Source organism: Parasteatoda tepidariorum, chromosome 8, assembly GCF_043381705.1.
Source record: "Parasteatoda tepidariorum isolate YZ-2023 chromosome 8, CAS_Ptep_4.0, whole genome shotgun sequence".
In the NCBI taxonomy this organism is placed as follows: domain Eukaryota; kingdom Metazoa; phylum Arthropoda; class Arachnida; order Araneae; family Theridiidae; genus Parasteatoda; species Parasteatoda tepidariorum.
The window spans coordinates 80,165,090-80,309,268 of NC_092211.1; the positions used below are offsets into that span (position 1 = coordinate 80,165,090).

Consider the following 144,179-nt stretch of genomic DNA (forward strand, 5'->3'; position numbering starts at 1 on the left):
AAAGTTAATTTGCCTTTTAATAAATATCTATATCAAATTCGTGTGTCGTAAAATATTGCATAATAAGATAATGTCATGTGATCACTTTATAATAAAAAAAAACAAGGCTTTAGTTTTAAGCCTTTAATTTTAATAATTGAAACGAAAAGTTTAATAATAACAGAGAGTAATATTAAGGAATTGCAGTAAATAAATATTGGTGGTAAATACAGTTAAATAAGAGACAATTAGTTTACAAGTAAATACAGTTAAATAAGAGATAATTAGTTTACAAGTAAATGCAGTTAAATGAGAGATAATTAGTTTGCGAGTAAATACAGTTTATAAGTGTATTCAATTTTATACTGATGACAGCCGAAGAAAGCTGGATTTCCTTTGCTTGATAAAGATCGTATCATGTGACTTCTCTGTCCAATGAGAATGCACAAAATGGTCTTTTTTCCGCATAAATGGCACGATCTTTTTTTAAGATGTATGGTGATATATTCACACAATGCTTATTCTGATAGTACACAAATGACTTGACTAGTGTGCTTAATTCAATAATCATTTATAAATCCTTTTTAACTTATAGCTGCAACACAAATTACAGACTACTTCAGAAATGATCATAGGTCGCCGGTGTCCGAAAACCATTATTTAATTAAAATCAAAACAAGTGCTTAATAGTAAAATCAGTGCCCTGTATTTCGTTTTCTAAAAATTCAGTGACCTTAAGAGCATTCTAATTACAACTACCAGGGCTCCAGCTACAACTGTAGAAAATAACCTACATTTGTCCAAACTATTAAAAACGCCCGAATGCTATTACGTATTAGTTTTTGTTCCTTTTTGCCACTTTTAGCAACAATAAGGTGTAATTTAAATATGCTTACTTTATTATATAAATATTATGTAACTATAATTATTTTAAATATGCTTATTATACACTCTATAACAAAAAAATCGACGCACCAAGAAGCAATCATCCGATTGCTTTGAAACTTCGTATGCATGAATGTTTTGAACAGATATGGCTGGAATGATGCCGACTGGGGACGTATAGTCTTTAGCAACCAATCCCGCTTCCAACTGTGTCCTGACGATCATCGAAGACGTGTTTGGAGAAGCACAGGGCAGAGGGGGGATCCTGCCTTCACTATTGCACGCAACACCGGCCCTCAACAAGGCATTATGGTCTGGGGTGCCATTTCCTTTGACAGCCGGACCCCTTTGGTGGTCATTAGAGGTACACTTACTGCACAGGGGTACGTCGACGATATCCTAAGACCTGTTTTGCTACCGTTCCTTTTGCAGCACACTGGGCTGGATTTTCAGCAGGACAATGCCAGACCACATATGGCACGTGGTGCTATGAACTGTCTGCAAGCTTGTCAAATTCTTCCTTGGCCTGCCAGATCACCAGATCTCTCTCCCATCGAGCATGTCTGGGATATGATGGGAAGGCGATTGCATCTGGCACGGAATGTTGATAACTTCGTTCGACAATTGGATCGAATTTGGCAGGAAATACAGCAAGAGACCATCCGGGAGCTTTATCGGTCTATGCCACGCCGTGTGGCAGCTTGTATCCAGGCTAGAGACGGGTCTACACTTTATTGAACTTGTTACTGTAACTCTGCAATAAATTATTCAATTGTTCTGAAATTTTTATCATTTACTATACATTGTCTTCCTATTCACCAATTTTCGTTTCAATCAGACAACTCCTTCTTGTTGCGTCGATTTTTTTGTTATAGAATGTATTATACAGGACGAGTCTGAAAAAGACAGTAAGACTTTACTGGGTAATAAAACGCATTTACGCGAGTAATATTCGTCACAGAAGTATGATCAAATCATAAGCAGTAAGAGAGTCGTGGTGGATCAAGGGATGGAGTGGATCTTATGAAGTGAACCAGGTTTGAATCCCAGCAGTAGCAGGTCTATACGCATCCAGCTCGCACCGACCACAGTCTAACGTAAAATATCCTCATTGGACGACGGATCATGGGTTAGAGTCCCCTTGCCGTTGGGCTGGTCGTGGGAGATTTTCGTTGTTTTTCCTCATCATGTAACGCAAATACGGGTAAGTTCCATCAAAAAGTCCTCCACGAAGGCAAACTTTCTCCCTAATGCTTGATCCTGAAGTTATCTTGTCTTCTGGATTAGGTTGAAAATTACAATGCTACGGAGTTGAACATTGCTAGTCGTAAACTCAATATTGGATTTGTTATTCAAAGACGAGTATAAAATAAAATAAGCAGTGGTAAGCAGTTAAAATTTAGTTTTTCACTGTCACATTTAAGAAATAACACAAGAAGGGGAAAAGATGAATCAGAAAACTTTTTATTCACGGTAATATGATTGAAGTACAAAGAAAATGTTCAAAAGAAAGAGATATAATTGATATACAAAGAATTGCTCGAAGAGATGTTCAAATAAATTGCTCAAAAGTTTTTCGGCAATGCAAGTTTCACACCGGCGACGTAGAGAGTGGCATACATTTCTGGAAAAAAGCAAGCAATTTTTTCGTTCAATTCTTCGAACCTATCTTTCTACATCAATTACATCTTTTTCTTTTGAGCAAGTTCATTGTGTATCAGTTATTTTCCTTTTGAGCAATTTTCTTTTGCTCATTTATCACATCTTTTTCTTTGAACAATTTCTTTGTATATCAATTTTATCTTTTTCTTTTGAACAAATTTTTATAAATCAATTTCATCTTTTTCTTTTGAGCAATTTCATTGCACATTAATTGCACCTTTTTCTTTCAGTAATTTCATTATGCATCAATTACTTTTCATTCGCGCAATTTCTGTGTATATCAATTTCATCTTTTTCTTTCAAGCAATTTCATTGCACATTAATTACACCTTTTTCTTTGAGTAATTTCATTGTGCATCAATTATTTTTCATTCGAGCAATTTCTTTGTATATAAGTTTCATCTTTTTCTTTTGAGCAATTTCTTTGTACATCTTTTTATTTTGAGTAGTTTCTTTGTACATCAATCATATACCCGTGAATAAAAAGTTTTCTAAAGCATCTTTTCCCACTCTAGTGTAAATTCCTTAAATGTGACAATAGAAAACTACTTTTAAACTTCTAAGTGATGTGTTCCGATCATACATTCTATAACGAACATTGCTCGTATATCACACAATAAAGTTTGTCGTCTTTTTCAGACTCTCTCTATATATTGTTGCCTACTTACGAATAAGTAAAATTTTTTCATTTTTAAATCCTGCCTTAGTAGCTATAAACAGAGGTTTTTATTCCAAAAAAATAAACTTAACTTAACATATTCATTTTAACTGATGTCACGGAACTTTCTCTCTTTCACGCCTCTCAACACGCCTCTTTCGATTTTTTTTTCGGAACTTCACACTTTTTCGTAAATTAATATTGTAAGCACAGTTTCAGAACAATTAATTTAAGAAATTCTCTCGTTTGAGCATGGAGGTCCAATTTCCTGTCAAAACTTTTAGTAACTCCAAGTTTAAATTGAGAACATCCGACAGTTTCTTTTTTCCACCACTATCTCTATTTAAATTTGTTCTATTTTGGAATCGGTAAAATCTTTCGGCGCATCTTTGTAATGTAAGTGGGTGAAAAAGTTTAATATTTAAATTATAGTATTTCCTTTACTACGAGTCTATCGGGAAAATATGCAAAACATGAATTTTTCATGCTAAAAGCTTTTATTTTGAAGAAAGAATTTAAAAATTTCAAGCTATGTTTTTCTTACCGTACATTTTTTTCCTTTCTTAAGGATTGAAAACAATAAATTTTTTCAATTACTATTTTTGCTGGAAGTTTAGCATTAGCAAACATTGGAAAACTTTAAAATAAATTTGACATTTAAAAAAACTACGCTTTTCAAGTAAACTATAAATAATTCTGTTTTTGCCTTGCCTAAAACTAAAAACATAGAGCGCATCACTTTCGAAAGACGTAGGGGAGAATTTTCCGTAGTAAAAGAAGGAGAAGGAAAGAGAGGTAGTAAGAGAATTTTATAACAAAGGTGAAACATCCTACGTTTTTCTTTTCAGATATGACAAATAATATTCTCTTTTTAGTTTATGTATGAACATAATTTTTCATTTTCATTTTATAATTTTTTTTCGCTCAGTTTTGTGTGTTTTAGTTTATTTATATCAAAATTTCGATTTCAAGGCTTCAACTGCTCAAACACGAAAGCAAGTTAATAAAAATTTAGAAATAATAGTAATAATAAGAAGAGATATTTTGATGCTGTCATATTAAACAAGTTTATTTTAAGAGTACGTACATCTGGAGATAAAAAAATCTATATAAGTCATAGCTTGCAGACAAATTTTGAAAATTTTTCAGGCAAGGAAATTGAATTTTCCGAGAATTTTAACGAAATATTTTACTCTTTAACAACGTTGCACAGTTTTCTTTCTTCCTTTCTAAAATCATGTGAAATGAGGAAAATAATACTTATTGAATAAAAATTATTGTTTCGTTAATAAAAATGAAATATACGCTTACAATTCATGACAAATATAAGTCTTTCTGATCAAATTTAAAGAAACTGATTAAAGAATAATATTGTTTCGTGCAGACGATTTTTTTTCTGCAGCGAAACAAAAGTAAAACTATTTTTTATCTGGCATTTGATTTATCAGTTTAAAGCGCACCATATTTACTGGTCCAATCAAATCCAGTGCTCTTGCAACGTTATATGATTGTTTATTTTTTTGTTTGTTTTTTTTTCTTCTTTCAATATCGAATGTTCTCCTTATTTATCGAAATATGCCGTCAGTAAGACTACGAAACTATAACCCCTTTTTTAAAAATTACATGTTTATATATCGTAAAAGGTAAAAATTACATGGTTATATATCGTAAAAGGTAAAAATTACATGGTTATATATCGTAAAAGGTAACACGATTTAAATTTTTGTCGGACGAGTTTAAGTTTTAAAAGCTCTTATATTCTTTTGAAAGTATATTCATATAATTTGATAACTAAATAAAACAGAACTGAATGCAGTCATGAATAATTACTTAAATCCTATATCGCAATGGTCTTTTCTTAACTTGCAACGGAGTATAATTGAGTTTTGTGTTTTTTCGACTATGGAGAAGTTTCTGAATGAGATGCCTCCTAATAAATTAGAATTATTAAAATATGCATTTAATCTTAAATGTAAAGAATCGTTATAAAATCACATTTTATTCAAATACAAAATTGAAAATTAGAAAATGATTTGAAGTATGCGCCATTTATAGTAAACAACATTTTCTCAGAAGATTGTGATAGCATTTAATTGTTTTCTTGCGTAATTCGAATTCTTATAGTATTTACTTTTAATTCCTTCTGGAATTTAATTGTGATGACGAAATTTTCTCTTCCACGATATCATATATAAGACAAGACTTTCTGACTTTAGCGACCCAAGATCAGACGGACGTGATCTCAATACGGTACTCTCGAAGTACAGCGCGCGAAAGTAAAAACGGACCATCCTGAATAACTTTTGATCTAATGATCGGATCTTTTTTGTTCTGATACTCAATCTGAATGGGGTGAAGAGGTGACTTCAAATATGCTAATTAGTTAGTGCAGGCGATATTTTATGTTACGAAATCAGACACAATAATTTGAGCAGTGGCCCAAAGTTTAGACTCCTTAATGTTAATTTTACTTTTTGCTTCTTTCACCATTTCTCGATAACGTTTTAAGAGAATTGAATAATTTTTGCATACAATTCGTTTATCCACCATAATTCAATACAAAATATAACTTTTAGTTAATATATATTATTTTTATTTTATTCAATACTAGTTGCAAATTTTGTAAGGTATACAAATTTTCGCATCATTTAAAAAAAGATAATTTCATATGACAAAATACAAAATTTGAGCAAAACCGGCGGAATAGTTCCCGGGAAATCGAATTTTAAGTATACGACTTTTTCAAAATTCGTTTTCTTAGGAACAATTCAACCAGTTTTCCTCAAATTTTGTATTTTGCCATTTAAAATTGCATTCTTTAAAATGATATAAAACATTTTATTCCTAACAATTCAAAAAATTTTCGACTATTATTAAATAAAATAACAAATATTAATGATAAATAATAATAGTTATTTTTTGCATGGAATTATCTTTAAACAAATTTTATAATTGTGGGCAGAAATGTTTCAATTATTAGGTTCTCGAGATTTGGTCAAATAAGCAAAAAGTAAAATTAAGGGGCTCAAACTTTGGATCGTTAATCGTACCAAACTAATGGGACCATATTTCCCAGACGGTGGCTACCATCTATATTTCGGGAGTCATAAATTTGAATCCGTCATAAGTAAAGATATGTTTATTTAGAGAAAGTACTTTTTTGTTTCTGATTTAGTAACTTTAAATATTTTCTGCACTAATTAATTAGCATATTTGAGGTTACCCTCTTGAACCATTAAGATTAATTACTAGAACGTTAAAATTCGATCTTTAGATCAAAGGTGATCAGTGTATTTTTTTGCACACCGCACATCTCATATTAGTATGCATATCATGGACTCAGTCATGGACTACTTTATCGTGCACTTCACCATTCCTCCTTCATAGTACATATTTAAATGGTATCATTCTATAGAGCATACATTTGTTTTTTTGCCAAGCCCTGTTTTATTCCAATTTTTTTTAAAAATTTCACTTTATAAATTCTAAAAGCATAATAAATAAATAAAAACTTTTAACTTCTGTATCTGTGTTCAGTAAAATTTTGCAAATATTTTACTTATATAAACTTATTTACATATTTGATTCAAGAGCAGAAGAAAAAATTCTTTTCGGAGGACAATTCTGTGAAGATATTTACCACGTTAATGCAACTTTCTTGAAAAAAGAACTATTTTCGGATACATATATTTTGTTTACTGAGTAAACGTGAAGAATCCCTAATCCGAGTCAATTGAATCATTAATAATTTTAAAATTACTTTCCTAATTATTATGAAAATGTTAATTTTGAATTAAAAATGTTATGAAATCTGCTTCTTTTGTTTATTATTTACGTTACTTTTGTTTCCGTTCCTCCACTAAACAATGTCTAAAACTTGTCACAAATCAAACAAACATTCTCATCCTTGAAAAATCTGTATTATGTATTATGTCGATACAACATGCCTATGCCTAGGACAAGAAAAATATTAATTAAGGCCATGCATTTGTATCTTATTATCAAAAATAAACGCTTTGTTTTTTATTCGTTTCTTAATCATTAAATAGATGGCGCCATCGGCAATGCATTCTTAACAAATTTTATAAATCATTAAACCACGCTCAGAATATGCTGTAAACACAAAAATAATCACACACAGAAGTAAATCAAAAACATCAAAATAAAGTTCGCATTCTCATAATTCAATTGTCATTTTCAATACAATTTTCTTTTTAATCAATATTGGCAGTTTTAGTTTCAGAAGGGAAATAAAATATTTGTGAGAAATTTATGTACCTTTTAATTTTATTACCTGTGTTTAAAATTTCATTTTTAATAAACTAATTTTATACATTATTATAACCATTATTTTATATATTAAATTACTTTGGCTTCTTATGACTATCATCTTTTCCCTGTAATTTAACTACATCACTCTTAAAAGTAAAAAGAAAGGCTTCACATACTGTTCATTTGAGAATTATAAAAGGAATAATTTTAAAATGAATGAATGCGTTGTGTACCCAGGGACTAATAGAGGACTTTATATCTATGACAGTACCTAATGAAACTTTTAAATAAAGTTTTAAGTTTGTTTATATATTAAACAAAATCTTTCTAAAACGAGGACGAGGTGGCCGAGTGGTTAAGGCGATGGACTGCTAATCCATTGGGCTCTGCCCGCGTGGGTTCGAATCCCATCCTCGTCGATAAAACTTTTTCTATTAGCTAGCTCACTTCATAATTAGTATAATTCAATTATGATAAAATTGTTTAGAAATAATAATTGTTTTACAAACCAAGTCTTATATGAAGCGAATTTTTAAAAAAATTATGAAATTCGCTTATCTAAATAAAATTTTAATGGTAGGATTATCTAATTATAATTTTTTTTAATTATTTTTTTATTGCTTTATTTAGTAAAGATCGAAAAAATTTTGAAGATAATATTTATAAGATATACAAATTTTTGCTTCATTTTGCTATTTAAATGAAAAAATACAACATTCGAACGAAATCGATTGGAGAGTTTTTCAATTTGCAAAACCCTTTTTTACTTTATTTCATTTTTTACGTTGTGCGTGATTCGCAAATGCGAATACAAATCGCGAAGATGTACAAATGGAGAAAATATCTATCACAATGAGAAATGGGTAAATTGCGTTAATAGGAATCTTGCTTTATATAGCAAGATTGCAACATCAATCATAATCTTCTTTATTTTAAGAGAATAATTATAGTTTTTTTCCCTATTCCCGACAGTCACGTTATAAGACAGTCGTTGTACTACTACTACAAGGTAGACAAAATAATAACGGCTCAGCAAATATAAGATTCAAGATATACAGACTGTATTTCATTTTAGCAAGTGTAAAAGTAGCTATTTAAAAAATATAGGATTTTTTTTAGGAAAAATTTAGGATAGCTGAAATATTGCTTTATACATATTTTTAATAAAATCAGTTATTTAATGATTAAAAACTTACCTCTTGTATTAATTTCATCAGTATAATTAACAAGATTTTAGTCATACTAAATTACTTAAGATTTTAATTTTTGATCACTAACATCAAAATAATTTAATTTTTTTTCTTTTTCTGAATTAAATTGTGTACTTGAAAATAAGTAAAATCGCTCTTTAAAGTTATCTTTTTAGGCAACGGTTTTGTGGCCCCCTTCTATCAGAGCCAAAGCTGTTTAATGCATTTTTGTTTTATTCTTGTCATGCGATGTTGCGTTCATAAATCAGTGATCAACCGCTTCTTCCTCACTCTTTCAGATTAAAAAAATTATCAGACTTAGATTGTGATTGCCTACTCTTTTTTTCTTCAGAAATCTTTCGGTCGTGTATTTAGCATATGCTCCGTTGTAAAATGCTATGATTTTTTTGGGGGATGCTAACATTTGTAACCTTTCCTTTTACACAAGGTGATCAGATTTCTAAACCATGATTTGAGAATAAATCAAAATTTTAAGTCAAATATAAATATTTCTCTAAAAATTTTACGATTTGAAGACATTTATAAATTTATGGAAAACACTAATTTATGTGTACAGCAAATGTTTTGTTTTTAATAGAAAATTAATATCAGGTACAGAACAACCTTCATCAAACTTGATTTCATTATCGAGCAATATCGGCATTCATAAATATACAAGGGCGCCAGCAGAACTCCTGGTCTTTAAAAAAAAAAATTTGAAGAGTTACAGAAAAACAATTTTGTTATAAATTTTCTTTATTAAAAATATTTTTATTCAAAAACAAATAATTAAGTAATTATACATAAGAATTAAAAAATTGTTTTATCAAACAAGAATTGTAATCGTCTTGTTTGCTGTCCAGATCTGTTTATAACTTTCTCCATGAATTCTGAGTCATCTTTGATTCTTTTCTTATGCACAAAGAGCATGCACTAACTTGGCAGATATCTACGCTATATTTTTAAATTTCATTTAATAAAATATAAATAATATCATATTTTCTACTAGTTATTTAGTTTAACAAAGGTGTATAACACAAACTGACTTCTCTCAACTGTAAAACTTCATCAACGCAATAAATACCAATGTTAAGCGTGCGCAAACACGTTGGTATACGAAACTACTGTTGGTAGTTATTAGAGCTGGACTACCCATAACTACATTTGTGATAGAACCTCAAATATCTTAATATCAGAATATCCCTGCTAACAATGTTTTTTCTTTCCTTTTCTCTAGTTCAATAATATGCTGCTCCAACTCAGCTATATACATTCAAATCCGGCTAAATATTCAAAATAAAGAACACTAAGAGTTGAACATTTTATATTGTTGTTGTTATTAATTTACGTCGCACTAGAGCTGCACAATAGGCTATTAGCGACGGTCTGGGAAACATCCCTGAGGATGATCCAAGGACATGCCATCGCAATTTAGATCCTCTGCAGAGAGGGGAGGCACCCCCGCTTCGGTAGCCCGACGACCTGCACGCACAGTCGAGCACTATACGGTAGAACAGTTTAACGAGGACATTTTTACTTTTAAGCAAAAAGATAATTCANCGATTACAAAAAACACATTTCTTCTTACTGTAACAATCAATTAACCGATGATTTGGTTTTAAGCAAAGAAAGCAGAGTGAATATAACCTTTTTCTCGTTTTCTTGATGGCACAGGAAAACTACTCAATAATTACCAAGGGGTAAGTAACAAAAATATATTTAAATCGTTAACATGAATAATACGGTACAATGGTAGACAATGCTACTACTACATTACAATGTTCTTGCTTTTTACAAAATCTTAGTTTGCAGTTACGGTTACAATCTAATGATAAACTCCGCCATCTATCGGTGGTTCAATAACATGTATTTCTACAACATTTGTGATAGAACCTCAAATATCTTAATATCAGAATATCCCTGCTAACAATGTTTTTTCTTTCCTTTTCTCTAGTTCAATAATATGCTGCTCCAACTCAGCTATATACATTCAAATCCGACTAAATATTCAAAATAAAGAACATTAAGAGTTGAACATTTTATATTGTTGTTGTTGTTCATTTACGTCGCACTAGAGCTGCACAATAGGCTATTAGCGACGGTCTGGGAAACATCCCTGAGGATGATCTAAGGACATGCCATCGCAATTTAGATCCTCCGCAGAGAGGGGATGGCACCCCCGCTTCAGTAGCCCAACGACCTGCATGCGCAGTCGAGCACTATACGGTAGAACAGTTTAACAAGGACATTTTTACTTTTAAGCAAAAAGATAATTCAAAAGCTATTTAGCACTGTTATTTAAAAAAAAGAAATAATAATTGTTATCCCTTCAATACTAATATTTTAATATTCGAATTAGGTGCGATGCAAATTATTTTGTCTAATCAATGTCCCTCTGTATTTCTTACAGAAAATATAAAAGCAGAATATATAATAAAACCTTAACAAAACACAATAGTATAGTAATAAGCACACCGAAAAATTATTAGAAAAATCGACAACATACTGGGAGAAAAAAACATTTATTTGGAAAATGTTTCAAAATATACATGTATGGCAGTGTAGTTTGACTTTTCATAAAATGCATTAACATAACAGATATCACAGCCATTGCTATTCTGATGTATTTAGTTTATAGAATGAAGATAAATAAATTTGAACGAATACAAATTATATTTAGAAAGGGTGCACAACACATAGACCTTGCTTTAGAGAAAGAGTTTTTTTCAACAAAAAAAAAACATGATTCATGGTATAAAAGTAAAAAATATGGCATTAAAGTAAAAAAAAAATCTATTATGAAATGTTTAAATCCTGTAATGACCAAGTCAAATTTTTTAAAGAACAACTACAGCTTGTAATTTTGCAAATACATTTTTAACTTCATAAAACAATACAAATATTAAACAAAATGCATTGCATTTTGCCTTTAAAATTTTTAAAATGGACACATCAGAGCCGTAAATTACAAAAATGCACAAATTATACCGTGACGCAATCCCTTGATAGTCTAGTTTTTTTTTTTATCTGACTGCCTATCTCAGTGTAAAGATGTGCACCCCTATTATATAGAATGAACACATTTTAAAAGAATACAATAGCTTGAAAAAAGAACATGTTTGAATCTTTTAAATAATAAATAAATTACACATGAACAAAAATCACAGTTACAAAGTATTAATCTGTTTCCTTGTACTTTTATTATGAAAATGTCATTTCTAATTTTTAGTAATCTACAAAATATAATTCCACGAATTTAAAATAAAAAACATATACCCCCAGTATGGATAAAACCTCATGAAAATTCATATATCCCCCCCCCCCAAAAAAAATGGAAAGAGCATGTAATTTTAATTTTCATTTAATCTTTTGAATTATATTTTATACATAAATTTGCTCAATGGAACTTAAAATACATCAATATTAAAAAGGAAACATTAACTCCTTTATCTTTTAAATAACAGTAGGCAATACGTAATTATATAAAACAAAAATTTAAAAATAAAACAAATTTTCAGATATAATAATTATATATAAAAAATAATATGAATTAAAATTTTTTAAATGTGTAATTAAGTGTGCATGTAATTGTAGTAAGGAGTAATAAATATTGGCACATGCTTTTAAACACTTAGGTGTGCATTTACTCAAATTTTAAACTATCAAAATTATATAAAATAAGTTCAAAACTAAATAGTGAGAAATTGAAGCTGATTAGGCATCACACTCAATGAATGTTTGTTTTTTCACCAAGCTATTATTGTTGCATTTTAAATATAAGGACATCACAAGCTGCCAATTGGTTGACTTCATTGGCAATTCAAATTCACGATATTGTGGCAGGATACAAAAGCAGAACCAAAAAATTTAAAACCAAGAATCATAAAGAAACAATTGTCCACGATCACTATGAGGCATAACGTAGCATATCTCTGATTTTTCAAAAAAGTCACTATTACATTCAGAGATCACTATTTCAGACTTTAGGTCTCAATGATTAATTTGGTACTAAATTAGATACATTTGTGCGAAAGTACCCACATTTATTTAACAGATGATAGTTCAGAGCAAAAACTAACATTTACTTCCATTTACCATAGAACTTATACATTTGTAAAACGAAGAATTAAGGCACAGTCACGAAATGGACATTTTTATATACATAGATAATTTATATACATTTAAAAACTCTTTTATAATGTCATATATACATATTTATGTACAGGTTGAAATTTGATTATGTTTAGAAATGAATTTTACAATGTGTGGAATGGGTAAACTTCTTATTCTGTACAGTTGGTGTCTTAGTGATCGATCTTTTGGCAAGTAGAACAAAATTCATTTTACAGCAGCCTTCCTCTACAATTTCTTGCATCACAATAGCAATACATAACTTTGTCTACTACACTACCAACTTCGTAATTATAGTCCCATGTTAGTTCTGTCCCTGCTAAAATGTAACTATAACAAAAACAAATTTTATTAGTTTAAAAATTCTCATGGATAAATTAATTACATTACTGATATTTGCAGTATTAATGAAAAGTAATACTTACTGCATGGCAAAGAAAGCAATAGCTGGGAACCTTAAATCATGGGAATCCGTAAAAACATTCTGCACGAATACATTAGGTGCACAACTATGCTGTAAAAACAATGCAAGTTATGATTAGTATTTTATAAAATTTTTAAAGATGAGAAATAGTAAAAAATTCAAAGTTATGAAACAATAATAAAACATATTGCCATATTTCCCATTCATTATTCATCAGGGTTCACACTCAATTACAGAAAAAATATTCCCTGACTTTTCCAGGTATATCAGATAAATTTTAATGAAAATCCATACCATATTTTATCTTAACTGTGCCATTTTTCATCAGAAAACTTTGATTTTTTTAATTTGTAATATCAAATTTTGAGAGCAAAAACATAAAAATGAAAAATGAATAAGTTTCAATGTGGAATTTTATAAAAATAATTGTAATAGATGTTAACTTCTGTATATTTTACATATAAAAAATGCAATATCTCACATACTTTTACTTATCTACAATTTTTTTAATTTTTTTTCATTCAATAATACCATTATTTTTAAGACATAAGTTTAATGACCAATAAAAATTTTAATATTGTAGACTTAAAAAAAAAAGAAGGAAAAAAAACATAACTATGCATGGAAAATGAATTATTATTAAAAACAATCCAAATAGTAAAAAAAAATATAACAATTTTTATAAAAAAGTAAAAGTATTTTCGTAGCAGTCTTCTGTGAGTCAAGCAGTCATAGAGACTAAATGTCCAGTCCAACTTTATGATTATGATAATGCGGCATTAAGTAGAGGCCACCTTTACTTCCCAGACAAGCTGGGTGAGTTTCATGTCACTACTGAGGATCAAACCTCATCCTTAACAACAACAGCTTAGTGCCTTTAACCGCTGAGTCATAGTAGTTTCAAAATTTTTATACTAATAAAAATATCAAATTTCCCCTTAATACTGCAAAATATTCCTTTCTAAGTTAGATCTTAAAAATGAAAGGTAATAAACTAACAAGAAACTATTATAAGCTATTGTCAAATTTTTTTTATTATAATGCCATAGTAAATAAAAAAATTTCAAAAAAACTCACATTTAAATATCGCCCAATATTTCCTTTACTTTTGGCATCCATGATGTAACAAGATTCATCTCCATAATAGCTTCGCACTGTTCGAAACCTATTTTCTTTCCTAGAGGGCCTTAGTGGTGTAGTCTGTTTAGAGTTTAAAGACTTTTTCGCAATAGTCTTAGCTAACAAAAAGAACAAGAAAAAATTTTTTAATATTCAGTGAGACACTAAAAATAGATAGAATTGAATAAATAAAAAACTAGAAATAATTTGATTTTCGATAGGCTAAATATCAATATAATTCAACAATATTTTAACTATATCTATTAAATAACAATAGAATTTAATACATTTTAGTACCATGTTGTGTATAGAAACACCAATGAAAATCAAAACAGCATTATTATTACTATATCTATTCTCTATTCGACAATACTATAGTCTACAATACTATTTCTATAAAAAAAGAATGCAATTGCAGTTGCATTCATTAATGAATTAATGTCATGAAATTCAGTTAAGGAAGAAAATTAACAATGAAATTTGAGTTAAAATTTATTATTTCTTTTCGTACCTATCAATATAAAATTAATGTGAATGTAAGCCCAAGTGTACCAAATTTGGTTTCACTCTAATAATTTGAATTTCTATTAACAATTTTTTTTCTAATTATTTGAATTTCTATACTATTTTTTATTATTTATATATTACATGCTTTCTGATTTTTAAGAACAGTTCATATCTACACTATACTGACTAATCGATTTACCAGCAGTTTTTTAAAAATGCCAGATACTTTCAAAACGTCAAGAAGAAAAAAATAACATTAACAAAAATTATATGACACTATATGACAGATATTTGCTAACTACATGATAGTCAGATCAGATATATATAGAGAGAGACATCAAAAGTGGTCAATAAAATGAAGCAAAAGTTTTTGAATATTTCAAAATATTCTTTTCTTCAAGTTAACAATATTTAATAAAGAAAGGTCTTCTTAAGCCTGCATGCAAAAAAAAGTTTTCAAAAAAAAATACAAATATTAGCAATAAAAATAAAAAAAATCATTGAATTTATTCCTTTAAATAAAAGGGTCATGCAGATACAGTTAAATAAAATTAATTCAACAGATCTAATCAAATTTTAAGGGATTTCTTTTTATATCTACAACATATTTAATTTTAAATAACACTGTTTTACCATATTTAAAAAAATAGATTTTAGGTATTAAAAAATATATAGGTATATATATATTTCGTTTACAAAACTAAAAAACTATTTTAAATTAAAACAACAGTGCGTTGAACAGTAAAACAACAGTGCGTTGAACAGTAAAACAACAGTGCGTTGAACATATTTAAATTGAAAATAATAAAACCTTTTAATTTATAGATCAATATTTTTGCATTGATGAATTAAAATATTATGTTACTCATTCCTTATAATTCTTTTTCATGTGTGTGTCAGATTTTCAGTTTCATGTGCATATCAGATTTCTATATAATTTATCTAATAGAGTTAATTTTAGAATAAAAACTAGAATTTGTTTTAAAAATAAAAACCGGAATATTTAATATTTTGATGTTTGGCTTAACATTTCTTCAAACATTTTTCCCTACATGCTGCAAGGAGACCTTTCTTTTTCAAGTAAATATCAAATCATCTAGTTTCATAAAATAAAAATATACAAACCGTGCAACCTTCACCACAAACTTTTAAGCAAGCAAAATGTTTTTGAATTACTAACAAATGCTTATAAGCAAACCTGCTACAAATTTAACGAAAAAAAAATACAAACTAACACCAATTTTAGACTATAAAATAAAAAATAAAATGCATAGGGAAAACAAAAGAGGAAATAAGAGATAGAAATGTTTTTAAATACACTAATTACAGAGAGAATTTTTTGCATTTAAAACTATAAAGATATACCATTGCATTAATGTTGAGGAATCTATGTTAATAAAAGCAAGAATCCGTTAGTGGACAAAATAAATTAGAATATTGTCTCATAAGATTAAAGAATGAGTAAACTCTGTATTCATATTTTCGCCAAGATATTTACTTTATAGCTGTGTTTCAAACCAACGTTACCAAACTTCGAAGAAAATAAATCCTGAAATTAAAATTTGTAAGACAATTCAAAGTGCCAAAAAAATTTAAGTCCTTCAACATTCAAAATTTTTTTTTAGCTAAAGCATGTTGGAAACGCACTGTTCAGAGATATGTTTATAAATTAAAGATTTTGAAGTTTATAGTCCGTTACTATAACATGAAAATAATTTTTTCAGAGAAAGTTACATTAAATTTAATTTTTTTGAAAAAATACAGCACTCATATTGATCTATGACATGATTAAGTTTTTATCAATTCACATAAAAATTTAATAGCAGCTTCTTGAAAGATTAATTTTTTTTCAACAACCTTCTACTATTAATTGATGTACAACAAATTGCTATAGAAATCGTTAAAATCTGTAGTTTTTAGAGTGGAAAATAGTTATTTTTAGTTGTAACTACAAAAACATTATTTTATTGTGTTAAATATTTAAAATTACGAAACAATTTCGAAAACTTTTTTTTAAAATCAAACAAACAGGTATTTTTTTTAAATACACTTTTAAATCATATTATTGGAAAAAGCATATCAAGACACTTTTTTATGTAATAAATTAGAAACTATATGCAGCATTTAAAATCTTATTTGATTTGAAAAAGGTTTTTTTTTTAAATTTTTAAAAAAAACATACTTTTTAAAAGCATTTCCTCAAAATTATAGTTTTCCCTTTTACGCTTGAAAGTGATAGTTATAAATGAAAAAAAAAATATCAAGACACATATTATGCAATAAATTATCTACAGCGAGAGTTCTGTGAATAATATGAAATCATTTTTCAACATTTGTTTTAAAAATATGAATCGGCGAGTTTTTCTAATCTATAATATTAAAAGACAATAATCTTAATCAGAATAATCAGAAATAAGACTTTTGATGTGTTTATTACCATTGTCTGATAGTTTTGGAGTTCGAACAAACTCAACATTATCCACAAACGCAGCAGACTCAGGACTTAGAGGACGTGGAGTGATTGTTATCATATCTAAGGAGCAAAGACCCAAAGATATAGAAAACAAATAATGAATCCAAACGTTTTACGAATTTCACTTTCTTAAAATTAATTATTTTGCACTAATGTGATTGGGTGTTAAGCAATTTGGCTGTTAAGTTGGGGTTTCTTCAGAAAATTCTTCGGTTGTGGATCAATAATTTTATGCTCATAGAGTTATTTAGAATAATAATTTTGCTCCACCTGCAATTATGTAAATAAGAAAAAAATTTCTGTTTTGTAATTTATAATAAATTAATGTAAAATTTCCTCCTAATGTAACTCATACAATTAAGAAAAAAAAATTTAGTGCAGTTTTATGAATAATGCCTTTTTGAAACTAGCATATGGTAAAATTTTCTTTAATGTTTTTAGGAACTGTTTGGTAAATACCTAGTACGAATTGTAGCTAAAATTGATAAAATGCTTTGAATATTTAAAATTGCAGTTGTGCGCTGACTGAAGTTAAAGTCTAAGAAATAGAAATTGAGAGTTTTAAATAATACAATATTGAAACTAGTTCAGCAATTAAATATTATAATCCTTACTACTTTTTTTTTTAAATTAACTTCGGTTAGAATGAAATGCTTTGCTTGCTAAATATTAATGTAGGATTGCTAAAAGTTGATCAGAATTTATGCAAACATAAGAACAGAATTACTAGTACTAACAGCCTAGTTTCTTGTTTTCAGCGAGCTTTCAAAAAGTAAAATGGTTCAAAGAAAAAAAGTTGCCAAGAGCTTTTTTTAATTAAGGCTTCAACTATTTAAACCGCTAAAATTTTCTTGTTCATGAATATAATAACATTGTAGATTTCAGAATCCAAAACAATGAGTTATTATATTACCTTTAGAAAATCAAAAGAAAGAAGATAGCTAAAAAGTAGGTGAAAAACTGAATCTGTAATGTTTGAATGATGAACTGAGATGTAATGTTTAATATGTGTAAAAAAGAAATAGATTACTTCTGTTTTGATATGGCATAACAAATAATTTCTGTTTTCTTTTTGGCAGACAATAAAATGCCTGAATACAAATTACAGACACATGGAAAACAATTTCTGCCAACACATAAATTGCTTTAAAAAAAATAATAAAAACATCAACAACATTACTTAGATGAACACATTATATTCGTCAGCTCATTAATAAAGTATATCAGCATAACAAAGGAAATTTTCAATTAAAAAAAAGTGTATGCAACACTAAAATCCTCACAAAAATGAAACTAAACAATTTTTAATTATTTCTTTTAACTGGAAATTCTGTTTCATACTGGAAATTTAAATACAAATGGCGGCAATCNATATACAGTGAAACCTGTGTATAACGATACTGTCTATAACGATAAACCTGTCTATAGCGATATTTTCTTGAGGTCCCGGTGAAATTCCTATTTACTCAATGTATTTTCAACCTGTTTATAGCGATAACCACTTTTCAGTTAAACATGTCTACAACGATAATTTTTCCTCTTTTGATAGTTCCATTCCGATTTTTTTACCGTTGGAAAACGACTCCCCATCAAGCTTAAACTAATACATCATTTCTATTTAACGCAGATGAATTTTTAAATTTAGACAATGATGTGTTGGTTTTCAGTGGTGCAAGTGTTGAAGAGATTTTAGCAGAAGTTATCCATGGTGATCAAAGTGATGAGGAAGAAGCAGCTGACTGTTCTCAAAACAGGACTCAAATTTCACCCGAGAATGCCATATTGCTAATTAACACTTTGTAAGATTTTGTTGCAACATTACCAAATGTAACTGATGTTCATTTGAATTCATTAGATGGACTGAAATCTATGTGCATGGAAATGGCAATTGCTTCCAAAAATAAGCAAACAAAACTAACCGATTATTTTTCTAAATAATTTCTGTTTTGATTCATAAAACTGTAAGTAAATTTTTCTTGTGTGCTGTTTCATAATTCTAAGTAAAATTTTCATTTGGTGAATGAAATTCAAAATTTCAAAAAAAGAAGTTTAATTTATTATTAGTTTTAAACAAATACTTTTAAATTTCAAACCTGTCTATAACGATAACCTGCCTATAACAATATTTCATTTAGGTCCCTACAGTATCGTTATAGACAGGTTTTACTGTTTATATATATATATATATATATATTAGTTCTTATACCAAGAGAAATTCTATTTCTAAAAGAATTATAACAAGCATCAAATTAACACAGAATTAAAAAAAGATTGCAAAAAAGTCTGCATTTTTTTTTTTTTTTTAATTAAAAATTTACATTTTTTTTTCTGAATTTCCTAAATGTGATATGCAGACATAAAATTAAAAGTGATATGCAGACATAAAATTTTACAATGATAATAAAAATTAAAAAAATTTTAAAAAATACAGCTGTACCGGAATTTATTTACACCCTGAAGTTCTTCTATAACAATATTTAAGTTGTAAATAAAGCACAAATAACAATAAACAAAATACATAACAAAAAAAAAATTCCAAATGATTTTTTATAACAGCTGTTTTATTATCAAATAACAGTTATTAAAAAGAAAACTTAACTATTTACACAGATAATAAAAAAATCGTAACTAGGCACAACAATCTTGCGTTTTCAAAGATAGATGTTAAAATTAATATGTGCTTACCAAGTGATTTAGACAAATCAGGCAACCATTTATTCTTTCTTTTGCCATTACTAACATCACCTTCAGATTCATCGTTCATAGATTGCCGCGATGAATCAGAGTCCAGTTTAGATTTTTTACTCCTCCTGACAAAAGAAAAATACTTAATAAAATAATGTTTACACTTTCAAAATAAAATAAAGATAACGATAAAAACTAAAAGAAAACATTCTACTCTTTAATCAAAATGTTATCTCTAACAAGAAAAATCTAAATGATTCAATAATTTATATCAAAACAATATTAAATATCCAACAATAATATGATGACTTGAATATATTTAACAATGAATGTTTTTCAAATAACGAAGAACTATAAGTATCAATTATGCATAATTTGCTTGAATAAAAAAAAATGCATTACTTTCAAAATTCTAATTACAACTGTGTAGTTTCTACAATAGTTCTCAAGCACTTAATTGGTATATTTTGCAATGTATATATGTTACGAGAAAAGTATAATGCGCCAGCATTCTACAGAATGCTTATGCGGCGTATATAATGCCGGATGTTTTTAGGTAAAATATGAAATATGAGAATTATTACATATTTGCCTAGGCACTATATTTGCCTAGGCATTCTATAGAATAACAAATATCCTAATAATAGACAAAGTATGAAAAAGCTCTTGATAAGGATAATATATAAATTATGTGCATTCCTCGATAATACACGTTATTCTGAAGAAATAAGAGAGCCATTAAAAAAATTTATTCAAAATACAATAAATATGAAAGTTTAAAGTTAAAAAGAAAAAAAATTATACCTTTCTTATAATGGGAAACATTTTCATATAAAATATAGGAAATTAAAATAAACCTACTTGTTACAACATGGTAAACTTGAAACATCTCATTAAATTAGAAATGAAATGGATATGCTTTTCATAGTTGGCAGATTTTTCATTTGGCATTCTTTAGAATGCCTAGAAAACTTGTGAAATATGAATCGTTACATACATTGATAGCTAGCTTTAGCTAGTTTATACCTTGGTATTCCATAGAATGCCGGATCTTAAGTTTTATCAGTAACATATATATGGATGGGGAACACTATAAAGCTTAGTATAAGTGGCATTAAGTTCCATGTTGCAACTTCTTAGAGCTCTTTACACTTAATTTATGTTAGGATATTAATTTCCTTTAAACTGTTTAATTGTGCAAAATATTTTAGAATTTATAAAATACAGCTAATTCTTATGAATTGTAAAATTACGCGAAAATTTAAATAAAATTCTCAAGGGAATCTGTTGAAAGATTTTTGTTTAAGTGACTGAACGTCATCCAAAAGGGAAAATTTAAAGATAACAATTTGTCCAAATCATGATGCCAAACTGTCACTAGAGAAACCTTACAATAATTACCACTTTCAAGAATGATTGATTCCTCAGTAGCTCTAAAAATAACTTCTTAATTAGAACAAAGAATATTGTTTACTCTTTGTTAAAAAAAGATATTTTACCTCTTAGAATTAATAAGAGATATTTATTTTAATCTATGACTTAATAGAATAATTATGAATGTGCACATTAAAAGATAGATAAAGAGATAGGAAATTTATATTTTAAATAGGGACCCAAAAATTTGAAAGTCCTGGGTGTACATATATTTATATATATATACACAGCCCGCACTAAGCTTCGCAAACCTTGCAATAATCGAAAAAATCGTACATTTGGCAAATAAAATTGTATTCTGTAAAAGTATTGGCGAATAATTTTTTCCACTGGGAAGAAAAATATATATTTAACTCTATCCTTAAAATTATGTCAAAATGAACTTTTCTAAAAAAATCGGTACTTTTATTCGATAACAGTAATTTTTGGTAGATGAGCCACATAATCATTTAGAATTAGGTCCAAATAATATAAGCCTGAAACAAACTACTGTAAAATAGTTTTCTATGGGAAAAAAATTTATCATAAAAAAATAGTTAAGATTTCCCCATATATATAAGTTGAATTACATATCAATAAAATAAAAATTGACAATTAAAATTAAAAAATATTTTTGTCAGACAGAGAATAATTTTTTCTGGGAATATTTTACAAGACTTCTGAAATTGAGAAATTTATTTACCTTGTAGACAGTGATGTAATTGCAGTACTACGCAAGTTTGGCTCGAAGTCAGAGTCATTTTCATCAGAACTACTATAAAATAATTTTTTTTAAAAAATGATGGAATAAGAAAATTTATACAGATGCACATAACAATAATTGAGTATACAAAGTTATTTAAGTGCAAGCAGAATCATACTTCAAACATAACAACCGAAATTTAGAGAGAATCAAATGATAATCATTTAATCTAGGTTAAATGTTGTAAAAAAAAACTAAAAGATGCTTTAAAAGAAAAATAAGATTTGTGATGCTGATAATGAAACATGCCACAATATAAATTCAAGAACTTGTTTTAAAAAAATCATGCAAAAATAATTTTTTGTTTTCGCATGTATAAATCAATTATTACCAAAAAAGATTTTTTTAAAGAATTTTTACTTTCCTGAAATGATTTAATTTTAAAAAAAATTCTATTAATTCCTGAGCACAAAGTCTCATGCTTTACTCAAGAAAATAATTGCTAAAATTATCCTAATAATACATAAATAATTGCTTGTGTAATCACTATATATAATGTGAATTAGTTTTATTAAAAAATCTGATATAACATGCTGTCCAATTGACAACGCATAAGAAAAATAAATTCCCAAAATATATTTTCAGTACAGAAATTCACTAAAGGCAACTATTTCTGAATTGAAAATATATAATGGTTATTAACTTCACTAAACAACAACTAAATAAAAGCAATCAATTTATAATGAACTTACAATGAGGCATCAGGATCATTTGGATCATCATCAGAGAAATCACTTTTGTTGTCATTCTTATCTTCATCATATTCTTCCTCCATCTCTAGAACATCAGATTCATAGCCTTCTTTGTTTTTTTCAGCTACTTCAATGTGATCTAATTCAGCTAAATATTCATCACCAAATTCATTCCCATCCTAAAAGACCAAATTAACTGAGTAACAGAATGAGAGCATTAGGAAAATTTGTTACAAAAAAATATATGCCATAAATATGGCTCAGATTTTAAAAATACTTATATCATTATTTAGACTGTATTTCTCTACTATTTTTTTCCCCTTTACATTTTAGAGAACTTTATTGTAACATTTAAGGAGAATTTTTGTACTGGGTAATATTATTTTATAAAAAAGTTTAAAATATTTTCACCTTTGATACTGTAATTTTCAATATCTTTGGCACATACATAGAACATGAAAAATTACTCTATGAAGGCATTTTTAAAACCTTACAGGAAAAATAAGAACTTACTTCATCAGCTCCTTGATCTGTTAGCAATTGGCCAGCATATATACATATAAATTGACCAGCATCCAGGTCATCGAGACATCGAATCCCCCAACCTTTTCTTTCAGTTTTAAACATTTGTAAACGAACCTGTGTTTTCAAATATAAAAAAAAAATTTTTAAAGGTTCTAATAAACAATAATTGCAACACCAACTTTAAAATAAAAAAAAATAGAAATTCTCAGTCAAGGAAGATAAATTTCCACATATTTTTCAGAGAAAATCAATAAAAGGTAATTTCTTTCAAAGGAACAGATTTTTTTCATAAAGTACAATTTCTTATTAACAGTTTATTGGAAAAATTAGTTTCAGAAATTTAGTTCAAATACAACATACAAAAAACATTATAAGTTGGGAATCATTTTGATGACATTTGAAAAGGATTAACTACAGTACAAAAAAAAAGAAAAAAAAGATAGAAAACATAAGTAAAGCAAAATGAAAACAAAAAGATTGAAAAAAAAATGCTATCATTTTTTTGCAGCAGGATATTAAAAATAAATAAATAAAAATATGAATTTATTTCTTCATCCTTAAAGGAACCAGAAATTAAAAACTATTGCTTTGAAGACCTTTTACAGAAAAAAAAAATTATCAATAAATAGCAACTGAATGAGTAAAGTAGATAAATTTTTGTCAGCATCAAAAAGGTACCCCCACCTTTTAACAAATCTTACTTGTTTCTGTACTTAAGGGTGATTCGTAATAGTCTTCTATGAATGAAGTATGATGTTTTAAAGAATAATAGTAAGACAATTCTTCAAAATAAAGTCAGGACATATGCTTAAAATTAAGAGGGGAAGGGATTATTTGGGAAACTAAACAAAGGTTGTAAATTATATCATACAACCAAATAAAAATTTCTGCAAACATCAATCAAATATTTAAGTACAAAATAATAAAACACAAATAATGAAACACAAAAAACACATGATAGATAGTAAAATTATTAAAACAAAATTAGACATACCTGTAGGCCATTTTGAACAACTCTATTTCCGCATGATGCAGAACATTTGCATTTTACATTGCACTCATATATCCTATAATGAATAAAAATTCAAAACTTATATTCTCTGTAGTTGAGTGAAAAGTAATATATACAACGATTATATATAAATACAACACTTTTCAAATACAGTCCTGTTTTGATATCAAGAACTCGACAAGAGACACTAAAAATGTCTTGATGTCAAAAATTCAGGGCATAGAAAGGGAATAGTTTTAATATATTTAGTCAAAATAAAAAACAATAAAGACAATTTATTAGTTGTATAATAAAATTGGGGTGAGTCTGAACTAAATGGCATAGAACGCATCGACACAAGCAATATTTATCATTGGTATGATCAGAACACAAACAGTGAGAAGTTAAGAAGTAGTTTTCCACCGTCACGTTTAAAGAATTAACAGAAGAATCAGAAAACTTTTTATATACAAGAATATAACTGATGAGCAAAGAAATGATTATCAAATGAAGCACAACAGAAGCAGAACAAAAAGCATTTGCGCAATAATGGAAGGAAATTCATTGGTAAATGATTGATAGCATATTTTCATTTGGATAGCATATTTTCATTTCATTAGCATAATTTCATTAGCATAATTTCATTCTCCACACCTCTTTTGGTCTTCTATTTCATTCAGGTCAATGGGTTCATAGATCTGGTCTGACTTCGTCAGGTGTGACTTCGTCAGGCCAGAAGAGGATAAGCAACAACATTTGGACTTAATCATATAAATATTTTTTGGTAAAATATATGAAAACAAATGATAAAAAAATCAAGTTGTGATCTACGTTGTTGAAGCTAAAAAGTAGCTTTGTCACCAACCACTGAAAAAGCACCAAAATTCGATTAACGATATCAACTATCGAGATGCAAAGTTTCCGGCGTTTGAGACATTAGACGTCACTCGATAATTGGAATCTATATCGTATTCTGTCGACATCAATCACCATCATCCTATGACATCATCACACGAAAGGAAAGGAAGAAGATAAAAGATTCTGATGAGTCTTAAATAGGTCTATAGGAGTATGAAAATGAAGATGAGGCATTTGCAGATGCGCTTCAGCCAGCTGGCAGTTGGGAAAGAAGGGATGAAATTTTACATGGGGGAATGGAAATCGTGTGAATAGGGATAAAAACTTTTTCTTTCGCCGAAAAATCAGGTAATTTTAAATTTGGCCGGCAATCGAGGTAAAATGCGGGATAGTTGTCCAGCCTGTACGTTCCTCCCTATGCCAAAGGTGTAAAGTTTGGATTTCAGATGGCAGAATATTGTTTGAACAATTTCTCTAATACTAATAATTAATGAAAAGCTATTCAAATTGAAATATATAAAAGTTACTCAGGATTAAATTGAATTGAAAAAATTTCTTTCCATATAAGTTAATGTTATGGTCACCACAACTTTTTCAGCCAGGCAGTCTTATATCTTTACATGAAGTGAGCGAATCAATCGTGAGAAAGAGTAATCAAGAGTGAGTGAATCAATCTATGATAAACTGTATAAGCAGTTCCGATTTTGGAGAAACCTACTACAGTACAGAACCCGTTATACGGAAATCAGAAAACCTTAAAACCAAAAAACCGGAACGAAATTTTATAAATTTTCCCTCCATTTTTAAAAAAAAAATTTTTTTTTTCCTCATAAGATTTTAGGATTGTTCTTTCTTTTTTGAAAGATGTTTACCTTACCATCATCTTGGAAGTAATCATTAGTGTATTACTTCATCCTTTTTTCTTCTTTTTAAGATTATTTCCAAATATTTTTTTTTTAAATTGGGTTAACAATAAAAAAAACAGCTTTTTGTAGCGATTCAGAAAACCGGAAAAATCAGTTATCCGGAATAGCGATGGTCCCGATCGTCCCTGATAATTGGTTCCCTACTGTACTACGTTTTCTTTAAAAAAAAATTTTTTTTACTTATGCATAATCAATGCCTCATCATTATAAAAAAGAGCTAGTACTCCGAGAAAATAACATTTTCATGGAAAACAAAAATGACAAATTATTTTTACAAAGAAGTATGTAATCTTACTCACCCTGTAATTATAGATTCTTTCAGTCTTCGAAATTTATATCCAACAGGTTCTCCCCCAGCTGATCCATACCTGGCATAACTAGTTATTTGCTGACACTCACACTTTTCTGGATCCTGAAAAAAGGAATAATGTACTTTTAAAAAAAATTAAGATACCATTTTAACTTAATTAGAAATATTTAATAATAAACATAAGGTAGTTCTGTTGTGCCCAACAAGTGAAATAATGAAAAAAATTATATGATATAAATATAACCCAGAAAATATAAAATAGTTTAAATTCCATGACTGCCTACAGTGCCTAGCCTCTCACAAACTCAAGCTTTACAGTTCCACACTAACTTTGGTGCTCTGTTCTCACATCTCTCCCTCCCCACACACATACATAAACTTGTTGCTTAGTGGCGTCTCATTACAATAAATGCCAACCAATACTATACTTAGTTACTTTTGATAAGATTAACTTAGAATTCAAGGAAAATATTTGGAATTCAAAATGGTTCTAAAATAAATAATAAAAGAGATAAGTAGTTGGCTGCATGCTACACAATGGATAAATCAAGCATTTGAATCACTTTTCAAAAAAATATCAATCAGAATATGTGCAGCAATAAAAGCTGTCTTTTTCTTTTGTTTAAAGTTCATTTATATACATGAAATCAACAAAATGCAAAAACAATTTCAGAGACTTCACATAATATAATATAATAAGTGAAGTTTCCAATAACTATTGCAGAGAAAGTCATGCTTTTTCTGTAATTTATGATGACAATTGACACGGCAAAGAAAAAATGTCATTTTGAAAATTAGAAAATTAAGCACTTTTTACAAACTCCCAATAAAAAAAAGCACCTTCAAGAGCTTTTAAAAAACGTAAATTAAAAAAAGCACTTTTTAAAAATGGGACGCACCCTGATAACCACTATGAGTTTTAACAGTATGGCATATTATTGATTAATGATATCTCACACCTATCATGGTATTAATTCATATTGCTGCAAGTTGTCTAAACCTAACAAAAAATAAAAAGGCTTAAATTGTTGAATGATTTCATAATGAATATGTACATTCTTTCCACCATTTAACTGACTGCAATACAATAGACTAAACGTAACATAGAAATTATGTATATTTTAAAGATTCTAGAAAAAAACAATTCTTAAAGAATAGTCAGATTATTAACATCTAATTACTCATTCACAGCTTCAGTAGACTTCCAACTGTCTGGAATACTAAAAAATGAAGAAAAATGGAATCCCCCCCCCCTTCATAGTAAAACTTCGGAATTGAAAGAAGTAAAGATAATAAACGTGACAGATTACATAATAAACATAACAAGAGAAATCATAAGGTATAAAATGCGGAATGATAAAGCGCTCCATCAGTACATTTTGAATCTTCTTAATCATAACTTTTCAAATTTGTCTAGTTTATTAATAAATGCAATTATCATTATGTTACATAACAATTATATTGGAGAGGTAATAAGAAGTAGAATATGGTAAAAGATGGCTAGTTTGTTATCCAGCCTGTCCTTTTACCACAGACTGGATCTATAGAATTGCAAGTCTATAGAATAGAGAAGAGTCTATAAAAATAAATAAAGAATTAATTACATAAAATAAATATATTTTTGTTATTACCTGACAATTATCTGTACAAGAACATCCACAAAGAAAATCAGGATCTAAGTTTAAATATACATTTTTGCCAGGAAACCTTTGAGCTTCGTATTCAACAAATGGTGGAGGGTCATTACTCCAGGAGTTTACACAGGCAACTGGAACATTTTCTTTTCCTCCGGTTATGTCTTTATTGTCGTAACGTACCTATAAAAATTTGTTATTTACAGTTTTTTTTTGTTTATGAAAAAAAAGTTTATGTTTAAGAGATATTTAAACAAAACCGAAATAAAATAAACAATAAGATTGGGGGAGCCAGAAAACAATATTTTTTTCTGTGCCTTTCGAAATTTGGTTGCGATTCATCAACTCAGTGTACTTCAAAGTGGTGCCAAAGGTTAGAGTGACTCATTCTTGAGTTTTCTGAGGGAAGTAACATCACAGCTGCTCATAAAAGCAATTGGAATGTTTACCCAAGTGTATGTGTAGTCATTAATAATTGTCAAAAGACAGTTTTCTTAACTCAAATACGATTATTTCAATTTTTTTTTAATTAGTATCTATCAGGAAGAGCAATAACCTCAAAAAAGTTATCATATTTTCATTTATTCTGATTGCTCAAATTAGCGAAAAATATGAAAATTGTTATCCAAAATAATTGCAATCTCTAGATCTTTTTCTAAAAAACTAATTGATTCTAATCAATCTGACATAAAAAAAAATCTAAAAACTAAATGGCAAAAGGTTGTTGGTAACAAGGGAGATGACATCCTCAATTAAAAATAACTTGTATTTCAATGTGGTTTAAAAAGCAAAAATCATATTATGGAAGAAGTTTGAATAAAAGGAAAGAATAAAATACTTAACTCGTGCCTTAAAAGATTTGATATATGTGCTACAAATGCTTTCACCTCCAATAACCTATCAAGTAGAATACTTTTCAAACAGCCAGTTATCGGCCAGGGGGTCACAATTAAAGTTCCACAATCCAAATATATTAGTTTAGAAATCCACATTAAACATTAATTTGAAAATACACATAGAACATTAATTTGAAAATCCACATTAAACATTAATATGAAAATTCACATTAATAATTAAAGTTGCACATAGTGGATTTCAATGTGGTTAGCAATGCGCACTGCCTGTTTTAATTCCTAGACAAGCTGCTAACCATTGACTTGAAACTACAAGGGCTTTAAGCTGCCACAGGTGACCAGAACCCCGGTCCTCCACCATGACAGCTCACTGCCTTAATTATTGTGCTAGGTGTGGGCAAACCACCTCAACTAGAAAAAATTTCGAATATATACAAGAAGTAGATAAAAACAAAACTAAGGTTAAATTTACCTCCTTTGGTCGGAAAGTTCGAAACACAAGGACTTGGTAATCAACACTAAAGAAATCAATTGGAATATGAGAAGATGTTATATATAAATAAAACTGAATTTCTTCTAAGGAGCGCAAGTGCTTTCCACATGGAGTCCTGTAGATAATTTTAATCCTAGTACTGGTACTCCTTTTCTTCTTATACTTTCTCACTTGTCTAAAATTTCAAAAATATAGTTAGCACAATTAACAATAGTATTATTCATAAATTTTTATTTCTGAAATAAATCAAAATTTCAGATTGCTTAGAAGTTAGATATTGTGAAGGATATTGTGCTGGTTTACCAGGCTGATTTTGTCAAATTTCTATGTTTATTATAACCAGTGACATAAAATGCACTAATTATCTTACTCATTTAGTCATGTCTTATTCTTATACGAAAGAAAATATTTAAAAAAAAATTATTTGCCAATAGAGTGATTTTTGAAAAAAATTAAATATTTTAACATTTTAAAATAAATAAATGTAATACTTAAAAAAAAATATTACAAGACCAATATTTATTTTTTTCAAAAATATTGGTCTTGTTTTTTTTTTTTTTAATTATTGGCACTTTTATGTACTTTAAAATCAAATTCATTTATTTTCCCTGTCTTTTTGGGTATTTTAATACAGTTTCCTAACAAAACATTTTATTTTTTCTAGATTAATAAAATTCACTGACTTTTACAGTTTTTTAACCACCATGTAATAGCTGATATATCCACATATTTCTAATGATAAATATAGCAGAAAATGTACCTTTCCCATCCAAGATGTATAGGTATGAGCATAGGATTTTGCCCTTTTAAATTAGCAGGATTTTCCTTTTCTTTGCATATAAGTGTATCTGTAGGATGCCTTTGAAAATTTACTCTAGTAAAAGAGTATCTCCTACGAATTTCTCTGTATCCCAAATGAGATTTTATATCTGGAGTACGACATTTTAAAGGTACATCTGAAATAGAATTGGAATCCTATAAGAAGTGGCATGGTAAAAAGAACCATCAATAGACAAATTCATATTTTTAATATACATGGTGACTGAATATGAATGTTGCAATTACAAATTGTATCATGCAAAAAGTAGATAAAAACAAAACTAAGGTGCATAAATTATTAAACACGCAAGAATATAAATTTGATACCAAAATATAAAGTACAATGAAATGTGTAGTATTTCAATATGTGATTTTATGTCATATTTTTTCATATCATATTATCTTTACACCAGGAATCTTTCATAATAGGCATTAAGACAATAATCAATCTCCATCCTTGTTTGGTAAAGTGACTCTGGAATTAGTTTCACTTGTTGCAATGACTGGGATTTTTAGGTAACTCAGTAATTAATTCACAATATACAGTGTTCTAATTCTACTGCTAACCACTGAGAGGCAATGCACTTTTTAAGGTTGACACATAATATTATTATGTGTTCAACATTTTCTTTTAAGGAAAGCATCTGGATGCCCTACTTTTTATTGCTAAGCTTCTAGTTTCTTTGAATTGTTTCCTCTATAGACTGTTCTCCAAAATGTGCTGTATGTCTTTTACCTTGCTTTCAATTTTACATACCACCACAAACCAAATTGCACCTTTTGCAAATTTCAGCAAATTGCACAGTTCACATCACTATTTGCCAATTTTCAATGACCTTGTCTTTATCAATGACCTTGTATGGCTCATTTTCAAAAGTAGAGGCAAATACCACTCAGCAACGAGTCTACGCTAAAGAAGAGTGTTCCACTAATATGGACACTTTCTTAACACTCCATTTACATAAGGCCTAAACAATTTAGCAAAAGAAGTCTATCGTTGAAATCTGAAGAAAAAAAAGTATAACATTCATTCCATTCCTTAAGTTGGAAACTTCACCTTGTTAAGATAGACATAGAATAATCATGCGGTATAAATCGGAGTTTTAAAAAAAAGTTATTGTTCTCATTGTGATAGCACATATATAATATCAGATTAAATATAAATGGGGAGCATGCAATAATATTCCTGTATAGCTTGTTTTCATTATATTTTAACAGAATGATTTTCAACTTTCTAATCCAAAAGAGTATGTAAAGAGATAACATGAACTACTTACTGCAAATTGCAAAACGAGATTTCGGTGCAGCAGCTCCAGACCCAGATTTGCGAGCTTTATTTCGAACTGGCGCTTCATTAAGATATTGACTACCTCCTGTTTTTCTCCTAGGGTGGAGATATTTCGCTGTGGTTTGAACTTCATTTTCATCATCTGAAAACAAAATGTTTTAATACATTAAACAGATAGAACAAATACTACATGCCAACTGATTTAGTTTGTTAACCCTAAAGACAGAAAGGGGAATGAAGTTAAATCATAAAATATTTCAAAGGGGAAAATTACTTAAGGTAAAAATTAAATAAGCTTCTTTTAAAGAGAAAAAAAAAAGATTCTTGAACTACACAATAAAATTTTAAAGAAAATTTTTTATGATCATGAAATAATCATTAACTTGAAGTATTATATCATTAAACTAGACAAGATTTAATTGCTTATCATCAATTTCAACATCGACAAATCAAGTATAGTTGTCATGCCTGATTCTGTATTGTTAAATCACTACAGTAATTCAATTCAATTCTAAGCGAATTCAAAAAAAAAAAAAAAATTAAACTACACTTCCTATTAACAAAAATATTTTACTTGATATATTGCTTAAATTAAAAGCAAAAAAGTATGCAATAAACCAGTTACCTGAGTCTAATGTAACCACTTCTTCTTCTCTTGTATATTCGACATATGGTTGATGTGGCTTACGAGGAACTATATTGTGTCTACGATTTTTACCTCCAGCACGACGATGCTCTTCTGCATTTTGCTAATTATAAAAGAAGTATTAAATTTTAATTAATAAACAACAAGTATGTAGTAAAATTAATTTTTTTTAGTGTCAAAATGATTTAAATGATGCACAATCATCCCTATTAAATATATCAGACTACTATTTACTAAAGCTTTTATATTGATTGCAATATATTTAAAAAAAGACACAAAAAGCAGTCATAAGAGAAAACTGATTTTTCAAGAAAAATTTAATTTCCAACCTTCATTGAAATAAAATAATTATGAGCATAGAAATAATTTAACTGCAAATGCTAAAAGCAAATTTAAATGCAGAAATACATCACAACTGCTCTTAAAATTATAGAACTAAATTTATTCAAGACAAAAGAAAAAAAACAATAAATTTTGCTAGTCTGTAAAAAATGGCAATAAACAAATATTTGATATTTCATGTAATATGAAGAGTAGAGAATTGGAAAAAAAAATAGGAGATATTAGTGCAATATTTCTAATCATCATATAGAAGATTCCAAATTTTAAGCTGATGTACATTTGTCTTCAGCTTCAAAAGTACTGGTTTCAAAAAGGCATGTCTCACTATAAAACTGTGCATCACACTTAGAGTACTTTCCATGATCATTCAGAAAGAGTAGACAAAGGGAATTATTATCAATTCAGCCAATAGAAGTATAGCTATCATAATTAGAATCTAAGGCATAGGTTCTTGGTAAATTTTTAAGCTTTAACAGCTCAAAAGCTAACAACATTACTCCATTATTCAATATCTCTAAAGCATAACTAGTAGTGATATTTGCTACTATTATTTGTAACACAATTATTATTGTCACAATTGTTGGTTTAAGTTATTATAAGGGCAATTTCATTTTGAAATTAAACATCGTATTTGACAGAACATAAGTAAAATCGAATTAATGACAAATATTTCTCGGAAAAATTATTGTTCAAATTTTTATATGCAATATGTTTTACTCAAAACAAGAACTTTGGATTTTTTTTCCTATTTTCCACAACTGTCATGAGTTAAAAATCTAAAAATTTTGTTAAAAAAATATATAAAAATAAATAGAAAAAACAAGGGAATCCTATTAGTTTAAAACATGAAAAAGACAATATCTAACATATAACAAAATATTTCATGTGTGATGCAACATAAATGCAGTGCACTTGGCATAAGTTTAAGAGGTATGCAAATTAACTTACAAGTTCATTGAATAATAATTTCAGTCTAGTAGATCCCCTGTAGATCCACTCAGTTCTATGGGATTCAATGAAGTACATTTTGACCATACTGGCATCAATGTCTAAAACTTTTGTGTCCCACCTGAAATAAAAACTTCGATTTAACTTGAAACTTTGATTCAAAAGGTAAAAACATCCAATAAACTCTGATACATATTTTGAAAAAAATCAGCAAGGCTAAATAATAAAAAGCAATACTGAAAGTGCAAATAATTTTATTGAGAAAATTTTAGGCATACATAAAAAGGAAGCAATATTTTTTCAAAATTAGAAGTAAGAAAGAAAAATATGAAGGGGGAAAAATTTTTAAAAAAAATCATTAAAGCACACTAATAGCTACTTGCCTCACAATAATGAATATATTTCTTCTTGGTTATTAATATGTCTCAAAAATCAAAAGAGGGAGTACAGCTAATTATTTATACTTACAAGTATTACAATATAAAAAAAAATTATCAGTTTTACATCTATATTCTTCTCGTCATACAATAAAATAAAAGAGTTGCCTTTAGATAAATTAGAATTTATTTAAATTTTAACTTTTTTCTGTTGAAAAACAAATTTCATCTTTTTTTTTAAACTTACTGCTTGCATAAACTACTTAAATCATTAAATTTTTAAATAAATCCTTGAATTACAAATGTAATGAAAATGTTATGGTTATAAAAATATTTATTTATAAAAACTTAAAAAAGCAAGGTATTCAAAACTTTTGACACTCAAAATGATACTCAAATGGTCAGTAGTGATTCAAAAATTTTGTTAAAATTATTTTGTTTTGCTTTACTTTAAAAAACAACTTTAAATTCATTTTGCAAGATTCATAGTTTTTCATAATTATTGTCTAAACACTGGGAGCTATACCATAGGCATTAAAAGACTTCAGGCCTACTCTTTAGAATATGTTACACTGTGAACATTTAAAGATATTTGCATTTCAAAACAATAATAAAGAATAATGACAAATAAAAACTCACCATTTACATTCATATTCAGTTTTTGTAATTTGATTTTGCTGTAATTTTACCATAGGTCTCTAAATAATTAAAAACAAACAAAAAAGCAATTAATTATAATTAACACTTATGTAACAACACTAAGGAAAAAAAGATTTATTTCTTACCTCTGGATACTTTTGTAAATAAGCTTTAATAAATTCTTTTAGATTTTCATGAACGTCATCAGCTACATCATTACCTTAACATAATTAAAAAAAATCAATTGTCATATTCAATGCAAAAACAATTTTTTGAATGAAACAAAAATTAAACATTAAAAAACTTACTTTGACCACACATGGCAAAAATATCATGGTGATAAATATATTGAGCATATCCATCATCAAAAAATATCAAATACCTAAAGAACATAAAACTTATATCATAAAAACATCTAAATAGAAAATGCCTTTTCAAAGATTTGAATCACGAGTTCAACAAAAAGAATGAACATAAAAATATATTTTGCCTAAAAAAAGTTATGTTTTTTTCTCTTGTAAGCTGTGGATTTCAACAAACACAATTAAGGAGTTCGCTTTCAGTAAAAGAATGTGTGAACTGACTTTTAAGTGAATTCAAGAAAATTAACTTTAGAATGCATAGAAATATCAAGAGTTTGATTCAGCCAAGTCTTTTTTTCCGCTCAATTATTGTTACATACCAACAGCCAACTATAATATACTTTTTTACAATAAGTTAAGAATAGATAAGTGAAAGTAAGAAAGGTTTGAAGCCTATTTTGAATTGCTCCATTAAACATTTTACTGAGTTCTACTTTAAATGGCTGATTCAAAAAATTACAAAGCATTTCAAAAAAGTGGAAAGTGATTTCATGACTGATTTAAACAATTTCAAAAGATAAATGTAACCAGGGAGCGCTAACCTCATTCAGATAGACTCTGGAAACATTAAGAAGATACGACAGATTCTGTTAAATCTTACCAATAAACATGGAAGAGATTGGTGTTAAAGGACAGTGTTAGCAAGATTATTTAAGCAGCTTTTTGACAATGTCAAAAGTTTCCCGTCACCAACTGATGTTACTTTGAAGGTGAATAAAGGCATTTGTTTCCATGTTTTATTCTATGCTTTTATTTACTAAATTTTTTAGGCACACTTTATATGCTGCTTTTAGTTTAAAAATTCCATCACTAACCTTTCACTGTTTGTAATTTTTGGAGGTTCTGCTGTTATTCCTGCATATATAGCTGTCCTAACGCCATCACAGTAACGAGCTTCAAAAAAAGTAATAATAATCTTTAATCAAAAAACTAAATTTAATTAATTTTATCTAAAATGCAAAATTAAATGAAATGAAGATAACCATACCACAAATTCTAGTTCCAACAGGTAATATAACATCTGGTGACTCCGTATAGGCCAGCTGTTTAGCACTAAAGAGTTTTAAAGGTGCAGTTTTTGTATTGTCAAATCTCACTTTATATAATTTACCATCACCTGAATCTCTAGCTGAGATTATCACACCTTCACCAAATTCTCCAACTTGACTAGTTCTCATTGCATACACTTTTATACCAGGTTGCAGTTGCCTAAAAATACAAATATAATATTACAAAAAAATAATTTTAAATTAGTAAAAAGTTTAAACTAGTAAAGATAAATAATGAACGTAAAAAACATTTTTTCATGTCAAAATAATCTGTACACAAAAATGTAACTAACACTTCTGAATATTTATCTTTGTCATGAACTATTTTTTTTCCCTATAAGGCAGAAAAACTTAAGTCTCTTATGTAGTACACATTAGCAGGGATGCAAAATGAGTCCTATCACGTAAACGAGGTTCGGAGAAAATTTCGGCAAAGTTCCGGGAAAATTTTTTGGCTTCATTAAAAATAAAATTTATATTAAATTTTTAATTGTAAAAAAATTTATGACATTTAAACAACTCTATGAATGCTTTTGTGTACTAATTTTTAATTGAAACAATTTACCAAACTTCCTGACTACTAAATTTTGTTGCTAAATGAAAAAATAGTATTTAGACAAAAAAGGCATTACAAAAAAAAAAAAAAAAAAAAAAAANAAAAAAAAAAAAAAGCAATCATTTTTTTAAAAAATGGCAAGATTGGGACATTTATCTCTAGGCCACTAGCTAATAAAGGTAGATTTATTGCGTTATGTCAATATTTACAATATGAATCTTTGCTTAAGTATCAAAAACTAAAGTAAAATAGGCAATGAAAGTAAAAATAACCCGGGTGATGATAACAAAATCAGATGCCATCATCTCCAAGACATGATTATTCTGTGGTTAAGGCACTTAAAGCTCACAGAGCTTTAAATTGATGGGTACCAGCCTGTCTGGGAAGTAAATGCATGCGCGCAGTGCTGACCACATTGTTACAACTATACCGTTGGTTACGAAATTGTAACCCCCGTTCAATTGTGGGCTATTGAGTGAATGCTTTACTTTAGCTATCTCCACATATTAAATAAGTGCCACGAGTTTCAGCAAGTGTTTCATGAACAGTATCGAAATTTTTAAAAAAGAACACTTACTTTTTACCCAATGACTGAATTTTCACATACTGAAAGGCAATCTTAATGATTCAAGAGAATACCTTATATATGCTAAAATACTTGTGCAAACAATATTTTATGTTTAAAAAATCAGACAAAAAAAAAAAAAAAAAAAAAATTTTTTNAAAAAAAAAAAAAAAAGATTCTTTCCCTGAATAAAAGACATTTTTGTCAATAAATGTAGACTGTTGTTCCTAAAAACAGGGATGGAAAATGTGGTCCTAGTAATTTATTCAAGAAAACGGATAAAATTAAAGACAACTCACGTAAATTTCACTTATGGCATCTTTTACCATTATAAATTAGTAGATTGTATATTAATTAGTAAGTATTAAATATTAAAAAATAAAGCATTACTTTCTTTTGAATTCTCCAACAGGGGGGAGGTGGTTTGTTTTTGTCTTCACAACATTAACAACTTCTAATACATCAGCAGAACATTTAGCCTCTTTGACCTCTGTAGCATTTTGATCCTAAATAAAAAGGCAGAAAACTCTTTACTGAAACAATTTTTCAAAAAAGGGTTAAAATATACTAACATAGATATATAATAATAATTCTTGAACTTGAAAGAAAAATAAAGCTAATAACCAATCATGCATAGTGTCCACACATTAATCGTTCGACCCATCAGCCGGATCTGACTGTTTATTATGCTTTTTCTTCACTCACCATAATGTAAAATTAAAGTTCCAGTTTGTTACCTTTCTACAGGAGTAACATACCCTTTGTGAAACACTTTAAATATTCAATTTAATGAGTAAGATTTGTACAACTAAGCTAGTTACTGTTTCTTTATTTTAAAGATATGCACAATGCCCGGAACATTACGAATAGGTCCATGATAAAACCTTACTATGTATAAATACTTCGGTTGTTGTGTTGTCATTACAGATGCTCATATTATTATTCACACAGTTAAACGATGGTATGCTAGCTTAATTCTATTTGAGATTTTTTTTTATAGTTATAACTGTTTGTTCAAGCTGTAATCATCCAGTCCAACTCATGGCAAATATTTCATTACTCCAACATCAGAAATATTAATACAACAAATTACTACAAGCGACTATTTTTAGTAAAAATATTATCTATATGGCAGCCTGACATTTACCAGTATTTGTTAAACAAATTCAAGAAAAATGGCAGAGTAAAAATATCAAATTTAATTTATTCCAAATTATAAGTCAGAGAGAAAGAGAAAAAAATGTGTGACTGTTAATTTATTTTTTATGGCAAGAAGAAAAATTAAATAAAAGCTGTGCTGTTAATAGTAAGAAAACTGGCACATGCTTCTGGTATTTTCCCATTAGCAAGGCAGTTTTATTTACATTATTTACCATTAACCCCTTCGCGCTGACTGTCACATATATGTGCCAGCAAGAAATGCGCTCACTTCCCTATAATGAAAATAAAATGTGTAAAATATATATTTAAACAAGAAATAACTTAAGTAAATAAAGTATCCATAGAAATATATTTAAATACTCTACAGAATAATATTAAACAAGGCGTTGCTATTTCGGTAATTTCATGGAATTAGGCATAACAGCAAAAAACAATCCGCCCCTGGAGAGACTGCCGGCCTCAGCGGTAAGTGCGCTTTCTCTCTTCCCGTCGCGAAAGGGTTAATAGCCATAGGTTGTCGGTAAAGAACTCGTCTTCCTCGCAAAAAATCCTTTTAAATTCATATTTATCTTGCAAGACAATAATGACAGAAATGTCACAAAAGGAAAAAAAGTTACACTTACTGGGGTGGCAGAAACTGTTTTCTTTTGATCTAGAGAAAATAATAAATATTAAAATTTTTAGATAATTGCAAACACTATAAAAAGAACATTACTTTCTAAACAAGAATTTATTATTGAATTACACATAAAATCTGACCTTAACTTAAAAACTTAACTTAAAAAATAAGATCTGACTGAACATATTAAATTTGAAAAGACTGGATTTTATTAAAAAAAATTATCAATAAACTAATTTAAGAATTTATCGGTTCATTCAGATAATACTCTGCAAATAAATATGTTGCGTAAGAAAAAGAAATATTCTCAGATTTCATACGGATTTAAGCTAAAGCTATTTCTAATAAATAACCATAAAACTTCCTATCACTCAGTAAAATAATTTTTGAAAAAAATATCAAATATTATTTCCTTATTGCATGCTCATAAATAATTATCTCAAATTCTATATTTAGCTGACAGACAATTACTTATAAAATATACTTGAGTCATTGTAAATAACCATCAATCATTCATTCATTCATGCACTCATACATACATGTAACTACATGAATACACATAACTACATTGCGTTTATAAGATACACCACAAAATATGCCATACTTTACAAAACCCAATTAAATACAGTATAGGAAGGTAAGAATCGTCACATAATTCATTAAGAAAAACTTAATTTTATAAACTTAACAAGTTACATTAAATATCCCAATCAAACATACAAGACACTTCTGAATTTTTTTACAAATGCCTACTCTTCTAAATATATATTTTAATATGAATTTTTTTTTTAAAAAAAAAAAGCATAGGGACAAAGTGTTAATTTTCTAAACATGAGAGGGTATCAAAATAGTGTTGTCCTAAAATAGCAATCTTACTAACTATTATTGCAGGCCCTGACATGGTCTTAAAACTGGATTGCACTAGAGAGCGCTTCAATCAATATTCTGATGCCATCAATACTGGGAGCAAACTACACAGATTGTTAAAACCGGTCGTGGCTTTTACCAGTTTAATCAAAATGCGATGCAACTGGTAGTAACACAGCAACTAATATATATCTGCTCTGTCATTTCCCTTGCAACAGAATCGATTTGAAAGACAATACCATTCACACATATTAAATTAAACTTACAATTTTTGTTTATGATAAGCTTTTTAAAATTTATGCATTTTTCAGCAACAATTCACAATGACAAATATAGAAAAAAAAATTATTTTTACCTTCATTTAAAACACTGCTATATAATGTCTTAAATTGAGCATTAGATTTTAGAGATGACAACGGAGACCTAAAACGGACAAGAAAACGTATTAATATAGACACCACATACATCAAAACTTTTTTTTTCCTTTTCTTTGCTATCAACGAAGCGTTTCTAACTTAGGACAAATAATAATTATTTTTATACTGTTTGATAAACTAGGCAATATTTGTCTAATTCAATTCAAGTAATAAGAATAATGTTATAATTTCAAAAATTATCATTAGTAGTTTGTGCTATTGGGTATGATGAAGGCATGCGAATAATAAGTGCCATGTTCGTATAATTATCTTTTTTACTTCTTTTTCAACAAAGATTCTAAAAATATATATTAAAATCTGGGTAATAAAATGCTATGTATATGTTAAAGAATTTTGAAACTTTAAGCCTAGATAACTGAAATTAATGTTACGATATGGCTAATCACTGAACTCGTAGAACTACTAATTAAAAAATATTCTTATTTTTTATAATCATTTAAAGTCAAACAAATTAGTTTAACATAAAAGGGTTTAAAATATAGATAGGTGATACATTTAATTATTTGTAAATGCTGTAAAATTAATTGTTTGATAAAATAAATTGTTTGAAGATTATTCAAACATTACAAAAATTGCTAAAGTTAAGAATCTATTAGACCACTATTTAGTTAACTCTGGTTAATTGACATGCTTACACAAAAAAAAAAATAATAAACCTAGAAATTATATTAATTTTTTTATTATATTTATTAATATAGAATTGATTGAAATTGAGAACAAGTTACTATGGGTTAAAATCAACCAATCACAAATTTCTCTGGATGTCCTATTTTATTTAAATGTATCTCACAATCAAACTGATTTATTGCAAGCCCTGGTTTTAAAAGATCCACAGCAGAAAAGTTTTAAATCCTTTTAAACATTCATTTTATGTACAATAAAAAAATGAAAAAACATCAGAAAACTTCATTGTTACAGTAAAAATTTCAGAATGTTTTAATATTTAATTTAGTTTTCATTTTAAGCTGGAAAAAAAAATCAGCAAAAGTAAGTGGGAGTATATTTCTGAAAAGAAATTGCTAACTTTATTGGAATCCAAAAATGTAACTGAAATTGAATTTACGACCGAACGTTTTAATTCTTTTTTTATTATAAAGTGGAACAAAAAAATTTTTGAATGTAAGTGGGAGTATATTTTTGAAAAGAAATAGCAAACTTTATTGAAATCTAAAAATGTGACTGGTAATGAGTTTTGCACCAAGAGTGTTGTTGTATGTTGAAACAGAAGTAAGGGACCAAAGTTCTGCCGCAGACAAAACAAACATATTTTTTATGGTCAGAGTAAATAAAATAACTTTTTTACATTTTTCTATTAAATTATTATAGTTTATGGCTAGTTTTAAACAATCTGTGGTTTAACATTCAAATTGCCTTGGTTCCTATGTTTTGTACGAAACATGTTCAACAGTATGAGTTGTAGAATATAAAATGATTACAGATTGATGACTAACAGATGTCAAAAATTCATCCGTTACCATTTCGTATTTAAAAGCGAATATCTTATGGTAAAAAAGGGTGTACCCAAATTAACATATAATACTTTTAATAAATAATTAATAATAAATATGTATGAAAATAATATTTCTCGTCTTTATAAATGCTGAAATTTGATTTGCACATAATTTATTACAATAAAAAATAAGTTCTTTTTAAATCATTTCTAATTTATTTTCGTAAATTATGGTTAATTTTGATTGCCTCATAGTTTAATGACCAAATGGCCAATTTAAAAATTGAATGAAAGTGAATATTTTATTGCAATAAGTGGTGCAGCAATAACAAAATATAAGACAATACTTCAAAGAAAGACTAAACATTATACATACATAAAGATAATATTCCTGGTCTTTATAAACGCTCGAATTTGATTTGCACATATTTCAATGTCACTTGCTATACCTAAAATAAAATTGAATATAAATTAATTAATTTTTTTCTTTTACTTTAAAATTTTAATATTATTTTACCACATATAACATAATTGTGTAAGGAAACTTACACAATTTTCAAACTGTAAATTAAAGATTTAACTTCAAATTTACCAAAGATCTAAATTATATTAATTGTTTTTGGATGTTTCTTTATTTATTTTTATTTATATATATATGTGTGTAGTAAAATGTACAGGGTTATTCATAATTCCCTCCGGGCAGGAACTGGACTATTGCATGGATGTATGCCGTGTGATCAAGGGTTCACACATAGAACACCTGTAATGTATGTAAGTAAAACTTGAATAGTTTCGGAATAATTTCATATGTTTCTTTTTTTCATATTCGTCTTCTTTTTTTTTTTTACAATAACGCTTCGAAACCCCGAAGGGAATTATGAATGACCCTGTACTTCATGAAAAGTTTTTTGGAAAATTATGTTTCATTAAATATATGGATTTATGCAATACTTAGAGCTATTATTATAGATTTATGCAATACTTAGACAGACTTGAGATTTGGATAAAGAGTCTGACAATGCATCAACTCAAAACATGAAAAAATAAATAAAGTGTGTGAAACTTCTTGACACATAAAGGATACATTTAAATTATTTACATAATTACATAAAAAAAATTTACTACATGGGTACATTGACAGTCCAACTTTAAACTTTATATAAATCAGGATAAAAAAAGAATAAAACGAAGTAAAGCAACAAAATAATGTAGAAATAGTAACAATTCTTCTAAAGTTTAGGGTGTCAGAGATTCTGCAAAATGTCAGAAAAATCTCATGCCTGTTCAATTTATAAGTTTTTTTTAGCAAAAAGGTAAAACTAGAACAAATTCAATTATTTACTAAACCATTACTTACTTCTAAATTTCGATGTTGCTTCTTTTGTTTCTTCAACCAACTGATTATTTTGATGTTTTGTTGCTTTGGCTGAAAGTTGTTTACAACTTGAGAAAATGTCAAATCTCAAATGAGTTGCAACATCAGATGTTACTGCTTTTCCATTTAGAGTTGTTTCTTTCGTGTCATGATGTCCATTGAAACCATTTTCTAAAGGCTTAATCTTCTTTTTTTCATCTAAACATGAAAAAAATAACATGTAGAAGAATAGTGTTATACCCTGATTCGATTATTTTCCTTTTAAAGCTCATATGAGAATTATACTTTCAATAATATTTTTCTTTTCACATGATACCGATATATTTGAAATTTGACCAGCCCATCATGCGAATACAGCTCGCCTATTAGGACGTCTTTAAATATTAGTTAAGCTTTTGCCTTTTGGTCCATTTCAGGCCATCAGCTCATCAGGCTGATGTGGCTCATCTACTAGAACATCTTCAAATAAATTTAGATGATACAGTATTTATCGGACAGCATAATACTTAAGGAGTTAATAATACTGCACATTTACATGTTTTTAAAAATACTTCTATTCCTGTTTAAACTGACAAAAACAGATTAGGATGATGCTGAAAAATTATGTTTATGTAAATTACATAAAAATAAAACTTTCAAAAATTTAAAAGCAAGGGTATAATAATAAATTATCATTTTTATAATGCTGATCACAAAATTCAAGATATAAACTAAGAAGAAGGCAAATTTTAAAAAAATATTAATTCCAAATAGGTGTACTTGCAACTCAAGATAACTGATGCACAGACACCTATAACTGATAAACAAAGACCAGACTTATGACTTCAGCACCAGCGCTGGTTGTTTATAAACAAGATAGCATATTAATAATTTAGATATTGCTGACGGCAAAGGTTGAGTTAATTTGTTCAGCATAAGTTAGAATGTTAATTAATGTGAAGAAAATTAAATACAATGCGGAATTTGTTAAAATATAATTCTTTTATGTCAATGTCTCTTATTTAGCCTAGATTTATTACTTGTTTATGTATATTTTATTATAACCATGACAATTTTTGTTTTGTGCATTTGGCAACTTTGTAGCATAATTATTTCGTTCATGTTTTACATAGCTTCATGCCTGTCCTAGAGCTCAGCAAGAAATAAACCAAATCTTTCTTAGGGTAAAAATGTAGAATGTGTCACTTAAGAAAGTTCATATTTGGCATGGCAGGTTTACTCGAAATAGAATGGAAAGAGTAAACAGTTGAACACAAAAACAAATGCCATGTTTCAACAGCCAATCAAGACCGATACACATGCTGATGACACTAGCAAAAACCCATCTCCTTTCATGGTAATTCAGAAAAATCTCTTTTATTTTGAATATTTTAAGAGGTACAACCTAACAACTTTTTATAAAAATTAAATAAATAATTAAATACATATATTCAACCTTGTTAATATTCAAAACACAATCTCAAATTTAAAAACATTATAGAAAAATTTGAAATAAAAAAGAATGTTTAAATATTTCAATTACCTTTAATATTAGAATCTGAACACACGTCTGGTTCGGAATTAGAATTCGAAATTGGCACAACTGCATCTGCTCCTGGCATAGCTAATCTAAAATTAAGAAATGTTAAACTGTATTACACGCTATTGTAGATTGCAAAGTGATAAATCAGATATCATAAAAAAGATACAAGACAAATGTCAATAAATACAAATAGTCCTTTTATAGGAAAAAAATCTCAATTATGATATGTAGCACCAAAAAAAATTATAGTGATGATAAAATAACAATTATAAATCAAGTCAAACTGTAATGTAATACAGAACATACTTTGAAATTTGCAATTAACATGTTATTAATCAAGAACAAGATATTTAGCCAATTTATAAGCATGGTCCATTCATTCAAACATTATTCATATCTTGGTATTACAATAAATTATACAAAATGGAGTGGTTTAATACTGTACCTGATCACAGTAGGTAAAATCAGAGGCACCAAACACCACTACCAGATTCTTATACAACAATTAAACTAAATAATATATTGTGGCTTGCCTGAAAGTGCTATGAGTTTTACCCTTCAAAATTTCCCTGTTCTTTGTATAACATTGCCTGACTGAAATTTAAATTTCTCTCCAGAAATCAGACATTTTCATGCATCGACATTTTTCAGGCAGTAGTGAAAAATTCATACAAAAGTTCATTAAAATACAATGTGGGTAATTTCTATAAAGTTTTAACTAAATTTTTACTAGTTCTAATAATCATCAAAAAATAAAATAAATACACATAAAAATCTGACTATAAGTATGAAAGAAATTTTAACAATCAAAATCATAAATTTAAATTTAAGATAGACTTAAATTTGTACCTCTTATAAAAAACAAATACAGCATATAAAAAATGCTATAAATATTTGTGTATAATACCAAACTCATAAAATTAGAGAAATAGCACCGAAATTTTCTTAATCTTTTATTATTACAGATACAATAATTAACTTAAATAAGAAAAAAATAATATTGAAGCTTATAAGCGAAATATTATAAATTAACTTTAGCTTATGATATATATTATAAACTAAATATATTTTAATAAACTTAAAATTGGATTACTGTTAAATATATGCAAAATTCATGAACTGTAACTGGAAATGAAAAACCAACAATTGAAATTGGTTAGGACGAAATCTATTGATCAATTGAAAGAAGAACTAAAGGCTATAGTCATAATTACACACATTACATAATTCATAATAATGCGATCGACACAGTTCATACGATTTAAAAACAATCTTTCAAATAAAATTCATTCATATGAAAAAGGCTTTGTTTACATTCCATAGACATAAAAAAAAAACGCACCAATAAGCAATAAATCTAAATCGGCAGAGTTAAGATTAAAATAATACATTTCAAATGAATACAATATAAGCTAAAAATAACTAAAAAATCGTTAAAAATAATTTTTAAATAAAAAAGTCCTAGAGGAAAAACCCATCAAAAGTAAAAAACTATCAACCATCCCGCCTTAAACCAATCGTGCACATGGCGCCACCTCGATTGAAAAAATGAAACTAATATGCGAGTACTAAAGGATCTTTGTTTGCCAAGGTACTAAATATGGATGAAAGTGGCTAGACCTGTGGCAGAATTTTTTTAGTCTTTCTGCGACAAACCTCTCTAGCACTAATATCTTTCTGCAAGATACTTTTATTTATAAATAAATACTGTAAATAAGTATAAGTAAGTTTTAACAAAGTAATAAGTTTTAACAAAGAAACTCATACCAAGTTTTGAAAAACTGACATTTCTTCACTTGTTAAGTAATTCCAAACTATATTTAATGATCTAATAAAAAAAATTCTCAGAGAAAAAGTTATTATATGTTATACAAACATCATTTAAAGTGCTAGTACGAAAAGCTATTAAAATAACATAAACCATCTGATTGGACAATGCTACCTTATTTAATGAAATAAAAATTCATGAAGTTAAATAACTTCTAACAGCATTTTTGATAACAGATATATGTTAATTTTCTAGTCGGCTGTTAGTTTAGATTGAATTTTCTAAATAACGAACAATTTTCGACATATTGTATTTGAAAATTGCGATAGGAAATGCGAAATAAAATATAAGTTAATTAATTGGTAACATTCAATTTGAAATACATGAAAATGTTAACACACGTGACCATTAGGGGTCGCTAGGATCTCCCAATTATTTTCACTAATCAACAAATATTGTCTGGCCCTTGGCATACTGTCTGGCCATACGGCATACTTACAAAATTTCCTATTTTTACTTTTACTTATTTATTATTTTTAAGAACCACAAAGGAAATTATTACAAAGTTTAATTAACTCTTTTCAATAGCTATGAAAAAAAGTATGCGTAAGTATAGTTTAAAGTAGCCATTTCACAATTTTGTCTTAAAGAAAGTTAATCCCCTCCTCTGTCAATCACTCGTCTTGGTGGTCTACTAGAAAACATGGAAGCCAGTTTCATCCGAAACATTAGCTTATATACAGGGCTGATTGTGCTCCGGAAAAAATCCTGATTTCCGGATTTTTCGCTAACAGTGATCCGGAAGTTTCCGGAGATCGAAAGTCCAGATGTTTCAAAAAATCATTGATCACTTAAATTTCCGGAAATCAAATTTTTAAAGGTAGAACTTAAAAACACAGTTTATTTAATTTGTTTGTAAGGGAGAGCCACAGAGGTACTTTATAAGCTTATATTCATGATTAATATTCATTTTTTATCACTAAATAGTTGTTATAATCATAAACTCAAAAAAAAAAAAGACATATTTGTAGATTTTAATAACTTCTCCAGGTCATCATAGGTATGTGTAAATGGTATAGGTATGTGTAAAATTTTAAATATATTTTTAGTAAACTAAGAAATATTGAGAAAAAGGAAAAAAAACCTTGTTTAAATTTTTTTCTAATTTTTCAATTTAAACTGTTTTTGTTTTGTTTTGTTTTTTTTTTTCAAATTCAGGAAATTTTCCGGAATTTTGACTTGGGCTCACAATCACCCCTGTTATATAATAATAGCTTTTTGTACCATCCATAAAGGAAATTTGTGAACACAATATTTTTCAAACTGTGAACACGTTATGGTTGAAACAATTGCTAAAATGAAAAAATTAATAGTATTACTGAGCTTATCAATCATGAGTAAAGATATGATGAATGAAATGAAACAAGAACTTGCAGTAGAAATAGCGTTTTGTTTGACTTAAGGAAAATTGTATCTATAACAAAAATAACTTATGGTGTCCAAATATAGTAGAAATACATAATAGCGTTGTAAAATTTCTGGCAAAAGAAGTAAAACATCCTTTTGCGTAATTTCATTGCGCATTCTGCACCAACTAGCACTATGGGTAAAAAACTTGCAAGATGGTACAATTTTACATGGGTGAACGAATTTGTAAAAGTAGGTGAAATATTAGAATAAGTGGAGTGTGTGAATCAGAGAACTTAATCCTTGAATAATGGAACGATCTTACTCAAAAGTTTTCAGTCAAGAAAAATGTAAGTCTGCCTACGCGTCTGAGCAAGACTTATCGTCAATGAACTCCAAATGTACTGTAAGAAACTGCATTGATTATTTAAGTGAATCATGTGTATTATTAAAAACAAACAGTTATAACCCAAAGATAAATGACTTGGCTAATTTCAGCAGCAGGTGTTCCACTTAATGAGATTAAATGCAAGCAGATTTTGGAGATCAGATTTATTTGTATCATTAAAAGACTGTTTGGATAAACAGCAAATATATTATGTGAAGCGGCTAAAGAAACTATGATTTTTTAAGTGAAAATATAAAGGCAATAAATGATATATTACGAATTCTACAATTTTTTTTCCTTTAAGAAATTTAAAAACAATTAACATAAAACTAAAATATGTTTTAAATAATTTTCGTTTAACTTACATTTAATGCAAGTTAATAACAAAACAGTAAATATAGTTACAATATATAATAAATATAGTATCGACTGTCTGAAACCAAAACAAGTATGGAATAACATCTTTTTTTTTTTTTTTTTAAATATTCCAAGTGGCACACTTGCCATTCGAAAGTAATTTAAACTGGCACACTAATCGAAAATGGTTTGCTGCCATAGAATATTTAATATTGTGACTCAAATACACCTAAAAATCAAGTCAGACAGATTTTGACCACATACATATTCAGTTATTTTAATGAAACTGGAGACGATATTTATAGGACACTATTTTAATTCCATGAAAATTCCATAAGGCCCTTTACTATTACAGAGGATACTGCAGAATCCTGAAAGAAACAATTTTTTTTCCTTCTTTTTTTTCCACCGTCTTACAACGTTTATAAGGAAGTTACGAAGAGTTAAAAATAGCATCTAAATTAAGCATCTAAAGTTGAGCATCGAATTGGGTTTTAGTAAAATACGTTCAACATTTGAAAAGCAATCGTGAAAGGGATGAATTATCGATCATTCTCTATAGAAGTTAGAATTAAGAAATGTGCATGCTGCAGGCGGTAAGTTACAATCTAATTTAGGGGTCGGAAAGAAGTGGCCCGCTGGCCGTTTAGTAATTTTACGTGGCCCACTATGCCCTTTAAAGTAAGCAGCAATTTGTAGATTTCTTCAAATTATAAGGTTTGAAATATTTTATTAATTAATAATTTTTTAAAATTAATAATTTTAAAAAAATCTGAAATATAGGTTTTCAGAAAAATTTCATTCTTACAAATATCATTACCCCCACCCCCTTCTTTTTTTTTCTTCCACTGACGTGGACAATAAAAATGGCCTTCAGCTCTGTTAAGAAAAAGCAATCCCACCTGTTTTTATGATTTCTCCCGCACAACTAGATAAAGCAAACTTATTAGTGATGTGGTTACAGACTTGAAGTTTTTTCAAGCTAGGTTAGAATTTATTCAATTCCCGTGTTGCATCAGTTTTCCACGAAGCACAAATAAACTGTACACTGAGTGGCCAAATTATTATGACCACCTCAGAGTTTTATGCAAATGAGTTATTGCGTCACAGCGTTGCCGCTAGAGGGCAAGATAACCATAATACGAGAATGCTGGACATCAGTTATACTGTGTTGCTTGCTCAGATATGGGAAAGAAAAGTGATTTAACTGAATTTCATCGGGGAATGATTGTGGGTGCGAGATGTGTCGGAACGAGCATCAGCAAAACGGATGCACTTGTGAAGTGTTCTAGAGCAGCAGTTGTTAATGTGTACAAAGAATGGACAATCAAGCAAAAAACCGGATCTCAGCGTCAGACTTGTGGTCGTCACAGGGTACTGAATGCTCGATCAGAGAGAAGGCTGGCCAGGGTTGTGCAGCGCAACAGGAGAGTAACAGTGCGACAAATTGCAAGTGATCTAAATCAAGGAGCAACTGTGAACGTCTCTGAACGTACTGTTCGACGCACATTGCGCCGTATAGGGTATGGAAGCAGACGACTGAAGGGGTGGTCATAATATTTTGGCCACTCAGTGTATATTTTAATAGAGGAATTCGAAAGGTTCTTTCAAGAATTTAACACATATGCCTTGGAAATAAGGATGTTTCAGAATCCATTTCAAATAGATATGAACATCATCTTTCCAAAATATGAAATGACTATCTAAAAAAATTTGTAATAGCATAGATTTAAAAACATTTTATTCAAGTATTTTTTCCGAATAAATTTTAAACATAAAATGATTTGCAGGTGGCATGTTCTTTGTTTTTGGAGGAACTTACACTTCTAGGGAACAAACATTTTCTAAGAGGTTAGTTGCAAAATGAACTATTATAAATATACTATTAGGCTCGCAGATAAGCACCTTTTAACGACCTCGAGGACTGCTATGAAAGTAGACAAAGAAAAGTTAGCTTCCAGATTATAACAGCAGGTATCACATTAAATGTGTTGGTAGTTTGGTAGCACATTGATAGTTTATTGAATAAGTTTTTGATTATAAATATGATTTTATTTAGTTCTTATATGCTAAGAATTCAGTTTTAAATGAAAGGTAAAATGCAATTTTCACCCCTTTTAGCAGAAGTTGTGAATAGGAAATAAGTGCGGTCGGCATCCTATGTTTCATTTATACAGAATGACCTCCTTTCCATGTGTAAAAGATTGCCGATGCTTGGTCTAATTTAAATTTCCCTCAATCTAGTTTGAAATCAAAAGAAACTCCTTTCCATCCTTGAATAGGGACTGTGATTTTCTTCCTCACAGGAGAAAGAGCTTTATTTAAGCACTCTTTTTGGCTACGATGATTGCGACAAATACGTAGATTAAAAGAGAAAAGAATCGAGGAACTCCGTCAATGACGACTACAAATCTAGTTAATAATATGCATTTCTAGGTATAGTATGTATTGTCAACTAGTAAAACAAAATCAATTTTTACTGTCCTTCGGATAAAAACTTGATGAATTGAGAACTGCATATATTACATCTTATTAAATCAAATGATTAAAAGTGAAGAAGCAACTGGTGTGATGAACTGTTCAAATTCCACTAAGAAACTCTTAATAATTGAACGATCTCCCGTAATAAGAAATGTGAAATTGATCTATCAATAGAACAAAGCACTAATATCATCGGGGCTTTTCACTTATGTGGAAGATGGGAAGAGGAGCTAATCCTGTGAAGAAATAAGCAAATTAAGAGGAAAAAATAAACGAAATTTTGTTTTAGAGAGAGAATTGAGTAATTTTAGTTTGTCCCACAGCTTGAACACAGGAAAATTAAGACTCGATTTCGACTACACAGCATGAGATGCAGCTCAAAATCGAGATTATTTGCAACAAAAAACAAAATTTGGCATTGCAATACACTCTGGTCTAAAAGGCAGAAAATCCAGCCACCCTCCTAAATCCAATTAACGATGCTGTTTCTGATAAGATCCTTGAAAAGGTGAGGCTGAGGAACTTTGACCTCACCGCAATCTATTCCGTTTTAAAAAAGAATGGAATTCCATGGATTTATTTTGCTTTCAGATGTTTGTTTTAATGACGATATAATTCTATGGGGGGGGGGGGCTTTAAAGAAAGATTTTCCTATGCTTTAAGACTCAGGATTAGATTAGTATGAATGGCAATTACACATCTTTTAATTTCCTGATTATATGATTCAAGGAGATTATCCAGAAAAAGACCTTTCTACTTTAGAATTGGTCCTTACATTGCATTTTAATCATTAGCATTTTTAAGTCCATTGATTTCATTAGCTCTAATTTTTATATCACATTTTCTCTGCCCTTTATCAACTCAGCAATATCCTCTTCATACCGTAAATTCTATTAAGATTCTCTTTTATTAATTTCGTCCGTAGATACGGATGACCCTGCTTTGGTAACAAAAACGTTAGTACTTTGACCCTTTATTTACCAAATCATTAAAAAATTAACAAAACTGTGCGAAACTTTTTTGTTTCATTAAATGATGTCAATTTTTCACTTCGACACATTCTTTTTTTTTTTTAATATTCAATGATATTTTCTAATTTTTCATAAAATTTTTAGTTTGGGACTTATACCACGCTACATAATTTTCATTTAAGTTAAATTTCCTTCAATACTTTGTTTTATAACTAGTCAAAAATGATATTGAATCAATTTAAAAATGTGAAAGAGACTTACTTGCAAAATTGACGAGATAGAAAGATGAGAGTTGAGAAATGAAAGTGAGAAATTATAAACTGGCGTCGCGTTTTTGAATGAAATATCGACTAAGTAGTTGCATAGGTGATTATAGGTGTCGGTGCAAGGTTTGAATCGATCAGTATCCATGAGAACTAACAAGATTCTAGGAAGGCAGTGATATTTATAGTTTGTCTAAAGTAAGAACTTCCCTAGCCATTCGTTTGGACCCGTGGCGGTGACTATGGTAACGAGGTACAACTATTTTAAGTAGGGGTTTGGGTTTTTTATTTAGGACAGGTTTTGGCTCGAGTTGGCGAGAGAAATGTAATATTTTTCTCCGGTCTATTATGTAGGCTCTCGAGAGCGAAGAGAAGCTACCCTGCCTGAAATTCGCTGTTCTTATTTCCATAGCAGCAGACGGCCTCAGACTTAATAGCGAGGGGAGCTCTTGTCGTAGAAAACTATATTTAGGTCAATATAAATATTAGTAAACAATATTTGTAACAGTATCGATTGTTGGAAATACTAAAAAATTATAAAAGGGATAATATAGAGTTGCTATTTAATAAACGTTTACGAGCAGATAGAACTTCAAAACAAGACTATAACCCTTTCTACAAGCAACACGAAAATTGTCCTAGCGAACTGATTTAATTAATCATGAAACTTTGATAGACCGCTGCGGCATGGCACTTTTAGTTACTGGTTGCATTCCAATGCGGCTATTTTATGCATGGCGGTTATTTTTAATACTTTAATTGTTGTAAAACGCACAAGTTATTTAATTATAAAATTAGTATTGTAACTAGTTAAAATATTTTTACTCGTTGACAAGGTAATTTAATACCGGTCGATTAAGGGATAAACTGACGTTATTTCTTCAAGAAATGATAGTTGCACTTGCAAATATGTTGAAATCACGGTTGTCTCGTTATTTGATAAGTTAAAGTTCTTTCCGATTCTGCATATAGCGATTTATCTTTTTTTATGGGTTAAAACTCTAAGCGAAAGCTTTTTTTTTTCTTTCCCGGAACCACTTTTCATAATACATACAATAGAACGATGATACCGAGTGATTTTTGATAAAAAATACTAATCTTTCTATATGTACCAATAAGTGGTTACCGAAGTTTATCCAAGGTTATCAAGTTTCACCTGTATAAATTGAAATTTGCCAAAGATATCCACGACACTATATTTGTATATCTTTTCATTTGTATAAAAGATATGTTATTTTTCTTTTGCGAAGCATAAAATTAGTCAGTATTCGTTGAACTGATCTTAAACATACTAAGATTTGGAAGATAATCCCATTTGCATTCGCTATTTTCCATTTTGCAAAGACTAGAAATGAGAAACTTTTTTTTTTCAATAACTGAAAGCTTGAAATTGATAATCATAATTTTTTTTATTTATATATTTTTTTTATCTTGTACTTGTTTCATCACCGGTAATAGCAAAAAGCGCCTTATCGGTAAAATTCCATATATTTGAAATATAGAAACACCATATAATCAAAATGTATTTTAATAAGCTCAGCATTTTGTTATAATGAATGCTGCTCACGAAGAACTGACGTTCATCACAATAATTTTAGCACAGCTGCTTCACGGTTTACCTATTAGTTATGAAACTGTAATATAGCGTAACGACATTATATATTTAGTAGAAGATACAACTTGAATACTTAAAACATTTTAATTAGTAAAAAGTATTTGAAATTACGAGAATGAATAACAAAAATAAGCTTCTATTCTATCGCTTTCAATATAATAATATGCGTAAGTCTCGCACAAGCAAGGATAAATATTTAAATCATTTTCAAATTTACGATTATATAATTTAGAAATACTTTCCTTTGATAAAAAAAAAACTATATTTTATTATCAATAGCAGAAATTAATCAAGTTTATTTTAAATGGAAAGGAAATTTTCTCTTTTAATATCTCCTTTAATGAGCCGCAAATCGTTTGGTCTAAGAGAGAAATATAATTCCATACTACATTATCGTTTTGACAAAATTGTCTGCTCCATTTCTTTTTCTTTCAGATATCATCATTAGAATGGGATACCTACAAGTGGCGTAGTATGGGTATCTCGAGTCTGATGGATTGTTGAAACGTGGCATTTGTTTCCTTTAACTTGTTCCATTCAATTTTGAGCAGGCAAAGTCCGTCAAGTATCAATTCTCTTATGTGATTCATTCTATATTCTTACACAAAGATTCTTTCACAAATATTTCAATTCTTTCACTATATATTTCTTACTGAGCACAAAGACAGGCACGAAACCACGTAGAACATAAACTAATTATGCATCGAAGTTGCCAGTTACACAAAACAAAAAAATATCACGGTTACAATAAAATATTAATAAATTAATAATAAATCTGAGTTAAGTAAAAGACGTAGACGAGAAAGAATTATATTTAAATAAATCCGATGTGCGATACGGCGTTTCCTTTAATTAACCTCACGTTAATTAAACATTCTAACTTATGTGGAAAAACTTAGCTAACACGTCATTTTGCTTAAAAACGATCAGCTGGTGCTTACGACATAGGTCACACGTGTGTGTATCCATGATCTTCCTGAATTCCGTATTACTTAAGTTTAACAGCTTTGGAAACTTGTTCATTGAGCATGATAAATGAAGACATACTTTTTCAATAAAACAGAATTTTGTTTGAAAAAATTGCAGTAAATAACAAGTTGATGTGAAGTATAATTTTTGGATAGAATTCCTTCTAAAACTTTTTCTGCTAATTTAGAGACATCGTCTTTTGACTTATGATTGCTTGTGTAATACTGACGTTAACCTATTTCCTTCCGCATTGTAAATATGAAGTAAATAGTATCAAATTTTAAACCTGTTCTTTGAGTGCATTTTGTTTCCTTTTCAAGTTGGAATGTTTTACTCTAATTTTTAAGGGATTTCATTAACTGCTTTTTCCACAGAAGGTATTAATTCTAGAAGATTCAGAAATATACTTAACCTTCAGATACATACATTGATTTTAGCAATAGATCAGAAGCTATGTTGATTTTAGCAATAGATCAGAAGCTTTGAAAAATAATCCCTGTTATTCAGCGTTGAAACTAGAAAGTCAGCAAGCAATGACGTAGTCAGGAAAAGAGTTCGTGTGATCTGGATTTCTCCAAAAAGCTAACAAAAAAAATTAACAACAAAAAAAATTAACAAGTGTTTCAAGTCCGAATTAATTCTTTTTCCAAGCTTAGCAAGACAATTTAAGCATGATCTTACTTTTCTTTTTTTTTCTTTTTTGGATTGTGTTTTCAATTATCACTTGCAATCAGCATTGACAACAAGTCTTCGAAAATTTCACTTTTCACATTTTATAATTAATTTATAATAGTTTACCATTCCAGGTCCTCAAAGGGCATTTGTAATAGTACACTTTCCCAAAACCATGCTAATCTCAATAGGGTTAATTAAAATCTTCAAAATAACATAAGAGATCTGCAAAAAAGAACAACATTGACAACAAAAATTCAGTAAGTATAAGCGGGATGTATTTTGTGAATGTGTAAGTTCATAAGGAAGAAAAATGTGATATTCTTTCTACTGTGAAGGAATAACGCTTCTTCAGTAGTATGAGGGAAAAGGAAAAAAGAAACGTTTAATAAGATCCTCCTTAAAATATTCTGGAGTAAACCGGTTTAGAAGAAAAACGCTTTTGAAAAAGCCAAATCGTAATAGGCTAAACAGGAAGAATTTGTAATGTAATATAAAAACGGTATAACTTTTTCTTCCATGCACAAGTTTATTAATTCAATATGTAGGTTATAATTAACAGCAGATGTTATAATATAAAACGGAAAGTTTGTTTAATATGATCCTTACAAATCTCCAATTTTTAACAGATTTTCAACAAATTTCCATATGTTAGAGGCCTTGGCAGAAAAGTACAGGCATTTGTAAACTTCATCTTAATACCCGTTTGCACGCAAATAAAACTTCTTATAAGAGTAGTTATATGTTAAAAATTACAAGTAATTAACAAGATTATAAGTTTTTTTAAAAAAAATCGAGATACCCAATTAGGTGAATGCAAGCTTTAAATTAAAATTTATGTTTCTTCTCACTGTTGACTCAATTAATTACATGTGATTTTTTTTTTCTACGTCAGTATGAAATTATTTACCATTCATCTTTAAAACCTACAACCTACAATGAAAAAAATTCAACAACAAAAAAACTTTTGAACTATATGAATAATTAATAGTTAATACCAACAAGTTCCTACCTATTTCAATCTTATTACTCGCTAAATTAGAAACTAAAACGCACTTTTTGATTAGAACTTTTCACTTAGTGAAAAAATACTTTTTTTACAGTATAGTAACTTTTATATTCCTTAGGTGTAGGTAGTTTTGATCAGTACAGTAACAACTATTTTACGCGGCTGCCAATTTAGCTGACTAAGTGTTCTGCGGGCTTATAATTCTATGCCAAAAATAACTACAAGTGGAAAAACTTCTTAAAATTGCGTGATGAATGTGGAAAACGAAACAAACATTTTAACTGCTCTTCATTTTGCCTATTTTCAAGATTAACAATCATTACAGTAAGTCAGGATTGCTTGGTTAAATGTACTAGAAGCAAGTATGCAGCGATAAATTAAAGCGTAATCCCGAAGACAATGTAGTTAAAAGGGAAAAGAGTGATGAAATGTAGAAGAGATCAAGCGATGTAACAAACTAGGTCAATACCTTGTTTCCACTAGCAAGTTAAAAAAAAAAGCTTAAACGCTAGGAAAATCAGTTTATGAAAGCTCAAATTTACCTTAAGAAATAGATTTCTTAAAAAAAAAAATTTAAAAAAAGGACTACAAGAATTGGAGTTTCGATGTTTTTTTGACACTCATATTTACATAAAGACATATCCCCTGGTAGGAATCATGCAGTGACAGATACTGGTCAAAGTAAAAATTACAGTAACGCCAACTCGTAACTTTTTTTCGTTTAGTAAACAAAGTATACACAAATAAGGGTGACGCAAGCTCATATTTTTGAGACAGGATAACTAGCATTATAACAAATGAAATTCCTATTTTCCCGAATCCTGATATATACATATTTTATGCCCGCATGAAAAAAAATTAACTATATAGTCTTCCACGTAGTTTGCATTTTTTCCGGACAAAATCTATTTCTTCCAGGACAGAGGAAGAAATTGGACAAAATAGAAGAAACTACAAAAAAAGCAACAACAGCACAGAAAATTTTAGCTGAACCGCAATTTATTCGTTAAAAACAAATCTCTGTAGTTTTCTGATGTTACCGTAAATTTATCAAAAACATGCCTTTTTTACAGCTTAAATCACAAAAGATTTCTTCAGCAAAATATACAATTGCTTAAACTTAATTTGCAAATTTGACAATGTGCAAATTAAAATCCAAACAAGTTCCCAAAATTCCACGTTTGTACCTTGTATTCCAATTTTCCATTATTCCAATTTTTTACAGCTTAAATCACAAAAGATTTCTAGTTCCACCATATCACACATTCAACAAAATATACAATTGCTTAATTTAATTTGCAAATTTGACAATGTGCAAATTAAAATCCAAACAAGTTCCCAAAATTCAACGTATAGAGAGAGATTCAGTAACCTCTAATTTCGGCAATTCACAATACAATTGTGACGTCACCCATTTTCCTTGTACTTCATGAAAAATAATCCCCATAAACTAGGATAGTAGGGGCCTGTGCAAACCGTAGCGCACGAGTAATTTTAACAATCGGCCATGTTATCGAAGGATAATGAGTGGTACAGGGTACAAATCAGTTTCTTGTTTCATCAACCTCGATTGGGTAGTGAATTAACAGACGATTTATATCTTTTAAGCTCGCGTCGTCATAAAGAATAAAATTAGCTATCTGTTTTTTCTTTTCAACTTCAAAATTATGTCTAAAAAAAATTCCATACAGTATATAAAATTTTTTCTAAGTTTGAAATTAAATCATGCATAGTTTAATGTATAGCGTAAACTAAGTCACTTAGAGCACTGAAGAGAGTAGTAACATTTCGTAGGTTGAACCAGTAGTTAATAGGGTCAAGTAAAAACGATATAACCTACATAAACCAGTAAACCCGGCTAATGAAAATTTTTCAGTCACACTTCATTCATCAATTGAGTATGCTTTGATATGACAGTAGACAAGACATTACAGTAACGTTAAACATTTCAATGCACCGACCTCAGTGCTGATGGGAAATATCCTCAGTGGCAGACGGATCATGGGTTAGAGTCCCCTTGCCGTCAAGCTAACCGTGGAAGGTCCTCGTAGTATTCCCCTCCATGTAACGTAAATGCGGGTGGTTAGTTCCATCCAGGCAGTCCTTCACGAAGACAAATTTCTCCCAATACTAGATCCAGGAGTTCCCTTGTCTTCTGGATTGGGTTCAAAATTACAAGGCTACGGAGTTGAACATTTGTCGTCGTAAACCCAAAATTGGGCCGGCTGTTCCACGACGGTTATAAATAAAGAATAAATTTAAATATTGATATCCGAAAAAAAAATTTTCGATATGTTAGCTTATCATACAGTTCTCAGTTGATCCAATTAAGTACATCAAAATCCTTGACAGAACAGTGAATCTACCAAATCTTTAATTTTCATATGCATATAATTTTGAAGCATACTCAGAAGATTATGGGGCTCCTGAATCGAGCATCGGGTAAACACAGTTGCTGAAGTTAGTTTTCGAGGCTAATTAACCCACATTTGCGTTTCCTAAAAAGGAAAACCACGAAAACCATCCGCGGTTAACCCGACGGCGGCATTATTCCTACATCCGATTCGTGACATAACAGTATAGCGAGTTATCATAATTGATAAAAACCAGCAATCTGTTCGCCAATTTTAAAAATGTTACGGAGGAGCATAAATTTTAAAATCAAGTTATTTTTATTTTCAATACATATTTCTGATAATGGAAATGAAAAGTGCCATGGAATAAATCAACTTGACATTATTAATTATAAAGAATTTATTACCAATAAAAACGCTTAAATAAAGTGCATCAATCAATTAACTTTGTATGTACAGTTAAGTTAAAGAAGGACCGGAAGCGACTATACTGGGCAAACCACAAACGGCTCAAAGTAACAAAACCAATCAACTCGGCAACACCAAAAGCAAATTTAAACGGAATTCTACATAAGACAAAATGAGAATATAAACCTAACAAGGAGAGATCATTAGGATGCCATATGACTGAAATTAGAGATCAAGAAAATTAAAAATAAAGGTTGTAACTGTCTTGATTTTAAAAGAAAAAAAAATTTTAGGATCAAACAAGTGCTTAATGAAGAGTTTATGATCCTCAATACTCGAAGCAAATCCCCAAAGCATACAATTTAGTTCAAAATAAATTCTTTTTAAATACATTGGAATTCCATTACGTTAAGCCTAACGACAAAATTAATGACTAAGAACTAAGCAATCACAGAATGAAAATTTTTCGCCAAGAACGAAGCAAACATAATAGTATACTGTTATGTCGCCCATCAGATATTTATTTTATCATTATCGATATATAACATACAAATAATCTCCTTTACATCCTCATATAATTTTGAAGCATACTCAGAAGATTATGGGGCTCCTGAATCGAGCATCGGGTAAACGCAGTTGCTGAAGTTAGTTTTCGAGGCTAATTAACCCACATTTGCGTTTCCTAGAAAGGAAAACCACGAAAACCATCCGCGGTTAACCCGCCGGTGGCATTATTCCTACATCCGATTCGTTTACCAATTGGGATCAACACTAAGTACCAGGCGTGAGTGACACATGAATAAACCATTTATACCTGATATCAGAGCTTAGGAAGCCTGTTTTACATGCGAGCCTATTAATCCTTAATAGAAGAATTATCAGATTTAAAATACCGCATGCGACATGTTAGATTTCAGATCTTTTGCGGTGAAGTTCCATGCTACGCCAACTAGGGCAATCGCCATTTTGACAAAAATTTCCGTTCTTAGTGTTTCATTTGATGAAGAATTAAAATGCACTACATTTATCAGAAAAAAAACAAATTTTCAAAATTGTTAGGCACAATTGTAGATATGATTTTTTCTCAGAATCAAAACTAAGGTTTATAGTTAGAACAAGGCTAAATCTTAATTTTTTTTCCCCTAACCAGTTTTTATAGACCGAAGTTTTATTTTTCAAGATTAAAAAAAGATTTAGAGTTAAAACTTCAGAAGTTTTGAATAATTTTTAAAAAATAAAAATTCGAACTTAAAATTTATTTCAAGAAAGTTTTGTTAATATTTTAGGAAAAAGTCCGAAAATGAAATTTAATAATGATTTGTAATTATAGTATCGACTCCAGAGATTTTCATTGAAATTTAATACACAAAAAATGACAAGACTTCTTGAACAAGTAATCTCAGAGGTTCTCCTTTTTAACAAAGACGCCATTTTGTTTTCCTATGCGACGTCTAGCGGATTGCATTTCTTATTCCAAACCAAAGATAAGATACAAAATCAAAAAAATAAGTTAACTAAAAGCATAATTTTCAAGGGACATTACACAACGATTATATATTTTCAATAAACTTACCATAAATGACTTCTGAAAGATTACAAACGTAAAAAATTCGAAAATAATAAACCACGTCTAACCTACTGAACACGCTACAAGCGGCCGACTAGGAAAAGAAAACGAGTCACGTGATAATCTACCTCTACACATATTAAGATGTCATGCGCGCGTGCGCAAGAGAAAGATTCGAGTAGCCCGGGAAAAGATTCCCCTCAACCAATAAAAAGGGAAAAACGAGTTTATCTTTTTCCCCTCCAGGAAGAACTTCCGCGGTCGAGATGACGATTCCTCAGCTAACAGTTCCTGGACGCAACCCGAAACCTGTAAACCTTGAATGAACAAAATGTTTCATTCGGTAAAGAAAAACGAATTTTTACTGTTATTATTTCAAGAGAAGTTAGGAAAGCATAACTCTTAATACTTATAATTAGCAAATAAAAAGCAACATAATACAAAACAATTTCCGCTGAAAAGAAAAAGAATTTTGATAAAATGTCTAAAACATACGGAAGAAACAATAAAATTGCACACTATTTTTCACCGATCATCCTACATTAAATAATACCTAAAGTTAAATACTTAGATTTATTTGCGATCGTAACGAAGTGTGGAAAAAATAACAATATTTTCATAAAATTTCTAGTAGCAAATGGATATTGATTCTGAAAGGAAAAATTCTTATCTCTGTTATCGATTTTCTTATCAAAATCTGTTATTAAAAGTTATAAACATAATACGTTTGTCAAGCGAACCAAAAAAAACTTGTAATACATTTTATTTAACCCACAAACAATCCAGAAACCAAATCAACCAAAATATAGATATGTCGAAACATTTTTGGCACACCCGCAAAGCAAAATAAAACGCAAATATAAAGACAACGCCATCAAGAGAAACAGTTATTTCATTAAGCCTAACCACACCAACAATTCGCATATCTATTTCAACATTTATGACTGCCATAAGAGATCGTTTGTCAAACTCGAAGAAAAATTTAATTAAAAATATCATGCATATATATTACATTATTTCTCTGGTAAACTATATTTCTTAATAATTAATGTAATAATGATGAATTTAATGAATTAAATTGATGATAAATTTCACATTGTAATAAATAAAATATTTTAAATAAAACATGTTAAAAGTAGCCTAGGACAATCATAAAAGGCGAAGAGGAAAAACACGTTTTACACAGCTATAATACACCGTGTCACAGTTTATATGCTCGGAATGTTAACGATATCAGAGTAACCCAAAAAATCGTTTAAATGTGCTGCTATCAACGAATTGTTAGCTGTTGTTTTCATGTGCACATTATAATAAATCATCATCAGCGAAAACTAAGTAAAAATTTGACTTCTTAAGCTACAAATAAACACCCATGGAAAAAAAATGAAAGAAAATAAAATGAGCGTAATATTTATTTTCTTATTTATAATGTAATTTCAACAAAAATGCTTTCATTCGTGAAAGCTATAAACTTTATTTGTAATCAAATTAATTTAATTTGTAACTAATTTATTTAATTTGCAACTATTTAATCGGTTTACAAAGTCCTACAGATACATACGAAAACAATTTCTTCAACGTAATTTCTGTTACATTTGTAAAATTAGCCAAGGAACTTAAGCAAATCCCAAAATTGAGAACTTAAAATATTGCATTGCCAAAAAGTAATTTTGACACAGAAAAATAAGTTAATTGTAATTTTAACACCTCGCATAAATAAAATAAAAAATTATAAAATAAATTTCTCAGTAAAGAAATTTAATTATAATTTATAGAGAGTTATTATCTAATAAAAAGTGAAATAAATAAAAAGATACAGGATAAATATCAAAGGAAGCGCTAAGTATCAATACCGAATTTAAAGAGATAAATTCAAAATGTATTTCGCAATGGAAGCAACCTTTTTAAAATAACGTTTAGTAATTAGCATATCAAGATATTAAAAACAGAATAACATGAATTATAATAAAATCAATTCAGTAAAAACAAGTCAGTGTAAGAAAAAGTCTAAACGAGAACTGTAATAAAAATCAATCCTTTCTCCGATTGATTAGTATATTATTGCTTATAAGGAGAAAATGATTCATTGATTAAAATTTCAGAACACATAGATGGCGCTACACCCACTTTTCAGAAGCAAGCCTTTACGTCTACATGACATTGACTAGCCGCGTTTTTTTTTTTTCTTCCTTTCCATTTTGCGCCTTTTTTTCCTCTCTCAGATGCCAGACAAGCTCCAAGCAAATTTTTTTTTTTTTTTTAAATAGCATATTTTCCATAAATTGATTAACATATAAAAATCCTAAAAATATAATATACCGTTACAATACAAGTTTCATATGTGGAATCAAATAAGCTGGGCTATGAATCATAAGCGTCACAGGGGTCCAATTTTTGAAAGGGATTAAATTAAAATACACAATTACAATAGTTCTCTAAATTTCAAACATACAAAAAAAAAATCTTATATTTGCCAATTATGTAGAAATCGATTATTTTTATTTCTTTTTCTTACTTTGATGAACTAAAATTTATGATGATTCATGAAATTTTTCTTTATTGGTCTGAAATATTGAGGGGAACTTCAAGAGATTTCTAACTGTAGAGGTGGGGGTGTAACTGATAGTAAAAGCAACTATGAACACAATGAAGAAATTAATTATACGATAATTGAATAACCAAAAGTTTAGATTGAGATCAGACAGTATGTAAATAACTCAAAACCTCCATTGTATAGGTAACTCATAGTGTGAAAGTGTTTAAGCATTTTGGAAAGCTGTTATGTTTCGAGAAAGAAATTTTTTTTCATTTGTACTCTATAAAGTAAGAACTACAATTTATATTTATACCTGAAATGACTAAATTAAACCTAAAATAAATAATAGTTAGAATAGAATCTAAACAAAAATAAAAATCAATTTTGAGTCCAACGTGTATGCTTTTTTAACTCTCGTGGCAAATTTAGTGCCATAGAATATATAATTTTTATTTACCCTATGTGCTTAGTACTATATATATATATATATGAAGAATTAAAATGCACTACATTTATCAGAAAAAAAACAAATTTTCAAAATTGTTAGGCACAATTGTAGATATGATTTTTTCTCAGAATCAAAACTAAGGTTTATAGTTAGAACAAGGCTAAATCTTAATTTTTTTTCCCCTAACCAGTTTTTATAGACCGAAGTTTTATTTTTCAAGATTAAAAAAAGATTTAGAGTTAAAACTTCAGAAGTTTTGAATAATTTTTAAAAAATAAAAATTCGAACTTAAAATTTATTTCAAGAAAGTTTTGTTAATATTTTAGGAAAAAATCCAAAAATGAAATTTAATAATGATTTGTAATTATAGTATCGACTCCAGGGATTTTCATTGAAATTTAGTACACAAAAAATGACAAGACTTCTTCAACAAGTAATCTCAGAGGTTCTCCTTTTTAACAAAGACGCCATTTTGTTTTCCTATGCGACGTCTAGCGGATTGCATTTCTTATTCCAAACCAAAGATAAGATACAAAATCAAAAAAATAAGTTAACTAAAAGCATAATTTTCAAGGGACATTACACAACGATTATATATTTTCAATAAACTTACCATAAATGACTTCTGAAAGATTACAAACGTAAAAAATTCGAAAATAATAAACCACGTCTAACCTACTGAACACGCTACAAGCGGCCGACTAGGAAAAGAAAACGAGTCACGTGATAATCTACCTCTACACATATTAAGATGTCATGCGCGCGTGCGCAAGAGAAAGATCCGAGTAGTCNCACGCTTTTAAATTATGGTAACTAACATATGGTAGTTAATATTGTTTCTTACTTGCCAGTCATAGTTTTGGAGTGAAAAAAACGTACCGGTGTGAAATGATAGTTGGAAAAAAGAGAACCGGAAAAAAGCACCGAAAGAGAAGAAAAAAAAGCAACAGAAAATCACTTCTTAGGAAACATCACTACTAAATTTGATTAATATCGTTATAGAATGAACTATGTTACTGAAACAAGAAAAAACGATAAAATACTCTATGACAGGGGTGGCCAACCTGCGGCTCGCGAGCCACATGTGGCTCTTTGAAGGATTATTTGTGGCTCTCGATAAATGTACCAGAGTTCGCTTTTCATTTTTGTACTATTATATTTAAAAAAATTATCATCGTTCCGTATGTGTTTCAAAATGTTTTTTAAATTACTGAGAACAAATATGAAAAACTAAGTGCAAAGTTGTTCAAGTCAAGGTGAGTTTTCCATTTCCAAAATAATTATGACACAAAAGGCATCTGGAGAATTAGAACTAATAGAGATGCAAGAAGATCAAGCTCTACAATTAAAATATAAGTCGACGTCGATTACTGAATTTTGGAAATTTGTACCAGAATCAAAGAATCCTGAATTAAAAAAGGCTGTTTGTCGAATTATTTTAATATTCAGAACAACGTACTTATGTGAATCATTTTATTCCACTTTAAAATTCGTGAAATCCAAACACTGATCAGTATTAACTAACCAGCATCTCAAGGAATTGCTGAGAAATGCTGTCACCAATTTTTAACCAAATTTTAAAGAATTATCAAGAGAAGTAAAATAAATGTATTTAATATTTAAATTCAATGCACATATTTTGTACTTTTACTTATATGTTTTCAATAAATATAATTCATGTAAAAAAAGAAAATTTAATACTTTTTTTGCATACCTTTTAAATACGTATTTAGTTGCGGCTCGCGAAAAATTTCAAATTTTAAAAAATGGCTCGACTATCAAGGTGCTTGGCCTCCCCTGCTCTATGACAAACAGTTCAAAATTATTATATTTTTTAAGTCAAAATATTAATTTATCTATAAAAAATCACAAATCTTTGAAAACAAATAAATTATGAAAATGATAATAATTAAAACTAAAGAATCGATCATCGATTACATTTTAAAGAGAAACACTGGCAACAAGCTATTAAATTAAAAAATAATCGCAGGAAACCACATTAATTGCCGTTAGTGTAGTGCATTGAATATAGTTTAGGGGCACAAAAGCTAGAATTAGGTAAGACAATACTATAACAAACTTAACATTACATTTTCAAAGTAGAATGAAAAGTTTATTTATGTTATTACGAAGTGCTTTTATTGTTAAACTTAAAAACTCTTCTAAATTTCCAGAGCAACAAAAAATTTTCAAGCCAAACACACATCGAGCAAGCAATGTCTTCATTAAAACTTATTTTTTACAGATTATATTTCAAATCAAGAGAGATGATAACTCATGGCCAGCATATTACCCACACTTTTCCAACTAAATATCAGATTTTAACATATTCCACAAAACCATTGTAAGCATTATTTTTCAATAATCCAGATATTACAAAATGGAAATAGTCAATAATAATTTTTAAAAAGAAAAAGAAATAATTTTCTACAAATTTTTTTTATTTTGATTAAGAAGAACGCTGTGAAATATAAATAAATGAGCATTAGAACCTTTAGAAACAAACTAAAAATAATCTTATGTTAGCAACAAAAAAAAAAAAAATTTTTTTTCTTTAAATAATTTTTCCTGCAATTAAAAACGAAACTAAAGTTAATTTATTAAAAAATTAATTTACTACTTCAATTTATTCCTTTCACAGTTTTTCTAAGCTGTGTTTCATTTCTCGCAGCAACATCGCTAATGGTAATCAAATTTAAAAAATAAAAAAAAAATTACTGAGATATCGTTACACCATTGCCAAGCCTCACCAAAGCAAGAGGGGGAAAAATCCAGAAAAATCCCTACTCCTCCTATGACAACTCAACCTACAGCGAAATTAAAGACGAACCGAGCGCCACCTACACCAGTCTCCTAACCACCCTCCTACCCCAAAAAAGCAGAATGAGAGTGTCCCAAAGAGTACGACCTGTCCACGACTTGTTTCGTAACCGTTTTCAGCGTAGAAAAACGCATTTCATTTTAGCAACAATAACAAAAGCGGAGGTCAGAAAAACTACCGACAACCTGAATAAATAAGTTTCGTGTATACACTTTTATCTCAGATGATAAATTAGTTTTTAAACAAATTATTAAAAATAATTATGTTATTAAAAATGAATTCCATCGATTCTTAGAAGTTCTGCCGTCATAACAGTTGCGGTTAAGATTGAAATCACTGAAGAAAAAAAAATCTTATTTTGACTAGGCAAAATAGTATTTAAGTCGTATATCTATACCGAAATGACCAAAATCGGTTTACGATAGCATGACTGAGTCGAAACTACATCTTTTTATTATAAATGTTGAGCGAATGCTCTGCAAATGTTTGAATTTATATACCTTGTATATATAAATTCAAATATTTACAGTGCTACAGGAAGTTTAAAAAATAACGCTTTCAAGAGTAAAAAATCGTCAGAGTTATAACACCGCCGTTTCTGTTAATGATGCTAACCAAATAATACGTTATGTAGCAATCAGGTAATAAAAGTTTTTATTATTATTTTACTACATAATACAATTAAGTTTCTTTTTATCAATATGCATTTATACGCATCTTTTTTCACATATTCAAAAAACATTCAAAAACGTATTAATAAGAATGTTTTTATTAGTTCATAATTTCGAAAAATTAGGATTTCATTTTTTACTCTTTTTTTTTCCCTCCAAATTTTATGGCATTGTTATGTGCAAAATTTGAATATTTTCAAGCAGTTAAATTCTAATTTCAGGTATTATAAATATTTCTTAAAATAAAAAAAAGCACCATTAAACTAAGGTAAAACTAGTTTTCCATAATAGTAATGTAAAAAATGTGAGCTTAAGAACAGCACGTGTATAAGCGTTGCAGTTATTTTACCGAAAATATGAATTTTCTACTGCTCTCATTGCAATATTAAACATGCAGGATGTCCAAAAAGTCAAACAGTTTAATATAGCGAGTGCATTTCAGATAAAAAATATGTTTTTTAAACCTTTAAAACAAATTTAAAAAAATCAATTTTAAGGACGATTATATATAATCTAGGGGTGGATATTGGTATAAAACGATTATTCCAGTGACCTACTGCCAAAAAGCTTTCATTTGTTGAGTTGAGGCAACAAAAAAAAGTACGATTTAAAGTAACTTTTGTTCCAATGATCGAATTTTTATCATTAGGTTCCTATCTTAAGGGTCCGAAGGATTAACTTCAAATAAGCTATTAATTAATATTTCAAGTCTCTTATGCACTAACATTATCCTCTTAAGCACTAATATTTATTGATAATATTAGTGCATAGGGAAACACTAACACTGAAGTAATTATAATCCAAATATTTAAGTCGGGTGAGCGATCGAAAATTTCGGCTCTTTTAAGAGACCTTTTTTCCAGTCGACCGAATTGAGTGGGAGGAGACGACGAGGAAAAATTCTACCTGTGCTTTTAATTCCATTTTAGGTAATTTTCACAAAATAAACTGCCAGTGAACAGTCACACCATTTGGCACTAACTTTCGAGATTTGTAAAATACAAAGCTATCTTAATATAGCATTTTGAAAATGTAAGAAATTTCGGATTTAATAACATGGCATGGTTCGCTGTATATATGTAATTTTTTCCCCAAGCAAGTCAAATAAAACGCATTTTAAAGAGCATTATTTTAATAAGATATACAACATGTATATAACTAGATTTCATTCAAGTATATTACGAAAAAAAATTTATTAAATCAAAATCTATTAATTACTTTTTAAGTAGGTCCTAACAGTGCCAAAAAATCAGATCTCACATAAGTGATCAGCCAGATCTCACATAAGTGACACTTTCAGGATTTGGCATGATTTCAAATATCTGAGGAAATACTAAGATAATTATTTTAAGACTTAAAAGGTATTTAGGTCGGTTAGGCGATTTCTCATACGTATCAATAAAGCTTTCAATGATTTGAGGGACCAACAATAAATTACGAACGAAAAGTGTGTTTTTGAACACCCCATGCAAAAAAATAATTTAAAAAATGTAGCGTAAGCTTGTAACTTGTATGAATTACTTGGGTTACTATATGCAATAAGAACATAAAATTTCGTAAACCGAGCTTAAATAATCATAAAAATAATAAATATCTTTATAAAAAAATTGCTTGCGTTTTCTTACTATAATGACTATACTTATACTTTATATAGACTTACTATATTACTATAACAATAATAAAGGAAGAATATCAAAGAAATTCAACCAAATTTGTAGAGCAATTTTTAATTTAAAAAAACATTTTAAAATTTGAAAAAAAAAAAAAAAAATTCAAATTGCGCAAGATATGAGCATTTCAAGTTACCATTTCAGACTGCATATGCGAGGGAAATACTTAAAAAAAAACTTTTTTCATAATTTCTTTCTAATTCGTATTTGGTTCGAACTTTCAAAAAAAGTCCGATTTGAATATCTTGAAACAGATAAAAGTTACTAGCATATTTCTAAGTAGCTTATGCATTTTTTAAAGCTTTAATTAATAAGGGGTTTTCTATAAATTTTATTTTGTATCATAAAAGAAAATTTAATAATAAATTATAATGCCATACAATGATTGTTCCGACAATAAAATGTGATGGTATGATGAAAGAAAATACCTGAAATGAAACATAGTTTAAAACAGAATGGTCCTCTACTATGTCGGTGTCGTTTTGATCAGTTTTGTTTAATGGCAAAAAAAATAATAATTTGGGGAAAACCCCTTACTATTCAAAGCATTTTTCAAAATTTTCGACTACTTAGAAAATTAAATGAAACTTTTTACATTTTCAAGATATTCAAATCGGACTTTTTTTCATAAGTTACTAAATACGATTCAGAATAAAATCGCTCACAAAAAAAGACAAAATTTAAGTTTTCTGCGCATGCATGGTACATGAAAGAATTACTTTAAATGCTCATATCTTGGGCAATTTTTAACGAATTTGTATAAAATTTTAAGACTGTATTTTTATTATTAATTAAAATTATTCCAAAATTTTATTAAATATTTCTACGGTTATAGTAAGAAAATGTAGGGGGGAAAAAAAGACTTTTATTTTTTCTGAAAATGTAAATATCGCTATTAATGTTCAAGCTAAATTTTGAACTGTTATTGCATATAATAACCAAAGTAATTAATGCAAGTTACAAGCGTATAGCTAAATTTTTTTGTATTTTGATGTTCAAAAGCACTCTTTTTTTGCTGGTCCTTCAAAACTCTGAAAGCTATTAACTTTACGCACGAAAAATTGTTTGATCTAGACTCCTTTAAAGTCTAAAGTTATAAAATAATTTTCTAAGTACTTCTTGAGAAATTATAAAGAAATGACAGAAACTGAAACTGTTTTTTCCATTATTACAGAGATGTGTAGATTTGGAATGGGGAATTTATGTTAAGACACAAGCTCTTAGGGGGTTGCGATTTATAAGGTAGTCACTTTCTTGGCGAAGAAAATTTTTTTGCACGTATATCACAACAACATATCATTTTAATAATATTCATTAAGCATCTTTCAACTGATTTTTAACCTTTAACTGTTCTTTAATTGCACGTTATTTGAAAAAGTTAAAAGTTACGACGTTTAAAATTTTTAAAGACCTATAATCCTGTAAAACTTTTTCTACAATCTCAAACTACAAGGAATCAGGTAAACAGTCAAGTATGACTTCAAAAGAAGAAATGGCCAGTCTGGATATTTTATTTTATTTATTTTTTCAAAGGAAAAAAAATAGCAGAAAATGGAGTTTAAGATTACAAAACAACTTGTAGCCTTAGTCATTCATTACCAATTTTTATGAAAGTACTATGACCGCTAATTAAAATAGATTTTAATAAAATTGCAGGAAAAGTGGTAAAACGATATAAGAATAATAGAAAAGATGATGAAGAATTGATACCTAATCAAAATAACGTAAATTTTGATTGTGAATATTGGTAACATGCATCATTCTCTACAAAAATTTATAATTTCAAGAATTTTATAAATTTTCTTGAACTAACCACACACACACACACACACAAAGGAATTTGCCGCTTTGATGTTGTGAATTAATGCCCTTTTAATTAAATAACATAATATAATCAGCAGCGACATAAAAATAAAGTTAGGCCTTGTGAGTAAACCGTATCCACGAGATTTCTCTTACTTTTCGAAACCGGTTTGAGATTTTAAAAAAAAGAGTATTCGAGTCACTGACCTCGACTGCCAAAAACTTTTCCACAACTCCGCCATATTTGCCCTCTGCTTTTTAAAATCTGGCATTTTCATGCTCCAACTTGTTTCAGTGGAAACTTATGACCAATTATTTCAGATTTATCTCAGAGAAGGAATTTAAAACTAACATTCGTTTACTTCCAGAAATTTCTTTTAAATTGTTAAATTTCTTATTATGAAATAAAAAGAGTTCTTAATAATTGAAGGTTAATTAGTATTATTTTCAAATCTTATATCGTCAGAAACCACATTTCCTAAATTATACTATTGTCAGGGTGCTTGTAGGCAAATTATTCAACAAAAAATAAGCACTAAAAGAAAAAAAATTTAAGCACTTTAAAAAAATATATCAGGGTTGGAAAGTTTTTGACAATTGGCGGTTCTATCTTGTTTTAACCCTTGTGTCAAAAAAAAAAACTTTTGGCAGTGTTTTTGACAATTGTCAAAAATCATGAAATTTTGAATCATGCAAAATGAATGGCGTTTTCATACGCTATGGACTGACAATACGCCGAAATAGATCAATAGATTGCGGTTGAGTGAATTGTGAAAACGTTGAATAAAACAATGTGAACTGAGTCTTTTTGCATAATTCGAAGCGAAAATCAACATGGTAAAGAAAAAATCTTATTTTGAAAGAGGGAATATCAAGCACTTTTTAAAAACACCCAATGAAAAAAGCACCTTTAAGGGCTTTTAAAAATCGAAAATAAGCACCTTTAAGCACTTTTTAAAAACACTACGTACCCTGATCGTTGATTCATTCAAGAGAGGGAAACTATAGATAATGAGATTTTATAAATTGCGACCATCTTTGTAAATACACTTGAACCTTTTTTTAAAAAAAATATATATGAATAAATAGAAAGAAAGCATTACGCACTTTTTCCTGATGGCGAGTAACGAAACGCAATTTTCATTTTGTCCGACTGGGCTCATACATGATTTGCAAAATTAATGAGTGAAAAAGGTTGAGAAAAAAAAAACATTTCCTCAAAATAAACATATTTCACCAGACATATTCCCTTTCTTGTCCAACTAAATATGAGGAGAGGGGGGGGGAAGCCGCAATAATCGTGTACACATACCGAGAGACATTTTCAATCCTACTTCTAACTCGTTAAGAATTCTGGGAGATGATATTTAGAATTTATGTTTATAGCCCGAAAAGTTTTTAAAAACAAAATTCTGTGAAAGCTGTAATGAACAACTTTCACTGCACTTAAATCACCAGAAATTACTTTTTATTGGGGAAATAACAATCATGTAAAGGGGTGGGGCCAGAATTTACCAATCCAAATCCTCATACTTTTATTATAATTTTTGACTACGGTAAAATTATTAAGATACACTTAATTTTATGAAATCTATTGTGTAAAAGGACATGAAAAGATTTTTGGCTTGGCAAAATGAGCGAAAAGTAAAAATGTGTACTCTTTCAGCTCACACAAAAATCAGCTATTTTTAGAAAATTGGTTAAAAAAATGTCATTATAACTGTCGAGATTAATTATTAAATATGAAGATTTTCCAAAATATGAATCTATTGGAAGCGGAAAAGTGTAAATTGCTTTCTTTCTTGATTACCCAAAAGCATCGCAGCGCCGCGATTCACGAAAAGCAAAAAATCAATAACGCCCTAATGAACTGTTAACATTTTACAGCATAACATAAATTTCCTTTCGCTTTTAGTTTATAAATTAAAATAACCATGCAGCGGGAAAAAATATTAAAATAAATTAATCAATAAGTAAAATACTAAAAGAGTATTATATTTATAGGCGCGCAAAAATATTTATTAAATCTTCAATAGTACTATTATAACGATTTTAAGAGCAGCGGTTTGACCGCCGATATCGAAACGATCTACTAAAAATCGTCTCTCGTTAAACACACGAGTTGAGAGTACAAGAACTTCGTCTCCTTTTTTTTTCTTCTTTGTTCATTCTGATAACATTTTTCTGCAACGCCGTTGAACGCCATCTACTTTTGAGCCAATCGGTATTGGCAGAGTGCCAATTGCACGGGGCTCGCTTTTAGATTTTTCGACTTCGTTTTGGCAACATTATCCTATTTTGGCGAGTTGGTAATCATGATATGAATATAAATTTTACAAATTCGAGATGTTAAAACTCTAGAAAAAAAATGGAACTATTTATTATCTAATAACATAATGATAGATAATAACTAATTGTGTTAACATGCTATACTAGAGAATAATTATTATTATTATTATTACAAAAAAATTTTATATCTTTTTATAAAAACTGTTACGCAAAAATTATTTTTTTTTAAATTTGTTTTCTGAATATTTCCCGAAAAGTTGAAATTTTAAAAATAACCTCAAGTTGACGATAAAAATAGCAGAATAATTTTTAAAAACGAGTTCATTTGTATTTCATATCTTTATTAACGGGAAGACTCTTTTCGACACTTTTCGTTTTTTTAATCTAAATTTATGAAATAAATAGTAGTTCTTAATGTTTAAATTAAGTGAATGTTTTCTTCTGTTAGCTACCACTTGAATGGGGGTGAAAAGAACAACTACACGATCTCTTAATTTAATATTATCAGATCCAAATACATATGGTTATTTGTGTTATTATGTGTGTGATTGCCTTCTTTATCCTAAATAAAGGTTAATACAGAAATAACTGCGTAACTACATTTAAACTTTAAAAAAAATGACTGGTCCAAAAAAAGGGGGAGTTAGTCTCATCTTTGATGTGTAAATTTTGTCAACAATGCTGTTTGTTTACTTCTACAGTATTTATTAGAAATTATTTATCAATATTAGAGCTGGATAATTAATTAAACTTAAATAAAGTTAATTTGTGATCAATGATTCGACATATAGACTACGAATTGAAAACAACCATATTTTTATATTTATTTCATCTATTTCGAGCAAATTAGCGTAAGTTAATAAAAGTATTATAATAATCCAATTATTTTTAAAAAATGGTAAAAATTATTGTTTGCACTCCTGGCAAAATGTTCTGGCAAATGTTGCAGTAGTTGCATACGCATTTTGCCGTTCTGCGTTTCTTAGATAAAAAACATAATGTACGATTTCTGCGTTTGTTCGCCTCACTCTTAGACCTGTCGGTGAGTTTTTCAATATTTAAAATATCTTCAATGCCAATCCTAGCAATACTTAACTTTAACGACATAGAGAATGGAATTAATAGATTAATTTGTCACGCTGTTTAAATGATGCGACAATTAAATAACAAGATAAAGGAATAATGAAAACTATATCCATTTTTTTTACAAAATAGTAATATCAGATTTAAGTTAATTAATAATTAATTAAGCAACAAAATTAATTAACAATAGAAATAATTTAACTTAAAAAGGATGAACTTAATAAAAAAGCAAATGTAAGCATTAATAGATTTATATTAAAAACGAAAATTTATAACTTCGTATACTGCCATTATAGACGCCCGGTGGCTGAGTGGTAGAGCTTCGCTCTCCCGTGCCACAGGTCCTGATGGGGTTCGATCCTTGGGCCGGGCAAGGTTCATTCAGCCTTTCATCCCTTCAGTGGGTCGATAAATGAGTACCTAGCATGCTTGGGAACTAAACACTGGGGTTCCGAGTCTGGCTGACCACCTAACAGGAACATCTCCTCCTGCACCCCAAAGCTTAAGGTTAGGAAAACTGAGATGGGCACAGTAGGCCTTGGCCCTCTATGGGTTGTCGCGCCACTGAGTTTAGTTAGTAGTAGTACTGCCATTATTATCCTACTTTAATTTAAGATGCATTTAGCCGTTTCGTTCACATCACAATCACGCTTCCTATAACCTACACACATATCACCAACTAAAAATAAATTCACTAATTCTTTCGAATAAAATTACATTTTAATTAGAAAAAGAAAATTAGCTGAAGCATTTTTTCTAAATTTTAACTGAATCGTTGTTCACATTCTACTTATAGGGACTCTCCCATGATCGAACGGTTTCGTACTTTTTATACTTGGAATTTGTACATAAAAATTTTACTCTTCCCCACACGCAAGTGGTTACATTATATGAATAAGATATTAAAGATTATCATGCGTTGAAAACCGATAGTTTACAGTTTACGAAAAAAGAACTATTGAGCAGGTTCTATGGGGTCCCATTTTGGGTCTCCAAACCATTCAAAAGCCAGAGATAGATTCTAAACATAATTACAGAATTGAATAACATAAATGAAACATGCGTATTCTGTATAAAATTTAGTGGTTCAAATAAAATTAATAAACATGATTATGTTTTAGAAATTTAAGATAAGTCGTAACTTAAAATTGTTAACAACAAAATGAGAGGATTAATATTCAAATAAGGTTTATTTTGCATGCTCATACAAATAAAAGAAAGAGGGAGAAAAGAAAAAAAGAAACACGCCCACTAACGGTTCGCGGCTAAGAAATTAGACAGCCAATAATCGCCAATCCATAATAAATATGCTCTTTAAATACGGCTATTAACGAGTTTCCGAAATACAGTATCATAACAAAGACAAGGTCACGGGTTTTTATGCTCTATAACACATGATATAGAACATATATAACATGATACACATACACCCACAATTTTATTCTTCTAGAAACAACAAAACCAGAAGGCAAGGTAACAAATTTCATTACTAATTTTTTCTTTAGCCTGATGAGATAAAAAATTCAGGGTCGATGGCGTGACATTCAAGATGGAAACGAAAGAGATTGATTTTTAAAAAAAATCCATATCAACCAAATAAACAAGTTAACTGCCATTAATACCATTTATAAAGTATTATGAAATTAATAAAATATAGCTAAATACAAATAAATATTCATTACATTCATTTTATCAGTAGTATAATGATGATTCTGTGGCAGCTTTAGTTATATGAGTTGAAAGTACAACTATTAAATAACGCAAGAGTGATGCGATTATACTGCGCTAAACTCAAAGTAAATACAGACCGAAAATGCTTACTAAAAATAAAGAAAAAAATCTACTTATACCAAAAACTTACGCATAAGCAAAAACTCTACAGAGAAAAGATCACTAGGGCTCGTCGGGAAAATGGAACCCATAATTATCTATACCATGAGTTTTTTTTTTTTTTTCATGTCGATTATATACATGATAACTATTTACATAAGGATCGTAAACAACCTCTCCAAAACTATCCTCTATCTCACTGCATCAAAGCTATTCTGCTTTCTAACTCTATTTATGACTGGTGAATACGTTCTGGGCTAACCGTGAGAGATTTCCGTGTTTTTTTTCTTTTCTAAAACACAAAACACCGGTTGAATGTTTATTTTTACCTAGAAGGACTGCCATAAAAGCGAATTGGTGCAAATACTCAGGAGTGTCTTTGTCTTCTGAGATTGAGTCAAACTTAAAATTATGGAATGTACAGGCACGGGAGGCCAATGCGATAAAGCTGGGCCGAACTCAAGTTAAAAATCATTTAATTACAATAATGAGAACACAAGATAATAAAATCAGAGGGTGCTAAAAACTATGTGTGACGCAAAAAGAAAGAAAAAAAACAGAGGGATAAAGCGCAAAGATCACTAAGTCTACGTGGTGTCGAGGAACTGGAAGTTCAATTTTCACATATAAGATTACAGGGATGCACATTATAACTATACTAGTAAGTAAAAAAGTCATTTATCGGCAGTCATAAATTATACTATAAGAAGTTCAGTTTCTCGCCCTTCTTGTCACTAAATATTAACGGCTTTTTTTTTTAAATGAATTTAATAAAATTTTAAGATTTTATCTTATACCAATCGATTAACAAATTGATTTCATAGTTCTGGGACTGGGCTTTGATTAGCATATGATTCTAAATTTCATCATAAGCAAAGATATTCATCATATATTTCTATCGCAATGGCAACAGCAAAAATGACCACGTGACAAGCCGCCATATTTAGAAAAACTAGATTTTACCTTTTATATCTTCTTCCGCAAAAACGAATACTTCACAGTTCTTTACAAGAACTTTTCATTCATTTATTTCATTTACAGTGATTAAAATAAAACTTATAAAAATTAACAACCTAACAACAACGCTAGTGCTACCGCTGTAAAGCTGTGAACAAGAACGATTCTAGGTTTGCCATTGGGTCGAAAATAATTTCTGGCGCCAAGATTGGCTAAATTGTTCCGCGCCACCGCCAATCTAAAACAGTAGCTGCGGAAGAAAACTAGTTTGAACTTCATCGCGGAAGAGAAATGGCGAAAATCAGACACATTCCAAAAGTAAAAGTGGTAGTAAATCTGCTCGTGAAAAGATAATCCTCATCGCGATGCATTTTAAAAGGTAAAGTGTAGGAATTTTTCCAAATAAATTTTAAAAAATACTAAATTTGTTGCCTACGGATTATCTAATTTAGTGCACATTATGTAAAATATGCACAAAATTGGACAAGCAATGAGTGGCTAACTAAGCTTTATGAGCTAGCCAATAACTTTCTGTGTGAACTATATTTTTGGCTCTAAAAATGAAACACATTTTGTAAATCGTAAAATATTTAATAATATAATTTGAGTAACTATGAAAAACTATTCTTTATGGCTTTATGTGAATTGATAAAAATGCCAAATCATGCTGAAGAAAAACTCTAAAAGTTTAAACAATTAGAAAAAAAAAGGAAGAAAGAAAGAAAACGCCTCTAAATTGAGCACATTTAATTTAATTGTATCAGAGTAAGTAAGAAAAAAAAATGCTTAGAAAAAGGTTTTTGCAGGTAAAAATAAAGGTTTCAGATAACTTACAAAATCCTTCATGAAACCTGTAAAATCACTGCAGGTAAGTAAAAAATAAAGGTATCATATTTCTGCATAAAAATTTACGCAATTAAAATGTGCTTTAAAAACTTTACATATAATCTTTAAATCGTCTTATTGGCAGATGTAGGAACACTTAAGTTTTTTAATGCTTTAAAAAAAACTTAATCATTCTTTAAGAAACCTGTAAAGTACGGACATTTTTTAAAGGTTTTGTACAGATTTTTTTACGCAGGATTTTTCTTATTAACTGAAATATTAAGCCGATTATCGTCCATAAATATCTTTTCTTTTCTTCAAACAACCTAGAGGAATGACTTTTTAAGTTCAAGCTATTAACACTAGATTGTCCAAGGAAGTCATTTTGACTGCTTTTTAATTTCTATTAGAAAAACAATGATGACACAATTTCCTTAGAATTTTGTGACTTTTTGTTTAACATATAATTTTTTTATTGTTAATATTTTCTAATAACTTATTATATAACTGAAAATAATATCAAACTATTAAAAATTAATTTTAAATAAATTTCTTTATACATTAGTTATTTTTTCACAATGCAGTCATTTTGACTGCTTTTGGGCAATATAGATATTTCAGTGTTTCTTGCGTTAATTAAAGGGCAGAAATAAAAAAAAAAGGGGGGGGATGCTTTTCCGTGCTGTAGCTTTGTAAATACACGTTAGTCTAATAACTTAAGAAATATTTTTGAAAAATTCGTCATTCCAATTCAATCATGAGAAGAAGACATTAACATACATATTTCTTTTAACCTATACAAATGTAGGAATACAGAATTCGGCAGAATGTTAGTAGTATTAGAAGATAATGTATAATTCAGAATATTATTATTATTTTTTTTTTAACTTTACTATTTAAAAATAAATCTGAATCGAAATTCAGATAAAACTATCTATATGTTATAAAATGAGCATACAAACTACTGATAAGTCTCGGTTGCTACAGTTACATTACCTATTTATTTTTTCCTAATTTAGGTTAGTAATGAAATATTTTACTATTAATTTCTTTGGGTTTTTTTTTCCTTTTAAAGTTAGTTGCCCTAAATAAGCTAATATTTATTTATCGATTGTTTTCAATCATGGCCACGTATACGAAATCTAATATATAAACTAAAATAAAATAATAATTAAAAAAAAACAATCTCACGTTGTATTAATAAAGGTAAACGCCTACTACCTGCTTTTGCATTTACTAATTATCACCGTTTCTACAAAATATTCAGATGTACACTAATAATTTCTGCCTATTTGCGCCTGACAATCGTAGCTCTCCCCCCCCCCTCATAAAAACAGGACAGCTAATCAGAATCGTTTTTTAATGCATCTGATAAAACCACTTTCAAATACAATGTAAGCATATTTTTGCTGATTTAAAAACAGCCAAAATAGCTAGTCACAAACATTGACCCCTTACCTAAGATTATCCAAGCTTGTAGAATCCTTTTTTATGTTATTCCTTGTGACGTTAAATGTTTTTTTTTTATTTTGAGCAAAAACTTGATATTTAGCTAACTACACTGCCATTATAGTAACACTTGAATTCAAAGTGTGAAACACCTTTTTAGAACCGAAATCATAGCATCTATGGCTACAAATTTTGGGTTTTTTATGACATTCGATTGTTTCTGACATTCGCGTATAATCGAAACAAAATGTTTGGTACAATTTTACTATGCGACATTTGTTTAATGTATCACATGTCTCGGTATACATTTAAAGACAAATAGTATTTATGAAGTATATTCTAAAATAATGATTGCCATATATAGTTTGTAGTAATGCTTTTGTTATTTTAGCTGTACCTTAAGAAATTTGGGTTACTGGGTCAAAATGTAGGTAGCAGTTTAGTGTTCGAAAAAGTGGCTTAGAAATTAATTTTGCAAATTTAATTTTAATTTTGAGCTTTAGATTTTCGTCATGTTAGTCGAATCGTGAATTTCTCGATGAAAATGTAACTGAAATTTTACACATTAATAAAGCTAATTTAAAAATTAATTTCAGAATTGTACTCCGCAAAGCCTGAACTGTCGGGAGATCTATAGTTTCAACAAAAGTCGTATAAAATGGATGTAATATACTTTCTTGATTTGAGCTTTAATATTTTCTAATTATGGCAGATGAATATTGAATTTTTCGATATAATTGTAATTTTTTTTATTACAGAGAACACTTTAGAAATTCATTTTATAAATTTACAGAGAAAAGCCTTTATTCTTTAGGTAAAAAAAAGTCAAAATCATACTGTAAAATGACACCAAATACTTTAATATTGAACCTTAAATTTTCCTAAACATGACTGTCGTATCTGGAGAATTTTCCGGAGAAAATCGAATTGAAATTTTTCACATAACAAAGTCAATTTAGAAATTAATTTAATACTCTGCAAAACCTATAAACTGTTAGGGAATAAATAATTTCTAAAAATTCATAATATAAAAAGAATGACTGAATGCCATACACGTTTTTGATTTGAGGTTTAATATTGTCCTTTTATGGCAGTTAAATATTGAATTTTTTTATAATATAACTAAGTATTTTTATAACAAAAAGCACTTCAGAAACTAATTTTTTACATTTGTACCATGTAAGGATACCTATAGTTTTGAGCATAAATAGTTTCTACAAAAGTCATTCTTAAAATCATTTCAAACACGCTTTAGATTTAATCTGTAATTTTTTTCGGTCACGGTTGTTGGATCTCGACTTTTTCAATGAAAAAGTAAATACAATTTTAAACATTAGTAAGGAGTTGTTTAGAAAATAGTTTTAATTTTATACATTTGTTTTGTGAAACCTATGGTTTTTGGACATAAATATTTCCATATTTCCAACTAGTGTCATTTTGTAAAAATAGCACCATAGACTTTTATTTTAAGTTTTAAATTTTTTTTAAATACGCATTTAACGCTACAAGATACTACTTAGAAATTAATTTTTTAAATTTGGTACAAGAAATCAAGTTTAGTTTTCACGTTAGTAAATGATTTTTTTAAATTGTTCATTCTGAAAATTGTCCACTCCTAAGTGTATTGCCCCTTTTTAAAGTGCAACCCTAGATTGAAATATGTTTATTGAAGTATATTTACTTTTCGTTTTCCATTGTTGAACTTATTGAATCTCCCACATTCATAACATTTTCAAGGCCTACGCTCTTAACCGTCTCATTTTCCATGCTCTCTTTCTTTATCATACCATTTGCCAGTCTTTCACCATCTGGAATCTCTATGTTTTCGCTTTCTTGTTTTTCATCAGAAAACTTTGCTTCTAGTTTATTCAATACTCTCTGCCAACCTTCCGCCTCCTCCTCTTGATTATCTTTTGCATTTTCCAATCTGAAAGGGAATAATTGGAGTTTCTAATTTCAATGTAATTTGTATTAATTAAATGTTATTACCCAACCCGTTATGACAAAAGCCATATTAACTTGCAAGTCAATATTTCATGTAGCTAACTCTGTACTGTTTTGAACAGCAGTAATTGACAGTCCGGAAACAAGGCTTTTCAATGACTTTAAGGCTTTTCGTGGCATTGTCAGTTATAACAGAGTGCTTAATTTTGTGTATTTTTTCCCTCTTAATCGGGGTTCCTCTGGATTTACTAACTATGTGAGAAGATATGATAAGATTTTGAATTTTTAGCTATTTTAAAGAAAGAGTGTATTTTTTCTGATTTGGAGGAATAGAATATTTTACCGTTTTGGTTCTTTTTATAAAAAATTTAATTATTTTTAATAATATTTTTTAAATTATTATTATTATTTTATTTTTTTTTAAATTGACTTTACACTTTAAAACAGATGATATTTTTTAATAATATTTTTTAATTATTATTTTATTTCTTTTTTTTAATTGACTTTACACTTTAATAAAACTGAAAATATTACTTTTAAAAATATTTTATCACTTGGATAAACCTGTCAATAATTCCCTTCATCAGGTGAGCCATCATCATGGCTTACGAGATACATCAAGTTGAATCCTACATTTCGGGGAAAGGTTTTTCCTCGCTACAGGTACTTCATTTTCTGTTTTCAAAGTTTACCGCTAGAATTGCTATGATCACCATTGAACCAATCAGGAAAGAGTATTCAATAACATCATATAATTTTTAACAATCAGAAATAAGTTAACGTCGCAACGCACTCTGGGTTATTATCTATGGCATAAAAACTGAAGCTCTCACTCAAATTATCAAAATAAATTTTGGTCTTACCTGTATTTAATTTGAAGTAAAAAATAACTTGAAAGAAAAGCTGATGGATTAAGCATTCTTTGATGAATTGTATTTAAAGTTTAATACTTCATAACCTATTAGGTTTTATTCTATTATAGAATTACCATGGTTCTTTTCTCAAAAGCGAGATTCTATCTACTATGTTTAGGACAGTCGAAAAGATGTTTTCGTTTCAGTTTTATTTACAGCAATCGACTTCTGGTTAACGGGAGACGGTACGAGAAATATAGATCTAAGTTTTATCCATCTGAAGAAGGAACCACTCTAACACCTTACCAGTTTATTAATTTAATAAACAGTTCATTTCTGAAAGAAAAATCGACTGAAAAGAAAAGATCCCCCACTTTACGAACACTATATAAACTTGTCAGTGACTATATGTGGTCTGAAATACAGAAGTGTAGGCGTTTAAGACAGGGATAAGTGGCAAAATATTGTGATGACTGAATTTGGAAGAACCACATTCAACAAAATTGGTACTTGTCGAAATGGAAACACGTTTACGATGAGTGTAACCCTAAATGATTCCCAATGGAACAAAACATTTTAACTCTCTGAATTTTTGCTGGACTTAGTGTTTATGACTTTAAAAAGATGTTCGACGATGCCAGGTTCGACAGGGTGAACTCTTCAAGAGGACGAAACTATCATCGAAAACTTTAAAACACCTCTTACGGACCGAAATATGCAAGCTATTGCTATGAACATCAAATCTAATGAAATTCTTAAAAGATTTTATGATACTGTAAAACAGAACACGCCATGAACGCAACGCGCAAACCGATAATTTCCTAGAATCCATTGATCTTGTAGAAATGCTTCAAATTGCTAGAATTGGCTTTTGCACAAGCTAAACATAAATAAAAATTTTATTATTTTCTTTATAACTCTGTTTATTTCTATATATATTTTTATAACAAAACAATAAACACACGTTGTATTTTTCAGTTAAACTTCAAACTTTGTTTCGTTAACATGGAAGTGTTTTATAAAGATCCTAAACAACCAGCTAGTTTCAGCGGCATTGATGCATTACATCCTCCTTTTGATGGTAAAGAAAATATAGATACTATTAAACAGCGGTTCTATTTTAATGATTCATATACACTGCATAAGCCTGTTAGACAAAGCTTTCAACGGAATCGTGTTATAATAGGTCACATGAATAGATTTAGTTGATACGCAGTCTCTTTCTAAATTTTATAATTGCCATAAATGTTTATTAGCTTTCATAGATGTTTTTGCAAAGTTTGCCTTTAAGGATCAAACATGTAGAAATTTCACAGCAGCGTTAGAATCAATTTTTAAGGAACGGAAACCTGAATTATTGCAATTAGACGATAGGACAGATATAAAAGAAAAAGATTGTTCAAGATTACTTAATAAGCATAAATTGGAATTTTTTTACATCGAATAATCAAACACGAATAATCAAATGAGTGTAATTTTACATCGAATTATCAAACACGTTTCAATCACAAACCTCGAATGTGTGTGGAAAATATTATATTACCTTTACGTTTTACTTAAACGATGTCCACGCTATTCTAGATATATTTTAGGCGAATTGTATATTACTGATTTTCAGATAAATGTCCGCATAAACACGTCTCCTCAATCAACTGTGAAATAGAATTTCAAAGAGTTTCTATCACATACCTCGAATGAGTATTACTATTTCATTTATGGTTTACTTAAACGATGGCCATGCTATTCTATATACCATATTTTAGGCCAATTGTATACAGATTTTCTGATATTTCAATTTGTAAAGAAAAGATACATCGTAAGATTTGTGTTTAGAAAATAATAAAATAAAACTAAAATATTGTGCATTTCTTGTATTATAACTTTTATTTTATATCTAAAAAAATAATTATCTTTTTAAGAAAACGTTTTAAAAATTACTGTTTTTAGAAATTTTTCTTTTCCAAAAATTTTTATATACTTACATTTTTTCCTAAAGAAATATTTCAGAAAAATTATATTTTATGACTTAAATTTTTGAGATATACAGTATTGCCTTGAACAGCATTGATTTTTAATCGTTCGGTATTTTTGATATAAAATAAAGTTAGCCAAAAAGTATTTTTTGGTAACAATATTGTTATAGCCAAGATTATATCGTAAATAGATTCATAACATCCACCATCTACACTCTTTTTGATTAATAGTCCATGACCAGTATTGTAATAAAACGTATTGTTTAAGTCAGTGATATTAAACCTAGGGTGTGGATAGATAATTTCGGATAAATCTACTTCACATTCGCCTTTTAAGTTCACTGTACAGCTTACGACTCCTTAACTAATGCGTTTCACTATTTATGTTTTTTGAATATCACTCACCCATGGAAAAAGTTCACAAAATATTCAGTGGTTCCGAGCCACTTTCTCTTTAGAATCACTTTTTCGGCGGATAGAAACTAATGTCAACAGTTCGAAAAGTTCACTACAGTCTCCGGTAGCACATGGAAAGCCCCTGGGTGATCCCAGTGCCAATACCGTTGCTTTGCAGCTTCTTGCTAGTAATGCTGGTGAGAAGGTATCCTAAAGCACAGGTCCTGCTTCTGTTGGAGTCTCTGGTTTTGGTCAGAAACACTCAGGGGGCAGTATGCATGGCACCGCTGGACTATCCAAGAGCCAGAGAAAGAAACCGAATAAAAAATTGAAAGCCGCTGAGAGAAGTGGCGACGTAGGAGGCCTAAGCCTTCGGATGCAACGCCCTCCCCCAGTGTGCCGACCCGACTTGGAAAGAAGCCCAGAGAGGATGTTGCTAATGGGAGGAGAGCCTAATCCGGACAAGTGGTCCCTTTTAGTGGGGATAGCCAAACTGGAGAGGGGGACCCAATTAGGAGCCTCCAATCTGGGTTTTCCTTTGCTCGTGTTACCAGATCAACCAATATTGCTATTGTCAAGAAGGACTTTCCTTCGGACAAGCTTTCTCTGGGGGATTCTGATAATATTTTCAGGAGGATCTTAGAGCTGATTGAAGCCATTCCCCTTGGCGAAAAGATGCCCGAAATCTTCAGCAACAACCTACTGAGAAGAGCTCTGATTCTCCAGTGCAGTGATTACACGGTGGAGTGGGTAATCCTTGGGTGACATCCCACTTAGAGTTTTAAGTGCTGATGAGTTGCCTTAGCCTTCAAGACCAAAGAAAGGTTCTCTGATCTGGGCACCTTCTTAAAACGGCTTCAGTGACTCAACCCAGGATTGAAATCAATGAGCTGGAAGGTTTCGCAGAATGCTACGGAACCGGGCACCTCTAGATGGATCTTCGAAGTTGATCGATCCTGAAGATGTTGAGGACATAGTGAGAGCCGATTATGGGGCTTTCACTGGTGTACATTGTGGAATCTTCAAAATTATGCATGATCCTAATAAGAAAAGGGCAGCAGAGGCTTCAACAACATCGGATGTCATCTCTGTCGTACCTGAACGCCAGGTGTCTGAGGAAATGGATCAGGAGGAGGAACCCTGGAGGGTCAATTCTCCTGATTCCAAGGTAAGTTCAATTAAAGCTCTTGATTTATCAGAGTTGGGGTTGGACTATGGGTCGAATATAACTTTACGACCTGATTCACCAGCATCTATGCTTGGCAAAGCCATAGAGCTGTTGAAGGAAGATCTTTCCTTTAAACCCAACCAGGATAGGTAGTTGCCATTCTGGTTTTCCTATTCTTTAACCAATCACGGCACATAAACAATCAAAGTTGGTCAAATTAATCTCCATCATTGCATTGCTGCCTCCAGCCTTTTGGCTGAATGGTGGAGAATTAGATATTGCTCTTATACAAGAGTCTTGGACCCGAAGGAGTAGAATTATGGGCCTCAACGTCAAGGGTTATAATACTTTCCTTGATACCCGTTGCGACGCTCCCTGGGCCAGGTCTAATCAAAATGTCCTGAACCTTGTCAACTTTTTCCATGGGGATTTAGTTGCTGTTAAGTTAAAATTCTATGACAAAGAAATAGTTTCTGAGTTTGTCATTGTTTCTATCTATCTCCCTTATGAGGAGAAAGACCCACTGGTTGATGTTGCTAAAGCAATAATCGGTCTCTGTAGTTCTAGCAGCAAACTCTTCTTCGGCTGTGCTGCAAATGCTCACCACACAGTGTGGGTAGCAGTGATAGAAACCAGCGGGGGGATGTATTAATGAAGCATATTTTATTTTATAACTTACGTCCTTAATAAAGGCAATGAACCCATCTTTTGTAGGTGTAACAGAATGGAAATCATGACCTTAATTTATGTAATACCGTTTCTGTATATTACATTACTGATTGGAAGGTATCTGATGCAGTTACTGTTTCAGACCACCAACTAATTACCTTTTCTATTAAAGGCCTCACTGGACTGATGGTCAAGGAGGATCCCCAGAACAGCTGATTGAGGTTCCTTCAGGAAAGCACTGGGGAGGAAAATGGGAAACCTCTCTGGTAATTATAAGGATGTGGAGTGGACTGCTGACCAAGTGCAACAGATCATACTCGATTCATATCATATTTCTTGTAATGTTACTTTCACTAGCTCCCAAGGCAGGTTCCTTGACAGCATGTTCCAAGACGTGTTCCTTGGAAGGTGCTGAGTTTAGTAAATTACGTAAGAAATGTAGGAAGCTCTTTAACAAGGCAAAGAAAACTGGGGATTGGCAGTCCTACCGAAACGCTCTAACTATCTGTAATAAGGCTTTTAGAGCTGCTAAACGTCGCTCTTGGCAGACTTTCTGCGATAGTATTAATACAATTTTACAATTTCTGCCACCGCAAGGTTGCAAAAATCCTTACAAAAGATTATAGTTGCAACCTTAATGCTATACGTCTTACGAACGGAAAATATAGTAAGTCAGGGGAAGAGGCTCTTGGTACTTACTTAAAGCCCACTTCCCTGAATCTCATCCTGTAGAGAATGAATATCTATACAATAATCCAACAACTACTTGCAGTTAAAATGACTGGGAGGCTGCCAAGATGGTAATCACCTATGAAAAAATCGTATGGGCTATTAAATTTTTTAAGCCCTTTAAGTCACCAGGTATGGATGACATCATGCCTATAATGCTTATTAAGGGGTTTTTGCATATAAGCCCCTATTCTATGAAGGATTTTTTGAGCCTCTATAGCCTTTGGGTGTATACCTCACTCTTGGAGAAATACCAGGGTAATTTTCATCCCAAAACTTGGTAATGAAAATTACTTTGAGGCTAAATCATTTAAACCAATTAGCCTCATCTCCTGTCTGTTGAAAGAAAGCCATTCAAAAGTTTATTGACAGCTATTCTAGAGACTTGGCCCTCCTCACAGCATGTTTATCAACCTGGAAAGTTAACAAACTCTGCTCTATATGAGCTCTCCTTCATGCTTGAGAAAACGCTCTCAGATAAATAGATTACTCTGGCTGTATTTATTGATAACGAAGGTGCTTTTGACAAAGTTCCTGTTAAGACTATCATCAATGCACTTAAAACCAGAGGTATCAATTCGGCCATCACCAGGCGAATAGCTAATTTGCTGTCCTCCAAATATGTTTGTTCCTCATTACTGGGCACAAGCATGAGAGTTCATGCTACCTCAGGGAGGGGTTTTGTTCCCCATCCTATGGTGTATGGTTATGGACTCTTTGTTAGTTCGGTAAACTAATCTTGGCATTCCCTATGTTAGGTATGCTGATGATGGTGTCATTGTTGTCAGAGGCAAGTGTGACAAAACAGTCTCTGAAATCATGAATATTGCACTTCTAGAAGTAGTTAGATTGTGCTCTGATTCTGGCTTATCTATTAACTCTTCCAAGATAAGTCTTGTGGCCTTCACCACAAAAAGGCGTTTTAATCTAGGTGATGTGTATTACCTAGACTATAGGTTGGAAATCACTGAGAAAGTCAAATTTCTCGAGGTTTATTATGACTCCAAACTAAACTGGTGTTATCATCTAGAATATTGTATCCGCAGGGACAAGAAGATTTTCTGGTCTTGCATAAATGCTATTGGTAAAACCTGGGGATTATCCAAGATAGTTTACTGGATGTACTCAATAATTATTAGTCTTATTATTACATATGGCGCTATTGTATGGTGGGCTAGGACTAGGATGAACTCTATTATGTCTAGTCTTAATAGACTACAAAAATGGTCTGCGTAGCCTTGTCAGGCTTTCTCAGGACCATTCCTACAGCTGCTCTTGAGAGCTTACTTAGGCTTCTCCCGTTGAATCTACGCATTGAAGTTGAAGTTCAAACTAATATTAAGCGTCTTGTGTACCTTGGCTAATGGAAGGAATATTCCAAGCACTTGTCATGAGGCCACCTTGTTTCGCAGGTGTCGGATATCCCCTCTTTTATCATACCTAGTGATTATACGTCTATATACTAAGATATGCTTTTCATAAGCTCTTCAAGATTCATTTTCCTACTAGAGAAGAATGGCTTAAATCTTCTCTGTGGGTTAAAGGCAAATGTCTAGTATGGTAAGCCGATGTTTCAAGGTTTGATCTTAAATCAGGGGCTAGAATTTACTGCTATAATGATGAAAGTGAAGTACCAAACTTCACTTTCCTCTAGATAGTTATGCCACTGTTTTTCATGTTGGATCTATGCTATTATCTTGTGCTGCAGGATATGCTTAGACAGAGGATATCTAAATATGCCTATACACATCTGTTTTGACAGTAAGGCTGCTCTCCTATCACTATCAAGGTGTAAATTAACCTCTTCACTTGTGGGGAGTGCTTCTCAGTCCTCTGTGACCTTTCTACTCATAACAAGTTATACCTACATTGGGTACCTGGACATATGGCCATTCTTGGAAATGAGCTGGCTGACGAAGTAGCACGGGCTGGTTCCAGTGCGATTTGCTGGGGCCCTGAACCAGGCTTGGGAATCTCTCCCACATCATTCACGGCATCTATATTAAGCTCGATGGCAAATTTGCTTATGAGCAATGGCGCAACTCGGATGGTCAGACAAGCTAAAGAGCTGAATCGTGACGGTCGTAGTGTACGTCAAAAAGAGCTCCTTATGCTAAACAGGAACTGTTTGAGGAAGATCATTGGTCTTCTCACTGGACACTGCACCCTCAGGAGACACCTATACATAACGGGTATTGAATCTGATTCTCTTTGTCGAGGTTGTCATATTGAGGAGGAAACTTCACGACATATACTTTGTGATTGTGAGGTCTATTCTGCTCAAAGATTTGAGCATTTAGGGGAACATTGCATTAAGGCCTGGGAACTGCAAGACGTTCCTGTCAGGTGTTTGCTGAACTTCATTTCAGCTATAAAGCTTTGTTGTTATCATGATTTAGGGTTTGGGTACAATAGACCTCAGGTCGATGTGCTCTGCTCTTTGGAGCTACCCAACCTTTAAGTCTAAGTTTAACATATATAGAACCTAAACATAAGAATATAGGTAAAATCAAGGATGCTTCCGACGATTTGTGTGAGAGCTTAAATTCCTATACCATACATAATAACCCAGAATGCATTGCATGGTAAACTTATTTTATGATTGTTAAGAATTATATAATGTCATTGGGTAAAATAGTCGTTATCATCGGGGTAAAATATTTTTAAAAGTAATTTTAGTTACGTCATTGGATACTGTTTCCTGATTAGTTCAATGGTGATTATAGCACCTCTAGCGGTTAACTTGGAAAAGAGAAAATTAAAAAACTTAACCGGAGAAAAACTTTTCAACATAATGCAAGATTTAACTTCTTGAAAACCATGATGACCCACCTGATAAAATGAATCGTTAAAAGTTAGTCGTTATCATCGAGGTAAAATATTTTTAAAAGTAATTTTAGTTATGTCATTGGAAACTGTTTCCTGATTAGTTCAATGGTGATTATAGCACCTCGAGCGGCTAACGTGGAAAAGAGAAAATTAAAAAACTTAACCGGAGAAAAACTTTTCAACATAATGCAAGATTTAACTTCTTGTAAGCCATGATGACCCACCTGATAAAATGAATCGTTAAAAGTTAGTCGTTATCATCGAAGTAAAATATTTTTAAAAGTAATTTTAGTTACGTCATTGGAAACTGTTTCCTGATTAGTTCAATGGTGATTATAGCACCTCTAGCGGTTAACTTAGAAAAGAGAAAATTAAAAAACTTAACCGGAGAAAAACTTTTCAACATAATGCAAGATTTAACTTCTTGAAAGCCATGATGACCCACCTGATAAAATGAATCGTTAAAAGTTAGTCGTTATCATCGGGGTAAAATATTTTTAAAAGTAATATTTCTTGCTTTATTACAGTAAAGTCAATAGGAATCTTGCTTCCTATCCAGTAAAAATATAAATTAGAGATAAACCAGTAAATAAACAAATGTAAGCGCAGAGAACAGAAGCAACCTCTGTTAGTGAAATCTTATTCTCAAATAACTTATAAGAAATAATCTAAGTTCTTTTAACCTCTCTATTCCATGAGACAGACTATTCATTAATTAAGTTTCAAAGTCCAGGCTCACAAGATTACCATCTCTGTTAAGGAGACATTAGCATAATTATGAAATAGAATTATCAATTGAAAACAGCATTCATAGATAAAATACTTCAAAATGTTACCTGTTGATATCTTTTGCCTTTCTTCTAGGCAATAAGGTGCAGGAAATTGGAGAATTCTCTTCCAACGATAAATATTTCGACTTTCTCAACTTCATTCTGACAGGGCCTAAATGAAGGTTTATTTGTGAATAAATTTGAGAAAAATTTTTAAATCAATTTTTAAAATGCATCGCAATTGCAAAATCACCCCATTTTAATTACTTTTCTAATATTATTATTAAAAACCAAATTATTAGTAATGCTGCATTTTGCTGAAATTATTTATGGCACCAATAGGGATAAGGTTATTGGAAATATTTTATGGGTTAGGAAAATTGTTAACATGGTAACATCTTTCGCCAAGGAAAATAAAAAAGCCACAATTTAAATGCGTTACGCTTGCAACAAAACTAAAATTTTATGCTGTATAAGCCATCTTGCTGTAAAGAATTAACTGGGCCATAGAACGAACAAATAAGAAATATATTCTAAAAGTTATTATTATTATTTTTTTTTAAAATCGCCAAGGCGATACTTTTCCATCTAGATGAAAATTACTAAAATCAATGCTTATTCCCATTTTTATGCAAATTTGCATGAACCTAGATAGTGCCGCATTACAGTAAATTTTCAATATTAAAAAATTAGACCACAGATGCTTTTCAATTTCTCAAAAAACTATGGCTGTTCTCTACTGACGTTTTGCGTCATTTTCAGAATAAACATAGAAGGCGCTGGCTAAAGCTAAGCTTAACTTGATCTAAAAGTCATAAGTAACTGTTGCAAACTCAGAACAGTCATGAAAATAGCATATTATTCGCAAAATAAGCATCATTTCATGCGACTACAGAGCCTTCGAAAAAAAAGAAATTGTTGACTGAAAGTTATATTTTAACCCCTTAACTATCGGTTAATTTTAAAGAAAACGGTCGTAAAAGTGCCTATTTTGCCTAATACGCGTATTTGATTAGTGCTGACATCTAGTTTAAAACAAACTATCTACAATTACCTTAAGAATATCCTGGTACTGCCATCTGGTGTGTAAAATGAGAAATAAAATGTTTTCCGGGAAAAAGAAGTTAATTATTTTTATTGGCTCGTTTCTACTGAACACTCCAGCCCGAAAATTTCACGGGAGCGAGAAATAGAGGGCGAAACCTCACCCTGTCATTTTCACGGGAGCGAGAAGGAAGGGGTTAAGGCGACAACATCTTTAAATCTTGTCATGAAAATCTGCTTGTCAGAGAAAAAAAGAGATGAGTCTGGTAGAAAGACAAAAGCAGTGGTAAATGACTGTGGGTTCGTTCCAAATTCCATCGAGTTTAAATCACTACAATACTGTTGTTTAAATAACTTCGATGCTAATGTTCAGTAGTAGTCTACAACTGTAATGTTTATATTTAACGACAAAACAAGCAGTATATTTCATTCAATAAATACTGTTATTGATCATCAAACTTTGTCACGTTTTACCATTCCAACTTGAATAAGTTGTTTATTACGAGCGTTGAGGCTTAAAACATAACTAGTATGTTTAGTTTTTCCAAGGCAAGTGCTTGATTTTTTTTAAATGCTCTTCTTAAATTTATTATTTTCCATAAAATACGAATAGTTTTAAATATTTTAAAATTTTAAGGAATTCCTCTAAGCTACCAATCATGACTGACTGTGCGTACACCAATGGTTCTTCATTGAAGCAATAGTATTTAAATAGAAGACCGCTCAATCATTCTTACCAAAATAAGAGACGCTGAGTTTACAGAAGCCAAAAGAGAGATTGACAAAAGTACAGCAACTAATCAAGGATCTCTAATCAATATCAGCAAAAGCAGCTGATTCCTAAATTTTTTTACAAACAAGCGTAATGTTTTATTAAAAAAAACGTTAAAATTGATATTGACTATCAGAAACGCTTTTAAAAATGCAGCGTTATCATAAATTAGGCCGATAAGAAAAAAAAAACATAGAAAAAAAATAGATTATGTAGAAAAGCAAAATAGAAAAAATAAAAATTGGTCTCAATTTTTGAGAGAAAATTTTAAAGCAAAACATTTCCAGTATTTTTAAGAAAAAAATATAGTTTCAAGTCTAATGAAAACCTTCTTAATTACCGCGTCATAATAGAAGTTCTAATAAAAACAAAACTTTTTTAAAAAAGAAAAAGCTAGATAGAAACTTAAAAATAAAAAAAAACATTTCTTAATTTTTAAAAGAAAGAGTTAACGCTGAAAATCTCAATTTAACTATTTCACATTGTTGAATTTTTGGGAAAAATAAGTGACCATAAAAAAATAACGTTCATTAGATACGATCTTTAAAAAGTGTTTTCACAATAAAAAAAAAAACGCTGATAAAAAGAAACATTCATAAAAAATCTAACGAGAAACAGAAAAAAAAATTTGTTCTTAGCTCTGAAATATAATTTTAACGTTAAAAATCTCAGTTTTCTATGTTACCGGTTATCTGTCTTACCGCACAGTAAAAAGTAAGAACAAAAAAATACGCTATCAGAAACGCTCCGTTAAAATGCTGCACTATAGTTTAATACCGAAAAACTAGCAAAAAGAAACAAATAACAAAAAAGTTCTCAATTTTTGAAACATTAAGTGTTGAAAAAGCTACAAAGTTGACTTGCCTGAATAAAATTTAAAAAAAAAAAAAATCACTAATACAAAAGTCATGGTTTAGCATAAAGTAATCTAGTTTCAATTCTTCAAACTTCGCTTCTCCATTTAAACATAAATTAACAAGTTTTAGAACGTAACAAATATGTGTAAAAACAATTTCTAATAATGTATAGTAAAATATGTCACTTAGACGAAAAATACTTTGCCGAATAATCGGCCGAATATTTGGCCAATTATTGAGCTAACCGAATATTCGGCAAAAGGACTAATATCGAATAGTGGAGGAATGTATTTGTTACATTCTTACCATCAATTCAGGACGTAGGTTAAAATGCATGTTTAAAAAAAAAATGGATACAGCCAAAGCATTGGGACATTTTTTGCTGTGTACATTTTCTTAAACACACACTGTGGACATCTCTTTATATTAAAAAAATCGTAAATGGCGTTATTTTGGGAGTTCAAATTTACGTTACATTTTGTTTTGCTGCCCGGAAATTATAAGACTTACACACTTTAAATTACGATGGTGTTTTAGACAAATGTACAAGGAGTATAGGATGTAATAAAATTAAAATTCATTTATTTGTTCGAAAATTATTAACTGTTAGGCTAATAATAAGAAAATCGGGTTAGTCGATCTGCAGCCCGTTGAAATGCAGCAAAAGAATTGTATAGCAATTTAACGCGCTAAAAGAACCATATTTTTTTATGAACTTAACAGGAGTTTTTTTTTTTTTAAATTATAATTTGTTCGACAATTATTGCAATTTTAAGCGTCGTTGTAGTGTTTTTTTTTTCCATTTGCTTTAAAAATGACTGCTTATCTATTGTTGGAGAATAATTTATCTCTCTCAAGAATTTTTTATTTTATAAACTCGCGCTTGATGTCGAAAGTAACAGGCGAAAAAAAATTTATAAATATACTAAAATATAAGACAGTGAGAGATTAGATTTCTTCAAGTGTAAATCTTAACATTTATTATTGACATTTATTATTACTTTTAACAAATATAAAAGATTAAACAAAGATAAAATTTTAAAAAAAATTCAAAAAAACTTACCAAATTGAACTGTTATAATGCTATTAGTCTTGTTAACGAGTAAAATTACTTGTCATTCATTTATTACTGAGTCACATTTAATTTGTATTCTTTTGATAGATTTTTTTAAAATACAGTTGATTGATTGATTATTTTTTAAAACCAGGTAATCATTCATTTCGTTGCGATTAACATAATATCAACAAAATGTTTCACATATAAAATTACCTACAATATTTATATATGTCATTGACAAAATGCTTTCATGTCAAAAAAAAATATTTGTAATTGTTTTAGAACGAAAAAAACAATGGCGAATGAGGTTGGTGAGCGTTGCGAGCAGGAGGTGTATTATTACCAAAAATAACACTTTGCTTTGTGTATTGGTATTATGATCCTGGCAGTATAAGTAAGACGTGGTTGCTCAAGGCATTTAATGTTCGCCTTTCACTGAGGTGAACCGGGTTCAAATCCTTGCAACGGCTGGTCAATACGAATTCCGCACCTGGCTCGCACCGACCTCAATGCTGTCGTAAAATATCATCAGTGGTAGACGGATCGTGAGTTAGAGTCCTCTTGCCGTCAGGCTAACCGGGAGAGATTTTCGTGGTTCTCCTTCCCATGTAACGCAAATGAGGGTTAGTTCCAATAAAAAGTCCTCTACGAAGGCAATTTTCTCTCAATACTTGATCCAGGAGTTCCCTTGTCATCTGAATTGGGTTCAAAATTACAAAGCTACAGAGATGGACATAGGTAGTCATAAACTCAAAATTGGGTCGGCTGTTCAAGGACAGTTATAAAATCTGATGTGAGTGCAGAAAACCAAAAAATAATAAACTGCTATTTAGGTTAATTATTTACATCAAATTTTGCAAAAATATTTAACAAATTCTTTTAGTAAAAACAATTTGTTTATAAACATATCTTAAAATCAGTTTTAAAAATAGAATGAATATTTGCAAAGTGCAAGAATAAAGTGCACGTATGCAACAATGCGAAATAATTATAAATGTAAAACCTGATGCAGAAGTTTTATCTATCTGGCAAGTAAAAATATGAGGTACAATTCCTTTTTTCAATCTAAGTTTTGTTCCTTGCAATTTATGCTGAAGATAATTTTCAGTATCAAGTTGAAGCTGAAAAAAAAGTCAGCAATTTTAGTTTCTGACCTTCTTAAAATCTAAAAATATTATTTTTTAAAAATAATATGTAGATGATATAATACCTTGAAGGCTATTATGTGTAATATAACTAAGTTAAATTTTCATTTAAAAAAAACGTAACTTTACAAAAACATATAATAATGTGCAAAAATCATTAAAACATAAATTATTAACTAATTTACCTTAAACTAACTTTTATATAGTCTCCTACGTACAACAAATATATCACTATATAGTGCATATTGATACAATATTTAATTTTCTATAATTGTTTTTCTTAAGTAATAAAAGCTGAAATTAACTAAAAAAAGAATAAAATAAACAGAAAAATTTTTTTTAACGAATACATTAGAAATAATTGACAGAATATTTTCGTAGCAGGAGTAACAAAGATAAGTAATAAAAATAAAATTCAAATTCGTTAATGAAAAATAACTGTTAAGAAAATTAACTGTTAATGAAAAATTAACTGTAACTGAAAAATTAACATGCAATGTAATATTTTTGAAGAACATGTTAAAAAATCAAATATAACTTAAATTTTATTTAAAATAAATAAAAAAGAAATTATTAAGTAAACTAAAAATATTCATTCCAAACACTTTTAGAAAAGGTTAATAAGTAAAACATACTTACATCGAAATGATCTTCGCAAACGTTTCGGACAGATGTTGAAGACAAAACGGGGTTTCTTTTATCATCCCGTTTCATAGCAAGGCACCATTTTTTTCTTTCAACATCTTTTCTAGGCACATCGAAAAATGTTAATTCAGGAGCTGTTGTCGTTGTATTTGTGCACATAGGCACTACACAGTATCTATATCTTGGCAATGGCATGTTAATCTATAGTCTGAAATACTTTTGAAAGAAGATTAAGAGCAAGGCGATTGTAAACAAACGGCAGATAGGCTCGAGTGACGTCAGTTCCTAAAAATCACGTGACTTCCCGTTTCAGCAGCTGGAGATGAAAGTGACGGTATAGCTTTTTGAAAGTAGCAATAAGATGTTTTCTCGGTGTTATTAAGCTAATCTGAACTGAATGCATTAAAATTACAAAAAAACTGTGATGCAACAGAGTTTCCTGAAAAGGCAATATTTTCCACAGAAACGAAAAAAAGAAAAAAAACATTTTAACAACAAAATATACAATTGTAGAACATTTTGTCAGTATGTTAATTGTTACAAAATGAAGGATTACCTAAGTTTGAAAAATTATCATCTGTACTTAAAAAAATAAAAAGGCTAAGGAATACACAGTTTGTGGGACTCAAGGAAAAGAAATACGCGGGAAGTAATTTTACTCATTAACGAGACCAATAATAACAAACAAACAAAAAAACATTTTATCAACAAAATATACAATTGTAGAACATTGTAAGAACATTTTGTCAGTATGTTGATTGTTACAAAATGAAGGATTACCTGGGTTTGAAAAATTATCATCTGTACTTAAAAAAATAAATAGGCTAAGGAATACACAGATTGTGGGACTCAAGGAAAAGAAATAAGTGGGAAGTAATTTCACTCATTAACGAGACCAATAATAACAACAACAAAAAAAGCATTTTATCAACAAAATGTACAATAGTAGAACATTGTAAGAACATTTTGTCAGTATGTTGATTGTTACAAAATGAAGGATTACCTGGGTTTGAAAAATCATCATCTATACTTAAAAAAATAAATAGGCTAAGATTGTGAGACTCAATGAAAAGAAATACGTGGGCAGAAATTTTACTCATTAACAAGACCAATAATAACAACAACAAAAACAGGGAAAGTGTTTATAATGAAAAATAGGGAACGGTTTTATTTGACATGCGATAAATTTTTTTATGTCTAAAAATTTCAATATAAACATTACGGTTTATGTCTTTCGAACTAAAAAAATATTTTTTCAAAAAAAATTAAAAATAAACAATATTTAAAGTGGGAAAAATTCACGAAAAAAGCAGTTAAAATTATAATAATAACTTTCGAACAAATTGGAAGTTTGAAAAAAAAAAAATGCAAGAAATTAACAAAAAATGGCTCAACTAACATTAAATTTCAACTGCTTAAAAGTCGGTACATTAGCTGTAACATATACCTCAAAATTAACTAGCATTTTATAGTTTAAAATATTTGTTATAAAAGAATAATTAGTTGAACATAAATATCCAGTTTTCTTTTTTCGTATGTATTTGATGGGGAAGAGAAAAGAAATAACAATTATAAAAAAGGAAGCGAAAAAAAATACAGAATATTTCTTACCATCTTGGAGTAATGAAGGCACTGCAGTTGGATGAAGTTTATGGAATTTAGTTGTGGCATAGTCATCATCTTTAAAATGTTTTGAACATAATCTATATCTTAGAGCTAACTTCTCACATGGAATGTTAAACAGAGATGTAAGCTTGGTAGCTTTTATCCATTTTTTGCTCCTTAGAGAAACGAAAAATTATTATTGTCATGCTGAAATATGCGTAACATATTTTCTAATATTTAAAAACTAAATTATTATCTTATTTAATCTTTTTCTCAGAAATAAAAAAAAAACATTAAGATAATCGGAAGAAGGGATAAAGCGTTCGCCTTCCAAAGAGGTGAACCGGGTTCAAATCCCATTGATAGCTGGTCGGTACGAATTCTACAACTAGCTTGCACGGACCACAGTGCTGACATAAAATATCCTCAGTGGTAGACGGATCATGGGTTTGAGTCCCCTTATTGTCATGCTAAGCATGGGAGGTTTTCGTGGTTTTCTTCCCCGTGTAACGTAAATACGGGTTAGTTTCACCAAAAAGTCCTCCACTAGGGCAAACTTCTCCCAATACTTGATCAATGAGTTCCCTTGTCTTCTGGATTGGGTTCAAAATTATGTTTTCAAATAAATTTTAATAACTAGATTTTTCTCATAGACGGCAGCACTGATATCTAATTCGTTTCATATTTTTTTTCACCAAATATTTTTTTTTAAATTTTGTACTATTTAAGCTATAAGCACTGTTTTTATTCTTTACTTCTTAGCGAATTTTGTTAAAGGTTAAATTACTATATCTATCTTTATGACATTTTTTACTTTTGCCCCACTTCGGTAAGTTTATTTTATGCTTTCTTTTATCTCAAACTTATCTGCAACTGCATATTTATTTTTTTGGCGATATAGACACATTATGAAAAGTAATTTTTATCTCAGGATAATTATTCTTTATTCAGAAATATCGCATTTATCGTAATTGATATGTCCTGATGAAGACCTTTACGTTTTCCCATTTTAAGTCAATCTATTTTATTTTATTCTTCCTCATTGTTTGTGTGTAATATATACACACACAAAGGAAACATATTGGAAAGTTTTTCATAAAGTTAACAAGTATACATCAAACATTAGTATACTTACTGCCAACCTTTAATCTTCTGGAGGAGGATTTTGTCCAGTGGTAGTAAAATGAAAATTGAATCTCAATAACAAGCAGAAATATCATTTCAATTATGTTAAGGGTTCAAAAATAACAACATATAATTATCATGCACCTATATAAATATTTATCTACTTGTAGTAGAGATGTGATCAAAATAACTTTAAATTAAATTTAGAAATTCGAGTAATAAATAGGAAGCCCCAATTTCACTACCACTTTAAATATTGGCAATTATGCGCTTGCTCTGCATTCGACATGCATACACATCATTACTTGATTTTAATTTCGCACCCAGTAAGGAATTTCTGGAATTAAATTCCAAGCTTAACTTGCCAAAAACTGCTTTAAAGAAGTTTAAAAATTATTCTACGTATAGATTAAGCGGCTCAATGTATTTTAATATAGATGTTATAATAATTTTATACATTCTGATACTTACATTGCAGCATTTTGGGGGAAACGAAAAAATTTCAATTGTGGATTTGCTGATCTGACTGCCTTACAGTAAGCACATCTATCATGGTTTTTAATCTTGCGTTTGATCTTCCTGAAATAAATAAAGACGATTAGGCGCATTGCTTAGAATTAAAATAATGAAAAAAATTAATGTAACACAATAAATATACTTACATGACTGCCGTATCAGATGAATTGGTGTTTGTAATCTTAGGAGACTCCATCTGAGAATTAATAAAAAGGAGTAGATCAAAAAATATACTTTCCACATAGATCTATGACCTATATTATATATTTTTTCCGTAGAATAATCATTTACCTGAATAAATAATCAAATTAATAATTGCTTAAATAGAAAAGATTGAAACATCTTGAAATTAAAGAACAAAAGGAGTAAAATAAAAAATTCTGTACTTTATAGACCTATATTATATACTTTATACGTAGAACCTTCATTTACTTGAACAAATAATCAAACTAATATTTGCTTTAAGTTGAAAAGAGTGAAACATTTTGAAATTAAAGAATACGAAATGAATCTAAAGGTTCAGTGTCTAGCACAGATCGGCGCTAAAACTTTTCACTAAACGCAGAAATTACTCGGTCTTTCTTGATTACTTCATTCAGAGAACAAATATAATCGATCAGCTGAAACACCAGAAATTGGTTCCTAATCCACTGGCAGCGAGCCAGCGATAGAGAGGAGAACAAGGAAAAAAAGCAAAGACATTAAAGTGCGCATGCTCTGTTCTGACGTCACATCCGGAAGAGCAGCTTTAGAATGCCAAATGAGTATATTTATGCCCCTTCAGAGTTAAATGGAAATCCGCGCTTTTAACTCGGGTGAGGGCCTGTAGCTGTTTAAAAATTTCCCGGGTTTTCCGGTAAATTGCTATAGAAAATTTTACTCTCCATGCAATGAAGATGCTGTTTTAAGCTATTAAAAAATTTAAAGAAGATTTTTTTTATGATCAAAATTGCTTAAAAAATATGAAAAATAAATATTACGATCAAGAATACAGTACTCACGATTTATTCTTTTTTTCGTGCGAACAAACTAAATATAAATAATTCGATATTTTAATACAATCGGGAAGTTTTTTAATTGTGAATAAATAAAATAAGTTAAAATTGCGCATGCGCATTGTAAAAGTATATAATATTAGTAAAGAGTAAATAATGGTATTAAACATTACAGTGCGACAGAAAAATTACGCTAACTTCCTTTTAGTAATTTCCCTGCACCAATGTTGTCGGCTGACATTCTATTTATAGATAAAGGGTATATATATAGAGATATATCGAACTATGTAGGACGATAGATTTTAAATATTTTGTTTCTGGAACATATTTTACCGAAGTAAACCGAACCTGAGTAAAAGTATATTTTTAGTAACTAAATAAAGAATTAAATGGGGTTTAATTTACGATATTTCTTTTTTTTCCACAACTGAAAGAATTACTGAACGTTCAGTGGCATTTTAAAAACTTTGAAATATGCTTTGTTTAAGAATAACATATTGAAATAATATGTGGCATATTGTATGATTCATTTTTTAAAAAATCTCTTCTTTCTGCCATATATTTAGGTTACATGGTTTTCTTCGGATAAGGACAATGTGAAAATAGCATCCTGATGTTTCGATACATTCTGAAACTTATTTCCCCAAATTAACCATGAAATGTCACCCAACATGCACTTCAATTACGATAAGCTACATTTATCACCAAATACCTTCTGATGATTTCTTTGCTTTCTTACATTATATTTGATACAATAACTTAAAAGATAAAATACTTAATTTCATTAACTGAAAATATTTAATCTTAAATATTTTAATTTTACAGCTAAAGGTAATTTTATAGGTACAATATTGATGCTACAGTTCTTTTAAATTTTTTTTAAAGACCACATGTATTCTGCTAAAATATTAAAATGCACATGTTTACTTTTACGAGCATAAAATCCTTATCAAAATAATAATCAAGACCTATATATAAAACAGCGTAACTAATGATTAAAACTCCATTAGCTTCAAAAAATATGAAAAAGCAACTAAAAATCGGCATGATTCGAGCATTCAAAAAATAGGAGCCCATTCTCAAGACTCGCCAGGCGTGAATGACTTGTGACGTTAATTATTGAACGTTTAAAACATGTCTACTTTTATTATAATCTATTATTTTTTAAATCAATGAAGCTTTTATCTTTTCGATTCAGTTTCTTGGTATTATTCATTTCGTAGATTCCTTGGGATTATTCATATTAAATTATTTCTCGCAATATTGAAATAAGTTTTACGTAAGATAAAGGGATAGGGTTATTAGATTGAAAAAATAATAAATAGTCACTACTTTCTAAAAAAATTAATGCAGTACAATTTTAAAAGTTAATTTATTCCTTTTTTGAAGATTATAATAGAATACAACTTGCTTTTGCGCAACTTAAACATTGTTAAAATAGATTTTACTTTTTTCCCTGTGTAGAATATGAAGTAAATTATGGAATTCTTTTTCATTTAAATTCGATTTTCTACAAATTTTTAATAAATCGTTCATGGTACACAAGAGGCATTTATGATACACAAAATTCTTATTCAACAGAGTTGCTGATTTAAATCTTTCTTGCTCCTCGTTTACCTGAAGTATAAGTGCACAAAGAAAAGACAATTGTTTTTCTATTTTAAAATTATTTTATTCTGAGTAATATATCCAATTATTTTATCATTTTAATAGTATTATTATCCATTTAATTGTATTTTATTCTTTTAATATTATTTAGACTTCCAAATTACTACTGTAGATGGCGCTAAAAAATATGTAGAATTTTTTCAGACAAAGTTGTAGTATCTTTTAATTTCAAAGTCTGGCAACCCTACAAGGACTGCTATTTCAAACACAAGTTAACTTTCCGTCCTACTCGAAATTGTTTGAAAATGTATTTTTTATTGATCGACTCCAAAGTTTATTCTAGATATATTTTAGGGTATACATTAGGCGTATTTCGATCGAGTTTATTTTTACACCCTTATTTGCTTAAAATTATTAAATAATTTGCTTAAAGTAGATTATTCAAGCTATATGATTTAATACATTTATAGTATAACAGTAAACGGTGCTTCCATCGCATATCCTTAACCTTGATTAAATTAATGGAATGGAAGTTACATTTTTTCTCATTTTAGCTTTCAAGCAATAATCTGTTTCGTCCAAAAACGGATTCAATTCTGGAAATAACAAAATTGAGCAGGTTCCTTGAAGCAATATCATTCCTATCCTTTTACGGCGAAATGTAAGAAAAATTGGTATTCACAGTTTCTGTAGAAATTATAACTTTTTCGCAGCGTATTTATTCCTTTTTTTTTTAAATCAAAATAAGTTCGAAAATAGTATATTTTTTATTACATTTTTTTAAAAAATCAAATGACAATTTTAAAATTGGCACGGCATCGGAATCTTTTTACAAATTTCAATTTTTAGTATTTGTTGTTTAACATAACACTATCCCAGCACCATCAGTACAGTTTCGCGTGGTCAAATTTGCAAGTACAAGAAATTCGTACTTTTTTTTAAATATCTTGTTAACAATGAAGAAATGTGTGTTTAAAAAAAATTAACAGATGAAAGTATATGTAATAACAAAACAAAATGTAATAGCAGAATATTTTAATTTCTTTTTTGGGGGTGGGGCGGGGAAGTATTTTGTTAGAGGGTTGCGCCCCCTTTGTATTATTCTGCCGGCGCCCTTGCAGTTGTGGTTTTTTGAGTTGCACTAATATGTATTTACTTTTCACAAACCAAACAAATAAGAAACAATAAAGTAAATAAATAAATAATTTGTATGTTCAATCTTAGAGATAAAACAGCACTTATTTACTACGATGAGACCGAAACACAGAAAATGTTCTTAAATCCTTATCAGATAACAGGCTATAGTTCTGAGACTCGAAAAAAAATTAGCAATTATTTAAAAACGAATGCTAATTTAAAGAATACTTAAAGTACCAATAAAAATTAAGCAAAATAGTTTAGTATATTATCGGGAAAAAAATCTACTCTGTAGCATAAAGAAAGAGTAAAAAATTTAATAAAATAATTGGTTTAATAGTTCTGTGAATCACACGTGGCCAGATAATTAAAAATTTAATTTCAAACTTTAGATGTTAGAACGATATATAAGATACAGAGATATTTTAAAACGCTTAAAAATTCTGGCAGTTTTAATGACAGTTATTTGACAGTTTTAATGTTCATTATCTGTATACTCCTTGTTGTGGCTTATAAGACATCAACACTATTTTTGATAATCTATATTGAAGTCACAAGAAACAATAGAAAAAACATCTTCATTTTTCGAAAGAAAAAAAATAGTATCCTTAGTAAACAGTCAGCTGTTTTGCATCGAATAATTTTAAACAGCAGAATGTTTTTAATTTCTTAACGAAATTTAATTCTCAGCTAGCAGGATGATATTCTATGTTTTCTTTTAATAAAATCTTGACAATAATTTTAAAAGAAATTTTACTTTAAAGGAGGTTATTTTACTTTAAAGGAAATTTTACCTAAATTTAGGTACAAAAAAAAATTGATTAGTATATTAATGAGAAAATAATACACGTGTGAGCGGAAAGAATAAGATTTTTAAAAATGTTAAAATCTAATTGAATGGTTTATAAAATAGTTCTGAGAAACACACGCGGACAGGTAAGTAAAAAAAATAATTTTAAGATTAAGACAATATATAAGAGATTGCGAAATTTTAAGATGCTTAAAAATTTTGACTATACGAATTCTTATTAATAATTATAAATAATTACAAATATACCATTCCAAATATATGCATACGTATGTATCTTATTGAAAAATTGTATCATTATTGATAAAACAAACTGATAAATAAAATATAATCACATTAAATATAATCACACTCTGACGTATAATCACATTCTATCAGAAACGTGGTCTTATGAAACTCGACATTCGTTGAATAAAATGATTTTTATTCAATAAAATGTTTTATTCAAATTTCTTTACTAAATTACGAATAAATNAATATAATCAAAATAAATAAAATATAATCACATTAAATATAATCACACTCTGACGTATAATCACATTAAATATAATCACACTCTGACGTATAATCACATTTTATCAGAAACGTGCCTTTATGAAACTCGACATTCGTTGAATATAATGATTTTTATTCAATAAAATGTTTTATTCAAATTTCTTTACTAAATTACAAAATTTTTTTTTGATGACTATTAAAAAACATCGTATTTTATAATTTAAAAAAAAAAAAAAGGATTAGCAATCGGCTTATTAGCGAAAAAAATAAAAGTGAAATTTTACGCTTCGCGCGTTGGTCAAGTTCTTCGTAAGTTAACCAAATTTAAATATTAATCTCCCCATTTAGATATTTCTTCCTTATCACCATATTATTTTTCAAAGGTAATTAATTTAAATTTATTTCGGCTTCTACTGAATAAAAACAGTTGAAACTTTTGATTTTGCAGATTTGGAGATTAATATGGTATAAAAAAATTATACCACATAATTCTAAATTTTTTCATACACAATTAAATTAAATATTAGAAAAATAATAAATAATTATTAAAAATTATTTTTTGTTTGAAATTATCTTTGGATAAACGGGTTTTAAGAGTGGGTACAATTTTTTTTAAATAGCTTAATTACTTTCAAAAATAAGACTTAAAACACAAAAGGTGAAATTAACATTAAGGGATCGCTCTCCTGACCTAAGTCCATATTTCCCAGATTTCAGCTACCCCCTACATTTTGCAGGTTAAGAATCCAAATATGTAAATAAAAATTATGTTTATTCAGAGAAAGTATTTTTTTGTGTCCGATTTCGTAGCCTAATTAATAGTTAGCACTATATAATTAGCATATTTAAAGTCACCCTAGGAACCATTAACATTGACACTTAGTACGTGAAAATCCGATCATTAGGGAGCAAAAGTTATTCAGGGTGAATGCATCAGAACGTCTTCGGACATGATGAAATTTGTCTTGTAAAATTAAAAAGGGTTGGACTGAGGGGCGATACCCCTTTGACTTGAAGCCAAGAATTTTAAATAAGCAGTAACTAAATTGTTCCCAACGGACACTTAAGATCATGGGAAGAGATCCATAGTTGACGATTTATAGAAAGATTAAATAGCCAGAAACAAACCCCGCATTAGTAATATCAAATTTCAATTAATTTGGCTATAGCTTAATCAACAAAAAGACAGTAAGAATTAATATAACCCTGTAACTGAAACATTTTAGTCGTAAGAGAAATGAAGAAGCTTAAGGAATAAAGAGTTAAAAATAGATTTTGAAGCTCGATTTAGTCGCGACAGTCAATTATGAGTTATACATTTATCATTAAATTAAAAAGTTAGCTGTTACATTTAGTGTTAAGAAGAGAACAAACTATTTATACTATTCAAACTATTTGCTTTTCATAAAATTAAATAATTGGTTTAGTTTATTTGAAATTGGATTAAGAATAATAAAAAAATTAAATTAACGAACTTTTAAAAGCTAGGAAATATGTAATGCCTATAATGGTATCACAGTCATGCATTAGTTTCGCGTAGTGAAACCAAAGAATATTCTTTGATATATATTTGATTATTCTTGAAGATTAAGATGTTTTCTGTGGTGAAACTAAGACTTCTTAGGAAAACAAAATTTATTCCACGTTAGTGGCGTGTAGAGGGGCAACGACCCAGACATCCAGTCAAAAGGAAACATGCATTTGAGGACTAACAGCGCCAAAACTAAATCTATTCTCATTATTTTTAAAACAAAGTTAAAAATTTTATCATATGGATATTTGGCTCAATATAAAGAATAAAATATGATTTTCTAATAAATTTAATAATGAAGTTTAAGACCATAAAATACCTTTTATAATTAAGAATATTATTCTGTCACATGAATTTTAACCATGAATTATCTTGAAAAGAATTTTTTTTCTTTTCTTTTTTTTCTTTGCCACTTCCAGTCATTATATATTTCGCTTTTCAGGATCGTCAGAGACGTTGTTAGACATCGCGTGGCCATGGACAATACATTTTCCGGGGTTCTTTAAAGATTCTCTCTCTGGAATTCCTCTAGGAAAATGGATTCCTTTAGGATCCCGTTTTATTCATCTAAATTGTGGAAGTTTGTTTTTTTTCCCTTTTCTTTTCTTTTTTTTCAAATTTAATTCCGAAAACTGAGCATTAGCTCTTTTTTTTTTTTGCTTTTCTTTTTTTCTTCAAATTTAATTCCGAAAACTGAACATTAGCTCTATTTTTTCTTGCTTTTCCTTTTTTTTCTCAAATTTAATCCCGAAAACTGAACATTAGCTCTATTTTTTTTCCTTTTCTTTTTTTCTTCAAATTTAATTCCGAAAACTGAACATTAGCTCTTTTTTTTTTTGCTTTTCTTTTTTTCTTCAAATTTAATTCCGAAAACTGAACATTAGCTCTATTTTTTCTTGCTTTTCCTTTTTTTTCTCAAATTTAATTCCGAAAACTGAACATTAGCTCTATTTTTTTTCCTTTTCTTTTTTTTTTCAAATTTAATTCCGAAAACTGAACATTAGTTTTTCCCCCCTTTTTTTTTCTTTCCAAATCTAATTCCGAAAACTGAACATTAGCTCTTTTTTTCCCTTTTCTTTTTTTTCAAACTTAATTCCGAAAACTGAACATTAGCTCTATTTTTTTTTTTTTTATTTATACCATTGTTTAATTTTTATCAATGGTATATCTATGATGTAGGGCCCTTAAAATTAAGAAGTGTTGTTGTTTATCAGCCCCCTTGAAATGAATCATCTAAAAATATTTAAATGTACCTTTGTACATACATTTAATATTTTCTGGGTTTCTCATTTATGACACAAATCAGGTTTTTATTATAAGATAATTAAAAATAAAAAAAAGGTTTTTAATATTAAAAATATAAATTTTAATAAATACATAATGACTCGGAAAAGTAATATATTTAGCAGAAAAGTAATCTCGGAAACAGGGCCGGATTAACCTATAGGCACACTAGGCACGTGCCTAGGGCCTACGAAAAGCTTGGGAGAAAATTTTTTTTTGACAAAAATAATTTAGCTTTAAAAACAACAAGTGTATTTTGCACAAAATTATGAAGATACAAATAAAAATATAATATTTTTCGGTAATAAATTATTTTGCAGAATCTTATGATCTAATATATTACTTTTTTGCGATTTTTGGATTCAACGAAATCTTGTATTATGCTGTCGAATTCCAAACTACGCAAAATGTCGTATTCAATAGACATAAGTGCGAGCGATGCCAAACGATCTTGATTCATTGTTGAACGCAAATAATTTTTTATCAATTTTAATCTGGAGAAAGATCTTTCTCCTTCTGCATTTGATCCAAGAATCGACAAATATATTCTTAATGCAATGTGAACGTTAGGAAAAGTATTCACAAGTTTATCTTTAATTTGAGCCTTCAACATTTCTTGTGCAGATTTATGTTCATATAAATTTGAAAATAGTAAAAATTCATCTACAAAGTTTTTCTCTAAATCGGATGAGTAAATTTTCACCAAATTTTGCGCTTTTAGTTTAATCTCAGATTCTGACAAATTTTTGTGTAATTTCCTTGTAATTCGGGTTCGATAAAACATCGATTAATGACACTTTTTGGTCGATCCAGAAAACTGGGAAATTCAGACATCCGGGATAGCGATGGTCCCGAGCATCCCAGATAATTGGTTCTCTACTGTATAAATATTTCTTGTAATTAATCTCACTATCAATTTCACTGTTTTCTTTGCTGGTTTGTTGTTGTATTGTTGACGTGAAGTGTTTACATAGTTATTGATCGAACTAATCATAATGGTATTATCGATATCAACTGCAATATCGGCAGTATGTCGGTATTGCAGATAAAGTTCGATAAACAAATTTGTTAATTAAAATCCATATTAATAAAAATGCAAAAAAATATGAAAGAAAATTTGAGCATATATTTTGAAACGAGGGGAGGAGTGGGGGAAGGAGGGGAGGGCCCAAAAACGGCTGTGCCTAGGGCCTACGAAAGGTATAATCCGGCTCTGCATATAACTGAAGAGATTTTTCCTGCTGAAGTCAACCTTTAGTAATAGAAGTTTCTAACAGTTCAGCAATCACCTACAGAAGCATTTACTACTGAAATCAACCTTTAGTAGTAGAAGTTTTTAACAATTAAGCAATCGCCTGCAGAAACATTTCCTACTGAAGTAAACCTTCAGTAGTAGAAGTTTCTAACAATTAAGCAATCGCCTGCAGAAACATTTCCTACTGAAGTAAACCTTTAGTAATAGAAGTTTCTAACAATTCAGAAATCGTCTACTGAAATATTTTCTGCGATGCTAAAGTCACCCTTCAGTAAAAAAAGAAAAAAAAAAATCTTATAGTGAAGCAATAGTCTGAAACTTTTAGAAAAAAAAATGCTTCCTTTCATTTTTCCGGGAATGCAGTTCAGCAATCGTCATTATTTAATAAAAATGAATATAACAAGACAAAGAATAGAATGTTTAATATTGAAAATAATTCATTTTTGAATATCCTTTAAGCTGTGATTTCAAGAGTTCCGTACTAATATTTGGATATGTACGCCTGACTTGAGTACGCCTATGTAAGCCAATGCCCCTTTTCCCCCGCCCTTATGTTCGCTCTGCATACACCTCTGAATGCTACGCATCAGATCCCATATTATGTTTTATTCTGAATCGCGGAACAGTTCAAATTTTTCTGTTCGTTTCATTATGCTTCGTAATTTTGAATTCGAATTACAAAATACAATTAGAAAACAAGTATTGACAAAGGAACAGACTCTTTTTCCAAAAATACATTTTTAATGAACGAGCATTTTTTTTTTTTTTTGAAAATGCAATTTTTTATAAACGAACCTTTTCTAAAATTTGTAAGGAAAGGAAACTAACTAATGATCCTACATATCGGCGTCACAGGGCAGGTCGCCTCGAAAGGAGTTATTTCGAAGCGGCCCTGCGCAAGGGGCCCAGATTTTTAGATGGACGAAATTAAATTCGTCACAATAATTTTCTAAATTTCACGCATAAGACGAAAAAAAAAATCTTAAATGTACGGGTATCCACTGCCCCCGTCCTTTGCCATGATCCTTCCCGTTAATTTCAGACAGAAGCACATCGTTACAACGAATATCTATAAAGTTTGCTCAACGGTACTCCAATCTTTAATCCAATACTCACTGAAGATAAATATTTTCATCTTTATGGTTTGTGCAAAAAAAAATTTACTTATAACATTTTTAACGGCTTTACTCGCTTTCTTGGCAGCGCCTTATTATAGCACGGGCTTACGAGTTCTGGGCACAATGTTTGAAGAGGCACTAAATCTCTGTTATAAGTAGTTACTTTTTTAATACATAGCAGTATTAATATTTAAGATGCATATTTTTGTGTTTCAATTTATTACTTTCCTGAACAAAAATCTTTCAGTTTCTTTGCTTATACTTTATTCATGTAAGTAAATAGAATTCGATGCTCTTCTCTATTTAAAAAAAATTTTATTCGTATTTTATACAAAGTTCATAATTTACAGTTTTTTCACTTCTTAAAGAAGCAATATTTTAAAAAGGCATACTGGTTTTTAGAACTTTTTTTTGAATTATAACTTTTTTTAATGGAGACTTTTTGACTTTGAAAATTAAAAACAGCACATTTCCAAAGGGGACACTAAATCGAAGTTCAGGACTTGAGTCATGTTTCTTTTTGTCCTTATTGGTAAAACCACTATGCATGTGTCTGCCTCCTTACTTCTTTACAAGACCTGAAAATAACCATTCGCTACGTGGCGAGTCAACAAAGAGAAGTGGCGACTTAAATTAAATAAAAAACCAGTCACTTTTTCCTATCATTTTTTTTCTTCATCTTGAAAATCAATTAATTACATTAATTGTTTAATTACAAAAGTACATCACTGAAAAGAGACTCTGGAAAACAGAATCTTCATTAAAGTGTCCAATTCCTCTAAGGGTAATTAAAAATCGACTATATCAACCTTCAACTATCAAAAAGGTACCTCAAAATAGAATCAAGTTAACATGTCTTATATACTAGTGAATTGGTATATTATATTTATAGTGGTAGTTACGCCGCATTACTCCCCTTCCAGAATTTTATCTGTGATAAAACTCGATGAACGAATACCACTAGTTGATTCATGCTTTTATTTTCTTCTTTTTATTTATTTCATTTTGCTCATTTTAATTTTTCTTCATTTTNAATTTTTTTTTTCTTTTCAGCATTTTGCTTATTATATTTATATATATTTTTTTCAATATTGTACATTGATCGGGAGACTCTTATTTACTTCACCGGATTTTTTTTTCTTTGAGCAGTATATTTTTTAGCAAATCAACTGTTTAATGTGGATCATCCAACAATATTGGCAAATTCTTTTCACACTTCCGGGTCACCAATGAAGGGAATTATAAATCGACTATGTCACCCTTCATCTATCAAAAAGTACCTCAAGATGAACTAGTATATATACTAGTTCATCTTGAGTTACTTGAGTTGAGATCATCATATAGTTCAGATATACTAGTGAATTGGTATTTAATATTTGGAGTGATAGTTACGCCACATCTCCATTGAAAATTTTGATCACACAGAATTAATTCGTGATAGAACGTGATATAATGGAATTCAATTTGTGATGTAAAGATTCATGTGCAAGGAGAGTTCTTTAACAATTCACAGTTGTAATGAATACATTAAATTATTTTGTTTTCCCAAATAAATTTAAATAATGTTCTTTAAAGTCTGTATGTTTTACTAAGCTTTGCCACATATTTATATTTTTATCGTTAAATTGACAACTTATCAAAGCCGTCTATTATTTCTAATCTGAATATTTTTTTTAAAAATGATAATTTAATCCAAGTAAGAAATTTGCAAAAAGTGGTTATTAAATGAAAAGGACCTATCAATATCGGTAACCGACTCATTAAAAAAACAAGAAAAAGTGGCTACTGAGTAAGTTATGAGAGCCCACTGGCCACTGGTTACCAACTGAAAATTTAAATTTTCATTTCTCTTCCCTACTATAATTTGGTGTTCAAACATTGTGGAAGGTTTTTGTTCATAGAACTGAAACTATAGTATGTCAATTTCTGTTCTTTTCATTTGTGCTTCATTCACGTTTCTTTTTTTTTTTTTTTTTCGTTTTTTGTTTAGCTTACGTAGAACAAAATTAACCCTATTATCTGTAAATTATTATAATTTTAATAAATTAAATATTAAAGAATTGTTAAGAATTACAATATACTTCTTAAAATATTTTGAATTTATGAGATAAATTCAACACAGGAGATGGCAGCACCAAATCGCTCTCTTTTCGATGTAGAATAAGCTTGAAACACTTTTTATTATTAAAACTTGCCTCGAATTGCCATCTATTGATCAGTAATATAACTAATATTAAAAAAAAAAAAACAGTTCTGAGGAATAATAAACAGCTTATTCGTACTAAATTTAATAACAAAGGTCATACTGTTTATTTGGTAAATTTCTTTATTATTTATATAAAATTATCAGTCAAAAAATAATATAAATAATTGCAAGGTCAATACTTTTTATCTTACAAAAAATATGAGAGTCTAACTTCGTAACGGGCTACAATATGAAAATCAAACTTCAGTTTCATAGTTATGGAACCAGTGAATGACTTTGGACAATTACTTAAATTTAAAAAAAAAATGCAAGACTTAAAAATTTATTAATTATTTTTATTTATTTCGCAACTTTTAGTAATCTCTAGACTCTTACTCTTCTCGCTCGCCTAGATTAGGCATTAGGAAAAAATATATATAATAATAATAATTGGCTTCTTTTACGCGAAATTTGCCTCGGAATTCTAATTAACTCTACATATGCTGTTGATTTACAAACTACGAAATCTAACATGATTATTGATCTCGACAACTTGATTTTTGCAAGTTTAGGCATAAATTTTGAATTTTTTGATGCGAATTTTTTAATAGTTATTTTCCGATTTTTATTAAGAACAAATTCACCTTGTGTTATCATTTCATTTTTTAGCAATCGTGATCTATTATTTCTTGCTTATTTATTTTTGAATTTTAAAAGCTTATGATTGAAGAAATATATTACTTTTAATTTTCCCTTCATCGATTTTAAATTTTGCAAATTTTTCAGAGAGTTATCATGATTAATTGAATGAATTCGCGCGGTCTTCGCCATGAAATAAACTAATGGTACCACGGAAAAATTAAATAATCATAAAATTATTTTATTTTATGTCTAGATGGATGCTGAAGAAATTCTATGTTCTTGAGTTAAAAAAAAATTATCTAGCAGATAACAGCTGCAGATTATTTTCTTCAGATTCTAATTTAGATTCTAATCAGACTTCTTGCAGATTCTAATTTAGAATATAATTTTTTTATTTTAACAAAAATAAAATATTTATGTAAAATATATTTAAATACAGTCATACTAGTCATATTTCAAGGGACCGAAATTTCTGTTCACTATATCCGTTCCGCAAACAATTTTAACCAATGGTTCCGATCTCCTTCTTTTTATTATACATTATTTAAATTAATGACCCATAAAATGAAATACAAAAATGACTGAAAAATAATACGTTGTAACAAAAAATGCGTTAACTTTGCTTTTATTTTTATTACTCTTCGTTTTGCGTACAAAAAAAAGTTAGTGATCTTTAGCTGATGCAGGGAAAAATTTGTCCATACATCTGCCTGGGTTGGCCTTTGTTTAGGGATGGAAAAGTGAGATAAAAGAAGCAAACCAGAAAAAAAGCTTATCGCTACATTCCACTCTTATGGATGGTCTTAAAAATCAGTATAAGTATTTATTTTGAAGTAGACATTTCAAAATTATTTTTAAGAAATGAAGAAAAAATTCACTCGAAGACAGAAAAAAGTTCATTTTATCCAATTTCCTCACTTTTTTAGTTCACTATGCTATATCCACAAAAAATAACATTATACGTGCATAGCAAGGTAGGGGACCGAACATTTCGGTCACTATAGCGGGGTTTGACTGTATAAACAAAACACAGAAAATATTGCATAATTCTGAAATCTTATTTTTATTGTCGGAATTATCTTAAGATAAACAAATTAAAAAATTATGTGCACAATAAAGGTTTTAATTCCGAATTTTATAAAGAAACGTGGATTTTCTATCTTTCATTGAATTTGGCTTTGTTTAATTTCTTTCTAATGGAATAGTTCCACAGGAATTGCGATTGATGCAGCTTTCTATTATTATTATCTTGGTGTCCCACGGCTCAAAACGGGTTGATGCTTTGCTTTTTAAGGTGATGTTTTTTCATACTTGAAATTAAAAAATCAGTTTCAAAATTGTAGGATCTGTTTTTTTCTCCTTCACTCTTCTTTTTTTAAGTCAATACACTTAGTACTGCCATCTATCGGTAAACATAGGATTAAGAAAATAAATTACTTGTATCTTCAACTTCAACATTTATGAAAACATGACGATAAATACCATTGTAGAACTTAAATTTTAAGTTGCTGAACTATTCTACTTATCAAGAGAAATTAAAAAAAAAAAAATGCTTGGAAAAAACCACGATTGTTTATCATCATAAAAACCACATTCAATTAAAAATAATCAAATTTCTTTTAAAATGAATTTAATTTGATTTTAATAATATTCTATTACAGAAAAAATTGTTGTAAAAGTATGAGCTTTAATAAAACATAATTTTTATCACGCATGATTAATAGTGAAATTATTGTTTAATAAATTTATCGCTAATCAATTAATTTATGCTGATAAAAAAAAAATGATATTGTTAAATTTTGGGGAGAAAAAAATTTCGATCTATATTTTAAACGACTTCATTTTTGAAATTTTTTATTTCAAAACAGAACAATAATGGCTAATAATCTAAGTGTAACAAAAAAATTACAAATAATATTACATTATTAATAAATTAATAATTATTAATGTATTTATAAATTTAAAAAAAAATACAAAAATAACAATCAAATACACTAAAATATAAATGTAACCAAATATGCAAATTAAATTAAATTTCATGAACATGTTAATAATATTTTAAAGTGTTTAGAACCTTACGAATATAATATAATATTTATTTATAATATAAATAAATATCTAAAATATAATATTTATTTACATAGTTTAATTCAGCTATTTAAAAAAATTTTTGTTGTTTTGCTTCAGGATTAGTTGAAGTAAACATGATAAATAATTTTCTAGACCATGGGAAAGATGGTTGGAAGAATGCTGAGAAGGTTATAAAAAAGTTAAACATTAAGAACTGGAAGTTTAAAGCCGTGCTGAACCATGCACATAGTATTGCTATCTACACAAGTGAGGCCTTATTTCAGATGTATTTATGCCAAATTCAATAAAATTAGAAAGTAAATAGTGAGAGGTAAAGGTTTCAAAGTTAAAGGAGTTTTATGTGCAAAAAAGTATTGTAATTTTATTGCTTGAAACTCTCATATCTTCATTACTACAACTTGTCCTAATGACTTTTTCTTCTAGTTGTTGTAGTTCATTTACGTCGCACTAGGGCAGCACAATGGGCTATTGGCGACAGTCTGGGAAACATCCCTGAGGATGATCCAAAGACACGCCATCACAATTTTGATCCTCTGTGGAGGGGATGGCACCCCCCTTTCAGTAGCCCGACGACCTGCACGCGAAGTCGAGCACTTTACGGTAGAACAGTTTAACGAGGACCAATACCGCACACCCTCGGTTCCTACGCAGACTGATCCAAGTGGTCACACACCCGCAGCCAGTGATGCTTGACTTCGGTGATCTGCTGGGAACCGTGTATTAACGACCAGTCCACTGGACTACTTTTTCTTCTTAATTGATTCAGCGCAATACAATACATAGAATTCAAAACTTTTCTTGTTCACATAGTAATATAACACACGTAGGTAGGTTTGGTACAAAAATGAACTTTTTATGCACAAAAGCTTTAATAACTTTTGAACTATTAGTTCTATGAACTTTGGATAACCTCATCATTTCATTCGATTCAGAGCGCATTAAAATAAACAGGAAATAATACCTCAATTGTCTATATTGTGAAATCATTTAAGGTATTTTTGAGGTGTCAAGATTGATTTGAGGTTTATGCGAAGTTGATTTAAAAAAAGGAAAGATCAACCTCCCAAGGTGCATAATTAAGGCATATCAAGTTGTTTTATTCACTCTTGAGGTTGAAGGAAATCTACTTCAGAGCAACCAGTGTATGGAGGTTGTTTTTGAGGTGGACAGATGTGAATAATTTCACCCAAACAAAACTAAAATTATTTCTGAGTTATACATGAGGTTAATTTTGTAAGGTGTAAATGAGGTTATTTTTGGAGCAAAGCATAACCTCATTTTCTACCTCAGGTGTAGTTTTTTACATCTGTCCACCTTAACCTTTTCCCTTACAAAACACCTTATTTTTTTTGTAAGTAAAGTAAAGCTTGTTATGCAAAAGAACTGGTAGAACCACTTTTCTTGCTTCGAGGATCACTTTCTTCATAATGCAAACATAAACATTCAAACCAAAAAGCTTTTGCCTCTTTAGGTTGTGTTTTAGTGATCAATATGTCTTATCACAAGTGGAGAGCATCATATCAACAACTATCATTTTCAATGCATATGAAATATAGTAAACAGTATTTTCGTTAAATTATTACAACAGAGAAATACAAATTAAAAAAATGCTAAATCTGCATTTTAATGTTTAATTTCAGATATTTTGAAATGGTGATACGTAGAATATATTTAAATAATTTATAATCAAACAACTTTCCAAGTTAAAAATTATATGTTGTGTTTTGAGAAGAAGAAAAATCAAATAGTTGAAAAAAAAAATTTTTTTTTTTAAAGAAATGTTTTTCTTTAATAAAAGTATCATAGCTATATAATTTTCATACAGGTATATATCTCATACAAATTTTGGGGAATGAAGATTTACTGAGGTTGTAATCTCTCTCTCATAGATAAAATTAAAAGTCTGTCTATACAAAGGGTATATATTAAAAATGAATAACTAAATATTTACTCCAATAGCTCGAGAACAACAATACTGTTATTTATGTATTTTTTTTTGCAGTATTCAAATTTTGAAGAGGTGGTTTTTTAGCAATGCTCATTTTCTTGCAGGGCATAGGACTATTAAAAGTCTATTGTTACAGATTAAGCAGATGAAATCTAGCAAAAAAAAAAAAATGAATTACTCAACTTATAGTGAACTTTCTAGACTCAAAAACGAATTTAGGTCTTGCCTACCAATTCAAATGCTGAAATAAAATTGCAAGCTAGGAAGGTAAAAGAGGGGGGAAAAAAGAACAAAACAAGTTAATGTAAGTAAACAAAATAATAAAAAATTTCCTTTAGTTTGTCAGACGCATTATGAAACGAAATTAGTTTTTATTAATTTTTTGCTCGAATTATTTGCATCACTAATCCATCTTTAGCTGCACTCTTGTGAAATAAGTTTTTATTAAGCTTTTGTTCTAATTAATCCTCAAAATTTTTTTAGATTCGAGTGTCTAAGATAGATTCTCTAGACACGATCTTCAAATTATTTATTACGGTAAAAATTCGTTTTTTCTTGGTGGAAAAATTATTAAAATAAAAGTCTTTGGCTTACAAAAGTACTGTTTTAGCTATCATCACAAAGTTAATTCCAAATAAGTGTTGTTTGATTTTAACAAAAATACTGGTCTTGATATCCTAAAAGTGCTATTTAGCTAATTAACATAATTTTTGCTTAAAATGTTGAAATGTGTGGTTCAGCACAATGAACCCCTTTTTTATGAACAACTCGCAATGATACCTATTTTTGTTAAATCTAATTAAATAATGTTTCAAAATATGCAAAAACTGGAACTGCTAATACCCAAGAGGTAAATTAAAAATCACTGTTACTGTTGCAATATCAGTTGATTCTTATAAATCATCTTACATAATCCAGACTTAGTATAAACGTTACGAAATCCAAAGTTTTTGTGCTTTAAGAGAAAAATTAAATAATTCACACGTTTCTGCATTATATACAAAACAAAATTTTAATTTTTTTTTCATAAAAATAAACTTCAAAGTTTATAATAATATGATACAGTAATGTTGTAACAAACATTGGATACTTTTGGAAACAAAACGTTCAGAAGAAATTTTGTAGTCAAAAAGTGTTATAATAATTGGATACCTGCAAGTGACATCATTGTTGGTAAATCGAGGCATTTGTCGATTCGGGAACCAGTCAGGTTCGCCACACATGTGACGTCACTTACAGATATCTAATTAAATCTGATTTAAATCACATAGTTAGGCATAATCATTCCATTTCTTGAGTTTCAAGTATCTGATAGTTATTAGAAAAAAAAATGCATATAGTAATGCGAATAAATTTTAAATGAAGAGACAAAACTCAAGTTTATGCAATTTAAATAAAAGAGATTAATGAAATTTAATGAATGATAAGAGATAATTTTTCTTGATGTCTTCAATTTATAACAGAAATGAGAATAGTTACAGTTCGATTTTTAATCTTGATTGGGTTAGTGAGATATATCAGAGAGTTTGTGATGAAACGAGTTGAGAGATGAAAATGGATAATTGTAAGGTATTGTTCTCTTTTAAAAATGGCTGACTTTTTACATCCTAGCCACCTGAAAATAAAAATTGAATTAAATTAATAATATAAACTAATACAAATTAAAAACTCCTATGTTATAAGAACAAAATTAATGTCTTTTGATAATTCTATTGTTTAGGAGCAAGAATACTTGATCAATTTCTAGTAATAGGACACAAAAACATGGTTACTTCAATTTTTTTATTTCATATTTTTATTATTATTTAAGATAACTCAGAAGCAATGACAAAAGGCTTTGTGAACCTCTTTTAGATTGGACATAGAAATGCCACATTAGACATAGGTTATGCATCCTCGTTTTTGAATATTTGAGTAATTTCTGTACAGAAATCTTAAAAAGAATTCAAACGCCAAAGAACTATAATCTATGGTGTTCCAGTGATCCCAAAAATACAAGGCGTTTAATGAAAAATATGATACCTTATGACTCAGTACAATAACCTCCTTTCACCTTCCAACCCTAAAACTGACCGCTCTGGTCTTGTTTGCTTGCAACACCATCTATTGGCAACTTGTGTAGCTAAATTTCAAATTTTCAATATAAAATTTTAACAGCTTTTGTTATAGACACACAGTTTGTTTTATACCTTTATCCATAGGTGAAGCGTGAGGTGGAGGGAACACTTTTTTTTAATTATAGAAAACTGTTGGTTTATTTGAAGTTTTATAAATATATACACAAATATATGTCTACATATTTTATACATAGATGTAGACTTATATATTACATAAAAAAATTAACAATTTTCTTAAAAAAAGCTCAGCCCTTAACATCACATCTATCACTTTTTGTATTCTGAAATTTTCCAAATCAGTCAGCATCTTTCATATTATAATGTTCATTAAAAACATAACAAATGCAGCATAAAATTTATTTTACAGTGTTTTAGTTAAAATAAACAAAACTATTTAAAAAAAATAAAAAAAAACCTTGGTGCCCTTAAAGAATTTCTTTCACAACGAATTTTACTTGACTTGAAATATCTTATGTAAAATAATAGAGATTATTTATAAATTTAATGACCCTTTTTTTCTTTCGTAGACCTTTCATATAAGGTTTTTAAAAAAAGATAAATAAATAAAACAAAAAAAACTGGAGCACCCCCTCCATCCAAAAATTTTTTTTCACACAATACTTATGCAGAAAACTTGAGAGATATAAGCTCACTAAAAAAGGGAATGCCATAATTATAATTATTCTATACTAAAAATAAAAGAAAATTTAAAGTGTAAAGAGTGAGTCTGAATAAAGAACAATACAAACATAATAAATGAAACACTATAAATAAATAAAAAAGAAAAAAAACATTTTAACTCACTACTAATTTTAAGAATCTTCTTCTTGCTTCAAAGTGACCTAAAACCAATATTACACATGCATAAATAATTTTAATATACAACATAATTTCATATGAAATATTAAAAATTGGCAAAAACATAAAATTCTAATCTTTTTACTGATATATCTTTAGTGTGTTTGCAATGTATGAAAGGAAAAATTTAAATAAAGAATGGCATTTAGCTTTATAGATGAGAAATACAGAAAGGAAATACAAACCTCTAAATTTCCATTTTGAATTGAAGAACAATCATTGGATGAATCACTAAACTGTAAGCCATTCTGTGATGTCTCACTGTCAGACAATGGTTCCTTTTTAACAACTGTAGAATTAACATTTTCAGCCTTTAAAGAAAAAATATAATAAATATACCAACCTTTTTTTTATTATTTTAATCGCTTGCAAACATTGATTAAAATGCTCTATCACTTACTACCTATTTAAGTTTACATTTATTTTAATGCATAAGAGAAAGGGATACAAAATGAGAATATAAATATAAAAAATACGGGAACATAAACAGGAATGTGACAAATTATGTCCCACGATGGCTTAGGGGATACAGTGAGGTGAACCGCGTTCGAACCACACTGATGGCTGGTCGATGCGAAATACACATCTGGCTTGCACCAATCACAATGCTGACGTGAAATATTCTAGTGGTAGACGGATCACGGTTTAGAGTCCCTTTGCCGTCAGGCTGACCGCGGGAGGTTCCTGTGGTCTTCCTCTCCATGTAACGAAAATGTGGGTTAGTTCCATCAAAAAAGTCCGCCACGAAGGCAAAACTTCTCCCAATACTTGATCCTGAAGTTCCCTTTTCTTCTGGATTGGGTTCAAAATTGCAAGGCTAAGAAGTTGAACATTGGTAGTCGTAAACCCAAAAATTGGGTGGGCTGTTCAACGACGGTTATAAAAAAATAAAATAAAATTATGTGCAGACATTGAATATAATAAAAATAACAAATTATTTTTTTGTGCTATTTTTTTATTAATAAACACGCATTAATATTTAGAAAGTTTTATTTTTGATTGGATCTTGCCATAATCAACAGTAATAAATCATCAGACAGATGATACATTAATTTTTAATTAGTCATAATTTTCTTTTGCTCTTAATTCCCCAGTCATTAAAATAATTTCAAAAATATAGTAGGAAAGCATAGTCTATAACACTCTACAGCAGGAATTGAATGGTCAATGACAATCGCTTTATCCCACCCTGTAGATTATAGACAAAATATAAAAATAACTTTTTGTGATACTGTTTCTTAGATTAGATTAAATTTTTAATTTTGCTGAATAGTTTATATGTATGTATTCTGCAACGTTAAAAGAATTATATATTAAATCTAATCCCAGAATAGAGCTTATTGATTTAATTATCTAAGAAAATGTGATGATGAGGTCTTCAGTGTCAGTGTTCAGAAGAAAGATATAAAAAACCCTCTAAGGAGTAATAAATAAATGATAAATTTCATTAAACACAACGTTTAAAATCACAAATGTGATTTTTTTTATTATTAAAACCAATATGTGTTTCATTGGCATAAAGGTGCACCTTTACCATTGGGATAAAAGACAGGAATGGTAAAAACAAGAGATGATTTGATCCGATGGGGGTTACGTCATACTAAGAGTGATAATTATACAGTCAAAAATCAAAATGACCAAATTAAAAAGTTAATGATTTCCAAATATTTGAAGAATATGGTACAGCACTAAGATCATTATCAAAAGAGTTTTTGATGTAAAACCAGGTCAACACACAAAATACATTTATGGATGATATGATAACGTGTAGAAAAATCAAACTTATGGCTTTCTGTCCAGTAATGTCTTGTGATAGGTACATACCTGCCAACATTAGAAAAATAAAATAACGGAGATTTTACTAGCTATATTTTTCAGGCTACAAGTAAAGTTTTGATACATCATGCATAATCATGTAAGTCAAAGAGAGAATTTCAAAATTGGAAATAATATTAGCACTTACAATTAGCGAAGTAAAAAATATGTATATAAATCTTAATCTAAAGAAGACTTTTTTTTAAACCATTATCTATAATTATTCAAACAATAAACACTCAACATACTGCAGTATTGGCAATAGCACCATCTGCTGAGGAATAAGAGAAGTATTTTTGCCATCAGCGGATATTATTGCTAAATTTTTATTTTTCAATTTCTCCTACAAAAACGGAGAAATTTGAGAATATATGGGTAAACAGGAGATAGTCATAAAATACAGGAGTCTTAGTTAAAAAACAGGAAACTCGGCAGGCATGTAGATGAAAAGTGGAATTCTAGGTCCTTGACATGTAGTCTTGATTTTCTTTGAGTCAATATTTGAGTGCTCGTTCCTCCTATGTTACATGGGTATGAATGATTTAGTCTACAAAACTCCACATAGGTTGTCATTTTATGTTATAACAGTATAATTATCCCTTTTAGAATGACATAATCTCTGTCAGATTAAATAATTTCTGTATCCTGTCCTTTATTATTTGGATGAAGGTGTACCATTGTGCCACTGAAATTCGTATAGGTTTGTAATAAAATTTTACTATTTGTAATTTTAAACATGGAAATTTAATTTCATCACAAAGAATTACTCTCATAATTTGATATTATGGTGTTTCACACATGCCTGAAAGAAGACTAAAAGAATAAGAGGTAAAAAACTAGATTATTCTCTAAAACTAGATTAAGTCTCTTAGAACACTATGCGTTTGATGCCTGGCCTTGAAAAAAAAAGAGGGGATTGATTAGAAAAATAAATAATAAAAACAGAAGAGATAATTTTAAGAAAATGCTACTGTAGAGAGATTAAAATGTAATTCTTATGGTCAGATATTAATAAAATTATGAACTTACTTCTATACTAAGGGTAGGATCATTCTGTTGCAAATGCACTAACTTACAGACATTAGGATCTAAAGAAACTTGAAGATGTTCATAAGGCAACTGAAATAATTAAAATGTTCACTTTAAAGAATTGAAGCGTAGAAATAATTTTAGATAGTATGTTCACAAGTTCAGATTTAGAATTGTTAAAAAACATTATTTGAATTTTTGTCTTGCAATTACAGTAGAGTCCCAATTATCCGAGTTAATAGGGACCGCAACAAACTCGGATAACTGAAAAACTTGGTTAAAGCGAAGAGTATAAAAACGGAAAGAAAAAGAGAAGGTATAAATGTAATATATTTAAGAAATACAAAATGTATACGAGTGTACCACATACAATTCATATTATAATTAAAAAGCTTACTTAAAAACATTTAAAAAGCATACTTTACGAGAATTCAATAGTTTTGACTTAAAAAAAGTCCTTAATCGTTTTTCGTTCTACGTAACTTTGGCGCTTTTCTGTAGTAATGTTTCGCCTTTTTTAGGGATAACAGGAAGGCTGGTGTCGCCTCTTTTTGTTGTTCTATATATTCAATAATACATTCAATAGCTTTTAGTCCACCTGTATGAGAGATTTTTATATGTTGATTTTAATAATCACTGTCTTCATCATCTTCGCTAGATTCATTATTGACGATAATTTCATCAGACCAAGTTGTTGGATTTTGTTTTTCCAAGTGTTTGGAAGATAAAATTCAGATTTATTTTTCAGCGGTTTTTTTAAAAATAAACTAGAACGAAAAAATATCTGAAATATTTGATAGCTCGGTTAAAACGGAAACTCGGATAACGGGGGCTCTACTGTACCTACAAATTTAAATGCAAAACAAAATGTAACAATCACATAATTTGAATATTTAGACTTATGCATTTTAATTAGTAAACCAGTTTAAAAACTTTATTATATTTCCAGAGACACATTCTTAATTTTACAAATTTTTTATTTAAAAAACAAGGTCATTATAATCTACTTTTTTTATATAATGTAAACATGCAATGCTACACTCACGTTTTGTGAGCTCTTCTTAAAAACAAATATTTTGCAAAACTTTTAGTAAAAGCAAATTCATTGTAGTTTATACTTCGATTCTTGAAATATCTATTTTCATAAACATACTAAAACTTACTCGAATTTTATAAATGTTTAATTCTACTAACACAGATATACATACAACTTATTTCATAGTAAGTTAAAATAATATTATCATAAACCTAACTTAAAACTTACCACAGAATAATTTTGTTCATTTATTAGAGCTAATAAATCATCTTCCTTTTCAATATTTGTTAACTTCTCCAATTGTATACTTGAAGGAATGTTGGAAGAATTTATTGAACGACTAAAGAAACACTCGTACGGACATTTTGTTCCATTATTAGACAACTTTGTATTTTTCTTTAATTGAACAAGTTTCAGCCCAAAACTCCAATTGCTCGAATTATTTTCCTGCATCCATTGTTTTAACATAGAGTTAATATCTGCAATACAATTTTGAGCAACTTCTTGCAATTCTTCATAAACATTTGAGCCTGAAACCATAACAATATCCGTCCAAGATTGTTTTAGCTCATGGATGATTAATGATAAAAACTGATTATCGAAATTGCTGTGCAAAATTTGAGGCGGTCCAATCAATGTAAATGTGCTCATTAAATGCGACACAATTTCATATTTACATTTGCATCTAGTGGGGTATAAAACACAAAAACATGTTTGTAAGTCAATATATAAAAATACAAATCTGTAGTCACCATCGGGACAAGTGCTAAAGTCAATTAAGTCGATGAATCCCCGTCTGAAAGTGCAAACAGTATTATTTGAATTAGTTTCTGTGACATAACTGTTTATAATATTATCAGGTGCTGTTATAACAGGTAATTGTTCATCTATTTCTCTATGATTATCACTACTGTTACTTGTATTACTGAGAGGACTGTCGCATGATCTTTCATAATGATGATCAACCGCAGTTATTTTCGGGGCCAATTTACGGAATACATCTCGTTTACGTGGCCTGCAAAGTTTACAATAGGAAAGAAAAAGTTCCACCGTATCCCTTGTAATATTAACTATACCTTGATTTTGAATACGCCTGACTATTCGATCGCGACATCCATGTTTGACAAATTTATGAGCTACTTCGATGTAAGAATATATTTCTTCTAAGGCAACGTAAAACTTTATTACATCTTGCGAGTTTTCAGTTATAGCAGTATTTTCTTGTTTGCAAGATAATCGCTCTTTTCCTGCGATATTCAGCACCACAAATTTACGTAACAAATAATATTCACCAGGAATGTTACAAGGAGGATTTTCATTCATACTTTTAATTTTTTCTATTATGTCTTTATATTTACTTAAAGGATAAACATTACGGATTTTTCCATCTTGAAAACGCTTCCATAAAGCAGCATTAAATTCATCAACAGGTACATGCGCATCCATTTGAATAAGTTAGTGAATAAACCATACATATATTATACGTTATTTACTTCTAGAAACTATCAACAAAAGCAAACAAGCAGAAAGCAGCACGAAATAAACAAAACAAATGTAATGGTTGCAGTTATTTTCCTAATGTTGTGTATTTTTTCTTTCTTTTTTTAAATATTATGAGGAATCCTTTCACAATCACAAATCCTTTCAATTTTTAAGTTTAATTCATTTCCATCTAAAAGATTGAACTTTTAGAACTTTAACAAATGACAATTAGTTGGAACCTTTTAGAGTGCAATGCCTGGTTCCACTTATATTAAAACACTCATAGTAATACAATTTTCTTCAAAATGCAATTTTTTACCTTCGTAGTTTATTATAATTAGATATACATGCTAATTATAAATGTTATTTAAATTTAACAAATACCAAAATTAAATTACATTTGGTGCTTATAGGTTGGGAGTGGGGTTAAGAAGACCTCAACTTTTCTAACTTTTTCCCCAACTTTTTGCAGTTTGATGCGTTTTCTTAAATCTGCTTTGATACTTTTTCGATTTTTTACGAACTGAAGAGTGTTTAAACTTTTTTTAACAATATTTTAAAACATGCTCATTTCGATGAATGTAAACATAAGTTAGTTTTGCTTACAGACGAAAAACTCTTCCGCGAATTCAATTGTAATTTATTTTTACAGGCGATGTAACTTTCTTGAATGAAACATTATCTTCCTTTTTCAAATGGGCTTATGCTGTGTTTGAGATTGACAATTTGAAAAATTACAGAAGTATTTGTATAGATAGAAAATTGTTCATCCAGTTTGTATTTCAGTGCTATGCATTTTAGCAGGTTAAAGAAATCTTTTTATATTGCAAGTTTATTAAACATAAATTTTACCTGGTAACATATGTTTGGGGATTTTACATGTATTTCTAACGTAAAATCTCAGGTGTACAATGTGTGTCATAATGAAAAAATGGTCTAGCTAACATTAATAAATAACATGTTGCATAAAAATTTTATGTATCTGTGGTTTGTGTTGCTAAAAACTTTACAGATATAGTTAAAGTGATTAATATGTTTATGAGAAAAAAGAATAGTCAAATATGTAAACTCGAAAATTTTATTAAAGTAATGTATGTGGTAGAATGTTTGCACAGGAAGCATTTTTGACCCGTATTGATAAGTAACCTGTTCTGTGCGTAATTAAACATTTACACATAATTAACTTTTTTGTTTGTTTTTACGAAAAGGATTCCTTATTTTTCCAGTGCGTCCATGTGATGTATAATTTATAAAAATTAAACTTGCTGTGATAAACTTAACTTTTGTAGCATGAGGTTATTATCATGCTTAAATGATATTATTTTTAACTTTATTTATTTGGAAAATTCATGTTTTGCAAGTTTACTCAACTGTGTATAATTAATTCAAAGTGATATTGTATGCACTATGAGTCTTGCGACAAAAACTGATTCTATGAAATTTAATACCGTCGAAGTTAGTGAGAAACCTTATTCTTGTAATGTATGCAATCAGAGTTTTTCATTAAATTATCAACTAGTTGCCCACAGTCGCATACATACTGGTGAGAAACTTTATTCTTGTGATGTATGTCAAAAAAGTTTTTCAGTTAAGGGTTGTCTAAAAAGACATGTCCAAGTTCATATTGGTGCGAAGCCTTACTCTTGTAATATATGCAATAAGACTTTTTCTCAAAAAAAATCGTTAGTCCATCACCATCGTATTCATACGGGTGAGAGACCTTATTCTTGTAATGTATGTAATAAGAGTTTTGCACAAAAGAGTAATCTAACTGTCCATAAACGTGTTCATACTAATCAGAAGATTTTTGAATGTAGTATATGTAATAAGAGTTTTACTCAAAAGACTCACCTAACTACTCACAGTCGGATTCATACTGGTGAAAAACCATATTCTTGTAGCATATGCAATAAGAGTTTTTCACATAAAGGTAATGTAATCGTCCACAGTCGTATTCATACTGGTGACAAACCTTTTTCTTGTGGTGTTTGTGATGAGAGTTTTTCATTTAAAAGATCATTAATTGCCCACAGTCATGTTCATGCTAATGAGAAATCTTAAGAGGGTGGCCACACAAATCTGGAGGAGGGAAAAATTCCTTGTACATATTACACACAATATATTAAGAGGAAACAACAATTACTTTGCTCTTGTGTGAGCTATATTAGGCTAACTATATTTAATAGTTTTAATTGCTAGAAAACCACCTGAACATATTTAAATAATGCTATAGTAAATGAAATAGTTTAGTATAGCTGAAATATCATGGTTAAATATCCCATAGATTACGCTTTGAGTGGTCACCATTTTTTAAAAGACAAAAATAAGAAACAAAATTCCCTGCATTTTCTCAGTTTGTAAAGAAAAAATAAAATTCCCTGTGGAGTGGCAACCCTGCTTAGTCTACAAATAAATGTAATAAGAGTTTTTAACTCAAACGTTGAGGATATTTTCATAGCGTGATCTGTTGTTCGAACTATAACTTCAAAGGCACCAAATGGATTTTGAACTCGCAAATTTTTTTTGAAAATAATATTCAGAGGTGGCTACGGATTGGTCCCTTTCTGTAGAGTATTTTTTACTTTTCCGTGAGCCGTTACCAAGACATGGCGATTATTCTGCCACAGATCACAATATGGAAATCCTTCCCCAAAGGTAAACTTATTCTATAAGTAAATATAACTGCTTATAGACATTTGACTTATTTTTGTAATTGTAAAGTGATATTACTTAGGGACACTTTTTCAGGTTTATTCAGATAACTTACTTAAATTGCTATGTAAGGCTCTGAATATTTTACTAAATATTTCTGCACAACTTTCCTCCAATGTAGAAAGAAATCTTTGTTCTTAATGATTTGGAAAAATTTAAAGAAAAAAAAATCTTTGTGTCACAAACTTGCCACATTGGGTGAGGTTACCTAATATATTATCTTAAAATCGATTAAGACATTATTCTAGCCAGGGATGTAGAACCAGAAGGCACTCATATGTGACGTTCTAGAACTTTGATAAATATATTATTAATTTTCACTAATATATTATTTATAAAGTTTACTAATCTTAACATTAGTCTCTTAAAGTAACCCCCCATTTAACAATATAACTTATAACAATGTGTTATAAAAATTATTTAATGAAGTGTCATCTGTCCTGTTTATACCAATCACAAGATTTTACTTTGTGGTACATAAATTAAAAGTTTTTCATAGTAAGATAATATAATTTCTCATTGTTGGACTCCTACGAGCAAAAACATATTTGTACTCTTGTATTTATGTTACGCCTGTTAAATATGTTACGAGTATTTTTCCTCAAGAAAATATTAACTGATTATGTTTTCATACTGATAAGTATAGAGGGTGTCCTGAAATGACTAGCTTTTGTGGATGTTTTATAAAATTCTTGTATTAAATGTTTAAAACTATGTATATTAGGCAAAATTATATTATCATTGTCGAGGTCAAAAAGAGAAATGCAGTGATAAAAATGATTTAAAACCAATTTATTTAAAGAAATTAAAGGCAGCTCCTATCAAAAGACAAACGCATACTAGTCCCAGTTGACAAAATGTGATATAATGATTTATATCTCGCTTAGTTTTTCTTGGCACTAGTATTAATTAAAGAAGTTAGAAGTACTTTAATTTTTTCTTTTACTTAAATTTTTGTTTATATATATGTATATGAGAACTCTTAAAATTTATATTAAGGATGGTTATTATAGAACATCCTAATGGGAATTTTCCATTTAGAAAACTCAATAAATTTTAAAACTTTTTTTGTATGACTGTCCACTTAAAAAAAAAAAAAAATTGTTCTCTGCCCACTTTCAAGTCGTTAAATTTGTTCTGTTACTCCAGCTGATTTGTTTGAATTCAATAAAAGTTGAAGACGAGTCTTAAATGTTTATGCTGTGCATTATACTACTTTCATGTGCTACTTAACCATTATTTAATTAATTTAATCTAACTTCAGAAAAAAAATATCAATGTGATAGATAAGTGTGGTGCATTTTAGAAGTTTCTGGACATTAAATTCAAATCGTGTCAACATCAGATGTATGTTGTGCTCAGTGCATTCTGCTCATTTAAATGAAATGGAATTCTTTTTCTGCTGTGTAATATTGTAGGAGCTCTGATTCCCGACCTCATAATGAAAAGTGTAATATTTTATGCAGATTTACTGGAACTTTTATTTTCCATACTTTTGTAGAAATGCCAAATGAATATAAATTTTTTGGACTGTTATGAGATGATGATTGCACATAGTGTTTTATATTAAGCTTAAACTTAACTGTTTAAGAAGTTCGTGATATGTCGTTAAATTTTATAATATACACTGTGAGAGTGTCTATAAGAACTGGTTTTTATGAAATAGATTTATTAATCTTGTTATATTTAGAATCATACATGTATATTTACTTTTTCATTTTGTACATAACTGCATTTAAAAAAAGAAATTATAAAATTTTAAATATGCATGCAGTCCTATTATTGAATTCATCCAAACATACAATGCTAAACACTATTTCAAAAAATGCTATTCACTGCAGAAATTTCAGTAATATGCATGCTAAATTTTTGAGGTAAAACAAATTAAAAAGTTATTGATCCCACTGAGTAAATAACTTTTTTGGAACAGAATACATATTTTTAAAAATGGCAAACTAAATAGTACAAATCTAGAGCTCTGTCACTCATATAATGAACCTGACATTATTAAATGACCTAGGGCGTCGAGCAATATAGTATAATTTTACCGCAAGAGAATACTAAAGCAAATTTTTAATTTCAGAATTATTTTGTTTATTATAGGAAATTTTAACCGTTTCCAGTTATAGTTTTATCAATACTAAACTTGTAAGAGTAAAAAATCAGTGTGTGAAAACTTTTATATTACTGTTGTGTTGCAAAAACCGGAATTAGTCTCACTATTCCTTCATACCAATTTGTAATGGTGTTCAAAATACTCTTAAGAGTTTAAATAATCTCTTAACAAAAACATTTACTGTGCCGCTTAACATTTTTGTACAAAAATAGTTTTAGTGGGCAATCCTTCAATTCATTTTTATAACATGATTACTGTACTTTTGATTGGAATAGATCTTTTTAAAAATCCACAATTGCCTTCTTAGAACCTGGGATGTTCTGAACAGATCACAACAATCAGGACAACTATGAACCCTGTTGTTAAACTTTTTTTTTCAAATTTTTTCTCATTTGTACAAAATTTAATAAAATGTAGTGGTACATTTAACTGTTAACATCACATGTAGGATGCAATTATAAGGGAATTGAAAACAATACGAAAGACATGGAGGGAGGCAAAATAGATATTTTGCCACAGAGTGAGATAGATCATAGAAGCCCTATGCTCCAATTCGGAGTATAGAGGAATATGTATGCATGTGTATAGTATAGAAGCAGCAATAGCTCAGTGGTTAAAGGTAAAAAACTGGGATTTGAACCTCACTCAGCTTTAGATTGATGGATATTAGCTTGCAAGCAATACCGATTACTTTGCCAGGTTGATAAAATTGTCAAGCCTTAACCTCAATGACTCGGCCGGCCTGTTTCACAAATGCTTTACTTTTTTTTTAAACATCACTAATGAATGCTGCCAGTTTTTTGTTCTCACCAGATAAGCTACTCAGATAAAAAAAATTCTCAGTATAAATCTGTTTTTAGCTTAATAATAAACTTTTTTACTTCTGTCTAATATATTTAAATTTGAACACACTTGTCAAATACTCGTGTTGCATAAAAAGAAAAGTATTAATTTTTAAATTTCTATTTCTCCATTTTTAGTCTTGGATCAATTTAGACATTCACATGTCAGAAATGCAACACAGAACGAATGCAATAAGTTGAGATGAAAATTTTATCATATTTTAATATAACTTCAAAGATTATAAATTATTATTCAAATGAAGTGAGTAGAATAGAGAGCAATATTGAATGAAATAAATACCCCCCTTTTTTTTTGCATAACACTAAACATTAATATTAAAGAGAATCTTAATGCATTTAGTGTGTATTATAACTGATTAAGTCACACATTTAAATTTCTTTATAATGTTCACAAACTCTGTCAATGCATATAGGCATTTTTAAAACGATGCACTTTACACCAGTCTTTTAATCAAATAAAATTCAATCTTCAAGAAGACTCACAAATTGAAATTTAATTAATTGTAACTGCCATAAAAATCATGGCAGGTGGAGACAATTCTTTTGAATGATGAAGACTTTTTATATATCTTTACATTACAATTAAACGATGCTTAATTCACAAATGAGAAAAATTATTTCATATTTATAAGTAAAATATAAAAATCCCATGGAGCACATGTTTATGATCAATAAATGGAACAATATTTTAGTTGGAGTACTTTAAAATTTGCTTCAGACACACTTTTGTAAAACTATTGATTCAAAGGTGATCAGCACAAAAATGACTCGTTTGGAACAATTGGATGAAATCTCATCTAAATTGATTCATTCGCTCATGTCAGTAAGTTGGGTAAATGTGATTTCTAGATTTTAGCAAAGTAAAGTAGGGCAGTTAGCGCAAACTGAAGAGTTTCATCAATACATTTAAGTTTCATGGGCTAATCTTGTCTCTCTGTTCTTCCCAGTTTGATTACTATTACATGGCCAGAAAAAATTTCCTCAACTAATTCACAAGCAACAACTATGAATGAGACTTACAACTAAAACAGTAGATACATTTTAAATAAGGAAAATACATTAAATGGTTAAGTTATTGTGTTTAAATGCATATGTTTATATAAACAAAATACAGAAATAAAAGGTGAACTAATTTTAAAGAAATGACAAAAACAAGTTTTTCAAATTTTATTAAGATTAAGATATTTTTACATATAATCAGCAATGATGTCACAGTCCACAATTTTAATTCAGCGCTTATGATTTTCAATTAAGAATTTCACTACTTTTTAGTTTACTAAGCAACTATTGAAGTAGTTGTAAATAAAAGGGTACTAGTCAAACATTTTTAATGTGAAAAGCTGCCTAGGAAATACTAAAACCTGTAAATTTAAATAAATTTTATGTATTACTATCGGTACACTTTCTTATATTTTTAAAAATAAATTATTTGCAGTTGAAATGATTGCTTCTTTTTTAAATTTGTTTCCTGGGAAGTGTAGAAAAAAAAAAGGATTATAATTTCAATAAATAGTTGGAACAACAATATTAGTTGTGCCAAGCTAATACAAATTTCAACATGAAGTATGACATTTGAATTTTCACCTTACAAGGGAAATACCAAACTTATATATATCTTTTGAAACCAAGCTTAAATTAAAGAGCAGGGTCAAAAATTTGCTGCTACTACTGATTCAGGGTCAAAATATAACCCCCTAAAATTCTGGTTTATTTAATGCATATTAAAAAAAAATCTTAAATGCAGGGCTTCATTTTGTACTCAGTACGCATTGCTGCTGTTTTAAGTGAAAAATGTTTTGTGTTTGTTTATTTAAACTATATATATTAAAAAACTATAAAAATTTTAACAGTTAGTTTTTATTAGGAATAGAACCAGAGACATACTAATTAGAAGACAATATCTTAACCATTTGGCTAACGATACACACGCAATAAAGTTTTTTTTTTTTTTTAATATGAAGTGACGTTAAAAATTTTGGGAACAGAGCATATTTTGATCTAGGAACAATAACTGCAGCAAATTTTCGCACCATCCTATTTTTTTGACCAGGCTTTTAAACCTATTAACTGGGTATGACAAAATGTTTTATCATACATGAACTACTACCACAATGGGCTTGACAACATTTTTGGTCATGGAAATTACTTGAGATAAGAGAATATTACTTAAAACTATGAGAAAAAGTTGACAAAAGTTTATTCCCTGGTTAACAGGTTAATTTAAGCTTGGTTTTGTTTCTGAATGTTTTTTACCAGTATTATAAAATAAAGAATGTTAAGGCAGAATGTGTTTTGTGGATGATAATAATAGTTAATTTCACAGCACTTAAGCAGATAGCCAATTTTGAAAAAATATTTCTCTCAAAGACAAAGTTTTCATGCAATAATGTATGAGAAATTAATTTGCTGTGCAGGAATGCATGCAGATGGAAATGTAATTTATTAATAACAGGACTGTTGGATGTATAAACCATGTTTCAGTAAATTATTTATTAATCCTGTTTCCTCCCAGTTCATATTATGTATAAACTCATTATAATTAGAAATAAATTATATGTGCTAAAGTTGACAAAATGGCTCTGACATATTTTTTCAGGAAATAGCAAATTGATTTAATGCAATATAGTAGAATACTAAAAAACATACACTTAGTCCATTCCTGCATATACATACTAATAATATGCATCTAAGGATCAATAAAATAGAAAATAATAATTTTATTTAGTAAAACAATAATAAAAAATAATTTAACACATAATAAAATTAAAGAAAAAAAAACATTGAACCCAATAGTTAAAACTACAGCATTATAGTATTTTATTAGGAACTGTTTGATATTTTTTTTTATTAGCTCAATTTTATTTAAGGCTATTCAAAATTCCAACTTTCACGTGCAAAAACAGATAAAATAAATAAGTTATTTATGTGTAAAATATCAGGGCAATATATTATTTTGATGTTCAAAGCCAAAATCACTGAAACATCTTAGTGCTAACAAGCAATCAGATGCAATTTTTTTCTTATAAAAAGCTAATACATAGTGCAAACTATTAATTCAACAAAACTTAAGAAATAAATTCATATTAGATTTTATTGCTTGTTAAAGTTGGAAAGATAGTTTGCTATGACCCTATGAAATGCTCATTTTTATAATTTAAGACTAGCTCATCATTTGTAAAGTAATATATGCTCTTTCAATTCTTAATATAATTATCAACATTTATCAAATTCTATTTAATTTATAATATGTTTACTTAAGTATTTTTACACAATTCTTAAAAAGAAAATTCAGGATAATATTTAGACCATTTGCTTAATTTCATAAAAATGAAATTTACCATTGATGGCTTCATATCAAAATAACAAGACTTAAACATTTTATTTTTATAAGCTTCAATTTTTTATTCTTTTGGGTATGAGCATTTGATAAACACAAATGTTGGTGAAATTATATATCAATACTCTTAATTTAAAAATCATAAGTTTTTTTTTTTTTTTAAATATTCAGTATTGGCAACAACAAAGTGGAAGTATACATTAGTTTCATGAGCAAGTATCAGCATAACAAATAATTTGAGCAAGAAATGGTAAAAATAAAAATTGAATTTTGTAATTCTCAACTTTAATAAATCAATTTATTTGAAAGATTATTAATTAAATTAATGAGCTTTCTAAAATGGAAGATCTCACAATGCATAAAGCTTTTTGTGTGTTGTAAAATATTTTGTATTCATAAAACTTAATTGATTTATATTTATACAAAGAAATAAATTTAATTGAATACTTCAGTAAAAATTACTATAGCAACCAAAACCTTGGGGTCCTATTTATATAAATAGAGATAGGATGATATACAGAGGCGTGTTATACGGATTTGAGATTGGCTGAGAGCCATAATTAACCATATAGAAACTACAAAATCTCTCCCCCACTTAGTATATCTATCTAAAGGAATCCCAAAATTATTGAAATGTATTCTTTTTTTTCCCCTCTAGTATCTACATCTAAGGAATCCCAAAATTATGGATAGGCATTCTATTTTTAATGAATAAAATTATTCAAAATATTAAATGTAACAATAACAATCATATATTTAAAAAATAAATGGCTTTTGAAAACTGCTTTAATCAAGTTTTTTTTGTTTGTTATATGCCAGAAAGGAAAAGAAAAATTTGCTGAAACAAAAGTTTTTGCGTTGCTCGGCAGCAGTTATTGCTTGAAAATTGTGTAAATAAACTTTTAACAATTATATGTTTAAAGAGATGAAACAGATAATAATTTATGCAACTTAGGCTCAGTTGTAAATCATTGGTATTTATAACCGAGAATATATATATATATATAAATAATAATAAAAAAAAACCATTATATATAGTTTGATACAATTAACATGGTTTTGATGAGGAAAAAGATAGTGATTTGCGAAAAACTATATTAAATATGGTACAGATTCCGCTACTGGAAAAAACAAACAAAAAACAACAACCTAAAATATGGTTTGATACAACTAACAGGATAGTAAAATCATATTAAATATGGGAACAGATTCATTATCATTTCATTTTTGCAACCATTATTTTCACAATTTTAAAGCTGTTTGATTTAAACAAAATAAATTTTTAGAAACTGGGTCAAATATTGTAAAAAGATATTCTATACACGTTAAAAAATTTAAAATAAGTAATAATGTATATTTTATTCTTATCCTCAGATTAAACCCTAGCTCAACAAGCCATGAAATTTCAAAGCTACTCACAGTTAGTACATTTACACACGACAGTCACTAGCACCATGATCAACGTAGTGTTATCGTTATATTTTGTTTAAAAAGTTCCCAATTATAGCTGACTGAATTACAGATATGGTAAATACTTTAAGCATTCATTTGTCAGGCACCCATAACTTTTATATAATATTTACATAAGAAATTGTTTTGAAAAAAATATTTAGAGAAACTTTATTCAAGAGAAGGATCCTTTTCTTTAGTTCTAGTATTACTAAATCATGAAAAGTATTTTAAAATATTCATTTTTTGTTATTCGATTCGGGAAACTACTCTCGCTCTTTGAAAAATGCAGGTTATGTAAGTGGACACTTTTACAGGAGTAAAACTAATTCACAAAAAAAAAAANAAAAAAAAAAAAAAAAAACTTGATAACAAATTATAGCCATCAAACATTAACTGCAAAATATTCCCAATTATAATATTAAAAGAAGAATTTCAGAATTAAAACAATTGGAACAGTAGTACTTAAATATTTTTTATACTTTTGTATTCATTCAAGAAAAATTATTCCATAGCAATCATATATATCTGCTTTATTAAGCAAATGGTTTAAATATATGTTTATAAAAAATACTAAACAATGAAGTTTGCGCCACTTGTGAATGTTCCATATGATTCAGAACTGCTAGCACAAGATAAAAAATTTCTATATATTTTTACATACAATATGACATAAACTGTACACATGAAATGACCTAATAGCAGGAAAAAATAGTTTTCATATTACTTGATCACTGTAAATGACAAGGGTAAATTATTTACAATCCAATTCCCAGAAGCTTTACAATAAATAACCACAACAATAAATGCTGTAAAAAGAAACTGTGCAAAAACGTTTTTTATCACTTAGTCTAGCACAGGAAATTTTAAAACACAGTTTAAAATGTTATGCATTCTTATTTCCTATCATGAAAATTTAGATTTCTTTTTATCACTTCTCTTTTTCGAATGTCTTACTTTCTTAATATAACACTCTACAAGATATTTGACTTTCACAGGGTTAATTTCACCAGACTTGTTATGACATATCTGGAAAAAAAAACGAAAAACATAAATTATCTTGCATAAGCATATTATTCCAACAAAACTACCAATACAAAATTAAAATATGCACACGTTGCAAATAGATTAAAAAAGGTCAAATTTTAATATCAATCAAAATTAATAAATGTAAAGAAAAATCTAATAAATTTGACTATGACATAGTCTTAGGCTTCCCAATAAGCCTTGCAGACCAATGCATTCCTGTCACACATGATATACATTCATATATATTAAGATTGATTACAGCACCCTCTGTCGATGATCCAGAAATTTGTTAAAGCATGCATTTTAATTTATTCAGTAGACCACAATATTCAGTTTTATTTAAGATATAAGTTAATAAATTCATAAAAGCTATTTCCCTTTTAAAACTTGAGCCTCTACCCTTGCCATCTTGGTTATCGTTTAAATTTTTAACTTTTATTTTCTCGATATTCTTAGTACTTAACAAACTTTTGATGATATATTATTAGACAGCACATAAAAAAGTAGAAAATAAAGAGGTAACTTTATTAGGGTAGGGAAAACAAAGCTTGATAAATTAATAAAATAATGGGATTTGTAGTTTTGAATAAGTTATTTAAACAAGTTTTTTTTTCTTTTTTTTAATATTTCTAAAATTTTAATCTTATTGAACTGATGAAAAGCGATTTCCTTTAACATTAATTGCATAAAAATAAACGTAATTACCAAAAATCTAATAACTATTTGCTATTTAAATATCTTTTAAAAACTGTTGAATACAAACTTGTTTGGCAGACTTTGTGAGAAAAAACTAATAGAGACTCTAAAATACTGAATGCTTTTATCTCTAATTCGGAGTGGATGACAGCCTTATATTATACATGTATCGAAAGATACTGCCAAATAAGAGTAAAAATCTATCAGCAGTTTATTTGTAAAAATTAAATAAAAAGAATTAAAGGCATATTTAGAATTTTGCCACCTTGCCTTCACTCCCTTCGACAGTAGAGTCTGGTCGGGAGAGGAAGGACCCCGTAAGATTAATAATTTGCAAAGATTAAATTGTTTATAGTAGGTAAACCATTCAATTTGAGCCTACCCACGAAAAACTGGTAAGTTTAAACTTCCATAAATTTATTAAAATAAATTATAACCTAATCACAGGCTGAAATTAAAAACATTGGGAACAATTAGTAAAAGAAACAAACTTTTTACACTCTTGCTTTTTCAGTCATATTACAAGTAACTCAACTTTGCAGCATATTAAAAATAAAATAGTAGTAACTCTCTTTAATAGAACTCTAGAATTTAAAAGATTTTTTATATAAAACTGTAGAAATATATTATTAACATTTAAAAACTTTATTCTAATAAAATTTACTTACTTTGGGAACAGCTCTTCTAAGAATATCTTTGTATTCTTCTTTATTTACATCTCTTGATTTATAAAAAGGTTTCAATGCTAATTTTACTTCCTCTATTACACGTTCCTGCCGGTTCAGTTTCTTTAAAAACTACACAAATACAAACAAAATTTTAGACAATCTGTCACATGAAAAATATAAAAAAGTTAATGACAATTTACTGCAAATTGACAATGTTACAGCAAATTAATGAAAGAAGTGACTATTAATACAGGGCTGAAGAGAATAGAAGCGCTAGTTCACTCCTTTGAAGAAACTCTCGCCACGCCAAACCTCCGACTTTCGCATGTGATGTCACGTTGTCGCAAAGCTTGCGTTCTTTTACTTCAAGAACGAAGCGTTCGGTCTAACTAGTTTCAACTAATATTGGAGCATTCCTTTTTGTGACACATTTCAAGACACTCTTTGTTTCCTATAATGATTTTTCTCTGTTTTGTGAAGTGAATTACAAAAATTTAAAATTATTTGTGAAATGCCAGTTTGTACGATTGCAACTTACAAAAATTCTGATAAAAACACAAAAGGAAAAAATATAATTTTCCACGTGCCCCCTAAAGTAAATGAACAACTATGCAAAGAATGGATTAAACGTTACAAACGAAATGACACAGTTAATATAGAACAGCAATACGTTTATTCTATCTTTAAGAACTTTTATAAAAGTTCACCATCTAAATAGAAACTGCCTCGTTACTTCAAAAAGCAAGGCAGGCGAAAAAATTAAAAGATGAATAAGGTCAAAGAAAATTAAAACATAAATAAAATATATAGTATATAGTTAAAATTCTCCTAATTTCATAACATATTTTTTAATGTTGTNGTTCCGGTTTTTTGGTTTTCCGGTTTTCTGATTTCCGGATAACGGGTTCTGTACTGTATCTATAAACAATTGTAAAATTTCTAATGTCATTATGAACCTAAATTGTTATTTTTTTTCAGTAATTAGCGTTTAAGGTTGATGTTTCCTAATGATTAAGTATGAACAAATTGCTATTAACGGCATATTTCAAAATCATGATTCTAAATTTAACCCAACTATTGTTATCAAAGAATATGCAGATAATAAAACTGTCGATATATGCTTTAATTTTTCTTAATAATTGAAGTTTAAACTGAACTTTTTAAAATAAAATATTTATAGTGTGATATTCGCCAACTAGTAAAATATTTTTATAAGTTTAAAATGGTATTTTTATTCATATAATGGCCAAGAAAGTTTTTTGAATCATGTTTATGAACGGAAATAATGTAAAGTTTGAAATCTAATAACCACAAAAAGTCTAACTTATTTTTACGGAGAGAAAGATGCAAAGTTATAATATTATCTTTGCTAGCGATCTCCAAGATCTGTGTATACAGTGACGTCATGAGGAGGGAAATTGTAGCTTCAGCTCTAAGAGCGGAATGAACTAGCCCTTTTATTCTCTTTAGCCCTGCTATTAATAAGCATGTTAAAGATTAGTATAAATATTAATTTATTAAAAAAAAATGTATTTCGTAGTCTCAGAATACACCAGGGATGGTGCATGGACATGTAAACAACAAAGTGGAGATGTTAATTTAGAAAACTATATTTTATACTATTACTACATTCTTATAAGACTTAGAATTACTGCAGAGGTTAAAAAGTTTTCATATTTAAAAAAAAGTATTTAATTAAAGAATTTAAAAATTAAATAAATAATAAATATAGTTTAGTGTGTTACAGTATTTAAAATTAAACTCTATAACAATATAAATTAAATAGAGATAAATAGACATTTTGAACAGTAAATAATGTTAATGAAAGACTTCAAGTTCTCATAAAGTAATATTTTTGGTGATTTTGATAACTCTTTCCCTTATCCACAAGCAAGAATAGGTAAATAATGTGTATACAACATGTAAACGTGCAAATAGCATGTAAATGTAATGAAAATATATGTAATAACAATGTAATATTAACAGGGTGCATAGTCAAATCTTTTAACAAAAAATAAGCACCTTTTAAGTACTTTTTAAGCACTCAAAAAGTATTTTTAAGCATGATATACATTAACAAAATGCAAAATAATTTTCTAAGTCTTTACACCACCATCATGATAAAATAACCAATTTCTGACAAAAAAAACTTTTTTTGATTATATTAGCCACCATAAAAAAAGATCAAAATATTTTTCGGTTCGATATCACAGGGTGGAAAATGAAGCCTGAAATAGAGAATATCTTGCAAAATGCAGTAGAGTTGCACATGAGAGTGCTAGAATCTCACCGAACCTAGCTCAGTAAACTCACATGCGGACTCGTAAGTATTTTCCTCAAACATGTAAAATGATTGGCGCTTTTGTACGCTATGGACCGACGGGATGCAATAGACTGTGGTTGAATGAATTGTGAAAACGTTGAATAGAACAATGTGAAAAGCACGCTATTGCTTAATACGTGACGAAAATTGACACGGTAAAGAATAGAAATCTCATTTTCGAAAAGGGAAAATTAAGCATTTTTAAAAACACCCAATATAAAAAGCACTTTTACGGGCTTTAAAAAAAACGGAAATCAAAAATAAGCACTTTTTAAAAACGCTATGCACCATGATTAAAATGTAATAAAAATTTGTAGCTTATGTTATTTAATTAAAGTTTATGTAAACAATTTTATGAAGTCTCTTTTTCAAAATCAATTCAGATAATTGCATATACAAATGAAGTGGATTTGATTGCTAGAACAAATAATGATTTGAAGGATGCATTCTCCTAACTTTAAATGTCAGCTAAAAAATTTATTATTAAAAAACAAACAAATATAAGATGGTCACTAGAGATAGAACAATGTAACCCTACTTTGAAATTGACACAAATATATTTGAAACCATACAAAACTTCTTTTATCTGGGTTCTGCAATTGGCTTTGATAACAGCATAAAAGTTAAAACCACACTATCAACAGATATTGAAATGACTTAGATCAACATACATAAAAGATATATCTATTACAGCTCAAACCTATTATATTCCCAGCCATGACTTATTATTATACAAAAACGGACAAATTGGAAGATATTTTTATTCATTCACCCTTTCTAATGTCACTAATTACCAAACCCTAACTTTTTCATTTGTAAAATTTTAAAAAANCCGGTTTCAGTCACGTAAATTTAATCTTAACTAAGAAAAGAAATAAAATAAATGTGGAATTTCGCGGGGATTTAAGACTAAAATTGACCAATTTTGAACCCAATATAACGAACCTTGCAAAAAAAACAAAAAAAAACACCAGGCACACCCATGTCATTGATTAAGACGCAATAAATCCGCAATTGCTTTACTTATTATTTCTACTTACAATTACTTACAATTTCATAGATATTAAAGTATTTATATTTCAACATTAATATGTTTTTCATAAAACTATTGTTACACTATGTACTATTACTTTAATAAACGTTCAAAATCATGAAATAAATGTACAAACGCAGTATCTAATAGAGTTTTATTTTAATTAACAGAAAATTACTTTTATGGGGGTCGATGGAGATTTCGAAAAATTACGTAGGGGTCGATGATCAAAAAAGTTTGGCAACCCCCGACTTAGACCAACATACATAAAAGATATATCTATTACAGCTCAAACCTATTATATTCCCAGCCCTGACTTATTATTATACAAAAACGGACAAATTGGAAGATATTTTTATTCATTCACCCTTTCTAATGTCACTAATTACCAAACCTTAACTTTTTAATTTGTAAAATTGTAAAAAAGGAGGATCAGCTGGTATGTATAGCAATTACATTTACAGACAGCTACTTTGCGGGGGGAAAAAACACTCAGAATAACTTTTGACCAGATCTTCACATATTAGAACTCAATGTTAATGATTTAAAGATATGTCCTCAAATATGATAATTAGTGCAGATAAAATTTTAAGTTCCAAAGTTGGACACAAAAACATACTTTCTCTGAATAAGATACTTTTATTCTAATGTATTTGGATTCTTTACTTTACAAATATGGGATGAGAAATGTGGTTCGAATAGTTTGCTCAGAAGAGAGGTCAAAAGTTGTTAATGTTAATTTTACTTTTTGTACATCTCGCCATATCTTGAGAATTAAGTGAATCAAAAACATTTTCACACAATAACTTTTAACTGTTATTTTTTGATATTTTATTTAATAAAGGTTGAAAAAAATTTAATTGTAAAGTATGCAACTTTTTATGACAAATACAAAATGTGAATGAAATCAGTTGCATTGTTCTCAAGAAATCAATTTTATAAATATTTGACTTTTTTAACATTTGATATCTCAAATAACATTTGATGAGCTACCTAAAATATGGTTTGTATCAATTCATTAATTAGCATATTTAAGGTCAGCCTTTTGACCCCTTAAATCCCAGTACATGAGAATTAGAATATTAGGTTATTTGGCATGTTTTTTTTTGTTTTTCATTATGCATGTTGATACAACAGTGTAACCTGACAAGCTGATCATCTATTTACAGAGACCCCCACCAGGGGGAGAGGTGGGCGCACAATGCGCCCACTTAAAGCTTGGGGGGGAATTTTTACACTAAATAAAACGAATAGTTTGGGGGAGAATTTAGAATTTGCCCAAGATCTTGGGGGCGATGGGGGCTACTGTCTATTTACAACCTCTATTATTAAGAAAATAAAAGGGAGAAAAATGTAACCTAATTATCTATCTTATATGTTGATTTATATTACTAACATACTCGCATACTGAATTTATTCCAAGATCCACTGGATAACTTACTTTTTAATAGTAGTTTAATCAATGTAAGTGTAAGGTTGAACCTTTTTTCATCAAAGGTTTAATTTTGAAGTAAATATATAAAAAGAACATCAAAAGATATTAAGAAAAAAATGTTCAAATAAAGAAACAAAATAATTTTAGAACAAATAAACATGAAGTGCAAAATTTAAAAAAAAGCAACAAAAAAAAAGTGTAAAAGGCATTCTTTTTTATCTATGTTCTTCAACAAATATAATTTTATATGAATTAAATATAATCTTAAGAGAATAAATATTTTATACTGAAATTCTTATTTAAACATAAGGAGTTTTTTTTAAAAAAAAAAATTTGAAAATTTTTTACTGCTATTCAAGACGTTCTTTGTAACCTTAAGGATAACACAGACTTCAAATTACAATTATAACACTTTAATAGAACATTTTCTTTTCTTTAGAAGGCATGTAGTAATGAGTTCAAACACAAAACTTTAATAACAAAAAGCCATACTATTTAACTAACTTGCGATAAAATTAATTTTCAAAATTCATACGTATTTATTATACAAAAAATATTTAAAAAAGAGAACTTACCTTCTCTTTAACTTGCATCTCTACAGCAGAACTTGGAAGTTCATCTAAAATTTTCAATTGTGAGTCCTCCAATTTTAAGATTTTTTCAGCAATTTTTTGCTCTTTGCGAGCTTTCTTGTTTTTCTCTATTTGCATTTTTACAGAATGCTTTGATTTAGAGTCTGTTCTGTGATCATGCTTGGATTTTTTAGACGAGGATTCATTAGTACCTTTTGACCCTGAGCGTGATTTTGAACGTTCATGTTTTGATACAGATTCGTGAGGCCGTTTTTCAGAAGTCCTGATATCAGCAGAAAACAGAGTATCAAAAATGTCTCCAGTTTCTTTTGGAGTTGATGGCAGAGGAGAACCTGTGGGAGAATAATCATTTACACTATCAACAGAACAGTCACCTGGTGAGTATGGTGAATCTACATCCATATCAATAACTTCATTCTTTTCTCCAGGAGTAGGAGGTTTAGAAGGCTGTTCTGATTTTTGATTGGAGCTTACTGGTATAGTTTGGCAATGAGAAAGCATTTGTGTAATGGACATAACATGAGGTTTATTATTGCTAATATTTTGATTTGGCATAAGCGGAACTTGATTTGGTGCTAAAAACCTGTTGCTTTGTTGATTGGTAATATTGCTAGGAAGACTGACAGGCAGGTTTTGAGTTGTAAATGGTAATGGCGATTGATGATTTGCTAAAGCTGCACATAAATTAGGTGGAAGGTGAGGAAGGGGAGGTAACTGCAATTGTGGTATATTGAGGTTATGAGCAATACCCAGGTTCTGAAGAATCGAATTGGGTGGTAATGGGGGTTGAACATTTAGTTGAGGGTGTCTAATTTGAGAAATTAAACTAATGGCTGATGGTGGTGGCGGAGGTGGCGGCACTGAAGTCATATGAGGAATGTTAGGGGGGTTGGGTGGTGGTGGCAGAGAGGTATCTGTATGTATAAAATTTCCAGCCATTACAGGAGGCATGTGATTTGTAGCTAAAATATTAGAGCCATTTACTTGAAAACTCAAAGTTCTAGGGGGTAGTAAAGAGGAGATGTTAGATAAGTTGTTAGCTTGAGATGAATGAGACAAGAAACTTGGAGGCGGCAGTAGCATACCAGTAAAAGCAAGTGAACTTGGTGTTTGAGTTTCAACAGTAACTGGTTGAGCAGTGCTGGAAACTACAGGAGGAGTTTGGTTATGAAGAACACTATGAGACTCTTCATGAACAACATCAGTTGGCTCAGGTTCAGGTGGCAAAGGAGGCAGTTCAGGGGAAGGAGGAGGTTTAGGATTTGATGATGGTAGGGGTGGTGGTGCAGGAAAGGATGGAGATGGACTTTTTGTGG

General features: G+C 29.2%; 4 protein-coding genes, 1 long non-coding RNA gene and 1 other non-coding gene across 16 annotated transcripts in view; 3 read left to right on the forward strand and 3 right to left on the reverse strand.

Annotated features, from left to right (window-relative positions):
- Positions 1-7,793: 7,793 nt before the first annotated feature.
- TRNAS-GCU (transfer RNA serine (anticodon GCU)) lies at positions 7,794-7,875 on the forward strand. The gene has a single exon. It is a non-coding gene; the product is annotated as a tRNA-Ser (tRNA).
- A 4,908-nt stretch (positions 7,876-12,783) lies between these two features.
- On the reverse strand, positions 12,784-99,849 carry LOC107451716 (histone-lysine N-methyltransferase SETDB1-B). 9 transcript variants are annotated; one of them, XM_016067895.4, is made up of 33 exons: positions 99,467-99,849; positions 99,322-99,371; positions 99,131-99,238; positions 97,541-97,710; positions 90,476-90,581; positions 80,759-81,004; positions 44,467-44,552; positions 42,927-43,142; positions 41,946-42,018; positions 40,038-40,105; positions 38,820-38,848; positions 37,426-37,541; positions 35,854-36,074; positions 35,681-35,759; positions 34,812-34,885; positions 34,650-34,723; positions 34,504-34,562; positions 33,488-33,608; positions 32,177-32,300; positions 31,541-31,693; positions 30,205-30,400; positions 29,424-29,619; positions 28,095-28,280; positions 26,453-26,565; positions 24,373-24,445; positions 23,367-23,492; positions 22,854-23,032; positions 22,102-22,170; positions 19,986-20,110; positions 17,265-17,360; positions 14,279-14,439; positions 13,203-13,291; positions 12,784-13,107 (listed from the first exon to the last, which is right to left on the reverse strand). In XM_016067895.4, exons 2-33 carry the CDS (start codon positions 99,369-99,371, stop codon positions 12,990-12,992), a joined length of 3,900 nt encoding a protein of 1,299 aa, XP_015923381.2. In that variant the 5' UTR covers positions 99,467-99,849; the 3' UTR covers positions 12,784-12,989. The 9 variants fall into 9 exon arrangements, with proteins under 9 accessions (XP_015923381.2, XP_015923380.2, XP_015923384.2 ...); XM_016067894.3 differs by having other exon boundaries at positions 22,102-22,173; XM_016067898.4 differs by lacking the exon at positions 17,265-17,360 and having other exon boundaries at positions 22,102-22,173.
- LOC139426230 (uncharacterized) lies at positions 77,082-102,453 on the forward strand. The gene is made up of 3 exons (XR_011637455.1): positions 77,082-77,182; positions 86,254-86,347; positions 102,333-102,453. It is a non-coding gene; the product is annotated as an uncharacterized lncRNA (long non-coding RNA).
- A 14,804-nt stretch (positions 102,454-117,257) lies between these two features.
- On the reverse strand, positions 117,258-124,766 carry LOC107451721 (KRAB-A domain-containing protein 2). Its single transcript, XM_016067910.3, has 5 exons — positions 123,356-124,766; positions 122,092-122,181; positions 119,433-119,558; positions 119,194-119,231; positions 117,258-117,887 (listed from the first exon to the last, which is right to left on the reverse strand). The coding sequence occupies exons 1-4, from the start codon at positions 124,571-124,573 to the stop codon at positions 119,202-119,204; spliced, it is 1,464 nt and encodes a 487-aa protein (XP_015923396.1). The 5' UTR covers positions 124,574-124,766; the 3' UTR covers positions 117,258-117,887; positions 119,194-119,201.
- Positions 124,767-124,993: 227 nt separating this feature from the next.
- On the forward strand, positions 124,994-126,945 carry LOC107451722 (zinc finger protein 3). Its single transcript, XM_016067912.4, has one exon. The coding sequence runs from the start codon at positions 126,017-126,019 to the stop codon at positions 126,668-126,670; it is 654 nt and encodes a 217-aa protein (XP_015923398.2). The 5' UTR covers positions 124,994-126,016; the 3' UTR covers positions 126,671-126,945.
- Positions 126,946-135,604: 8,659 nt separating this feature from the next.
- Positions 135,605-144,179, reverse strand: part of LOC107451712 (ankyrin repeat domain-containing protein 12) — a 30,436-nt gene continuing 21,861 nt past the window's right edge. For all 3 annotated transcript variants that reach the window (XM_043053707.2, XM_043053713.2, XM_071184269.1), the window contains 3 exons: positions 142,846-144,179; positions 137,480-137,608; positions 135,605-136,115 (listed from right to left, as the gene is read on the reverse strand). The exon at positions 142,846-144,179 is cut by the window's right edge and continues 3,995 nt beyond it. In XM_043053707.2, the coding sequence (XP_042909641.1) occupies positions 135,993-136,115; positions 137,480-137,608; positions 142,846-144,179 (1,586 nt within the window). In that variant the 3' untranslated portion in view covers positions 135,605-135,992. The remainder of the gene's footprint in view (positions 136,116-137,479; positions 137,609-142,845) is intronic.

Bases quoted from the DNA above. Each gene is read 5' to 3' on its own strand.
- LOC107451716 (XM_016067894.3), bottom strand. From the start codon at position 99,371: ATGGAGTCTCCTAAGATTACAAACACCAATTCATCTGATACGGCAGTC. The intron at 34,563-34,649 runs GTAAGAAATAAA...TTAATTATTTAG, and splicing joins ATTTACAAAAGTATCCAGAG to AGACCTATGGTAAAATTACA. The intron at 13,292-14,278 runs GTGAGTTTTTTT...TTGTTTTTACAG, and splicing joins ATATTGGGCGATATTTAAAT to CATAGTTGTGCACCTAATGT.
- LOC107451722 (XM_016067912.4), top strand. From the start codon at position 126,017: ATGAGTCTTGCGACAAAAACTGATTCTATGAAATTTAATACCGTCGAA.
- LOC107451721 (XM_016067910.3), bottom strand. From the start codon at position 124,573: ATGGATGCGCATGTACCTGTTGATGAATTTAATGCTGCTTTATGGAAG. The intron at 122,182-123,355 runs GTAAGTTTTAAG...TAATTATTTCAG, and splicing joins ATGAACAAAATTATTCTGTG to TTGCCTTATGAACATCTTCA. The intron at 119,232-119,432 runs GTTTGTATTTCC...TATTGGTTTTAG, and splicing joins TTCAAAATGGAAATTTAGAG to GTCACTTTGAAGCAAGAAGA.